The sequence below is a fragment of the Danaus plexippus genome, chromosome Z (genome assembly GCF_018135715.1).
Source record: "Danaus plexippus chromosome Z, MEX_DaPlex, whole genome shotgun sequence".
In the NCBI taxonomy this organism is placed as follows: Eukaryota; Metazoa; Arthropoda; class Insecta; order Lepidoptera; family Nymphalidae; genus Danaus; species Danaus plexippus.
Window position 1 is genome coordinate 3890872 of NC_083559.1, and position 121123 is coordinate 4011994.

A 121123-nucleotide genomic window follows, 5' to 3' on the forward strand; every position below is an offset into this window, starting at 1 on the left:
TTTCTGTGCGATCCTTTGAATAAAATAAGTTTAACTTCGTCTAAACATTGATAACTATTGTTGATCAAAACGTCAACTATAGTGCACTATATATATATATAGTCCACTATAGTGGAACGAATAAAACAAAATATAACTTAACACTGCTAAACATGACCTTATGTATGAAAATAATCTGCAATGATTATATAGTTATCAAAATTTTTAATAAATATATATGTTTATTGCAAAGTAATTAGAAAAACATTTATGCACTGAATCGTGTTCCACTCAATGAAATATAAAAACTTCACACAATCAAACTCAATCAGTCAAAGGTACAAATAACTGAGGTTAATAAAAAAAAATACTCCATTCGTTAAATGAGGCCAGTTTTAAGCGGTTTATTTAATTTGTTCTTTTTTTTTTAGTTTTCTACCTTGAATTATTTATTCGAGTGCTCTGATATCGACTTTTCATCTGATCACACTTTCGCATGAAACGAAAGGGATATTTGGATGTAATAGACGTAATTGGAGCGTACATGATCTTGTGAGTCGAATAGTTATACGTTTCTGCGGCAATACCGGACTTTTAAGACATACTTTATGAAGATATAGATAAGAACATTTCGTGTATAAAGTATGTAGTTTAAAAGATAATAATATCCATATAGATAGACATAGATAGACGTACATGAGGACGCTTAATAATATATTCTTTTTACGTCAGTAAATACGTATAGGATGTCATTGCAGTTAATAAAGCTCTGAACATTATCAGTACTTTTCTTGGCAAATAGGGACGTTTTCTTATTGAGTTCCACTATTATATCTCATACCATTTCCAGAAGAATTTTCTCGAAGTCAGCTATTCAAGAAAATTGCGAAGTTTCTTAATTTTATGTGATGCTTTATTAGTGAGTTTTTCAATATTTAATATATCAATATTTGAGGATAAAGAAGTTGAGAAGGGTTTTACTTTGATAAAATATTTTATTATATTACATCACATAATATCTTACAAGAAACAAAACAAACGTGACGTAATATGTATTTATTTTATACAGATTTAGTATTTGACTTATTATGAACAGTTATGTAAAAAGCAAGATAGTCAAAAATGAATTCTTGAAATCTGACTCATTTATAACGTTCAAACGAGTTACGACCGACGAATTGAAAGTGATTGAAAAATAATATATTTTCATTCAAACAATTATTTCAATTACAATTGAATCTTGTCACATGCAATTGAATTCAATTAATCAAGTAATTCCACTTCACGAATATTTCTCTCTACTTTACTTGTAAGAACAAATACGCATTTCAGTTTGAAATATTGAATGTTGTTATATTAAATAAAAAAAAAAACCTTTTACAAGTCAGTTCGCGATCGTCTTTCAAAGCATGATTTTTCTGAATTTTTTTTAGGCATCAATATATAATTAAAATGATGAAATTGCATACGTAAATAATTTCACGATTCATTGAAGCGAGCCAAAATGCAAGCTTCGGCGACGCGATGAAAAATTTTGCAATTTTTCACATATTTCGAGATCATATAAATCAAAAGCTATCTGCTAGGTAACTCATAATTCATGAACAGGTAACGGAATCGAAAACGGCGAAAACGCAAAACTGTTTATGGAAGCATATTTTTATAACATAATAAACTATTGTTATATTAACAATAAAAGGTAGTCAAAAAAAAGATATTTGCTTGTGCTAGTTGTTATCCATTTTATAATTCATTCGTGCTTGTGAACTTTACACGTATAATCCATCCCGCTAATATGATCTGGGACTAAGAGCCTTTAGCTGTCATCCGTTACAGAAAAAAAAACCTCTGCCGATGATTGTAAGGCTCTTTTGATATTTATATTAATCAAAACTATAAACAATGCATATAATTACAAGCATTTCAATATACGAGTAAATTTTATAAAATTTAAACTCGTCTAGAAGGAATACGAGTAGGGACATAAAATATGCAGTTGATATTACGAAGTTTCCTCTAAGCTATAATTATATGGTAGTTGTATTGTGTTCCTGAAATTAATTATAAATTTTAATAGTTAATATTTATTCCGTTTAGATGGAGATGTTTATATAAACCTTCCTTACATAGTATAGCGTCCAAATCAGAATGGCCACTGATGACTGTCCATATCAGTAATGGTCACAATACCATTGAATGGTTCTTCACACAAGGTTAAGCACAATACACATTTTGAGTACAATACATTTTTGTTGAGTAGCAATCAGGTAAATTACTTATGTATTGAGTTCAACCTTATTATAAATTATATAACCAAAGATTTTTTTTCACAAGAACGTATATAATTATATTGGTCGATTTTTTTTTTGGTAAAAATGTACAAGACATAAATTAATTTATTTTTGAAAGGTAGTACCTATTATGGCATAATGAGATCTAAGATTTTCGCGAGTATTCATTTAAATGAAACTAGTATTATTCGGATTTACTACGCGGATTTTATTATTTAAAAACTACATAATCCCGACGTTTCGGTTACTTTGCAGCAACCGTGATCACCTCGTCTGCCCGTGATCACGGTTGCTGCAAAATATAAATAAGACATGACAAAATATAAATAAGACATGATAAAATATGACAAATATCCAAGCTGAGGGATCTCACGGATGATGCCGTGTTAAGAAAAGAAGTGCTATTAGTATTACTTCTGGACATTTCAAAGCGCTCAACACTCTTCCTGTTCCGTGGAATCAATGAGATTTTCAGATCCCCGGATCTGCTATACTACATAAAGTGGACCTTCGGGTCCAATCTATTTCGAGCACGTGAAAATATTGTTTTGGTCACCCCATCACCCTCTCCGAAGGAGATGTCCTTGTTAGTACGCCGTCCCTCCTACGCTGCAGAACGATGACAGAAGGTCGAGGGGTTTTCCCACACCCATCTCGCACGCTCCGTTCGTGCTACCCACATTTGGATTTTTTTAGATTAGATTTTCACCAAAGGTCAAAATAATAATTAGAGTTAACCAGTCACGATATGACGGCCGAATACTGTAGGAATATATACCTACATATCAGTTGTACCAATTTTATTTATCCCTCAACAGAAATTCCAGCCCAAACGTGTATCAACGTGTTACATCATTCCTTTTGTGAAAAAGAAACTGAAACGTTTTAACGACTCTGACGGTATTTGAAAAATATTTTTTACTTCCAGTCGTTTATAATAGGATATAGCTCTGGCACTCGTATATTTATTTTAGAACAAATATATTGATTGATTGATTCCATTTTTATTATGTTCACAATACATGCAATTGTAAGAACATAATTTTATTATATTATATAAACCAATTAACTAATGAAACAATTTCACAAATATTGAAATTAAAATTATTTCTTTATATTCTATATCATTTATTATTTTTATTACATAATCAATGTATTTAATAATTACTATTTTTAATAAAATCTTTGTAAGATTTAAATTATATCACGATTATAATCTGGCGCTATCTTAAAGGAAAAGTCTACATAAATTTACTTTGGATGTCAGTTTAAAATCAAATACAAAAGTTGCACAACCCGTTTCTTTAAATATTAAGAGAGAGATTTCTTTAAAAATATTTACAATTGCCGTTTCTTGTTGATACACATAAAGTGATAGTTGACGCTATTGAGTCCTTAACTAAAATGAAAAACAATCACTTATTTCTCACTTTAAAGCAATATTAAATATTTAACGCAATGTGGTCTTAATAAGAAATACCTTAAAATTTCCGATTGTCTCATAATTGTGAACGATTTTTATATGCTAAGGGTACAATTTGACCGTAGAATATAATTTCATATTTTTTTAAAGTAACTTCGAAAAGTGTCTATAGACTAAAATAAAAATGTAAAATTCGTTACTGAACACGATGCGTAAATTTATTGGACGTGGAACAAAAGAAAAAATCAATAATGACTCTACGTCCTGTCACTTATTTATGTTCAGAATAAAAATTAGCGAATTATTAAAAGTTCCTTCCTTGTTAGTAGAAAGCGTAATATATATTCCATAGCCCATACATAAAATATAATAGTCAAGTAAGAAGTATGAGTCTCAATAAGCAATATATTCTTTTAACAACACGTAAGAAATAAATATGCTAGTAAATTCAAGTAATAAATCAGCTGCAAGACCGTTCGGTAAAGTTTAAAAAATTACTTTTATGAAAACTACGATTTGAAGTTTAAGTTTTCAGAACTTCTCATATGAGAAATATGAAGTTTCATGTACGCAACAAGCTTTACTACAATTGAAATACGCAGAACTATATATAATAACGTAGTATATATTCTTGCTTGCACAAGTTATAGAATTAAAGTTATATCTTTTACTTGAATACAAATTAACATTTAATAAATATTACGGGGGCATCAACAATCTTTAAATTTATAAGCACAATATTAGGTATATTAAATGTAAACTACAAATAATATTATCCATGCGTCCTAACAAATTTTCATAATTAACATGGCTTTGATTAGTGTCGAGCCGCGACTGAAAGGACACTGTCAAACAAATATGTTCATACCAGGACACATAGCTAGAAACTGGCCGTTGATTTATAATTAGTTCCGAGTTGACAACTCAAACTTGTTCATATAATAACAATTATAAATTCATGATATTCTATTTCCAAATTAAAAAAAGAATAGCCAATGAAAAAACCTATTTCAGAACGGATTCATTCATTTTAAAATTTACTGAATCAAATTTTGGAACGTCAGTGAATAATAAAATGTGAACCTAGGTGAATCTAGTTTTGTTGAAACGGATAAATATTTGGACTGGGTGTTATATGATCGATTTCTTTGATTATGATCGTTTTTTATGCGGACTATTATTAAGATAGTTTGCTATTATTATTTGATTTGGAGGAGACCGTGACACTGAAAATAAATATTTTTTGATATAAAGAACAAATGTTCTAAAATTCAAACCTAAGAGCTTACTCACCTCCCCTGACTTTATATCATAACAAACATTTAAAATCAATGTGTTTTCAATAATCATCCATCACAATAATTACTGTAATTAAATTAAATTAAAGAAATATTTAATTGAAACGTAATAAATTCTTCTATCAGACAGTCATAAATAAATTACTCTTGAAATTCACTGATGAGATACAGCGATATGTATGTACCAAATACAATTATGTTTATTACAGTAGCTTAAATAATACTGTTGACTGTGATATGCATGTCACAAGTGGCTTCGTTAAATAAATGTACATATCAGTAAATGCAATTTCCTGATTTTGCTCCTACCTTATCTCTAGATCATTAAAAAACAATAAATATTCACAATTAATCTTAAATTCACGTCTTCCAACAAGGTGCCTCCGCAGTAAAATCTCTTAATTCTTTTTGTAAATTGTATGCCTTGCACTCTTTGTAAACTATCCAAAAACAAAAAATGCCATGCTATTTCCAGCATGACCTGACTAACATAGACGCAAGTTTTGAGACCGTCATTTCCAAGCACCTATAGACCTGGCAGGTCTTTGTGTTCAAGGCTGTGAAAGCGTAACAACAATTATCCTTTTTGATAGACAAACATACTTCGCGCAGCGGTTGAGCAGGCTCAAGTTTATACTCTAGCGAAGGTTCGTACAATGTGCATATTTTTTATTATAAGAAAAATAATAAATGCTCTACGTCTATATTTCATGACGGTTGGGTAAAAATTAAGTTTTATCTAAAGGTAGGAAAGACATCTTGTGTTGCTAATTTCGAGGACGGAAACGTTTGGAATTAGTTCAAAAGATTGCTGCATTCTTTACTCCGAAGAGACAAAAAGACATAATGTAGGAAGATAACCAACGCTTTCATCCATCGAAAACTAAGATTTTAAATAACACGAGTTAGTATAAGCTCCCGTCTAATCCAATCTAATCTAATCTAATCTTTATTACAGCTAAGACTTTACCATGGTGAAATACATTTTAAAATACAAATAAACTATATTTTTTAGTTAAAATTTCACTTTATATGTATATGTAATACTTTATATAATATATACACACTATAATATATGTAGTAAAATCTGAAAAATGGGGTAATTGTTATAAAAGACTTTAGAATATGTGATTATCAAATCAATTTAGGTATAAATATTATTTTCTAAAGTTACATTAAGTAGAAAAAGATGTAAAACAATATACTAATAATATTTTTTTGGGCTTTATAAAGAAAGTAAAAAAAAAATTAACTCTTTTCATAGTGCTTTACTTTTGTGGCCAATGAAAATATTTTGTTGGTTTTTGACAGAAATAAAAATTTAGAGCAAGCTGACTTTGTGCGGGGCCGTCTTTCTAGCCGGCCCCGCACAAAGTGCTTCACTGAGAGGTGGCTTAGTATTAAACAATGTTCCTACCAGCAGTGAAGAATCGATCCCTTTACATTCTTTGAAACAAATATGTTTAAGAACATCAAAGTATTCACAACAATGTAATAAATGATATATTTATTTCATTATTTAACTGATATTTTTTTTTAGACTTAGCTAATGCAACTTGTGATGTTTTAAGGTGCCGTCATCACTTTGTTACTATTCGGCATGTGTTGAAAATGGTATCTCACTGCACGATTATAGATAGACTTTTTTAAGACTATCTAGTCGATAGTTAGGATGACCTCTGAGTTACAAGGACTATGGCATTATAGGATCTTTCATTAAACGCTTCCTATCTCTAAATTCATAATAATGTCCGTGTGAGATATCATACATTATTTTTATTTATTTAATAGATTATTAAGATAATTATTCACAATAAAATGTCTGAAATGGCTTCTTTCGATGGAGCATATTCGGACTGCAAAATTCGGCCGGTAAATAGGTTACGTTGGGCTTAAAAGCCACTCACTACGTTATGAGATTTATTTGAAAAATCGCGGCTTAAAAAATACTATGTAAAAAAGTGACCGTTTCAAATTGAATGATCAATTTTGGATATATTTAGCGGTTCTTCGACATAAGAGTCGATTGGTCGATGGGTTAATGAAGCATTGACCTCAGATTTATCCACTACATAGCGAAAAGTTTCGTCGACTGGTCTCGACTATGGCTACCAAATATGCGTACAGCGCACCGTACGTTAACCAATTTTGATAAAATAAAATGTTATTTGCACCTGTTGATTGCCGATCATGTTGATATAGCAAAATATATTTTATAAATGCAAACTAATTCGACACATGTAATTTAAATACGACGTTATCAACTGTTAAAATTTATGAGTCTATGGTGAAAGACCCTTTATACAAACCTAATGTAAGTTCCAGATTCTATCGACTTATTTTAAAGGTTGTAAATATTGGCAACAGCAGTTATACGGTAGGTTATTTTGTTTACAGTATTTTAAAGCATTATATCTGTTCCATTGAACTGAAAGATTCTATCTGCTAGTGTTGTGCGTCGTTGTAAAGTGTGTCTGTCTCTTATTCTAGAATTATTTATGGTGAGTATTTATAAGATAACGTGTGTTTGTGTTTGATATGAATGTAAGTTTAAGTGCCAGTTTTTGACGGACGAAGATGAATACTTGATTATTTTTGTATGTGATCTGTTTTTGTTAGCTTTTTAATTACTCCCTTAATATGTTGTAAGAACTTTATTTATAATATTCTGCATTCGTGTACGCCAAATCCCATAATTATGTAATTACAAAATTAAATAATATCTTTTTATTTTACTCTTCTCTTTTTCTTTTAATTTAATATCATCCCTATATCTAGATGTGAGCTTACTGTATCTTGTGAATCATGTTTGTGACAATATCAAGCGCTGAATTCAAGAAATGTTACAAAGAAGTTAAGGCGAAGCATAACCACAAAGAACTCAAGGAATTGATCTTATAAATTCATTTCTTAACTAACATCTCTAAGGTTTTCATTACGCTTATTACTGTTATTATTTTTATTAAATAATTCAAATTTTATTATTATAAGTCAATACACGTCTACCTGCTCTTAATATTTACAAATTTGTTTTTTATTTATCAAGTTAAATTAAAAATCACAAATGGAATTTGATCTTAAATAATAAAAAAACAATCAATACTTCGTGATATTTTTGTTTCACTTTTAATACTGTAATAGATCACAGCGTATAATGTGAATTTTTAAGATTATTTCGTGGAACAGAGAACAATATTTCTTAAAACAGCTTTACCTCCGAAGCAGTGCATGGAAATTGCGAAACATTACAATCTCATGAACCGCTGTTTCTAAATCTGGTAGCTGGTTACAGATATGAAACTAATAATGTACAAAGCGTTTCGGTCCTATGTCGGTAATAGGGTGTTATTCACTCAGCTTATTAAAATTTCTGAAGCATAGTAACGTAAAAATAATTTTATGAAAAATTTTAATTTTTCAAAAGATATTGTACATCTCGATTTTTTGGGACTTTCGATGGTATCCTCCTAAAATTTGACAATTATTATCATCATTTCAATTAAAATTTTAAAAAGCATATATTCCTAGTATGCATATATATTTCAATAAACTTCTGTGTGATGATTAGAGAAAGAGAGTTATTTTTTAGAGGAAAATAAAAAAACACACACACACACACTTCGTTCATTTCACCACAACAATATTACCAATATAATATTTATATAGAGTTTTTATCTGAAACTGCTGAACTTTTTTAAAAAAATAAACATGTTAGCAAATGCATAAAACATTCGACGCTAATTAACTGCAGCCTTCACACTCTGTTTTTTATTTGTTTAGCAAAAACATTTCTACAGACGCTGGAATAAAACGGTCAATAGTTTATGTAACGACGATAAAAATATTTTACCTTCGACTATGAACATCATCAAGTAGTCATAAATCCATTTTGTTATGTATCATTCACGCAGACAGTTCTTCGCTCACAATACAATTCCTATTCCAATTAAGTCGAAGTTACAACAAAATGACAAAGAGAAATTTGTTCAAAGTATTGATATTTCTTTGTAAATCGCATCTCTAACTTCGACCAGACTTAGGCAGGGACAGACTTTAACAAGTCACGTCAAAAATTATATTATTTATCATCTTTTAAAAAAGTTATATCATGTGAAACAACCCTTAACAATAAATTCACTTCATTACCACGCCATGTTTATTTCACTGAAATTCATAAGTAACAATACCGTTGATTCGCTGAATGAAATTATTGAACAATAGATTTTGTACGCGGTTTCTCTGTGTTTATTTCTATTATTAACTGAAAATTGTACAGCGTGTACATTTTATTAATATAGAACGCCCTAAATATAGTCAATTCATATTATATATTTACATAGAGAACATTGAAAATATAGTTTCATTTTAAAACTTCCTGGAGTTGAGTTACATTCGTTTCAAGCATTTTAGTAAGGACATTTAAACAAGTTTTCCGATTTCCAATTTCAAAGTCATTAGCAACAAATTGTAGTACATTTCTATAGAGTTGTTCCAGAATTGGTTCCAAAACAAAATAGATGTGTTAAGTACAATGTGGAGAAAGTGTTAGTTATGCGTAAGTAAGGTTTTCAAATTTGAATCAGAAAATGCCATAACTTTTTTTTTTATTATTGATTCTACGATCATATAAAAATTACAATGGCAAAAGTTGGGGTGATATCTATTAGTGCTCTACTAAGTGCATGGTATGTGCACAAGCGTAATTGTTTTGCATGAGAGGGTTTGTTTGCCTGTTTACCAGTAAATGGGTCGTTTCGTATATACCTAGTGCTATATATTTCCTAAAATTAGCCCTAAATTGAACTCTACGAGTTTAGCAGATGGAACGTCTTCCTTGTTATGACGGGACGTAAAAAAATGCTTAATTCACCGATTCGAGTCACGACGTGTCAGCTCGTGTTAAATTTATCATTTTATAATTACTATTTCAATTTTAACACAAGTCTAAGATCAACGTTCGTTTCATTTTATATTTCTGACAGAAATATAATTTTAAAAATTTAAAATCATTTTACTAATAATCTCAGCAGAAAGTATAACCTGTTACAAAGTAGAATATTTCTTAACATTGCGAAAAATATGATTTCTATACGTGGGAGTTAATAAATTTGATTCAACTAAATAAGAAGTTGAAGCCTTGTAAGATTGATTGAGACTGTTTCAATTTAATTCAGTACGTAACTGTAAGTCTGATAGTTAGTAACAGCGAGTTGGATGTTTAGTTTTTTCTCTAGGGTTCTTGAAGTGATGTCGGATATTCTGTCGGAGGTGTCATTATCGCACAAGTTAGTCTCCAACAAACTCTACCAGTTTCAAGCTCTTTTGTATCGCTGTAGAATTTGAATTCACTTTAGATGTTTACGTCGATGTTTGATGATTTAAATTTAAATAATTATTACTTAACATTGACAAATTTTAATCGATTTATAAATGATTCGATATGAATTATATTCTATAGTCATGTTATTTTTTGTAAAATAACTATTTCCTTAAATTTGTTAGCTCCTAGTGATATTGTCTTCACATAATTTTTTTGGCACCCCATCTTTACTTTTTGTGATTGGTGCAAATTTTGTTAGTGAAATTATCATGTTTCTCGGTATAGTTATTTAAATTTGAAACAACGTGTTGCATGTACGAGTATATATTCAAACGAATTGCAAAAAAATAATCGCGTAGTCACGTGAACGACAGATATAGAAGGTATATTTATTTGAATATATTAATAAGGACTAAAAAATAACAGAATTGTTTAGTTTTATTAAACGCTATGCAACATTGGTAATGTGTAAAAAATTTATACTGATTAGCCATTTGATTTAATTTAATTCTATTGTGGAAGTGTGGTACAGAGTAGTTTTCTCATTTCAGTGCATATTGCTTAATAAGATTAAAATGGGAAACACGGAGGCGCTGTTCAAAAGAAAAAAACTATGAATAAAATTTTTAATTGAAGGAAATTGTTTAATCTTCTCCGACTACCTCTGATTGGCTCTCAATTGATATATTAACACTAGTACTATTTAATATTGAAACGCTTTCTAAAAAGGTAACTAAATTATTTAAATGTATTTACCTAAAACTTTGTAATTATTAATGTTGTGCAGGAACTGAACATTTGAATAGAAAGTGAATGACTAATTACAAATACTGGTTTCGATTGAAAAGTGTCATACTGAAATTTCACTTCTGTGACAAACTGTTCAGTTCAATGAACGTGTACATTAATTATCGCTCTAATTGACTAATGCAAATTTTTCTCTCTTAAAATTCTAAATGCAAATGAAGTGAACATACAAACATTAAACCACTCATCGGAGGGTATTTTATTTGACACCAAATACGTAGCAGTTGAAAGACACAAGCACGTGGGTAATAAATTTAGCCCTTTTCAAGAGGTTCTTGGTTGTTTTCTTCTAAACAACATATATATAACAGCTTTATTTTATAAACCATAAGTGATGATATGAAATAATGATTGTATTTAGTTTTGGAATAAGGTTTAAGTGTTGCAGTTTTTTGTTACTTTATCGATAACATACTTCTCACATCGCTAATTAAATAGTATCCAATTATCGAAAGGAAGTATTCTTCTCGGAAATACTTTCATTTATAAAAATGAGTATCTGGAGTTTCTAAGAAGCTTTTACGTATTAAAGTTGGAAATATCAATTTCCCTGAAACTGTAATAAAATATAAAAAAATATTAAAAATGTTATTCAATGCTATTTTTATATTGCATTGATATGGAACAGTAATATTACTATGGATATGTCGTTTGTAAGGTTTAGAATCTATTTTATTGTTTGTTTATGTATAAATATGACTATAAACAGTTTGAATTCATCATCCGTCATCCGTGTGTTGCTGTCCGCGGTTGGTGTTGATAGAGACTTAAGAGATAGAAATAATATTGTAGAAAAGCTCAGTACAATTTAATTCAGACACAAACAAATGAGGCAACTTATTAATATGAAAACATAAAATTGTGCAAAAATAACTCGGTTATCGATAAAATATATAGTGTTAAGAAGTTCTTTCATCATATACTTTTTTTTATTGTGTTTTGCAATGTGCACACGTGAAAGTCTGTTAACAGTATTAAAAAAAAAACATTGCGGCCTGCATGTTTATAGAACGAGGATACACGCAACGTGACCTCGTGTTTATCTCTGTGAGTTGTTTTGTTGTTGTGACTAACATTGGACAGCTTTAAAGCTACATTTAATTATAACATTATGTTACATATAATATAAATATCACATACTAATATGACACGTAAGGTTTAAATAGCAACAATCGAGAGATTGTCAGCGAAAATTTATATTTCGGTAATCAAAATTATATGTACTATGGATCGGGCAAATGTACCGTAATAAAAGTTATTTTCCATCAGAGCCATTATCGTATCTGTTTCATTTTAACAAATAAAAAAAAAAACAATTTCACAGAATGAGTGAAAAATTCACAAAATGTTAAAAATACACTGCTTACAAGTAAAATGTTTTTGCAAAATAGGAAAATTTTATCGAAAAAATGTTGGATAAAAAAAACCATAATTAAAAAAAAAGCACATGATAAAGATGAAAAGTTCTAAATTAAACATATGATGTTTTAATCGGGACTGGTGTTTATTTTTTGTCTCCCATGATGAAGGGTTTAACAGGTCAAATCAGTTAACTTCAATGGTTACCCAAATAAAGAAAAAGAAACGATTGATCGTTTCAAATCGCATCTCAATTCAAATCAATAAATAGCTTTTACTTACTAGGTCCAAAATTAAAAAGGTTTATTATAATATTTATATCTGTTCTGTATTAAGGCTCTTAAAAAAAATCACACGCAGAATCCCATCATTCTCAACATAATAATAAAATAAAAACTCCAATTTTATCCTATTTCATTTTCAATATGTAAAATCGAAATATTTTTTAAAAATTTATGTACACATGTTATTTAATCCATGCTTTGCTAAATATAGAATGAGTAACAAATTCTTTTTTCTTTCTTAATTAATAAAAATGTTTCTGATATAAACATTAATAAATCACCGCAGAGAAAATTCAGTTTCAGTTGTCTTTTTGGTGAATTGATTACCTTAAAAGCATTTCTAATGTATTTGTATGCATTTGCAATCACACCCTATTTGTTGTTCTCATTTGTCCAGCTAATTAATTGCTATTGATTAGTCAAGTAGAAATATATTGAATGTAAAGGACTACTTGGTTATTTAACTAAACATCAGTAAAGCCGTGACTTTGTGTTCAATATCAGGATTAAAGGTCCGGATAATTGACTAGGCGAAAGTATATTAATATTCCAAGTTCATAATCTCTGATAACGGGGATTGATAATAGAAATGTAGGTTTTCTATGTTTATGTAAATAAACCTTCACGATTGCTGGTTTTAGCTTTAGTTGCCTAATTTAAGAGGCTTGTAGCTTATGAAATGTTTCATGAAAGACACATTTGAAAACTATCAAAGCCCTCACTCATAAATGCAATCTTCAACTATTTTTTATATATCAAATCGAATTGTATTGTTTTAAAAATGTTCAGGAAGATGAACGGAACTTTCATTGTTGTGTTTCATTTTTGATGTATTAACAAATACTTTAGTTTTCAACAGCATCTACCAATTTAGGCTCAACTAATTGATACAGGAAGTTTACAAAAAAAAAAAAAAACATTTTTTTATTTTGCATTTATTTAATTTCGGTCCGTTTGTTCATATCCTTTTGAGCTTATTTTTCAGCAAAGCTGGACAAGCGACGTGATTTTAAACTAAATATGGAGCAAGAAAAAATTGGGATTAGTTATTTTAAAAATGTCATTGTAATACATCATATTATAATTATTGTATTTCCAGCTACTAACATGTGGTGCGCCCTCATTATACAAGAATTCTGTATATTGTATGTCTATCAACTGTGTTAATATTCAATGTAGAAATAATATTCCAAATACATTATTTTAATGATTTTTTTTAAACAATAAGCTTCCGTTTTTTTATTTAATAAATGAGTTTATTAAGTTTCAACTGTACATTAGAATAACGGCTGAAAAGTCAAAATATAATTATCTAAGGAAAAAATATATGTAATTTTTCCAAAGTGGGCGGAGGGCTTTAAAAGGTTACATGTTTTTAATAACCATGAAGATGAATCGTATAGCTTTATTGCTTCTAAATTTAATAAGTAAAAAAAATGAAACACTTTCCTCTTGCTTACTTCGTTACTCGTCTTTTAAAAGTTAAAGGATTTCTAAATCTTAAGATACGATTATAAGAATGAATTTTGAATGAATAAATTAAAAATTTTAAATTTTCGACACAATGTTATTGATATGTTTGCAACATTTTCAACATACTAACTGCTAGTTAATTTATATTCAATTTAAAATTATCAGTACATGATGATAATTGACAGCGTAGTCCATTGTTATTCTACAATAACATCATAATAATTTCAAAATAGCTTTTTCTAGCTAAACATACAAAACAAAACGTCAGTCATATATAAATTTAAGCTTTGTGTGGTCGAAAGATCTTTCTTTGGATAGGCTTATCAGAACATTTTACTCAAAAACAGGAAGTAGAAGATCACTTATACATACAAAGTTATCTTAGCTATTACAACGCGTTATTAACTAATTACAAACATAAATTTGTTTTTTGTTGTTATCCCTACTTGCATCAACCTTAAAAGAAGTGACTTCGACTTTTGTTCTAATTATGGGTTTAGAAGAAATTTTTTCATTGCTCACTTAACACAAATGTTAGATTTTAAAAAAATCTTTGGATTTCGTCTATCTTAAGTCAGGAGTATCACATTTCATTTTATCACAGACTTTTAAGATTAGGGACCCGTCTTCAGCTTTCGTTACAACTTTTAAGTTTTAACATATTTTCGTAGTTTAATTTTGAGTCATGAATTACAGTCTAAAATTATAAATATTCTTTTGTTAAAAATCAAAATTGATTTTATTAATTTCAATATCTATTTATCCTTTGTCCTTAAAAACATACTCCTGTTTTATATTAAAACTTTTTAGTCTCTGTTTATTTTCGGATAAACAATTACTTGACCAATCTACAGTATAATGGAAAGTGTAAAAAAACCCTTGCATCTGCTGGGAAAAGGAAAATTAAAACGCAGCGGGATCAGCTTCCGTTACGTCTACCTATGGAATATGAAAGAAGATTTAATTTTCTATTGTAGAGTTTAAATTATTAATACGTTGAGACAAAACCCACTAGAATTCTTAACGCCTATGGACGGTAGTAAAAATCAAATAAAATAATTTTATAAAAACTACATTCGGACAAAGCAATATTATAAAGAAAATATATGTTAACGTTTCAATCAATAAATAAAAACTAACAACATCTTCATAATATTCCGAATAAATAAAACATTAAGGCAACAATATTAATAAGATGATTTTGGAATACATATAAGATGTTGGCTTTTAAACAAAATATTCACCCAACTTGTAATTCACTTGTAGTATTAATTCTATCTTAACTTCAATTTTTACGTGCGAGTTTAAGACATTTCTCCTATCAATGAGTAAGTTTATTTAAGTCAATTATAAGTTAAAGAATACTCGAAATTCGAACTTGACATTTCTTTGTTAAGAACGATAAAATAACTTATAGCGCATATATAAGCACCTAAATCCCGACTTTGACGACAAATAAATAATAATATAAATATAAAATTTTACATGATTGAATAATTTATCATTATATTCACGACGTTAAGAGACTAAGGTTATATTCGTACACCAAGAATATTTATATATAATAATATTGAATTAAATATAAATTGAAAAATATAGTTTAGCATTCATGGACACGAGCTCGCTTCCGATATACCAATTAAAAAGTATTGTTCTCGTAATTGGAATAGGTTTTTGAATTGTAGTTCCACGGTTCTGTGGAATGTGGGTGTGTGGAACTATCATTGAATTATTCGTTTTCTAATCTATTTACGATAGCAAAAACCTCCACAACATTGGGGAATCACTATAAAACTCCGGTTATTGATTTGTTAAATCACAAATGCTCAGTTGATTGCAGGATTACTGGGATTCAATAAAAGTGAGCTGTTTTTATTAAATACGACACCGCGGTGTTCGGTTTTATTTCAATTGTTAAATAAACGGTTTTAAATTAATTATAATTTGATTCTTAATTTTTATTGCATAATTATATCATTAAATGCATTGATCATATTATTTATCTAAAAATAATCATATGATTCTATATACGTGACGTTTTTTTATTTATCTCTATAATAGAAACCGTTTTGAATGTAATGCTTCATAACGAAATTAAATCATTTGTAACAATATGTTTAATTTATTTTTATATATATTTAAATTAAAACGTGGGAAATAGATCAATAAAGAGCAAAAGCTTCAGAACCGGGATATTGTTATAAATTTAACTATTCTAAAATTTTTAAACTTTAATTATTACTGTTCAAATACTATTGACGCGACACGTAAACAAACAGCATTGTAGTTTTAGGCGAAATTCACATGGGACAAATAGTGCAAATAAAGAAAATGTTTACATTTCAATGTTTTACGCGATCGGTTTAAAACAAACTGAAATTTTTTGATTGTTTACAAAAGGATACGCTACGTTTTTTACAGATTTCGTTCAGCAGTCGTGACAAATTCTTGTTTTGTCAGCTTTCCTTCTGTAACAAAAAAAAGATAAATAGTATCGACCAATGTTCTCTGTTACTTGTATATAGAACCAGCAAAAAATAATACATTTGTTATATAGTTTAATGGTTAGTGACAGATTACATGTAAATAATGTTTTTTTACACAAACAGTTTTATAAGGCTGTTATACATTTATTTTTTACAACATAAATGTAAAACTGCCTTATATAATTATATTCTGCCTTATATTCAATCCACTATTGTAATGTTTTTTATTTCTCTACAAATTAAACAAAAGGATTTATGTTATATATTTGTCTTTATATGTAAAAGATCACAGCATTAGTCAGGATCATTCTTAATAAGCCTTGATTAAGGGTTACGAATACAAAAGAAAGAATTTATTGCTAACACCTTCTCTGATAAGTGATACCTCCAAGTCGGTACCCTAATGTGCTATTATTAATTTATTAACGCAATAGTATATATATATATATATATATATATACATATACACAAACAATTTTCTCATAATAAGTAGTGAGCAACTATGAGAAACAGAACAGAACGGGTTTGACATGGATCTCTCCCAAGCCGATATATGTAAGGATCAGTCCATGTACCTATGATACAGAAATGTGAAGGCAGCCTTTCTCACAGAGATTCAAAGTAGCCACATACGTCTGTAAAGATAACGCTGCATTGAAGTAAAGCGAACTCAAAAATTCAAGAAAATAGATTGTACAACATATATTTTTGTACAAATACTTCTGTGTTTTAATACTATTTAAACAATTTAAATAAAGAACTGTTGTTTCTTTTTTAAAATATTAAAAAAGTAATATAAAAACTTTAAACGAGTAAATTTTTGACTTCTTTAACTATTTCCTTAAAGTGGAGTGACTATAAAAGCTATTTAGATTATAATAATTTGTACTGGAATGTTTATGCGAGCTCTTAGTTTGTAACCATACACAATTTTAAGTGTACACTTACGTAATGTGGACTAATAAATATTTAAATGCATTAATTGAATGCAGCAATCCAAACATCCTGGTGACGCGTATTAATTTATTGATGAGTAGTTGACTGTTCATGTTTTAAATACGAATCACTTATCTGTATATCCATGCTTTGTTGAAATGGTTTGCTTGAAAAAACTTTTTTTAACTTTGCGAATGAGGTATATTAGAAATTGGTGACGCAATATCTATACATTTTTAAATAATTCAGAGGAAGTAAGACGATATCTAACAATTGGAGGTATTGTCCGCTTCGCATCAATTTCCTAAATCCATTTATATTCGAGTAACCGTGTTTCTAAATTTTGCTAGAAATTATTTTTTTACCTTTCTTTATGTCGCGCTACTTTCTTAACATAAGACGCAAATAAAATACAACTCATTGATTACAGCCTTATAAACAGTTACAGTCCATAGTCACGGGTACATATTTAAAACGAAATTACTTAACGGGTTCTTAATTTTATAAAAAGTATAAATGTTAATAATGTTCCTATTAAAAAATATATAAAAAATCAAAAAACGGCTCCGTTTTTGTTCTCATCAACAACTCCTAATGACGGTGATAGTGCATCTTCGCAAAGTTATTGTTCAAGTTCGAAGAAAACTAAAACGAGAAAATAATAGAATAAAATAAATTATGCTCATTTTGTATTCTTATCTCAACAAGTTGCCTGCTTAAGAAATATTATAGAGAGGAATGAGAGTAAAAATTAAAAGACAGATAATTATATAAGATGATAACACGATTTGAAACAGTAAAGTTAAATGATTATCCCCGTTCTTACATCTTAAGACGATCGTTACTTTGATTTACAAATCCTTATTAGGTAAATCAAAATAATCACTTAATCTTAATTAAATGATTGAAATCTCAAATCAATATTTTCAAAGGAATACAACTATAACAGAAGAACGTGTGAGGTATTGCAAACACTGCCTGATAGACAAACGGACTTCATTTATTTACAAAGTTAAGCATTGCAATCCTATTTACAGAGTAGCCCACAATAATTTCGCAACATCTTCAGCCAGAAATGACTGGCTATATTGATGAAAACACAACCGTCTCACTTGTTCAATAATTTTCGAGTGTAATCTTTTTTAAGCAGGAAGACTATGTGCTAAAATTAGATATCAGACAGACCTATTTCCAACTTCCGAAATCGGAACGTTATCGATGTCTCTTTGGACTTAATTGCTATCACGTCCCCCGAAACTACGAGCTGCTAGAAATAAATTGTTTACTATTTGCCTTTGCATCGGATTCTAAAATATTCCTTTGCGAGACCAATTGTATAGCAGAAGTAATAAGAAGTTATCGCATCAAATGCATATAATACCTAGAAGGTTTTTTCATAGCAGATAAGTCTAACTCGTTTCTAAAGGACGATGCAGTTTCCACGCGAAAGATAATCCGAATCCTTGGCTTTATGGGAAATATTAGGATATCGGTCTTTGTCTCGGTACAATGTATTAATTGTTGGCATAACTTGACACACAAAATGCAAAGTTGCCTCTATCGGGGCAGATGTACTTATCGCTATGCTAAGCATTTCAGTTTCTGCTCCAACAAATTAAATGGTGTCACATTTTGGTCCAACTTAATCTTTCAAGCAGCGTATCGGGGACGTGCACAAAAATTAAAAAATCACATTAACAAAAAAAAAATTTCTTTAGCTACTACTTCAAATATTCGAAATGGCAAAATTTGGGAAACTAGCTGGTAGATTAATGTTTCCTGAATGGCTAAAATTCCTTTTAAATATGCTGGTATATAAGCATGATTAGGCTTAGTAAGATGAGCTGTGGCTTAACTCGATTTTTTGAAAACTTTCTTTCCAATCAAGTATTAACGACTAAGAGATAATTGAAAAATGATTCACCGATTTCAAAATCACTACCAGGGGCAAATGTTTGTTTATATTTCGGACAATCCGAATGCATCAGCCTCTATCTGATTATTTCAATCCAATTAATTAAAGTCAATGCTTTGAATTATCAATAACTAAACATCTCAAAGGATCTAGAGTTAATTATCGAGTTGACTTTGGTCACTAATTAATGACATTTTCGATTAATTTTACTCCTTCTCTTTCACATGATATAGTAAATAATTCTATAAAGCATTAGGAGATAACAAACATATCACTCTAGATGGATCCGGATATTGATACGGAATAAATTATTGTTTTACTTATTACATTAATGTTAATAAGTCCCATAAAATAAGTTTCACATCTAGTAGGGGAGCCCACGATGCTAAATGTGGATTTACTCGAGCGTCATAGAGACCTATTGGGTTGCAAAGCTTAGACGATAAGTAAAAAATGTTATATGATATAAACTTTTTCATCGGTGGGGGAAGCGGCTATAGATTTTTAAATATGTAAAAAAAAACTGTTGTATGGACATCCACGAGCGCCTTACATGTTAATAGCATTATGCCCTACGTATTTGTATTAATGTACGTATGTTAATGTGATCGTTTGCATGATGCGGGTTGTATGTACCTAAGGGTTGAAAATGAAAAAAAAAACATTTAATCGAGCCCGTCAGATTTTCTAAGGGAGTGTTTAGTGTACCAAAATAAAGCTCTCATTCACTAATCAGACGATTTCGATGTGACGCAAACTCGCGGCTATTTTCATAATGTGCAAAATAAATTCGCCATTTTGAAATACTCAAGCGCCTCAGATTAAGATATATATGTTCTAAACGAACTGTCTTATAATATGACTATTATCTAGAGGGGTTCGACTAATCTGACAAAAAAAATATTTAATCATTGCACTTAATTAATTGAAAAGCTCAGGAAACAAGAGCATGTTTTTCGGAGCTATTTCCCAAAACTTCCGGGGTATTGTCATGTTCCACTACAATTTGCTCTCGTAAATACTGAAAGTCTCGTGGTATTTTAATTGCAGTAAATAATTTATAGCACTGTGCGTGATGTAAATCATTTAATGATCCATCGACAATTCGACGTTATCATATGTTCATCGAGATTATCGGACAACCGGCTTGCTCCGACGATATTTCAAAATATTTAAACATTTTTTTTATGTTCCTACTGTAAATTTAATTGTTTTTTGTAGGGTACTTTCACCGCAAAATACACATTTTAAATTAATATCACTCATATTGAATATTTATAAACTTAAATTCACATAAACGTTGGAAACTCGTTGTAAACAATATGACACGAACGAATCTTTATGATTAGCTGTCACGGCAGCAGAAACCAGAGTGGGGACGGAGTGAGAGAAAGAGTGCGAGAGGAATAGAAACGCGGAGAAGGAAATATAGACATCACGCAGCTGCACGCATTTAACTTTATCCACAAATTTTTGTTATTTCGGCTTACTGAAATCGTCAGATTTTATATTTTTCGTTATTTTTTAATTATTTCCTTCAAAAAAAAAATTTAGCTACGCTCGAGAATGTCGAGTTGACCTTTTTTTCACAACTTTGCTGCCCTCCCTTCCTTAACGTCACTCTTAAATTGTCAGATTAGTGAAATATACACTTTTTAGGATGTACCTCACCCTACCTTAATCTGACACGCTCGAGAATTTCTGATGGTCAGTTTTTTTTTAACTAATCTGATCCTGTGTCCTTCACGGGTGGCCTTAAATATGGGGCTCATGTTTGGTGGAGGTACTTAACCGGGTACAAGGTATCCTCCTGTATATTAATCTGCTACGCTTTATTAAATCCCGATATCCCCGCTTGGGCTCCCCTACTATTATTACTACCTGTTACCCGCGACACCGTCTGCGTAAAAAAACAATGAAAAACCTTTTAAGCGTCGCATGCGCACCTCCTCCAACCCGCTAGTGAAAACGCTTAATTCCCGGATCGGGATAAAAAGCAGCCTGAGGAGTAGTTTATACATCAGCTATCTACCAATAAAAGTATCGTCTAAATCGGTCCAGCCATTTCAGAGATTAACCGAAACAAAGAGACATACAGACAGACAATGGATTCTAGATATTGATCACAACGATAATAAATATCTTGTATTTTAATGGTCTGACTTAGTTATTGTAAACATCGAGGACAAAATTATTAAAATATGGATGATTGAATGAATAACATACAAAGGTTACACGATATCTTAAAGATATAGTTCGAGAGCGACCTCTGGTAGCATTGTTCTACTTAAAATAGCGTAGTAGTTCTAGTGAACTGTTTTAGTAAATAGTTATTGTAGACCTCCAGGCAACACCCAATAGATGGCGTTAAACATTTTTTATTTCAAAAGACAAAATATCTATGATACATAATACAAAACTATCAATATAAATCTTATAAAATTCACACAAAAGCTTGATCAATATTTTAAATCTATATAGATATCTATATAGATATCTAAATTAATATTAACGTCATCTGTTTTAAAGAGTAAATCTTCATAAATCTTTAGTGCCATGTACATTCTCAATATATTATAGCATTACAATTCACTACCTTACCACTTACCCAATATGTCGTTTTTATTCCAAAAGAATTTTATCTTACATATACAAATTCCGGTAAAATATATGGTTTAGAGTAGTCCTTTTACCGAGTACCAAATCTTCGCTTATACGGACCGGAATAAGCATTTTGCGTCAAAACTTATAGGCTATGGTTTTGAAATATTTTATTTTATAAATATAGAAGTAAGTGAACTTGATTGTTTCAATTTGTCGAATGAGTATTGGAGTTCGCAGTTTTTTGATAATTGTATCCAGAGTAAAGCTTTTCTAAGACCATTTCAAAAGTTTCTTCTCTCTCTCACATGTAGCGTTACAATTAATCCCGTAACAGATAAAAAATCAAAAAAGCTATTGTGAGAGTAGCTACTACAAATATGGCGTGGGAGTTGAAACCTACATGTATCGGCTGACTTTGTAGGATTTATACAATCATTTGTCAAACAATCTGCAATATTTATTTACGTGAATGATTTAAGTAAATACTGTATCATATTTTTTACATAAAATTAAGAACTTAATTACTGTATTTGTTGTCATCTATATTTGAATAGGCCGATTAAGTTTTTATTGATATAACCATTATCATTCAAATTACTTTGGTTGAAAATACGTATTTTCAAATTTTCTGAGAATGAGGATCTCCTTGATTTACTCCATTTCATATGAAAAATAAAACCCATTACTTCTACCTCCACTTGACTATGAGCACAGTTGTTTTTGTACTATTTCTAATTAATCTTAAATATTTCTGTTCTACCCTTTGCTCTTTTAGCGCCTTCCAAATGTTTTAATGTTTTAACAGCGATTACGACTATATGTAATTTTTATAACTTAAATATTACGGTTATGGAACGTTTCCAACATTTATAAAATATATTTCTAACGGTAGAATTAAAAGCCACTCCCTCTACCACCAGTCCCACGGGTCCTACGCAGCAGTGTTGTCTTATAATATCATACATCAAAGAAGTTTTTGTGTCCTACGGTCATTAATAGGTTTCTGGATTTGATAATTTTATCATTTTGAATATTATAACAGTATTAAACATTCATTTTAGTCTCCGTAAGTAAACAGTTTTCGATAAGTTATAATTCTGATTGAACGCATTTTTTAAGACCTTTCCATTTAAAAAGATACGCTTAACAGTTCTTGAAAAAATAAAATGTCCCAAGTTTTGATTGAGTTTTATAGCGTTGAGTAGTGACGGTTAGTAAATTGTTCATAAGAATATAATTAATTTATAGAAGTTATATGTATAACAGAGTGAAATAAGTATATGATAAAATGTGACAAAAAAAGTATGTCCATGTGTTCGCTTCGACCGCTTCGTTATGCTTATTCAGACCAGAAGACAAGTTTCTTAATTTCCGGCCCAACTAAGTGTACATAGTCCAGACTCCAGACTCTAGACTTGAATCAATTGCTCTAGCGCACAGCTTCCTGACAACTCTTAACGCCACACTTCAGTAGAGACGGTCGATAAATTAGGGTGTAATGAAATTTCCAACATTTACCACCCTCCATTCCTTACTTAGCTCCACAGATTACCACTGATTTTAGAATTTTTAGGTTCTTTTTTGTGGACGAATTGAATTTTATATGTAATGGACCACATTATTACACATTGGTAGACTTAAAACAAATTCTTGATAAGTTATTGTTCTCTTTGTCATTTGAGTTCGTTATTAAAATGTGAAAATATACAATTATTACTGTTTAAATACGCTTAATGAATTTTCATAGTAGAAATTCGCATTGGCATAAACTTCGCTGGAGCTATGTTGTTATTTACTATTCATACTGAAGGTATAATAATTATTTTTGGTGCAAACATTCGTTCTGAAATATTATAATACTTAAAGGTATTTTAAGGTAACTGACAAATAAAATGAAGCCTGTCCGATGTTGTAAAAGGGTGTCATGGTCTCATACTACACCGGTACACCCCTACACAACACTTGCAGTATTATATGTATTAGATATACTTTAATGTCATAGAATGTTACACAGAAGATCTTAAATAGAGTTGTTTCCACTGAAAGCTCAGTAAATTGTATAATTATAATAAACGGTACATTATGGCGAACCATTACTATCTAATGAATATTACTTATAATTAAAGATATTGACACATTAATTGAATAACCACAAATGTGAAAATTTCATATCGATATTATATAAGTAACCACAATTACAGAATCATTCATCATTATATTGTTCTCTACGTTCCTAATACATATATAGTAATATAATAGACACTTATACTTTTAAATTTACGATTAATTTGTAATATAACACTAACTTACAGTAAAACAAAAAAATAAAAGAGTTTCGATAAGGAGAAGGTGAATCAGAATAGATGTAAATTAGCCTAAATGTGAGACAATAAAGAACAGGGTTGGTATCGAGTAGTTGCCCTCACTAGACTCGGCGGACCAGAGCACTGACGCGCCCATGTCTGACTCGCTTCTTTACTGTCCCATCGTACAACCTACAACGTACAACGCACTTCGCACATAGTGCCGGGTTCGTGGTACGGCGCCTACTAAAGCCTACTATACAATACACGATCTGAATACCGTCGCACTCACTGTGTCAGTTCCGATGATGTGTGACGATGTGATGTGAGGCGGGAGTACCATGGTAGGGGTGAGCTCGCTCGATGTAGCTGTCGACGGTCATTCAAGCCAAAGGGCGCGAGCGAACGCGGCGCCTCGGCGTTCGGTAATGTTAGCCTCAATATAACTATGTCATCTATTGTTATAAAGTAGTTGGATATCGCGTGTTGTGACCATCATTTCTATTCTATCCCTAATCTTAACTCTTACATCCGAGGCTAATGGCAGTGATGGTCAGCAGTTGTCGGGAGGGACGCAAACGTCGACCTTTCCCCAAAAATGACGAACCAAATTATACTCGAAATGAAAAACCTGTACTAGTAAATATCGAATATATAGTTGATTAATCTATGACGGACGCCAACAGCTCTGCGTCCGTTGCTCGGCACGGTGTCTGGTGTTCGACGCCGGCGACTATGCTAGACTAAAACTAATATCATTTAGTGTCCCGGGCCCAAATAGATCGGGATCTGCGGAACACTTGCTATGATATCTACTCATTATGAACATCCATGAATTTCATCAAATATACATATTCTACTAGCCTATGTTTAAGATAAGAGAGTACGTGAATATACTTGCTAATTGTCCAACTAGCGACCGACCTCCCGCCTTTCTGCCGGCGAGGCCAGGATGAGATCGTGACCTCGATATTACGAATCTAGGGACAAATTAAAGTAACAAGTCGTCCAAACCAAAGTTCCCAACGCTCCGCCACTTAACTGCAGACCCTCATACAACAAGACAGATATCCCGACAATAGTCGAGAACGTTTCTACACCCCGAAACTGCTATATAGGCCTGACGACTGCTCACAAATAAACATTAATATAAAAGTTTAGAATAGGTTTACAAACGTTCCAGATACAGAAACCTCTCCGGTGACACACGTCACAAATCCAGGTTAGATGTTACCACGCCGGTTTGCCAGGAGAAAATCAATTGAACTATAAAATTATAAAAGTCTTAAACGATAATTAATGATATCAAAACAGTGTTAGCGCGCGTTCTTGTGGCTGAAGTGACGGGGAATGAAATGATGGTGAATTGGGAAATGATGACAGAAAATTAATGACGGTGATGAATGATGAAGGTGATGGAGGGATGTGGGAGGGGGGAAGGGTCGTGGGCTGATGATACGCTAACTTGACGAGATGGTAGCTCGCTAGAAGTGCGATGGCGGCTTTTTCAGCTCTGCAACATCGCTGACTGGTTATCATTAATTAATTGGACGATCATTAAACCCGAATGTACAATTGATTCCTTATCTAATATAAAAACTAGACATTACGTACTAGGATTACACAATATCATGAAAAAACAGTCTTACAGGCATTTTTTTGTCATATCAAAAAGGGTGTAAATTGTATATATTTTTTTAAATTTTGTAAAAACAAATATTGTACACGAATCAAAAGCGATCGCGCCTGGGTTGTTACCCGCGTGTTGATCCCGGCGCGTCGCGTTCATTGTCTAAGCAGACGAATTTTGATACCAATTAGTTATAACACTTAATTAATTCACAACTTTCGTGTGCCTTATCTGTGAAGATCATAAGTAAACGTTAAATTAATTGAGTATATTATAGTTACTGAAATATATTGTGGAATAATATGAATAATAAAAGTCATGAAACGCTCCCCACTAGAGACTAGGTGTAGTTTTAGGATAAAGACATTAAAATGCCTATACTAAGCCAGCTTCCATACTTAACAATACAATGATTCTTGAATGCCAATATTAATGTACGCTTAATTTAAATTTCTATGCTATATAATTAATTTGATTACATGTTTACCTACTCCTGTAAGTACCTTAACAACCAATTACTTATCTGATACAATTAATACATGAAAAATGAAATTGGGCAAAGCAATCCAATGTAATAAACCAATTATATAAAAAGCTTCAAAACATTAAATACATGAAATAAAACTTTCAAATGATATCAAAAAGGCCGATGCTCGATCACCCCAACACATCGAGCGAGAACTGAACCATAACCAATTCAAACAAATTAAGCGCAATTCATAATAAAGACGGACTCCCGTCACGAACTGATAATACGGGAAAGACAAATGGATTTATACGCTTATAATATACAGATTGTTACGAGTCTGACTCCTAAATGTATAATCAACTTGTAAGTAAGTATGGTAGGCTTGAATGCCGTACTTTATATATTTTATAGCATTTACTTTTCTTTCTCCTTCTCCTTCTCTTTCTCCTTTTCCTTCTCTTTCTCCTTTTCCTCTTTTTCCTTCTCTTTCTCCTCCGGCTCTTTCTCTAGTTCCTTCTCTTGCTCGTCGCCCTGGACAAGATATAAATAAATGTAACAACGATACAAAAATCAGACTATCTACTGATAATAGCCACTGATAGTAGCTTCCTTACCTTGCCCTTCTCGGCGTCATCAGCGGGCTTCTCTGCTTCCTTGGCGCTCTTTTCGGTGGACGACCAGAGTTCGTCCCAATCGGGGTAGGCTCGCTCCTTGATACGTGTGACCAGTCCAACGAGGTTGGGGAAGGACTCAGCCAGAGCGTCCCGCAAGGCATGCTGCACATCCTTGTCGATGAAGTGCAATTGGGCCAAGTTGGCGAAAGCAACTACATCCAGCTGAGGAATGAAATGTTCCCGTTTAGACTCCATGTCCTCAAGAGGTATTAAAACACAGCTTAGAATTAATAATTTACGTTTAAAAATCTCCAAATATTAATCGTTATAATGTAAAACGAGTGATTTTGTTTAAAGAGAAAACTAAACAGCAAACCCTAAAAAGGTTGTATTTAAATCAAAACTTTGTACCATACCACTCTTATAAACGCTCAAATAGTGAAGTCATAACACTATAAGAAACAGTTAATTCTATTTATATCGCTTCCGGGAGAGCACGTGTAAGGGGGAATCCTGCCACTCCCAATGGGATGTTGGGGGGAGTTTGTTAGCTCAGAGTAAATTCGCAGACTGGGGGGATCCAGGCGAGGCCGTATCGGTCATGACCTAACGCACCTAACCCCCCCTTCCGTTATTGCCCCCACACTCTCCCTCCACTCGCCCGGACGAGCCAGGAATAGTGCGCAGCTCTATTGATTTATCTCCCAAACAAAGAACTATACTAAAGTAATTACAATGTTTTTTTAACAATCAAAAATCCAAATTAATATATGGCAAAGGCTTTGGACCAAAGCCGAGCAGTACATTGAAAAACTTTCTACTAAATACCGTTTATAATCAAAGGAATATAACAAAGACAATGCAGAACTGTTTTAATTAAGCTTTGTAGTGACCTCAAAAAAATCATACAGTATATTATTAAACAATAAGTATTTACAACAAATATTTTTACCAAATAATGTTCATTTGTTTTGGTTATAACCGTCACAAAACAATGAAACTAAATAGTTACATTTCATGTCTAATAAAGGTTTATAAGTCTTACTAAGATTCTTAAAGTTCAGGGAACGGTTACCGCCCCGCGCCCAACACCCACCCCGACTGTCTCAATGGCGTAAATATACGGAAGAGTATCATTGTATATAAATAGGGAGACCGTGACTAACAGTAAAAACAAAACAATATTCAAGAGAAATACCCTACATGTATGAACATATCGAATTATCTGGTTTTGCCTTGGATCTTGAAAAAGACTAACATAAACTTCGCAAGTGAAAAATTATTAATCTAACAAAATTATTAATCATCAAGTCCTAAATAGTATAGAAAATTAAATGTTATGAAACAAAGAGTACTCACAATGGTGGGCTCGTCTCCGAAGAAGTATGGCTTATCGGAGAGCAGATCGGAGAGTACGCGAAGATCGTTCTTGCCGAGTTCGATGATCTCGTCTTGGCTGTGAACGCCGATCCCATGGGCCTTCGCCTTCTTCATCCCCTATTGACAAAATAAAAATATTGAATGATCTCTAAATCTGAATCCTTGGAGAGGTAAGAGGTAGAATATTATGTAACTAGACACTGACCATGTTGGTCGTACCGCTATCACAGCCCGAGATCAACTACGTGTAGTTCAACAGGTTGCCGGTTATTTAACTACTGCTGACAATATGGCGTCTGCAACGCATCGGGGAAGGGGGAAGTGCAACATGCGCCGCAGATGAAATGGGGCCCTTACATAAGGGGGGAGGTTCACGTATATTAAAATCTACCTCCAGACATATAAGGGGCGATCTAAATTGAGCTGCGAGACCGTCGACTCTACGAATTCGATACCTGATGATATCTACTAATTGGAATCTTCATCAATAGAGTCTATGCTTTAACAAAAACAAATATTTCGTAATTAACTGAATATCATATTATTATTTTTTTAATAAATTGAATTTACAAAAGCCCTAACGATGATAGTGAAATAGTGCCTAAAAAAAAAAGAATAAAGGAAACCTTGCTGTTCTTTGAACAACGAATAATAATAAACGTTTTCTTACCTTACGTCCAAGGGAGAACTTGTAACAGAAGTTCAGAATAGGATTCGGCAGGCGCGTGTTTAGAGCGTTCTGCAAATTAACTTGGTAACCCTTGATCATACTGTCAGGGTATTTAGCACGCCACCAGAAAATCACCCAAGAAAGATGGTTTTCAATCATAGACGCCATGGCGTGGGCAACCACCCGCTGATCGGGGGTCAGACCTGCGGAGGCGGAAGTGAAGTTTTTGATTTAAAATAGAATGCGTTCAATGCACATGCGCAGTTTGCAGGGTTTAGCCCCCTTATCTAGGTTTCAGGTCGTCCCGGACATCTACCTGGATATCTCCCACGGTATTGATTTAAATAGGGAGACGCCCGGTACATAACGTTATAGGTACCAAATATTATATAAGTTATGTACGGATATTGAATTAGTTTTAACATTTACCAAAGATAGTTTTAGTATCAAATGTTCAACCTATTATTAAAATTTTTATGGGTTAATGCAATTAGCATTTTAGTCAAACTTCCAAAACGATTTATAGTTAAAGACATTGATTATTAAAAGTGTAAGCTTCTGAACCGTATGAAAACGACTCAAGACTCTAAAATAGAGAGATAAAGAAAAGAATATAATTTAAAATTCCTTATTACTTCTAATACACTTACCGGCATCTAAATCTTTAGTAAATTTCTCCGAGAGCTCTTTGATGATGAAGGTGCTATCAGCAATTTCTTCTCCATTCAATTCAACGAATGGAAGCTGGCCCTTTTTGGAGCGGAATTTTGCCTTGTGATCGACGTTCTAAAACAAGCATAAAAACAATTGTATTAAATGTTGTCAAGGGAAAAACTTTTTTTTTACATAATATATTAAATATTGAACACGGTATAATTAGCCATTCAGCAAAAGTTAATTCGCAATAACACTTGAGATGTAATTAAGATGATAGACTGTTACATATTCATGAGAAGTAATTTCACTTTATATTAAAATATGGGTTCGCGATGGCAATACTACAAAGTACATTTACAGATGCTTTGATTCTCACATAATTACAAAGCGACAGCACTTTGCGATGTACACTCAACATATATGGTATACATATTTATTAAATATTTCATATTGATTACAAAACAAAAAATCGCAAGGTATAAAAACGCTTATGGGTTATTATTAGAAAAAAAGTATGAGATCTTACTTAGTTTTCGAATTGACTTTATTTTCATTGGATTAGTGTTGAAGTGTAAGACATTCAAAAATTAACTACCAAAAAAAACAACAAAAGCTAGTGTTTTGACGCGTCATTTACTTTATTCTGCTCTATGTTAGAATGGAAGTATGAATTTTAATGCATGAAAAGGTGGGGAGATATGTTGAAAGCGTGGCGGGGTGGAGTGGGTGTATCTGGGATGCAGAGATGTAAGTTTCACAGCCTAGCAACAACCGGGGTGTCGGAGGACGCATGCGCTCAAACCTCGGCCAGGCCAGCCGAGGCGTCTCACCCACACCCCTCGAAATTACACAACCAACTCCCCGACTAACAATCAATATAGCTGGACGGGTCAAGTTATTAATAACTTTTTGATATGTTTTGATATTTATAGTATGGCCACGTACATGGTTCGCTTAGTGCAAACCGGGTTATATAATAATTAAATGTCAACTCGACAGTCGCAGTATGTATTATAACCATAAAAGCTCGAGGCTTCCTTCTTATATTCAGAGTACATTTGCATATAGGTCCATGGATGTACAATTTTGATTCCGGACCATATACGGTAGTGCATCGGGCACGGCCGACGCCCCCGCCGGCCACGCGACTATCACCGTCCCCCCTCCACCCCTACCGGTCCCGTCGCAGCCCGGCCACGACCTACTCAGCCCCCCAACTAACCGCTCTTACAATTTAATATGATTATTGTGCCAACCTGTTGGGTGCCACGTGTGACTATTCGAGACGAACCGTTACATCGGAATGCACTCCTAAATAATACTGGGCCTAACTAACAAAATTGTTGAAACATTAAATCTTTCACTGTATGATTTTTGGCTATTAATTTTGATATTTTCGCTATGGCCTCTGTATTGAAGTTAATAAATAATAAATAAATGTATTTAACCTAAGTAAAATATATATATAATACTAGTCCACAATTTATTATATAATTTTTATAATTTTACTATTCAAGACAGAAATAAAATAAATTTTCTAAACACAGGCTGAAGTTAATAGACATTTTATTATATTTAGTCTAAAACTTGATTGTATATTGCAAAAACGCGAGCAGACATAATTGCTAAATCCAAATGCTTATCTTTTCTTTAATATTTCAAAACATTAAATAAATCATATACCATTAGTTTCAAAAAATCAAATACATAAACACAATCGGACGCAAATATTTAAAACGTGATCTGTGACACCGAAATGGGTGCATGTGACAATCAAAACCGATCACAAACATGACGTTCATCGAATCATTTACACGCAATATGTATCTGTATTGGTGTCTTGGTTGTGTGTGTAGCTACAGTGGCCCGGTCGCGGGTAACCATAGTGACGGGATAAAGCGAGCTCCAGATTCTGGGCGGGGAGCAGCCAGCAGCTGTATTGATTTCGAGCGGAGTTCAGCGGCCGCGTCACCCCCCCCCCCCGCTTCATCCCCGCCGCTACCCCTCACCGGGGCGATATCAGCCCAATACATTCTAGAACTACATCTACCAACAGCTCGTAACAAAAAAGGGTTAAGTGATTATTAGGCTACGTTTTAAAGCTATAAATATAAATTAATTAGTGTGTGCCATTGAATAAATAAAAGAAAACTTGTATATATTAAACTGACGCTCGTGCAACATGTTCTTTATATACGGAATGCTGTTTAATAACTAAAACAATAACCAAGACAGCTTGTTACTATTACTGGAATTTAATATCAAAATATGTTATATCAAAATACGTTTCTTTATATCCAAACAGCAGTAACAAGAGTCTCGTAACAATACCGGCAATTCATACATATTTTTGTTTCAGAGCTCGTATTGCTTTACGTAGAAAAAAATATGCAAACAGCACAAAACATTATATATATTTCCATTAACTATCATGTATATTTATTTATACATTATGATGACAATAACATGAAAAGTACAAACAATGCAATAAGTGTCATATTAACTTAAAGTTAACCGCGTATATAAATAGTGTTGCAATAAATTTGTAAACTACTTAGGATATTTTAATCTTAATTTTAAGTAAATTATTAATCTTGAATTCTTTTTCTAAAGAACACATTAGTTCATTAATATATTTACCTACATATATAACTATTCAAATTCAATCGAATCGTAACAAACTGAGAGTGGTCATTGAATTGATATTTTGAAATATCGCTATTACATGGAGAGAACTAGCTTATGTACCTAATGTACGTATCACGCGAAGCTACCGGAATTAGAGACTGGTTTCTAAAGGTAGATTAAAAACTTTTAAACTAAATTAGAATTTTTATATCTACTAACGGTATGCATTTAATTAAGACAAAAATTATTAAATTTCAAAGAATTTCTATGAATATAAAAGAAATGGAAAGATAATTACGTCTTTTCAATGAAAACAAGATTTTTAAAATATATTTTAAAATACCGGTTTCATAGTCTAATTGTAAGTTCTTTTTGTCTAGGCTAGAAACCTGACATCGTAAGGTTTATGTTCTTTGAGCGATCGTGTCTGCATGAGCAAATACAGCAAAAAATATGAATATAGGCCAGTAATGATCTTCCATAATTTAAATTTCGTTGGTAATGCAGTTTCCTTTGTAAATCTAAAGCAGACTGCGACCCGGTTTGCATGTCGAGGCCTTAAATGAGGGATTAAATGAAAAGAACTCAGAGTTCATACAGATTTTATAAACGGTTTTGACTCAATCACTTTTAAGCTTTTTTTTAGTACATCACTAATTAAAAAATTTACTGTATTTAGCAAAAAATGTGTATTAAAAAATTTACTCTCATTTGGCATATTTGTATGTATTTTTACAAAAACATATATTTACTGCAAATGTATAAATTTTTCGATTGCATTGTATTAAGAAACAAATAGCAAGACCTATTTCAGTTGATAATATTATTTACGGACATGATGTCATATCGTTCATTTATATATAACAAACATTTTACATTATCGCTAGGGACAAAAATAACCTAAATAATTGTGCTGACTGCACTCGCTCTTATCTCAATTGCTACTAAGAATGCACAAGTGACATTTATATAAACTAGTGAAATAATTTGTTGACCAATATATTTCAACCTAAAAGTTGGGTAAGTAATGATTTAATATTAATATATCATTATATTCGTCAATTCGGAAATACGGCACATCGCTGATCGGCTACAGTATTGTTGTCCATTAAAGATGATTTTTAATATTTCAGCAAGACTTTTATTATTTTTAATCAATTAACAAAGCTTTTAAAACTTTGAATTCATTTGGGTTTTTATCAATAAGTGACTTATTCGTTATGGTAATATGAAATGATGTTCAAAATGTTTAATAAACTGTGCCGTATACGTGGTTATTTATGTTGCGGGGGTGCTAGTGGTGATATCTCAGACTTAAAACCCGGGCACACCCCGCTAGGCGGGGTTGGTCGATGGCCGGGACGAGCATGCGCTTTGAGCGGGTCGAAGCACTCCCGGTTGCCGACCCCTGTCTACGCAATTACTTATACTTTGACACCATACATTTATTACAGTGAAATATGTATCACAATTACCGTTTGAACATCGATTTCGGTAGATGAGACGCGCTGCACTTATTTTTACCGAACAAAAGATATTCCGTTTAAAATGTAATGGACATTTCTTTTAACAAACACGTTTCTTGGTGTGACTGAAATTCTCCAGATGCTTCTGGCTTCCGTAAAAGAGAAAACTTGTTTAGAATACACTATTTATTTAAAAGTTTTTGCGTCCTTCGCTATCCTACGAGGGGAACAGATATGTTTTTCAAACAGTCGTTAATAGGGTGGGGTTTGTACAATGTATCTCATTTATAACTTTGCCAAGATTATTATTAGTAATGTGGTTTTTAAAGTAGCACATTCATTGTATTTCTAACAAAAAAGGGCATTTGAGAGACTCTATTAAAGATAAGAAGTTCTGTCCTCAATACACTATATCTATGCTGTTAACTACTCGACTACACAATTCCATTTAGTGCTAAGCCTGCACAGCCGGTGAACCTCGGTTAACAAATGTGATGCAACAACGAACCCCTGTACTTGTATTAACGAAATATCACTAATTATGTATGTAGATACAGAGCTAGACGTTTGTTATAACACTGTATGGATGTTAATTTTACCAACGCACGTTAGCTATAAGTGTAAACAAGATATCACAATGCACTGCCGTTGCTTAAACATCAGCTTTCGGAGAAACACTCGCCAGTTGTAGTTGATACGAAAATTATCGATTCAAAAGACGATATCATATCATCACGATATTAAAATTGTATTTGATATGTTGAATGTTTTCTATCCGTAAATAAAATTATTTCTATGTTAATAATATATTCCAAGTGTAGTCTAACTTTACCAGAGACGTGTCAGAACTTAGAACGTTTATTGTCTAAAGCAGGACAACAAAGCAAAAGAGGAATAGTATGAAACAAAAGATACTGTCTAACGCTATACAAAATAACAATTCATAACTTTGTATATACATAACGATCTTAGGAGGTTTATCTTCCATCCGTTATGGCTTTTATTACTAATAAATAAAAACTTTATTAATGTTAGTGTCATGCTAGAGTAAAAGGTATATATTAAACGACGTGATTACAAAGAATGTATAGAAAAAATATTCTGAAGATAGTTCGTTTCTAAATAACATATAAATAGAGGAAAGGGCCAAATTTTAAGCAATTGCTTTCTTATGACGCGTAATAGAATGATTGTTATTCTTTGATATAAAAAATCCAGCCCACACTTCACGCGTATGTTTTTTGTTTGGACTGAATGCACGGAAGCCGGTGTCGGCTAACTTATCCCAACATTTTCAGATCGGAACCCAACTCAGGTTTCAAAATTGTCTCGTGATATTTAACCCTTTTTAATTATTAGACCTTAGGCAACACTTTTAAGAACAGACTTCTTAAATACAAGGAATGCTCCATACAATTCCTTAAAAATTATAGTAAGAAAATCAAAACAGAATATTTTTTTCACTTCATAAACTTCCTATTGGCACTACGATAAACAGTTACTTTCACAATAATGCCGTTGTTTTAATAGCTGGATATGACGCTATAAGTTATACATTTTGACATATTATGTGAAGTGTTAGATGCTGCACAGAAATGAATAAGTGATAAAGTATTATGAACATGAATTTCTCCGGATAATCTGGCTATAGTGAGACTTTCGCCATTGTTACAGTGTCTTGATTTTCCATGCAAAAGAGGTTATCTTAGATCACGAAGTAAACTATGATATTATTATAAAAATAGAAATTACGCCTTTTAAATTGTCAGTATTAAAACAATTTATTATAATTGGTAACAGAGATGTCATAGCGTCGTTTAAAAATCAACTTTATATAAAACACGTAGGTGCCAAAATTATTTTTTCGGGATACTTCGAGACGATTACTTTAGCCTTCGACCCAAAAACCGATCGTGGTATGATAGCATGTTTGCAACTATAATCTTTGTGAGTCATGGTGTTAATTGAAAGAAATCGTAAGCTCATTAGCATTAATAATAAATAATAGTTATCACTTAAGATGGAGATTGAGAAAATTTACACATTCTATTTGTGTTGGTTAGGAAGAAGTAACAAAACGCCTTTATAGCTGATAGACATTCTCAACGTATGTACGTATTAGCGACACGTTATCGTGTTACCACCGCTTCGTGCTCTATCCACATTATATCTACTGTAGAAAGATCACGTTGGAGATATGGTATTGTAATTATATAAATTTAAGAATAAATTATATATTGACAACAACGAATCATAATGATTAAATTGAATTCTAGTAAACTTCTAGTAAACGATATTTAAAGCTTTACAGTCAAATTCGTCTGCATAATACTTTGAACAAAAAATTCAGTTCTGAAAAGGCACGTTTTATATTCTTATATTCAGCTTTTGATAAATTTGCCTTTTAAGAAACCTATTCGAATTTTTAGACTGTTAAAACTTTTTCACGACACAATTGTCATCAACATTTCTTTTGACAAAAACTTTTGAGCGTAACTTCAAAGTGCTTCCTCTTTTGTAAACGAAGGGTTTGTTTATTTATCCATACATACAAGTATATATTTTTTTATAAAATACATTAATTTAAATTATTCTATTAAAATACAAAATTTAATAATATTAAAGCTGTAATATTAAAGCAGCTTTTAAAGTAGCACTTTAAAACAAACAGTATAATAGTTTAATTTAATTAATTTTTTCATTATTATTTTGTAATTATTTTTGTAGGGTGGATTATAAGAAGCTACATCTTTGTATGTTAAATCTTATTTCCAGCGCCAGTAGTTTTTTTGAGCGTACATACGCAGGCGCCGGTGTTTGTTGAGAAAGTGCACCCGGCATGCCGCGTGACTTCATAGCTCACTGGCCAACTCACTCAGGTTTCTTATTTCGTTGCAACATGCCGGAGCATAATTCAAGGAATTGTTAAAATGTTAATTCAGAAATAATTTAAAATCGACTAGTCTCCCTGACAATGTGGGAGTATAAAACCTGTTCCATATCTGACGTTATCTCTATTCTAAGACAGACCGGTGTTGCTGTTTTCTTCTAATATTATTGACAAAGCTCTATATCTTAAAAGATATGTGAGGAATTCGTTTAGATATGAAAACTTACAGAAGTTTGCTACAAAAGGGCACTTTTTTATTAGCTGTACTTAATTATTTATCATTTAAAATAGTGATGATGAAGAAATCGATAGAATATAAACATTCTCAAGAAAATTCGTTTTTTTTATATATATATATTTTTTAGACTATAGTAATTTTAATTTGCAATAGTAGAAAACCAGGGTTACACTCAGACTACTTTTATAATACCTACTTCCGTCGTATACGCCTGAAGGTGGTCGATCCCACTTGGCCGACATTCCAGAACCAAATACGTTCGTTTAAAACAAGCAGTGGAATATTAAGTACTTACCTTGATAACCTTAACAAAAGATTACTTCATTGTAAAACGTGCCGATTGACCAATAAACAGTTATTAATATTAATTAATTTGCATTGTAGACTGTTAAGACAGTCTACCCAATTTCCCCATTGCATTTCAATTCTCTAAAGGCTATGGTATATAGAGACCTATACAATACCCAGCCGTGGTATGATATTCATATAATATTATAAGCATTCATAATCTGCTATTAAAGCTACTAAAACCATTTGATTGGAGAACAGAAGTCAGCGATGGTAATAGGGGAGGCTTTAGGTGTCAATTTGAATTAGAATGATGACATAGTTACCATAAACTAATAAGGTTTTGACACGAACCCAGTTTCACCATAATCGGTGTCCCCTAATTAAGTATCGGTGACGTGAGCTAGGTAAGGCAGAGGTTTTGCGTGACGGTATCAACTTAGTTCTCATTTAGGACCGGACCCAAAATTCATATTCCCGAAGGGTAGACCTACACACGCAATGGAATTTTAACACGTCTCTTCTTTCACTTACCGCTGATAGAATACATAGGATGTTTTCACTTTCATGCCATATACATTAGAATCGAATGAGCAGACATTAGATGAACCCAGGACAAGACTATTTTCACCACGTTGCTATAGTAAGCCATTTTCTTTCAATACATTCAGGATTTTTGGTAATAATCACAAATTAGACATGTCTCAATATGAGCTTCGCATTGCTAAGATACTTTTCTATTTCAATCAAAAACGTTATGTTTTTCTTACGCACGCCTTTTACAACGTTAGTGTTCTAAAGTAGCTACTCGTATGCGATGATCTACAATAACAAGACCTAGGTTTCTAGTGCTCTGCTCTCACTGCTTTCTTATAGAACGAATGAGCACAACCAGAAGAAAGTATGTCGGGCTTTTACAACAATTTTATAGTGTTGGGACGACTTTTGAGAAAGCTTCAACCGCAAACTTGGACTTTTCTATCGGACGCAAAAATATTTTTGCACGAGCACTATGACTATTACTTACTTAAAAACAATTTAAATAAACGTAGCCATCGAACACTGCATGTTAATGCTATTTATAAAACAGTATACATCAAAACAAAGACAACTTAATTATTATAATATGCCGCCTATATTTATTGCATACATCGTTATTCAAATGATAATAATAGTGATTTATTGTTATGCACTCATTATCGCATATTTATTAACAAAGCTGGTCCCTCGGGATCAACGTTTATGATACGTGCATACGTGCACGAAGCATGACCTGCAATACCAATAGGTAATACTTAAACCATTTGTAATGCCAATACATTCTTTGCATACTTTATATTATACATGCGCAAGCGTGCAATTCTGGGCACACGCATGCTTTATGCATATTTTAAATCTAACAACAGCTCTAAGGGTACCTTGTTTTTTTAATTTTGATACATTGTTATTTCAATTTAAACCATGTCTTAATTCACAATGTAGAAGTTAGCATTTCGTAAGAGTGAAACTGTTTTAGTCTGCACGCGATTTTAGCACATATTCGTCATTTTGAGGTCAAACGAAAGCTTTTTCATGTCTTAAATTCCAAAACTTAATTTTACGAGTCACACAACTAATCGTTTATAATATTAGTGCATAACATTAATTTCATAACTAGTTTTTAGGACGTTTACAATACTATATGACCATTTGCAGTAAAAATGTGTAATGTCCTATAAATAGTAACAAAGAAGCTAGTCAAACGATGTGATAAATGTAATTTACAGTACAATAACCTTAATAATGACGGCCATTAATTTCATCATCTATTTAGGCGACAACACGAGAAGGGGTCTTGAAATAATATGGACGAATAAGTTTAATTCATTACTCGATGAGGGTGACTGTACATGATGGAATAATTAAAATAATTGATGTAATGAATCTACTACAGTCGGTTTATTGAACTAGATGACATGTGAGATAAATTAATAGTTTATTTATATTAAAATAACAGGAGTGGTGTGACACGATCTGTGTCATAACAGTAAGATTTTCAATGTCATAAATAATAATAACTAAATTAATATAATAGGCTGATGATCGACCAGGAGATAAACGTTATATATTATGATTTGTGAGTTGATACTTTGATAGCGTGTGCAAGGTTAGCGTGGTCAATGACCGACCGCTCCCTCCGACACATGGGCTACTAACCGCTACATTAGAAATACAAACTAACCATTGTAACAAGATTCTAACTATATAACACGATCGCGGTTTAGAAAGTGACTTGTTGTACTTCAATGATTTAAATTATCATTTGACATAAGGGATCAAATTGCAAAAAATACAATTTCAGACTAAAGAGAAAACGTTAATTCACACTATTTTATTATATTTGATATTTAATTACTTGGATATGACATTTTAAATATTATTAAAACAAGAATAATAAGTATATATATACGTTGAGGGTTCCGAACGCGTCCAGTCAAGTTATGTTAGCTCCAGTTTTTTTTTTGTATCAGTTCTTGACGGCCCTTTTTATAATGCTTCCTAAAATTAAATTTATTACTCTACACAGTCCGGGTCATGTATTAAAAAATACAGATTTAAAAGCTAAACTTTAAAACGTTATATATTTTAATTCAAGTAATATTTAAGAAAATGTATTTAATAATGATTAACTACATACATTGTGAATGCTAGTTGTCTGTGAGATGCAAGTAATGGCTTGATTTTCAATGGTGTCATGAGAACGGAAACACTTAAGTATAATGTACCTATAAATTGCAAACAGTTTAACATGCTGTTATCCGTTAAATACGAACCAAGTTGGATAGTCAGACTAAACTTTAATGAAGGAAGTTGCTGGCGATGCTATTAGGACTCCGTAATGAGATCCCGCGATGTTAGCCAGATTACAAAGCCGACGTCATTATAATTTTGACCTGACTTCGAAAACTTTGGGTTACAAAGCTCAACAATGCCGTACCTGGACAAATAATGCGTGGTCTTTTTGTTTCAAGAGCATTATTCAGAATAAAAGAATAACTCGACATCTGGCAACCATGCCCGACATTTCCCATTTCTAATTATGCATTTAAATCCTTTGTTCAAACTAACACCGAGCGAGTATTAAATAAACTATTTTGAAAGTTTTGTATTAAATTTCTATTATAATAAAATTTAAACCTAAGAATTCCATATTAGGGTTTTAAGTCGTAGGACATAAAAGAGTATGCATTGTGAAAACGCGGTTTATAATACTTATAATAATAGATGCAATACTGTATAGAAATTGCATTCACAAATACATCACGTGCCATCCCTAGAAGGTGCGGTCGTTTTTCGTTAGACATCTATAACCTAGCTAAGTAGTAAGTGATTTTATTCTGGCGACCACATAGCAAAAGCCTAGATATTTAGGTACTTTTGAAGTGTTATATTTAATTATTAATATGGACAAAGAAATAACGTTTTAGACCTAGATATGATCGAATCTCTCCTTACGTAGAGTCCGATTTGATTTACTAACTTTGTTAAAAGATAAAAATATAGTAAGTTATCTGAAATTATCAAAAATATTATGTATGAAATTCGAATTTTTGAATAGAAATATGAAAATAAATATTAATTTTAATAACTTTTTGCTTTAACGAAACTCGGACTTATATTTTTTTTTAGCCTTATTGTTTACAGACTTGACAAGTACAAACAATTATGGTCGCACCATATAAAACTGATTTGCAATATGGCGTGTTTAAAATATATAAACGAGTTTGGCCCTTGATGGCGCAGTTGATTGGACCAAGTGCATAGCCTTCGAGGTAATGCGTAGTTTTGTAGTTAACTGAAATGCTAAAAGACCCTGAGTAACTACTTTTTTATTTTTAGCTATAAGAATACTTTTTTTATTATAAGAAATCATCGTTAAAAGTCAAAGTCATTAAGACCATTGTATTATATATGAAATGTGCAAAAAAAAAATCTCGTTTTGAAAATTTTAGAGGATTCAAAATGGAGCTAGGTAGGGCATGCGCAAATCCCTGAAAGGTCGCGCAGGTCACATCATCTAGAGTCCTGGGAAGAGCTATGATTGGTCCTAGGTTGCCCGGATCAAAATCTCTTCTCCTAATATGCGCGGTGCAGTATTTTGTGACTGGCGCGCCGATTTATAGCGCATACGTTACAATTTTGTACAATAGATCCGTTGTTCCCTAACCAAATGAGAACAAAAAACCCTTAATCCAAATAACTACAACCGTGAATTTAAATATTTTTTTACCTCAAATCGTCACGCCCAAACATTAAATATATATATTATACATTTTAAAATACAATAAAATTCATTGTCTCTTCTTCTGTTCTAACTTTCTATAATAGTTAAAAAAATTATGACCGCATTTCGGCGACATAGTAGTTAAATGTAATAAAATGATTTTAAAAAATTAAATTTAATAAAAAATACAATAGTAATGTTAATTATTTGCCGAAGATTTTTTATTAATAAATTTAAATACCACGTACAATTGCAAAGCCGAATTCGCGGCAGCGGCAGGGTAGTTCAGTTATATTAGATTATTAAATAAATTAACAGCGCAAGTTTTGTTCCATGAAAGAATTCAAAATATATTACTGACCTGAAGTTATTTATTAAAGACTTCATTAATAAAAAAAAGGGTAAAATTATATTTTGATCCAACCGCGCCACACCTTACTTTGTATAAAAGTTTAACATTCGTACATGGAACAATCGATACGATACGCTAGCAAACATTAGTAAAATTAAAATAATATTTAATATGAAATTAATAATTTAACCAACACTTAAAGCATGCACTTACTTCGTATTTAATGCCGGCTAGACGGAGCCATGTTTCAAGTTTCAAGCAGTAGGGCGAAGTTGACGGCAACAAAGGCGTTCGCGGAAACTGGTACAAATAAACGATATCTTTTTCGAAATTAATTTTGTGAACATTGGGTTTTGGCTGTACCACTTCAGCCTTTTTTTCTTCTACTTTCCCTTCAGCTTTTTCCCCTTCGGGTGGAGCTTCTTTTGTTTGCCCATTATCTGGCGCGGCGTCGTCTTTTACTTCCTTCTCCTTTTCAGTATTTTCGGGTACATTATTAATAACTTCAGTAGCCATAGTGGAAGAAATAATACACACAGGTGTTTTTATCGCACGCGCGACCCGCAAATTATTTCAGTATTTTTAATTCACAACCGCAAACGCACGGTGCATGCACGGCGTTACCGATATAACTGACTACCGTAAGGCCGACCCACAGATAGTCAACTGGCTGGGACCCGACTGAATAACTGGTTGCCAAGCAACGCCGTTCAATATCACGTCGTCCCACCGTTTTACAAAATGGCGGCATCTCCCGACTTGGTACTTATGAAATATATTTTTTAAATAAAAAGTTACATAATTTTTAAGTTATCATTTTATTTAAACACAACAAATTGGAATCATTTAAAGATTGAGATTGCATTTATGAAGTGATTTTTAGAATTATTTAATAATCTACATAAATTTTATTTCAAAGAGTTATAGTTAAAATATACTTTTTTTTATTTTATTCTACAGTAGTGATTTTATTTATAAAATTAATTATTAGAATTAGACAATATTATTTAAAAATTAAAAATTTTGCATCATTTAAAATTTAAAAAAACATATAATTATATAAATTAGTATGTAGTAATTACTTAATGTCAGATTAGTTGAGAATCAGATTTCATAATAATTTATCCATATTAATTGAAATAATTTATTTGAACGCGAGCCGGCCAACTAAAATGAGGCATTTAAAAATCAAACTCGAAAATGGAGCGAAATTTGAAAATGAAGGTTGGAGGTCGGTTAAGTTTGAAACATTCAAACACCCCCGATGAGTGTAATATTGATTATAATTATTAAACTTCAAAATTTTAAACTTATTTTTATAATAATTCGAGTCACAAAGTTATATCTATAAATTATATAATATTAGTATTTTTACGTTAGGATTATTTAAATATAACTGCAATTTTTTGGCTAGAATATTTTTTTATTCGGTGAGTAAATTTGAAATATAAAGAAATTATAAAAATCAGTTTTATAATATCAATTCGGTATTGACTAACGAAACGATAAGAAACAGAATTAATCGAAATCATTCTTCAATTTCTCTGTATTTCCGAAACATATAAAAATTTATGGAAACTATTGAAAGAAGTTGAAGAAAAACCTTTGTTATTTATACTTGATACTACTATTTGCTTATATTTTACCAATTGTTAAATCTCAAAAGGTATAATTACGTAAACATGTTTTAAATGGTAAATGGGATAAGAAAAAGAGTAAGTGAAAAGTGAATCTCATTTTATTACTAGAAATCGAAACATTACTGCTATTATCTAATGAGTTTGTTATAATTTTTAAATACAATATTAAAGTATTAATATACAGCCCATTCGTTTCGTTATCTATATATATATTTTAAAAGCAATACATTAGATGAAATAAAAAACTATGTATGAAAAACGAAATGAAACTGAAAAGTGAGATGTATGGAATTTATAAAATGACAACTACGTGTAAATTTTTAAGCGAATTTTTAATTATGAATACATTGACATTTTAAAATGAATTATTTCTATTGTGATTGTAAAATCATCTAAAATGGCAGTTCATGGTTCACAATATAAATTTTATATTAACAATAACAACATTATCTAAGCTATTAATGGTAGTATAAAATGTGATATTAGAAAATGGTAAAACATGCTAAGTGGCATACCACTTTTATAAACTGTGTAAATGACATAATTGCAATGATCTTAGAAGAATGAGAACAAATAAGCATTATTTCTTCTTTTTATAATATTCTTTATGTAAAGAAGAGTTGCAATTGATTTTATTTTTCACTTAATGACACTTTAATTTTTTATTTCTAATTATCTAAACTATTATAAGAATGACAAACTTATTTTATTTACTGCTATTGTAACCTCAAATTACTCTATTTTATAAAACTTATTGATCACATCTAATCAAAATCTGACCTTAAATTATAACTAATGAGAACATAATTTGCTACAATATGTAGTGTTTAAACTACTCCTCTAATATTTTATTTACTATTCTAAAACGAGGCATATAACTCTTATCTTACCTACATCATAAAATATATGTAAGTAAAAATTTGCATATGTTAATGTAAAGATAAATCTGAGGTCAATTATACTTATAAAACTACTTTAACTATTGCTTACAATTGTATCAAAGGCATTTTAATAATTTATGTCATAAATTAATTGTAAAAAAGTATAATAAAATATACATAATCTATAAAAATGTCAAATCTTTGTTATACAGAAGTAATGTGAGGTCCAAAAAAAAAGCATAGCACATTGTTCTAGCTTTGCTCAGCTTATATCTAGTCATTATTAATGGAAATACTAATAAAAATAGTAACTGTCTTCATTCAAACTTTGATACTGAATTATCAATATAATAAGCGTAGCGTCAAACTAGGAAAGAACTATTGTCTGTTAAGATTTTGTGGCCGATACATCAAAACAATGTGCTACATTCTTATTTATGTACATAAATAAATACCGTTCAAACATTACTCAATTCAATTGTTGAGATAAATGTGCGATTTCATTTGTGTAAGAACATAAATTTGAACATTAATAATTAATTACAGTTTATATATTCAACTTTACATTGCGATTAGCTTCATTAAAAATAGACAATTCTTAATGAAGCTCTGAATACCTAAGTTAGGCAAGATAATAATAGCTAATAAAAAGCTAAGAATCAAAAAGATATATCACTTTTCGTAAAATAAGACTAGTTAATTTACTAACTTTGATAATGAAATATGACTTACATTTTGTTCTTATACTGTTCCTATGACAGATATAAATATTGTGATGGTAATGTTGTGACATTGCAATGCTCAGAATCAATGTGTAATTACCTAAGTTGTATTTGCAAATATGATTTCATAAAAGATTCTATATTGAGACTATATCTTCAATATCTATTTACTGTATGCTTGAGGTGAGAAAACACTCTAGCATTTAATGTTAACTAGGAAACAATGCTAGCTACACATACAATATTTGGTTTATGGTATATAATATGATATAATTGTAATATTGTTTGTATTTATAACAGGTATCTGTGAGTTTAAGGCACACTGATTTTCAAGACACAATATAGATCGATGGAAGTATCATATCATCAGGTATATTTTCAGTGTTCAACAAATATCAAAAATTGATTTGATTGGTAAAAATAATGAAAAAAAAAAGTTTTATTTATTATACATATCAGACAGACCTAGAGAGAATTGTTGCAATAAAAACAACATAAGACGACAAAACAAATATGTACTTATTTCTGTTTTTGTAATAATCAAGAACAAAACCTATGTTCAACTACTTACATCCATCAAAAAATATATTTAAAATCTGCATCTTTGACACTTTCATGAACTTCAACATGTCTGTAACTTTATCAAAATACAATAACTGTCAATAGACAGCATTTCTACATATCTTGTACATTATTATTGCTTTAACTCACTATACTGCGGTCATCAGTTATATTTATATCATTGGATTACTTAATTACATGTTACTCAATTTGTACTAATGAAACCTTACAATGAGTCAAATCACGACAATATTAGTGCTTACATTAATGAAAAAACCATTTGTAAAAACTGTCCTAAACTTAGTTTCCTCCAAAAGCTAGCGCACTATCATACTTATGAATTTTAATTGTGCTAAAACATTGGTCAAATTTATGCCTAAATTATTAATGACTATACCACATTTGATGCCAGCCAAATGTTATCTTAAAGATGTGTACTGTTAGTACTTAAAACATGATGAAATCAATCTGGTATATAAAATTACTTGTTGTGTTTATCTTTATGGACTTAATATAGAAGGCCACATGTATATTGAGTCATGTTTCATAGTTATTTCAAATTACTTGTTAACATTAATTACTCATAATTTGATCATAAAATCTACATCACTTTCTAATAATAAATCGGATGTAAATATATAATATCTGCTAAGAAACAAATTTCTTTACAATGACTGTAACACAAATCATAAGCAGGATATATGAGCCATCTTCAGATTACATGACCCATTACTTCTATGCACAAACCATTAGCAAGATATACAAACCTTCATTACGACACACAACCCTTCGGAAGTATACATAATCGGTCAGCAGCATACAGAAACTATTGTTAGGACCGCAAAAAAACATCAGCGATATACTCAAATTAATAGCATATACACAAACTATCAGAAGTATAACAGAACTCGACCTCCTTGTTGTAATTCACATGTGACATTTTTGTCTCACAACTGTCACTGTCACTGTCAATGTCATAAGTCTCGTTTACTATTCATACTACAGTATTACTCCGAGCTCGAGCTAGAGCTGGACGGAGTGTAGCTGTAGTAGTCGTTCTGCTAGGCGGTATTTATTTGTTCTACGTTTAAGTGAGTAATGAAACGTAGTCTCATTTGTAAAGCCGGTCGTAGCTTTCGTATCACGTTTTCCACTTCATTCTTCATTGTATCGCCAACGAACATGTATTTTATATGATATCTGTTATTAATTAAGGAATATACTGGTAACATTCTATTATTCAAGACAACTTTAATTGGACCTGTAGGAGATCAGAAAAATATTTATATAAAATACTATTTAAACTATTTATTGAACAAGAAAGTCTAAGCAATCTAAGATTTTTCCGAGACCTTTTCATTTATAAACGGCAATTGAGACAAAAAGTTCGGGAAGAAAAATATTGCTTATTAATTCCTCCCGTAGTTGCTTTGTTTGTTATAGGAAGATGTAAATCTGATGAATAAATATCATAACACCCAAAATGGAGGTGAAATATTTTAACTTAATAAAAAGATATGACATAAACAGTAAATTTATGCAAATTCGTTATTATATTTCTATAATGTTTAAGAAAGACATAGTATTTTAAAAATTAATGAATATATAAAAAGGATACAGCAGATCACATATAGGATCAATGTACTGCAAGTGGGTCTGTGACTTGTCTATATGAGCCAGTAACTCATATAACACTATAGTTATATCCATGACAGCTCTTGACAGATCAGTGTTAAAACGCTGTAAGTAAGGACCCATCAGATGACACAGGAATATCAGCTGAACTTCCGTCCTAATTTCCGGGGACATCTTCTCTTTGACGAACCTGGAATGTTTGTTATAAATTCATTATTAAATGTAATCTTAGAGCAGAAAGTAATTTTAACCTTCAAAGGCTGGTAAAATTAATATGTCTCTGTCTATATCTTCGGTTGTACTGTAGTTAATACGCATAGATTTCAACTTTAAAGACCTGATCTTTATGGCTTTGTCAGTTTAGCAAAACAATAATACATACACCAAGGTAAGGGTACTTGATTTAATTATATTTCTAAACAAAGCTCATTCGCTGAATATATTATACATAATAATATGAAAATAAACTCACGTTGGAACTTGCATAATCTGTCCGGGGCCAGCGTGGTACCATACCGCATGCGCTAATGCCAACGTCAGACTGTATTTATTCTCTAACATACATTCATTAGTCTTGGTCAAATTGAATAATTGGAACGGCGTATGCTGGTACGTCCATTCTACCATCTCCGTCCCAGTTATGAGTTCTAATAGCCTGTCATGGACCACGGTCCAGTAAGGATCGGGAAGCGCTGCCATTATGATCCCTATTGCATTAATCCAGAGTTGTATTTTGTTTGCAGGGATCACAACGAAACCTTTTGTGACCACATCGAGAAGGTTGTTTCCGACCGTATTCGGGGGCACCGGCAGGGACATCAGTTCAACACATGTCACGTATAGACAATGCGCTGAAGGATTCGGATATTCATTGAAGCGCCAATCGGTGTTCGGGAAATGAGAACTGCCCATCATAGCTGTATACTGTCAAGGTCTTTACTGTATTAATAAGAATAATATAATTTTTCTCAGAATTATTATTACATTCAGTGCTATAAATTATCGTACGTCTCGCTATTTTGCCACGAAGTGGTGAAATTGTAAGAATACAGGTAGAAAGAACAAATACCGATACATAATTAATGTAATTGATAAATTTAGATAAAATAAATCAAATGCTATAATTTAAAGGATACTATCAACCATACGGTTGATCAGACTTAGATAGTAGTTAAGGTCTGGACTCCACGCTTCAGTTTCGCTGCCAAGGAAAGTCTGGAAGGCTTCTGTTGTAGCCCAACCTGGGGCCCGGACTTCTTTAAGGGAGCCTAATACAGCCGTCACCAACTTGCGTTTCAGTAATGGCTTATCTCGTAGCTTACTCTCGTAGTAGTGAAGCGTGTTGTATAGAAATGTTACTGGCCGGTCTGGAGTTTATATAATAAATTATTTTGGCTGATGGTCATTTTAAACGCTACCCCTTCCCCCACCTATTGGTTATATTTATTAGATGATATGGAGGTAAAAGGCAGCTTGTGTGCTGTTGAAGATAATAATCCGTCTTTATGAAAAACTTTATAGCAAAATGCTTCTATCCAGATAGATCCATATCCATATAATTAATGGGAGAAGTAAAATGTTAGATGATATTTTGCTAATGAAATAATAAACTTCAAAACGTATTGCTGTCGCGGATGTTTATCAGTCTTTATAATTAAACATTGTATACACAAATTTCTTAAATCTGAGGACAAATGTTTTGTTTAAACGAAAACGAGGACACTGAAAATTTAAAACTAACTATAAAATATAAGGAATATTTTCATTAAAAACCATAAAGTTGAATGTAGAGAACTAACCGTGAAATTTGTACAAATAACCGAGATGTTCCAGCAGTTGTTCCAGGTTCTTACTGACTTGCGGTATCTCAAGATGTCTGTGAACTACGATGTCCAACACAGGTATGAACCTGAGACACACGTTGCTGAGGTAAACAGGAATAGGGCCGCCGTACGCTCCGCTCGTTTCTTCAGGTGCGAACTTCTCTGGATACTTCCGGTGGAAGGCTGAGTGGCGTTCATACCTAAAAATTTATAATATATCAACCCTAAGCGGTTTACACCAAGCTGATGCCTTTGCAAAAATTTCAAGATATTATTAATATTTATTTATGAGCTTAAAAAGTAATATTATATGTGTTATTTAAAAAAAAATATTAAGGGATACAGTTGAGTTATGCCCTAAAAGCTGCAGCTCAGATTGCCTTTTGAAATACATTTTTGAGACATTTGTAATAGGAGCTTTTTAAAAAATTGTTAATTATCTTTGGCCTTCCAGCACACAAGACATCGAAATTAATGTTTACAGAAATTTCGACCAATACTAAATATACCAGAATGTAAGTGTTCTAAATGGTGATATTCCCGTATGAATGTTGAGTTTAATTTATTAATTAATATGCATACCAGTTGTTTTGCTTCCAATGTTCTGGAGAGTTTTCTTTTACGAAATCCTGTGCTCTGTTTCTAAGTTCCGATCCTTTTAGGAGTAGTAATTGAATGATATATAAGCACACTTGACTCTCGTTGCCGTCCGGGTTTGGGCGCAGTACCTGAAAAGTGTGGCACAAATTACAATTTAACGTTTTAACCAAAACATATTATTCACATCTTGAATGGACTAGTAGTTTCATAGTCGAAAAGTGGTTTAAAGTGTTAATCTAAACAGATTATGAGCCATTTGAAGACTACAGCATTTTAACATCAAATTTACGTTAAAATTATTGAGCAAACAAAAATGTGTAACATACTCACAAGGCAGAGAACAAGTCTGTCAATGGTGACGATGTTGTATTTCCATATGATATCGTTGATTGCGTCCACACACTTGTTGATGTGGGGACCCCCAGCTGGATTTGTTACCTCAAATACTAAATAGTCGCAGAACTTGCGTAGGTGAGCCGACAAAGCTCTAGCACCAATACGTTCAAGGATCCTGTGCGTAATGAACAGTGTTACCACCTTAAATAACCATACAAAAAACTTTCTTCTTTATGGATAGACGTCTATAATTTCGATATCACTGAATGGTTTAATAGACAAGTATGTGTAATGTAATGTGGAGTTCTGAGACTCGGTTACTAATATATAGTATAAAAGAAACTTACTTGAAAGCAATGGGATTAATTCTGTTCGTTTCAAATATCATTTTCCATAGCAAGCATAGGAACAGCGGTGTTCCAGGAACAGAGAAATGTGATATAATATCATTGTCGTTCGCCATTGAAGTCCACTTCCTGTATTCTTCTTCTACCGATTTTTTTAAAAGTTGCTTGTTTTCTTTTGGGGCTGGATTCTATATCATAAATAGAAATCTTTAAACCATTACAAGACTCAGGTCAAAAATAAACTTTAACTTGAGTCAAACAATAAAGACAAAAGAAGTGACACAGAATTGTCATTTCCTAGCAGAAAGCCCGATAGGTGCAAAATTACGTAGTCGGTCCCATAATGAACTAGCCCGATATAGTTCTACGCGACATGTCGCTACATGTTTGGTTGCATTAAATAGTACGTTTATCGTATACTTAATATAAGAAACACGCATCGATACGAAATGCTTAGTCTTTGTTTAGCGCCTGCTAATTATTATTCAAATGCCTATTTGAATAACGAGACTTGCGTATTTTTTTTAAATGTTAAAAACTGAGTTTTGAAGTGTCATAAAGTTTTTGTTTAAATAATGTTCATTCCCTGCGAAAAAAAGAACGATTGGATGGCGAGTATGATGAGTCTGCCCCGTCCTGTAGCACGGTGAAAAATTTTGTGAAAGAATTTCGCCTCGGGTGAGAAGACATTAGCCACTAGGGTCAACCTGTGGAAGTCCTCAGTCCCGACACGATTGCTGTTATCGAAGACGAGATTCCGAGTAACCGCTGTTTGAAGGTTAGAGATATTGCTGCTAGGTCGCGGGCTTTCTAAAGATACTGTTCATCGTGCGATCCATGAACATTTTCACATGAAAAAGTTAGTGCAAGATGGAGCCGAAACTTTTTTCAACGATACAGAGACTGGGAAAAGTGCGCAGCCATTGGAGCTTTTGGATCTTTGTGGCAGAAATCCAGAGATTATGATCGAGCGGCTTGCGTCTGGTGATGAAATTATGATCTTGTATTATGATTCACAAAGCAGGCGCGAGTCAATTGAATGGCGTTATAAGGGTGAACAGCCCTCTAGAAAAACAAAGATGCCCCACAATCGACTAAAAAACTGATGTGCACAATCTTTTGGAATTTCTAAGTCTTTTGACTGTGGATTTACAAGAACGTAATGCAGTCGTGAACGGTGAATATTATACGTCTTTAATATATAAATTACGAGGCAAGATAAAGGAAAAGCGAAGAGGCAAGCTGTCTCAAGGGGTCCTGTTGCTCCATGATAACTCCCCTATTTTTATCGCTGGTGTTTCGAAGGATGCCCTTTGCCAATGCGGGTTCACGTAAGTGAAACATTCACCTTAATATTATTTATTTCCAAATTTAAAGCGTTTAAGAGGAAGAAAATTTTCAAACCATGAAATTTTTGTGAAGTGTCAATGTTGTGATTATTTTTATAAAAGTTTAGAGATGTTGATTCACAGATATCAGAAGTGTGTTACTTTTCATTGTGATTATATTGAAAACTAAAATTCGCTTCGGTTCATTTCTTTCATTAGCTCATAGTTAGGTCAATTCATTATGAATACAATTTTTAATTACATGTAGCATCTGATACCTGAGAACTGAACGACGGTAAAAGCTAGCCGATATGTTTACGTTTACTGTAGACACGATCACTAACCTATTGTAAATGTTTTGTCTATCAGAAAATAAGTAAGGTCTGGGGGCCCTAGAATCTTGGACTATATTGATTCGTGGCCGCCACATGGCCACGTATTATAATGTTGACGGATCAAAAGCTGAATGGATCAAAGTATTCTAAGAGAGGTGAGAGGAATCTCACAATCAGTCCTGGTTTTATGGAATTATCTATTTTTTACTATGAGAAACCACTTCCAGGAAAAAGTATAGCAAAATCTAGAACCTAATCCTTTGCAAAGAGTACACACCTTGATCATTTTCAGACTTGCTAGTGGACTTTAATTTAGCAAAAGGTGCCATTTTGGACACTTGAAATTTCGAATAAGTCAGATAAAGGTCGTATAAGTTCTCACTATAAAGGCTGACATGAGAAAAGACTAATACGTTAAAGTCAGCTTTATGTTGCAACGTGACGATGCTCCTATTTTGCTAAACATGGTTCTTTGTATACCTTTCTTTATGCATGAAAATGATTTTCGAAACAGTTTTATATCGAAACATTATAAGAAATATTCAACATTTTTAATCTTCCTTTTCTCGAAGGCGTACATACTGGGACACGGTAAACATTTTGTGCCATAATAAACTAAGAGATTGTATTACCCACAATTGGTTAACTGGATGGATATTTGAAGACTGTGCGAATTTGTGTGAGACCAACGGCAATCAAGTGATATTGTGAGCTCCAACAAAGCACTCCATGAAGTCTGGCGTGCATGTTTGGCTCGTAAGTAAATTTCGCAAAGCATGTAATGAAATTCGATGTGAATTAGTTAACTTCCTCCAAACGACGTATGTTCATTTAAACTGCCTTTGTTAGTTATGAGGATATTTCTATAATATTTATTGATGGCATACAGAATTCCATCTTCATATGATACTCATAATAACACTTTGAATTAATTTGTTTAACATTTGAATAATAAAACTGTAGGAATCCTTTCTTCATCTACGATCGTCATTACGCTCTGTTCTAGTTTAGATGACTGATTGATAAATATATTTACACTAATATTACAAGTATTAAAATTTGAATATTAATACAACTGATGTCTCTAAGGAATAGTCCTTAACAAACATATATATCCAAACATAGGTTTGACGAAACTACTTTGAATTGTTTTCATGTCCCTTCGCTATTTTGATAGTCATTCGTAATTGTTCTCTATAAACGCGATTTTTAATATTCTTCATTGGAATAAGCCCCAATTTTCCAGCTTACAGCATCGAAAATTGGACGACAAACATGTCGAAAAAATCTTTAAGCGAAACACCTAATAACTTTAAGTGTCTAAGTTTTCGATTCAAGTTACACAAATTATGTCAAACGTGTTTTATTTTGCTTATGACTTATGATTTCTTCATTTGACAGTTTTTAATAGTGACGTATCTACTTGTCTTCAAAATATTATGAAAGCTTATTTATCGATATTTAAATATTAGGAAATCTAGACTTATAAAACTAAAAGAACGTTAAAGATTACATCATAGGCAGAACTATTTAAATTAATTACCTGTGAGAAGAATTCGACTAGTACAGGAGGGAAGCATTGCAGCGTGTGTTGAGACCACATATGGGGAGTGTTCGTCATTATGGTCGTTAGTATCTCCTTCACTGCTGCTCCATCATTACCTAGGATTATAAGAAAATTAGAACATAAATCATATGTTATATGAAAATTAAACATCAATTAACGTTAAAAGATTTCCTGTGAATAATGCGCCTGTTGAATTCTTAATAGCAATATAGTAAGACAGTATAAAAAAGCTCCTACTACGGGCGTCTACCAAATCTCGCCATTGAGCTCGAGGAGGACTCACCTGTTCCTGTCATATAGATTCCTCTGGCGAGAGTGAGGACCAGCACTCTGTTTAGTTCTTCACTCTCGCTGCTGACAACTACACAGGACTTGGGCTCGGAAACCACACGCGACATCTGCAGCTGAACGCCCGAACTGCCCAGACTCGTTATTAGACGGAGCGCTGTACTCTCGAAACTGAAACGAATAATGTATTTAGCAAAGCAATTAACATGTAATTTATAAGTGGTTTGCATTTAACAAACCAGGCTTCTGTAATATGGATAGTTAATTTATAGAAAACTAGTTTTTGCCCGCGACTTCGTCGGCGTTAATTTCGGAATTAGTAATATATGTATAACCGACCGGGAGAACTCTATTCCGGCCTAGAGGCCGTAAATACTCAGACATTGTAATTTATTAATTTATTTTTTCTTTTTCGATCGAACATCAAATATCCTGTGTCCATCTCCTAGTTCTAAACTATCTCCCCGCCAATTTTCAACCATATTCCAACAGCAGTTCTTGAGTTATAAACAGTGTAACTAACACAATTTTCTTTTACATATATAGATATGGAAGGCACCCAAACTTGACATACAAATATTATAAATAATAGTATTTTTATTTAAATGTTTAAAACATGTCATTAATCATTAGACACTGTTTACGCCAATAATTATCATGATAAAGGAAATGGCAAATAGATATATAAATTTAATATCAAACCATAATTGCAACTGAGTCTGGTTAGCCTGAGGGTAAGCTGCGAGTGAGTTGATATTAGACAGTAAGGTAACTCTATAGTGAGGTTGAATGTGATGTATCCTGTATGAGAACATGTCCAGCAAGTTGTGAAGTATACCCCACGCGTGGGATTTGAATACATTCGGCAGAAGTTGATCTGGAAGACAAACGATTGTTAAGAAAAAGTAATGAAAAAACATATTTAAAACAGATGTTAGGGTTTAGATAGAAATATAAAACATAACCATACTACTCACTAATAAATCCTTTAATTCCAAGTGACTCAATTTCAGTGTAAACAAGAAGACGGCTATATGTCTCAACTAATGCTGGTGCCATCATATTACTGCCAGGTATTGTGGTTTTATTTTGAGCCAGCTTAGCCACATGTGTCACTATGGAATGTATTAATGACATTTTGCAATGCAATGTAAGACTATCCAATATACACATCGATAAAGGTACTGTTGGCAGAGGAGCCGCAGGGTTTCCATTTGGCATGGGCTTTTGATTGCCAAATAGTGTTTCTATAATGATCCCCATAGGTCGGGCATAATACTCTTGGTTAGTTGAATATGCATTACATAGCAGAGCAATGCGATAGTCTGCACCCATTAAAGTTGGTGTGTTGTTTGATGTCATCAGGTGTTGCAGGAATCTAGAATGAGTAAATGATAACTTATTAATATTTTTTTATATATTAGATAAATAAAGCATTATACTAGAGCTGTAGATAAATCAGTCAAATGGATGTGTGAAAACAGATTATCCAGTACACTTACTCATATTGTACCTTCAAGTTTTGTGGCATTATCATAGTTTTGTGTTCAGATTCAGCTTTTTTTAACAAATGCATCCAAATACACACAACAGCCATCTGATGAGTGCAATGAGCTTTTGTATAATCAGGCATTGGCAATGCTTCCTTCTCTGGATAAAGCAGTTCATGCAATTTAATTATGGGTAAAAAGTTAGACAGCGGATTCCGTTGTATGCTTCCAGATATAAATTGTAAAAGAACCCACATAAGGTGATCCCGTCCTTTCTTCAGATCACACCCAACAAGTTTATTATGTAGACCCATTACTATGCTAGGGAATGATGCGAACCCAATCAGGATTAAATATATCACTTGTGAGGATAAATGCAACCAGCACCAATGCGTAGATGGCATTTCATCATCCTCATTCTCTTGCTCACTCCTTTCCATGGGTAAAATCATTAATTCCACAAGCTGGTCTTCTAATGCTATACATCTTTGTTTGTGCTGTTTTTGCAAGCCTAGCATAGAACACATCATATCCCTGGAGTAGGGCTGCTGAAGAACATGCCTTAGTAATGATATTTGAGGCTTAAGTAATTCATCATCATAAGGCAAATTGCCTTTTAGAGAGAATTTAAGTGTTGTTGGATCTAACCGCCATGGGTTTACCAAATGGTCGGCATATCCAGAAAATTCTACCACGGGCAACATTTGTGAATGACCAATAATTGATACCATTTGAGCGCAAGGCTTGAAACTTTCAACAAATGTGGTAAGTAGTTTAGCCAGCTGCTGTAAAAAAGGCAGTGTTGTAATTACTTAACTAAGGATAATATCTATATAATTAGACAGAGTATTATCATGTTATAACTTGAACATTTTGATCAGTCGTTTTAAATAAAACATTATTATGTGCTGTCTAAGATTAACTTTTTTTATTGTAAATCATTTTAACAAACATACCCAGTGTGGCCAATGATTATTATCTGGATAGTCCTTTTGAATTTCAGTGACTATGAAATATGCAGGCAAGAGTGATGCATTACGATCAAAAATATACTCAATGACATTACACAATGCTCTCATTTGAGGCATTGTGCTGGAGTTGAGTCTTACTGGTAAAGTTTGTGCTTTTTCTCTGCAACCCTGTTAAAAAATAGTGTCATGTTAAAATAACAATATAGAAGTCATAATAATTAATTTAAAAAGAATTAACATTTTATTCAGTTCTATCACTTCAACATACTATGATATTTTTTATTGACAAAAACATATTTTGTGACTATACTTAAAAAAGAAGTTTTTGCTATTGCAATTGTAACATACTTTCATAATTTCTCTAACACCCTTGTAGTCAACACCACCAATAACTCGTCTAACTAGATTGAAGCATTCAATCCAATAATCACTATTTTTGTAAACCAGTTTCTCGCTTGTTAATATACAATCGCAGAGCATTCTGAAAAATTTTATAAATTTTGTTGGTAATACTCTTGCACATTTAATTTGTATCAATTTAAAAAGGGCTTTTTTTTAATTTTATTTGCATATTGCAGATATTACCTTGCTTGAAGTATATTAGTGTTTACTAAATTCTCAAGTAAACCCAGCAGCTGTTTCATTTTATATCTGTTTGTGAGGACTGCAGTCAAAGTAAGATACTGACGGATAGCTGATTCTTGCACCTCCGCACTGGGACTGCTCATGATGGAACATAGCTTTTTCTGATATATGGATAACCTCTCACTTTCCTGTTCTGGTTTGTAAACCAGAAAACAACTGAATGCTTCCTCCACAGCCTCTACCCGCTTAAATAAATGGTTTCAAATATAATTACATTATTGATATCCAGAAGTCAAAAACACCATGATGTTAAAACTTACCAAAATTTCGTTTACAATGTTTGCTACTTGAGAATCCGTCATTTTATAGCAGGTTTCTAGCTTTTTTGAAAAATATAAGCATAATCAATTAGTAACTGATAAATTCCAGAAGTTATTAAAATCACTTTTGTTTTAATACACACAACATTTTATTTTAGAAAATCACACAATAAATAACAAACCGAAATTAACATTACAAGACAGTATAGTAAAAGGTAGAGCACAGATTATATTTCATTATTTTACTGTTTAGCATTTTAGTGTTTACCCAAGAATATTAAATTGTACCAATTGTTTACACGTGTATTACATATATTAATGTATTATATTGATGTAAAAAAAAATTTTACTTAAATATTGTTTTTTACAATTTTATTAAAGATCTTTTAAAGTTACATACATTGGAACTGGGTAAACGATAATTTCCCTTAAAAATATAGACTCTGTACGTCAAAAAAAATAGAAATACCATGGAGACGGCGACGATGTGTGAGCGAGATAGAGTACATATGACTTTCTTTAGTCATTAAGTCTGCCTTTTAGTGTTGAATGTTAAGATAGTTGAAATTATAGTTTTCGTAATTTTTTATGGAATTTGTGATGTTTAAGATTCATTTTATGACCTTGTTAAACTTTTATACAAGTTGAAAAAATCTGGAGCGATGGAGTCGCCTCCTTCTTTCTCCACGCACTCCGAAGTGCCTCCGTTGAGCGAAGACAGTGGTCTGTTTATTACAAGTGGCTCATTTTCTAGTGATTCCGCGAGTGGATGGCATCATATTGCATCCGAGGTAAGATTAATCAGTAATGCGTCATAACAAAGTTTATAAAATAATTTCCAAAGTACATGTGCATTGTTTACTTACTTATTTTTTCGCATAATTTGAATATCTAGACGATTGGGTATCCTATATCTTATTGTATTCAACATTAGTTATGGTAAAAACAAAACGAGAATGGTAAATAAAGTTTCTAAAAAGTTTTGGCACAATGTTTACAGTAGTTAGGTTAGAAACTGTAATATGGGTAACCTTAAATTGTCTGCAGTTTACGTAAATATGCATTACGTATGTATATACTCTCCTGAGATTTGACGAGTATATTGATGAAGACACTATTTAAGACTTTAGAACTGTATTACGTAATAATAATCTTTGAGAAATAGGGTAATTCAGTTTATTAACAAACTTCAACAAAAGTTTTAAAGTTTTTTTTTTAATATTTTTCTATTAATTTCTTTATTTAATTTTAAAGTGACGTACTTTATATCTGAAAACTAAATTATTTTTGATGTTAATGAAAAAAAATTAATTTAATTTTCAGTAATAGTAGCTGAGTCTTTTAGACATCAAAATATTAAGGTAACTTTTATTTATTTTTTTTATTTTTATTTGATCTTACTTGAATATAAGTTTACATTATAAAATAATTTCAGGAATCATATAGTCTATTTTATTGTTCAATAAGTAACTAACACAATAAATATACATATTCATATAAATTTACCCATTTATAACCCGCATAAATTTTCCTCAATAGCAATAATTTGTGTATATATTTTATTCTAACATTATATTTAAAAAATAATCCATTAGTATTACAATATGTATAAAATTTTACTTTTTTATTATTGCCTGCATTCAAGTAGAATTGTCTAAAATTTACTATATGAAATGACTTAGACACCCATTTCTTAATATTTTTTTTCATATAGTAAAAGAAAAATTTTGTTGAAATGTTTTTTTGCAATACTCCATTATAATTTTTTTTTTATTATTTTGCTCTATTTTCAAGTTCTTTTTATGCTGTTGGCGAATTAATTTTAGATTTTTTATTATTTTTTTTCATTTTCTAGTATACAATTATGTAGTATACAATTATCTAGATTACAATAACAATTACCAGTAAAGTGCATAGGTGCATCTATTATTGTCACTTTTCCATAGTTGAATATTATTTTTGACCATAAGAAAATATTAATATGCACAGTTTCACACAATTACAATTCATATTCCGTATACGAATTTAATGCGAACGTAAGATTTATAGCGAAAACAATTTGCTACAAAATAAACATTAAAATGGACAAGAGTAATTTTTAAAGTACACTTACTATTTATTAGCAATTTAAACAGAAAACGAATTACGAAACATCTAAAAATAAAATATATGACACGATACGAGGCGTCCGTTTAACATACAATAATATGACCACCGATCTGCAGTTACAAATATCCGACGATTGCTCTCTCCTTAACTTTAATATATCAATATTAAGTGACGAATATAAAGTGCCTTACTTTGCGAATGTTTCTTTTTCCTGCGCGCGGTAAAACCCTATTGTGTCAAAGGAATATTGTGTTCGATATTTAAAAATGTATTCTTAAATCTCTTTGTGAGAGGTCTTACTCCTCTTGAGTTTAATAAATCTTTTTAAGAGTTTATTAACATTAGCCCCGCTAATTGCTGATAAAGCAGGGCTGTTTTAACTTAAAAATTATTCAAGACTATATTAATATAGGTTTTTATATGTAATGAAATCTTTTAATTTGTAACTATACATTTTACATCAATTAATGCTTCTAATACACTATTATTAATATGCGAAAGTTAATTAAGTCAGTGTTGAACTTGGCGCGCCGCATCTTCAATATGCTTTGCTTGCGTGGTTCTAAATATATGAATGAAAATTAGCGTTCTTGCCATAAAAATATTTCAACGAAATTTTAATTATAATAACAAAAAGCTAATCTTACCAGATATAGATTTAACACATTTCACATTCACTTCCCCTGATTCATCACTATATACATTATTTAAGTGAATTAATCAATCGACACAATTTAATATAATTCATGATTTATAAAGCTATTAGATATTTAGTATCATATTATGTGATAATACAGACGGCTGTCTTTCGCTCTATAAGGCCGGTATGCCATAGCGGAGATTATTAAAATGGCTGTAAATATATCGGAAGCTTTCGTCATTCAGTTGCAAGAGAGCGACTTCGACGAGCGGTCGCTATCAATGTGCGAGACGGAGGCATCGGAACGCATGTGCGGTGACTTTTTCAACACCGTGAAAAAGGGTCCTGGGAAAGTTATCGTCACTGCAATAGAACCACCACCTGAATTTCAGGTTTGTTAAAATATATTTATTTAAATTATTAAAATTTTTACAAGTTTAGAATTTTTCGAAATTTGCTAGTCTAGAAGTTCGTTAGGTTTTTTTATAATTGAAATGTTTATTTTTTAATGTCTATAGTTTAGTGTTAATTTAATTATTTAATTATTTAATTATTATTTATTGCGATTTTTGTAAGATTTTTGTACATGGTGTAATTATGTTAAATATTGAGTTTTTTTATTTTACGGCTATTAAACAAAAGAATTTACTAAACTTTTGTGTATTCAATTTAGCGTATATATTTGTGATAATTAAAAGCGAATGAACAGTTTAGTTAACTTGAACAAACGGAGGATGTTAATTATATAGATGGCTTCGAATATATTGAAACTATATCAAGTCTTAGTTATTTGTTATCGATACGCAAACTCGCCTACTAACTAACTTCAGGGGCTTAAATTAATTAGAAGAACTTGCTTAATATCGTTAATTAGTATCGCAAGTTTAGTTAACGGAGTGGTTCATCTAAATATAAATTTTACTGGTATAATCTATTCAATATTGTTGCAGGATGATCCAATACAAATTAGTGAAGATTGTGGGTCCACCTCGGGCGGGTCACCAAGTAATTGTATGGCTGTGCGAGTGCCTCCATCCGTCGTTTTTAGGAACGATGTTAGTAAAACAAAATCATCGAGCTTAGAAATTGCAATGACTTCTAGGAATGTATCACCATTGTATCCGAGAAAATTGAAACCCGAGTCATTATATGAGCGGCGTCAATGTCTTAACCATAGGTTTGCGAGTCCGAGACTCCTACATCTCAGCCCGTGTCGTTTGAACAGGCCGTCTTCTAGAAACTCTCTGTCCTCTCGACTCTCTAGCAGTCACAACTCTTTAATTACTCAGTTCCAAGCGGACGACTCCAGCTTTATAACTCAAGCTATATCACATGATACTCTCTCTGCTAAGACCTCAGACATAACTGACATGTACAATGTACCATTCGACAGCGACATATACGCTGTGCCCATTGACATGGTCCGACCTAGTCACAGTAATGTGAGGGGGAAAAGCAAGAAGGCGAGGAATAATAGGAGACGTGGAAGGAGTTCTCAGAGCATAGGAACAAGCAACGTTCCCGAGACACGATATAAGTCTAAGGAGACAAGACATAAAGACACTAGATCCAAGAGACACAGTTTGCCGAGTTCATCTTGCAAGAAAAATGTCACCGACTCGGACACGGACTCGTTGCATCTCACGCTACGAGAGATGAGGAAGTACCTGCACACCCTGTACTCCAGTTCCAGTGATTCAGACTGCCGTGGCACCATCACTAAGAAAGGCAGCACTATAATAACGAACATGAGACAACACACCAGCAAAGAGACCAATACTCCCGCCTTCGTTAAGGAAAACAATGAAATACACGCACGCGTGGAAACAAACAACAATCACAAGAAAACTAATAAGAACACGGTAGCTATGAACGTTAAGAATAAGAAACACAAAGAGGCCGTGAAAGAGGTAACCGATGATAAAGAGAAGACGAAGAAGACTCAAGGGAAGAAGTCGTCGGTTAAGATGTTATCCATGAACCTGAAGCAGAGCTTCTGTAACTTGTTCCGATGGCGGCGCTCCAGTGAGAGCGAGGGTGAGTCTGTTGAGCGAGGCAGAGAGTCCCCACCGCCGGCCGTGCGCCGCGCCTTGCCACCTCTGCCGCAGTCACCTCATGCATCCAACACCAACCCACGCCGCCCTGGCCACGATGAAGACACCATCCTCGACTTCGCGACCTCTATACAGAGAGTCAAAGATGTGAGTACTTTTCTTCCTTTTTCTATTTTCACTGATTAACGTTATAAAAGTTTCCGTCTTTCAACAAATTCTTCGGTTTTGCTGAGACGTGTGCCGTAGAGTTTTCTTTCCATTATTTTTACAAGGCTAATTGTGCTGGCTCTCGGCCAATAAACCTGTAACTATTGACATACATTCTTTTTTATTATTATTTAAACATACTTAATTTTTATTTACTACCCTAAAGGTTTTATGGATTTCTTTATATAAGTATATAAATATTTATTTCTATACACATTATGCTATCGATACAACCATTACTAGTCAAGTCAAGCTAACACCTCTAGCGGACAATGAAAGGCAATTATGGTGGGAGTGTAATATCGGTATACTTTTAATTACAACTACGGCATGGAAGCATAACGGACACTTCATTATTTTTTAAATCCCTTAATAAAGAGCTTGGATCGTTTTTATTCTTCACAGCAACCCGATGCACTTTGGTATTCAGATAGAGAAAAAAAAAGAAGCTACGGACGTCATCGATAAAGTTGTAAAAATTGAAAGTCACTTCATTTTTGATCAAACGGTTTAATGAATTGCAAATCATTCAAGTCCGCTAGTTTATTGCCAGCTGTTATTAGTGTCTGGGGATTTCTGAAAGCGTTTTGTCGTTCCCAGTACGGCTGGTACTGGGGCCCTATATCCGTGGAGTCGGCTGAGAAGATCCTGTCCAATGAGCCGGACGGGTCTTTCATTGTGCGGGACAGCAGCGACGATCATTACATCTTCACGCTCACCTTCAAGCTGAACGGCATGAGGCACGTCAGAATAGAACACGATCAGGGTGAGTTCGTTCAATTTGATTGTTTAATTGTTGGTTTATTAATTTAATTGTTTTTTTTTTGTGTTGCCATAACTGTACTCCTGTGATACCCGCTTGCGTTCTGGATGTTTTTCTCTTAGTTAGCTCACTGATTACATAAACTGGCTGTCAATCCGCGACTTTGTATACATGTTCGCTGATTTGTATTTTATTTTCCGCTTTCGCTTGTCTCCGTTTTTGATTGTGCTTAAATCATGTCTAATATTTTTCGTCTTTATATCCATAAGTGTACATAATTTGTTGCTCCTTCATAACTGCTATGCCGACCGTTATTTAATGTTGCTAACCTATTCTTCGAAAATTCGATCTTCCGATGTATATTGCAATAAATTTTGTTGATTATCAATCTTAAGGCAAACAGGTAAATACTTTAATAGGAGAAAATAACATTATCATGATTAATTGTATTTTTTTTTCTGACTATTCGATTTACTTCGTATTTCACAACTATAAAGATTCAAAAAAACATTGGTCTATTTGCCACATACGTGCATGCATGCTGTGCATGTATTTAGTCAGCAATTATGATCAGTACATTTGAAAGTGAAGACGCGATAAGTGAAATATGGTACCGAGGTATTATAAAAAAGAATTATAAAATGAATGATTCGATTAAAAACACTACGAAACAAAAAAAAATCAAAGGTTTAAACTCGTGTACATTTAAATATTTTGCAAAAGACCATAATGAGAGCGAAACATTTTATAGATAAAGAGATAAAAATCTCTTACTCAAATACATAACGAGCTGGTTGAAGATGCTCAAAATATATAAGTATTAAAATTGTTGGTTTTCATTTATTATTTATTTAAGGTTCTGGGATGAGGTGCATGATGACTGTGTTTAACATTTCCAACTATAACGTACAGTTCCACGAAATAAACGTTATATTTGTCTCCATAATATTTGTACAGCTTAAATACTCAAGTAAATCTCTCTAAGCTTATGCAAACACTCCCTAAACTGTAAAAAATATATAAAAGGTGATTAAAGTTTCTTATTTGAAATACATATAATATTTTTGCGAATGTACATTTTATTAAGCCGTTTAAATGGTTGAAAACTTTGTTTAGATTTTTGTCTGTCATAATTTTTTTTATCTTTTTCGTTCCAAAGGATGAGGAAAGTTGAAAAAGTTTAATATTTGCAGGGAGATAAAGTGCAAGGAATTTTATTTTGTATATATTTCTTGAATGAGAATAGAATTTTTTATTTATGTTATGATATATATGTATATATTTTTTTCTCTGCATCCTCGCTTAACAAACCGAATCATCGCTGCGTTTCTATTAAATTTCCGCCGGAAGGACACGACACGACTTAACGAACTAAATCTAAGTTGTAAAAATGTTCTTAATAAATAAAAGCCTGACCCATCCAGCCGCAAATGTAATGCGACTGTTTTGACAAAAGGATAATAAATCCAACTTCCAAAACATCATATTGGCGTTGTCTGTGCACAGTGGAACTCAATAGAAATGTTCAACGTAATTAAATCTTGCATATTTTGCTTTTAACATGCGGTCAACACGAACGTAATTTAATCAGTCTCTCGGTCCAAGTTCTGTCGACCCTTCTGCAAGCAGAGCACTCTGTGAAAGCACATAGTTGCATACAATTGTGGCTAATAAAAATATTTTATAAGCTTTATTAATAGAATTTTTCTGCGTCTGGCATAGTTAGTGAAAATTTATCATGATTAAGGGTTCATTTGGAATCTTAAATTCATTATGGTATATTATAACAGTATGTGATCAATCAATTTGATTATTGAACATTAATTTAGTTAATGATGAAAAAAATATTTGTCGTTATCTATACAAAGATTCCATAGAATGAAAAATCTTTATTTTTTAATATAAAATATGAAGTAAATAAAACCAGGATACCATTCGCCTGCTAAGGATCAGATAGTGTTGGGATTCGTTTACAGATCTTACTAGCAATATCTATTGAAATGGGATATCCATCGGATTAGTTCTCACGGAATTAACAAAAGCAGTATCGCCTTAAAAATTTAATTAAATTTTTCGCTGCTACATCTAAGTGGGTTTTAATTTGAAGAACTGTTGTGAGAATGTCATTGTGGAATTCCAATTAGCGAACATTGATTAACGATGAATATTCGTATGAAAATACATAGGAAACGATCCATTGAGTATGTTTATTTTTTCGTAGAAAATTAAGTACATAACGTGTACGATGTATGAATATTAGCAGACACAGCATGAAATAAAAGGATAGTCCGTTGTCAAAGGTTCGTACGGCAATACAACGTTCACGATGTGACAACGCTTACCCCTTAAAATGTAGCTGGCAGTGACATAACATAATGCTTTTAACATTTAATAAACAAAACCTGTAATATACAGAAAACGTTAGAGCTCCTAATTAAATAACTTTGGGTTCGGATGCGTGCCAGTCGACTGGATTGCCATTCATTACAACTGGAAACAGTATGATACATATAATAATTATTATAATTGGATGTTGTTTGTGTTTCATTGGTTTTCACGTGTGATGGGATGCGGATAAGGTGATATCAAAGGATCGCTGATGCAGTTCAGTCATCAGTTTATTATATAGCTTTTCCAATACGAAAATGATTGAGTTCATTTATAAAGAATCGAAATATATGTATATGGAAGCGAGTTATTGAAATTCTGGGATTTATTTTAACATTTTAATATTTTATTTAAAAAAATAAATACCTTTTTTTAAAAAAATGTTATCGTTAAATAAAGGTCTGTATATTTTCATAAAAGAATCGAATATGGCTTTTCGTCTGCTTCTTTGTAAAGTGAACTTGTAATACTGTTGTGTTCAAAGAGATTCTACTTGTCTTTGTTCTGGACACAAGATATTAAATTTTGAATATAAAAATTGCACTTTTGTAGCAATGTTATTAGGTACCAGCAAGTTTAAAATATTATTTTACGTACTTTTAGTTATTTAATGGTTCTATTATAACATTGTTTTATAAAATTCTTTGCGTTTCATATTTCTTTATTCTTATGAATGAGTTCTTTCCAATATCATTTATTAAATTTTCTCCTTATATAAAAGAATAACATTTCTTAATATAAACTTATTAATTAAACTACACATGCCTAATTGTTGTTAATTAGATAGTATTTTCGTGTATTTAATGTTTTATTTACATACGTAAGTTTATATGAAATTAAAATTATTATTGTCTCGTAAATTATACATTTAAGTGTAATAAAATGTTTATTATTTAATAGCCCTAAAAGTTTTAGTAGTTTGGAGTGTTTCGGTTGCGCTATATCAAAATTTTCGTCATAATTGTAAGTATATACCAAAGACAATGGGAAACGAACAAAACATTCTGTCCATTAGATGTTGTAAAACTTTTGCGTTGATACGAAAACAAGTATTTGGGTTTCGTTTTGCGGGCGTAGTGTTTACTTAGAACTATAATTTTGACAATGATTTTATAATAATAGAAATGAATGTTTGTTCAAAATATAAATCTATGTATTTTGTAAACATGTTAAACAGTTCGTAACATGGTTACTTAGCCGCGTGTTTAACTCATCGAACTCGGCATAATCGGTTTAAGGTGCTTTGAGATCTAGTATGGGACTGCTTTATTGAACCGCTGAGCCGATCAGCCGTTCAGATACTCCATGACCCGATCCGTTGGCTCGGTGATAATAGCAAAGGCCAAAACTAGTGGCACTACAGATAAATGGGATTTGAAAATATTTTATCACAATCACCTAGCTTTTTGTAAACGTTCAGACAATATTTTTTATTAAACATTGAGCATTTTCTTCAGATTCAATCTTTCAAATCACTTTTAATGAGCTGTTGTTGTGCTCGTAAATATAAGTGCTTTTCCTTATAGAATGAAACTCAAACAATGACGGAAAATATGAAACTATTATTTCTATTAGATAAATCACGTAATGGCCTTTTGTTTCGTACGTAGTAAAGCAATTTTTTTTTGCCTTTTTCTTTTCAATGTGTACTTAATAATTTATATTTAGCTATTATTTTATAATTTATAAAATTTGGTACTGAAATTCTGCCAAATATACATTTATGTGTTTCATTCCTAATTTAATATTACGTATTTTTATTTCGGACAATTCTTTTCAGCATTCACAATAGAATTTTATGCGTCAAGAGCTTAAGACGTGCAAAGTATTAACCCTTTTAATACTCTTATAGTTGCAGACTTAGGTCGGGCACCGGGAGATTTATTGTCCATAGTCAGTGAAGCTGTTGTCTATAAAGAAACCATTACTGGAAATGAATTTTATGTCTATCAGCTAATAATATATCAATACAGTTATTTCAGTACGTTTTTCTCGAAATTGTTTTATATAATTCCAGCTTGTTTTCTTTTTATATGGCATAGAATAGACAATTTATACGTATTAATAGTTTTAAATTTCTTAACATATTTGTCGTGCTTGATAAGTAGTTTCAAATTGGAAGAACTTTTAGTAAGAGATTCATTTCAGAAACCGTCAGTTTTAATTCCGCTTCATACACATTTTAATGGCAAACTTTGTGACATATAGTTTTAAACATCATATTTAATGCAAGTTTAATTACTTCTTCTTGTGTATATACTTCCTCTTGGATTTTATATAAGTCCTTCTATAGTAAATTCAGAGATTAAATAAACTTTTTATAGGATTATCTTCGACGCAGCAGGAATGAATAATAATAAAAAAAATCACTACTTAAAATAAATTAATTAAGAAAATAAATATAAAAAGGATCAGACAAAGGATGTCACAAAAAAATAAACAATTTCTATTTCTGTCGTAGAACGCTTAGCTCCTTGAAGACAAAAGTAAAAGGCGTAACTCAAAAGTTCCCAATAAATGTAATTTTAATAAATATTCGATTGAAATATTGAAATGGATTTTATATTATGAGTACATTAATATATTGAAAAATGTTATACAACCCACATATGTACATACGTCAATTGCACGTTTTGTGATACGGGATGAATAAGCATGGAGATATGGTACTTTAAATAATACAATTTAAATGTTTGTGCATTTCATCTTCACGTTCAAAGGCCTCTGCGTTATCGTCCAATATACTATAAAAAACAAAGGATTTTTGTAATTTTTGTAAAGATTTTAAAGATTAATATACTTCGCTACTACTTAAATTATTTATTAAGAGTAAACTTTATACTTGTATCACTTTTGAATCGGTATCGTAGAACATTCTATCTCACACTGAGATGTAGTTAACCCTACTGAGCACGAATAATGTCAAAATTGACTAGCTCTCACGGTTGGAAATCTCGACACGATAGAGGAATTACACCTCCATACAATGTGTCTAACTCGAAACGTATTCAGATCCAAACATATCGACTATTTAGATCCGCTGATGCTGAATCTATCACGTGAACTACATCAGATTGATATGCATTTATGTCATTCAAGTAGAAATACATTGTAAATGAGTCTGTTGGGACAGGTGTTCTGTATAAGATGAATTGAATAGATACAGCTTCCGTGGAAGTATTTAACATTTTAGATTATTCACTTGAATAATTTTGAAGAAAGAAATATATAATAATACAAAAATACTCACAATACAATTATTATTGTGGGGTCAGCAAGATGAATCGAATGATATTTGTTAGCATGGAATGTTAATGCGATGTTAACTTATATCTGAAGTTTATAAGAAAGTCTTTGATGAATAGATTTAATAGAACATGTTATTACATAATGCGGTGCGTCGGTTAAAGACATGTACGTTAAGATTATACTACAAAAAGAAAAGGTTCCCGGTGTAATTGTAACATCTATCGCGAAAATTCCTTTTGAGCTTTTACACTGAACTTACAGCAGAGAACGCAAAAAAAAGAAATCAAATTACCTAGACGCCCCCGCTTTAATGCAGCTTAATAGTGTTCATCTGATATTATTTCTTCTATGAATATCTTTAATATTTCACCGTAGCAGAAGGCTTTCTCAATTGCTCTAATATCCTAAATGTTCTAGTGACATTGGATATTACTTGTAACTATGAAACGTTAAGAAATCCCTCTAAAGCATTCAGATATGCATTGTCGGGAAACAAGATATAAATAAACAACAATTTCATTTCTAAGTAACAATTAATCGACACACGAATTTCAATTGAAAATTGGATTGGAAATTGGTCGGTTTTTCTGTTTAACCGGTAGGTACGGTCTCGATGTCTTTGGTAACCAATGACCCTTATGTCAACCCAGCACGGGATTATTAACCAATGTTTTGAAGCACATTCTTCTAAGTAATAACGCATGTCCGCTATCAAAATTTTCCGTAAAATGTGCATCGATAACGTGCCGGGCGATTAATTTCCTCTCATTTTTTTTTATTTCGATTTAAAAAAATATCTTTTGCAAAAAAATATTCAAATAAAACAAATCTAGTTCAAAATGTAACTGGTATTGTTTTTATCATTATTGAAAAACCTTGCGAAGTGTAAAAATTTTCGCCTAAAACTACACGTTACGACAAATATGTAAAAAAAAAACATTAATATTAGATAATCTCTTTAAATAAATTTTGTTGTTGGAATAAAGAAAATATTAAAGAAAGGAGTATTGTGTATTTCTGGTTGCGCCATTTGCAAATCGGATTTGCGGAGTATTAGGTACTGGGTATTGTTAGTACCTGATAAAGCGGGAGCTCTAACTCTGATACTTGTAGCTAGAGTCTATTTTGTAACAAAATTGTATCATATGTTTACATATATTTAGATAACATAACATTGTCTATGGGCACTAAGTTTCTATGACCAAAATACATGGGACAAAAGAAAAAGATTAAAAAACAGTGTATGTTGATGTCTTACCTTCTTTGATGTTAATCGTGTGAAGATTTTAATCTGTTGCTTCGACTAACACTTGTCCAGAGACCTCAACCGTCGTATCTTTAGTTATAAACATCATTTTAGTGTCGTTTAGTTATAAAGCATCTAGCAAATTTATTACTATTGTTTAATACATTATATTATAAGATAATAGTTTTGAAAGAGACATCGAAACTCCTTGTAATGATAGGGTCTTAGCAGATACGATCTATAATATTAATTATTCTCAAATATATCTAAAGGAATATACTTTTTTTTAATATACATTTGTAGTTGTAAATTTTATTTTAATTCACACGCTCGTATGCTTTTCCCTTCTCACATAACCAAATAAATTGGATAATATTGTAAAACTGAGTAAATCGCAATTTTTCATTAAAGTAAATAAATGGAAAGCTTGGTGCTTAATAAAAAACAAAGTGATTTTAACGATATTAAATATTGAGCGAACCTGCATTTAATTTATGTTTTAAATCTGTCTGGGGATTATTTGTCATGCTTATTACAGTGCTTTTAATAATTGCAATAATTATAACGTATTCGTTTTCGCATTTAATATTTATTTGTAATTCGTTTGAATTACAATTGTATTACGAATTCAAAGTATCTGGTAATATCTATTTTGGAACCACGGTCATGTGAATGGTTTAGGTATTGACAGTGATTTTAACATATTTTATATTGTCTTGTTTTCAAACACAGGTAACTTCTGTTTCGGAGGTTGTACGATGTTCAAGGCGCAGACTATAGTGGAATTCATCGAGAACGCTGTCGAAACGTCTCGGAGCGGCCGCTACTTATTCTTCTTGAACTTGAGGCCAGTCCTTGGTCCGGTGAGGGTCCAGCTGCTATATCCTGTATCAAGATTCAAGAGGGTGCAGAGCTTGCAGCATATGTGCAGGTACGATTAGAACTGAATGATTTTATTTGTTTGTTTTTTTTTATATTTAGTTCTGTTATCATTATTTTTCTTTTCAACTTGAATTTCGAGTTTGTTTGGACCGATCGTTCCAATCGCGTTCGATGGAGCTTTAATATTTTTTCAACAGCTGTAAACAGCAGCCAGCGACCTTTTGTTTTCATTATGTAAATGGAAAACGGGAAGACTGTGCGCCTGATGGTAATTAGTCACTATCGGTCATTGATATCCGCTGTGAATCCATCTCCTTTATTATAATAAACAATCATTATGACACTGCATTTAAGTGTACAGACATTTTCATAATGAAATACATCATGATGTCAGGGGTCCTACGAAGAAAGATTATGTCGATGATGCGACTTTGTACATACAATCAAAAACATTAGGGTTTATCTTACATAGGAATTATCAAGGTTGTATGGTTTCAAAGGGATTACATTGATTTAGGGAGGCAACAGAGGTGGGAATAATACTCTGTGCAGGGAGAGGACTGTGCTTTGTGAAGTAAAAGCAGGAATACCGGTGTGAAGTACCGTCTCGCTCTATTTAGTTTCCCCCAAAGCTTAGATCCAGTTTACTTTTCATGCGACCCGGATCGAAATACGTTTTCAGGTCCATCCGGAGGCTGCGAATATTCTTGACCCTTCAATTTATGCTACGATACAATTTAAACAAACATATCCATATATATTAGACTCCTTAATAAATAAATTGATGTATGTTACTAGAACATTAAAGGCTTTGCTATTAATATTTATACTTCCGTACTTTGCTCCATATAATGTGGTACAGTGGCCATTAAAAGAAAACAAGCCGTAAAACAATTGGGTTAGGTGATAATTTTGAATGATAGAGCGTATAATATTCATACAAAATTAAAATTAGCTTTTTATAAAACGTTCCACAAAGCCTTTCTACTTTGATAAAACTTTGAAATTATACGGAAAAAGCGACTTCATACTATGTGTCATAAAAATTGTTAGTGTTTTATTTGTTCCTATAGAAAAGTTGCTTCTAATTGTTCTACCTATGTAAAGGACAGAACGCCGGCAGGATAATTTATATAGAGGTGCATCTGCGTATTCAGATTATATTTGAGGTGAGAGGGTGTGCATACAGTTACTAACACAAACAAAGCTTTTAAGAGCTTGTTCTATGAATACCGGTAGAGATAAAATTCATATTTGAAAAAAAAGTATGTATACTCAAATAGATATTATAATTTTGCCGATATTTTTTCGTATTTTCTGTTTAGCAATGAGGGTAGAACTTTATATAGATTTTTCATGTAATCGTCACAAGAAAATACAGATTGTTTAAACGTCTTAAGAATTAAGTGTTCCAAAGTAGATCACAAAAACTTTCATAATGTAACAATAATAAAATATTAATATCAAAATATTAAACACTGTCTAAGTTTTAAAGTTAGTTTTAAAAGTTATAAAATATTAATATGACCATCGCTAATACTTTCTCTTTTGTTTATTTTGGAAAATCAAAGCGACAAACAGCGAAAACCAAAAATACTAAGTCCCACAACAAATTTTGTTTGGAAGTTGGGTAAAAGTGATTCGAGTTACAATACAGGTCTCTGTTCCACGTCGATGTTCCCGACATTCCTGTTTAGTCTAATATGAATCTGAAATTAAATTAGTCTAAGTTCAAAACTATGAAGATGTTTAGGTTATTAACAATTTTTATAAAAATCATATTCCTTAATCCAAGTTCGTTCTCAGTAGACACTGATACTATAAGAGCTCTCCTTACCATAATTGATAAAATTAATACCTTAATTTATAGTATAATTTCTAAAATAGCAATTTATTGATCCAGAATTGTGCCGTTAATAGTTATTTGTATGAGAAGAATTATATTAACTATGTTAGTAAATTTCAATCAGTTGTTTTTCTTTTACACTAAGCTTCAATTATTAAAATACAACCAGATTCCGAAAATGTAATCCATTGGTAATGACAATCAATTTGACTGATTATTATAGAAAATCACTGGCTATTGAAAATGTCCAACGTTATAATTTAAATTCATATGTCTAAATAATTTTGGGTAAATATTCTCTCATGAATTGTATGTGTGTGTAATGATTTTGTGAACGATTTGAATTAATACATCGCAAATCCCAAAAACATTGAAATTAATCACAATATTTTGTATATTGAATTTCGTTATATTAAAATCCTGTTTACAATAATACTTAATAATATTCTATATAAACTCTCATTTGTATTTAGATGAAGTTTAATGAAAAGTATTACAGAAGCGTTAAATTTTATTCCTCATAATACAAGCATGGTATTATCATACATCAATCTTAAGTAACTCTCAGCTAAATCTGAACTATATTTATAACATATATTTTAACATGATGTAATCTCCAATAAGAGGATGAACTAAACGACGATCACGGCTTAATATTGCAAGTGTATTTCATGCACATAATTACTTAATTAATCCGCTATATCCATAATAAATTAATGCTCCCAATGTAATAAATTAGCTTCTTATTTTATTTAAGTATTTTAGCTGTGAGTCTTCAGAAGTCCACTTTCTGTAAAATATATATATATATATAAATGATGGGATTAAATATAAAACGTACATTTGTACTTAAATAGAGCGCAATTTTACTTATCAGCCAGTTTCGGTTTGAATCGAACGGGCAAGCGTTCGGTTTATCGTGAAAATATCGTAACAGTTTTGAGGTAAAACATGACGATCTGTGGCCTATCAAACCATTTAGTATTGTATAGAAACAGCATCAAAAGCCATTCTTAATAAATACTATATAAACACAAAAGATATATATTTTTAAAATGTTTATTTTTCTTGTCATTTATTTTCTTCTAGTGAGATAATTAGAATTCTTATAAGAGAAAGTAGTAATGTTTCTACTATCCGCTTAGTAAAAAACAGTGCTTAATTTAATGTTACCGGTGACTCAAAATAAAATTTATTGTTTTAAAATACTAATGATATAAATGTCACTTATTATTTTGGAATGATTAATTAACATTCGACATTTACACCTAAAATAGGTTTTTATATCTACGATGTCAGAAAACGCAATTCTTAGCAGCTGCGATTTAAAGGTATATGCACCAAATGCATTGCAAACATTTTAGACAGCTCTATCTTTGAGCACTAAAGGAAAAGCTCTTTGCCTGGTGCTGTAAAACGAAAGTTGTTTATGAGCAAAAAGTAAAATAATCTTAAGGAAAAAATTAAAGAATTGTTACAAAGTAGTAAATTAAATTGTGTTATGTGTGCATTTGTTTTGTTGTGATTTCAACCGACTTTAACCAGTGCGTTAATTGTTACTATTACAAAAATATTTTGTGTGGTATCCGTGATTAAAGTCCGCAGAGACAATAGATAGACATAAAAATTTGAAGCGCTCGTTTTGTGTTCTGTATCTCGTCTGTGTTAGTTGGCCTCATTCATATTTTTAATCAATTTGGTAACAAAATCATCTCAATATATACTTATAGATTCAATAATACATGAACCTATAAATAAATTTGTCTGTCTGTGACTAATTCCGGATTTACAGATAATATTAAACAATACATTTAACTTAAATTGTTTTTTTTAGTTGGTGAAGTTTATCACCGTACTAAATGAATTGTTATTTTCTCATATGAATACTTTACAAAACATAAAAATTTAATTTCATGAAGTGAATAAAAACGAGGAGGAACAAGTAACAAAAAACGTAAAGGAAAGTTGCGATTGAATTTCAAATGTTTTAATTGAGATAGCGCTTGTGGCGGTGAGCAGTCCCGCAGGTACTGTAAATACTTAGACTTATAATTTTATATATACGTTTGTTACGTGCCAAGTGTATTTAGCAAATTTTCGGTCAGCAGTGTTTTTAATATAAACGTTGTATTCGAGTTAGCAAAACATAATTACTTAGCGACATATGAAAATGATGTTGAATTATTGATGTAGGAAATTTCCGTATTTTATCATTAAATTTAATGATATCCATAAGGAGACATGAATCAAAATTCACGTTCATAAAGTATAATATGTTTGCATCCATCGAAGCCTCAAATACATGTTTATTTTATATCAGTAAATGTTAAGATAATATAATAAAATGGTTAAATGAAAATATGTATCGAAAATACGTTTCAATAATGTTGGTATAAAATATATTTACTTTTGAAAAATGATGTGAATATTTTATAGACTAAAGATACCGATAATAAAGTTATATAACGACTCTTATAATAAATAACAAAACTCTCATATAAAATCGGAAAAAATAAGAAGTCATGAAATAGAATAGTGTTGTTGTAGACTGATACCAATTTGCTAACAAGATTCCACAGCGTTTTTTCTTTGATTTCTATTGTAAACATAATACTTTATTTGTCTTAGCTTTGTTGTTATTTGTAGTAAAAAACATTTTTAAGTTAATTTCATTTTAGTAATAGGATTAATCTGTTTTTTCTAATTAGTTTTTTTTAATCGATTCTTTATAACGTGTGGCCATTATAATAAGATACAATAAACTCGTCTTACAATCACAGTGATCACATTGTAATTTTCATTTTGCAAAAAGTTTTTACAAAAGCAGAATTACAATGTACAAAAGTATTTATTTATACTAACTATGCTATAATAAAAGGTCATTACGTACATTGTACAATATTCGGACAAATCAAACGTATCACTCGCTATGAATTATTAAATACATTAACTAAGCGCATTTACATAGTTTTAATGATATTATATAGAATATGTTTTAATCAATGCTTTATTATAAATGTATTTTAGAGGCCCCGGGGCCGTCTGACGTCACGTATTTTCTGAGGGATGAATTGTGGACGATTGGATACTTGAAGTAATCCATTTCAGAATATGTAAATAAATAGTTTATTCTGTCATTGGATATTTAAGCAAAAGTATGAGATATCACGTTCCTTCATTAATTTATCGATAATGAGTTTTAATTTATAAATATTCTGTTTGCTTATTTTGTATGTATATATATTTGGATCGAGAGTTGCGATTATGAAATAAAAAAGTTATTTAGTAAAGCTTAAAAGTAGCTAAAGATGTTAAAACGTTTGTAATTACAAAACGATTTTCGAAAGCGTATATCAATTATTGATATTAAAGATCGGACTTTGATCGCAATGCATCTGTGTACACTTTGCTTCTGCATTTGATGTTACGCTGTTATTTCAAACTAACCATTTCTCTATAGCGTATCAACGTTTTGGGTGTTTTAGATAGAAATTTGTTGCGATTTAAGGCTGACATTTTTTTTTGTAGAGTGAGTTAATCCAATACTTGTTTGTCTATTTATTTATCCAACTAGAACTTATCATTTGAAGTGGACGAGACGAAAACAGGAAGTTATATAGACTTTACCAACTAAAACATTAGCTATCGTTATAAAGTAGATAACGAATTCTAAAGCTTAGTGAGAATATTTTATTTGTACCTTTTTAAAGGATCTTTCTCGACTGTCTATATTGACGTTGTTAAAGTTTTCATTGAATGAATCAGTCAAATAGTTTATTAATACCGAAAAAGTAAACAGCAAACGCAATGTCTTATTCTGAGTAGCCATCTTTGAGAAAATGTTCCGTACATAATTTTACCTTTTTGTTTAATTAATTATATTTAATTTTTAATATGTTTTATTACTTTCTAATTTTACAGTTTTTGCTATATAAATAAATCTATGTATACAAAGTATTTTTCAGCTATTGTCAATAATATAAACGAGATTGCAATAAGTTCTGACTAGGCAATGAAATAGCTTTCATCTAGATGTGGCTTCCGTGTCCAAATTCGTTCGTGGACTCGTTGGAATTGCTTCTTGTCGGGACTCCGCAATAAAGACGCTTTCTTGTCGTTATACCATATTTTATGCCGTTTGATTTGAATAAAAATATCTGACTACTCGCTTATTATTAACAAATAAAACAGAACACACGTTCATTTAATATTTAAATGATATCGCTAAACCATATCAAGTATTACGATAATATTTTCTTTAAGTGATTTAAAGATTTCTAGTTATGAATATTTGGTTAGTTACAAAGTTTATAAACAGTTTGCTGTATATTAAGACATACGTTGCATGTCTGAAATTGGTTTGGTTATATTACGACACAATTGGTATCGTATACACATTTTAGGTGTCTGCCCAATGTTATGTATCTGTCCAAAAAACAATGTAAAAAAGGAATTACACACGCTTAAATTTATTTTATAAATATAAGACTATTCCTTTTGAAACACGAGAGCTGGTAACAGCTATCTTAACCAATAGTTTTCTTAGGCTTAAATAAAGAAAATGCAGAACATTCTATCTGCTCAATCTGAAGTGAGAAGATCACAATGTTGAAAATTGGTTATAAATTCTTAACTGCTGTGGCCAAAAACGTGCGTTAGCATAGGATTACCAAGTAAAGCTAATATTTCGAGTCAATCCAGGTATTGGATTAAATTTCAATGATTCTCACATAAAGGAATAATCCCTACCGCCATTGAATAATGTGTCACGAATCCTTAGCGTTAGTTAGTGAGTTGTTGAATGTAGGCCACTCCAAAAACCGCAAATTTCCATCTGCTAGTTGAACACAATTAAATTAGTGGTCACCAGTGTATTGTAATATAGTTATAACTGGCGTTGTTATGTAACTGGGTATAGATACACATCGTTTTGCCTGCTCACCATCGACGGAGTATATTTGTAACATTCTAGAATTTTAACAATTTTTACAGTAATCCTATATTTTTATGACTTTATAACTGTGTGAGATCAATCAAAAAATATATAGCATTATAGATAGGTTATATTTATGTATAATTTGTTTTCATTAAGGTTTATACTTGTGTCGATATGAAAACCATATTTCGTAGAGTATTTTGAGCCAAACTAGTTCTTACATAATACCTGGTCGTAGTTCTGGACGTTTAGTACTGAATCGTATTTAAAGTTGTGCTCGGCTTTGATTTTAGTTGTTTGATTAGTTATTCGATTAGTTTTATTATAGAGACTGAATAGAATTAACAACTTAGGAAATCAGGTTATATTTTAGACTTTGGTTAAGGTTCCTTATTATCATTAAATAAAATTTATTATATAAAACAGAGACGAGAAACGATATATTGGTGCATTTACCAACCAAATTATAATATAGGTGAAAAATTAATTTTATAAATATTATAATAAAACTAAAGTGTAAATACAGGGTGGTGTTTCTAAATCATTTACAGTATCAATATTTGAGATAAAAGATGAGTAGAGTAAATCGGAATTGAAATCTATGTCTCTGTTTATCACGTATTTTATTTCATCATAACAATTAACAACGTCGAATTTTTTACTAATAAATTTTTTGATGCGATTTTTCGTTGCCGATGTGCATGATGTTAAATCCTAGCCGACTCACCCATATTGGAGGTATTATTTGTTTTTAAATTTTACCCCTAATCCGATGGATTGAACGAACATTTTTTGTTCACGTTTTTAAAAATGTACAAAGGCATCCTTGTTAAAACCCTTGCGATAATGCTAATCACCTCGTGAGGTATTTGAGCGTCGAGACGGGCAGCTAAAAATATGTCAATCTAACTCAGTCTGCTATCGACCATCGAGATTATTATATGGTTCTCTTGCAGAGCCAACTTCTATCTAAAGCATATAGTTTAAATATCCTAAGATTACCTTACCAAGTTCTGCAACTGATGGACGATTGTTTTTATTTAGTGAAATGAATATGAGGCCCTTTAGAAGAAACATGCGATATGAGCTCGTTGAAGTAGCTCTAATGTTCAATAACAATTAAGATTTTATAATAAAAAAATTTAGTTTGAAAATATTCATATTGTATTTTGTTTATCAATAATTCAATAAAAATATTGTTTAAATGGCCATGTTGTTCGAAAATATTTCAAGTATAATATAATATATTTAGAAATTATAATAATATCCTATTCAAGTCAGTGATTTCGTCTGCTTCAAAATCACTGACTATTCAGTGGCATCTTCCCTCGTCTCACCAATCGCATGACGCAAGGGGTCACTATCATTGGCGCTATAGGAAGACCATATTTAATGGCAAAAGAGATCTTGTTTCTTACTTCAAGCTAAATTGAGGTAAAAAGAATTTGGAAAATTTCTTGCCTCGGCGTAGATAGGGGTATTTAAATATGCTTACTTGGCTTATTTTGTTAATAATAAATAGGCTTATATAAAAACTACCATTTTACTCACTTTAAGAAAGATAATTGCTTATTCGGTTTTTTATTGCAAAATTAATACAATGTTTTAAAGTGTAAAGATAATCTATACTATATTTGGCCCTGAAATCTTTCTAACGGATTTAGGTGTGGTATAAATATAGTTTAACGACATTATTTGTCTAATAAAATCGTATGAAAATAACAAAATAAATATATGTTATTACATGCAATAATAATTTAGTTTCCAGTGTCCCATCTCTTTACGTTCTTAAAACTATAAAGCAAGTTTGAGGCTCAAAGTGTTGCTCTCGGAGTTCGCTAAATTCAAATTATATGTCACTAATAACCATTGTTGAATATCAGAGTGAAGTCACAAACGAATTTTAGGTGATATGCCGTTGTAACAGAATATACATTAAATTTAAAGCGAACGTGTTCTATTACAGAAAGAATTTAACTTGGAGAGAAACGTGTGGGTAGTTGAATAATTTAACGAAATTACTTCATATTTTAAAAATTATCACCAGCTTTACCAGCCTCTTAATTTATTCGATGTTTCTCATGTCTTAAGGTTGAAAAAGTTGTCAGATGATGAGCCTACCTTATGATTTTCCAACCAGTTAATTACTTGGGTTTATAATTTTTTTATTTTTTATCAGTTATTAAAAGCGCCTTCCTTTGAGTTTTTCTTCCTTGACTTTGAATTTACTTTGATGCTTATAATAAAGTAAAAATGGAACAAAGTTTCGTTAATATTTAATTATTTGAACGTCAAAGTCCAGCTAGCTGTTTCAAAACTAAGGGATATTGTGGTTATAACTTTGTAGTTTATAATAGTAATAGATCGTCTTATATACTGACAGAAATTGAGTCGTGTTATTCTTACCATAATGAAGTACACTTTCACTGGTCTCATCAATGAAAACTATATGTTATTTAATTCTTTTTTATATAATACCTTGTTTAATAGCAATGTTATAATTCATATAATATTACTTCCACTGTAGTATGTGTTTGCTTCTTTTAATAAGATGTGACAGTTTTGTCTAGTTTTCATTACACAAATCACAAAACTCTCGTCGCATGGAACAAAAATGATTAAGAATGGTTGGTGATCTGGAAGCGTAAAGAAAATTTTTTATAATAAAAAAAAGAACTAATTGGTATATTAAAAAAAAACAAATGTTTACCGATAATATTCCGATGAATCGTTCTCGGTGGGTTTATTGATTCTGATCGAATGAAATTCCCAAAGTGTAAAATGTGCCCTTTTTTACACACAATGTACCAGTTGTCTGTTCATCAAAAATGGCTGACATAGTAGATCGTTAAAAGTTGAGTAGAGTACAGATCCGCTTATTGATTCAGCATTGCTAACTATCTGTAGAGCTGGGTAACGGTTACCTACGCTTTTAGAGACACCACAAAGTGAAATTCTTTAACAGAAATATCAATTTCAACCTTAGACTTTTAATTAAAGATGCTTTTGCTAGAAGCAGCTTCGCTATAAAAAAACTCTACAAATTTACTTAATGCTTTTACAATATATTCATTACAAAGTAAATTCGAGTAACTTGTAAAATGAACGTAAATTGCATGCGAATTTTCACCTCCATATTGAATTTAACTCCATAAATAACTTTAGGTACGATTTCAGAGGAATATTGTATTACAAATTAAATTTTAAAGAGCTTTATCGATAAATAAATTTTAATAATTACATTAAATGTACCACTATAGTATGCTTAAAAAATTTTGTTAGATAAAATATATATATTCCAACACTTACTTTAAAGTATGTAAGGGTGGTAATTCACATGCTGACATGTGTATGTCAGATTGTTCACGGGATTTCATCACAGGTATCCTAAATTGGCATGACGGCTATCATATTCACTCGTTACCCACATCTGACATGTTTTTTGGTCGGATTTCAGTTTTTGAATACCATGTTATACAATCGTTTTAAATAAAGCGACTTTATAAAATGTAACAAGCCTTTGTTATAGTTATCGCGTTGAGTGTTTTTTGTTTCTTTTTTTTTTTCTGTTTTTAATATAGTTTAAATCAAAACAGTGACTTCATATTTAACTTTCTATATGGTATTGTTGTGAACGTATTTATTTGATTGTAAAAAAAAACAATTGCACTGTTATTTAGGTTACTTGTTCAAACAAACATGATACTGAAATAGTATGTTCGGAATAAAAGAATATTGGAATGTTATTTTGTCTGCGTTGCCCTCCCACATGCACCTCTTTCCGTGTGCAAACTAGTTTCTAATTGCGGTTTTGTCCACTAACATGTACATATTAAGCGAGTTAAGCGAGGAATATGTTAACACGCATACAAACATACATATCAAATACAATACCATTATGCTGTGAAATATTATGGAATACCTTACGCAAATATTAAAATTTTCTTTATTGCTGAAATTTAATATTTGAAAAAATTATCTTAAGGTAAATGATGCATACTAAAAATTCTCAGATAATATTAAAATTATGAGATTGTTGACTTTCATAACTAATTACTTATAGAGTATTATGAAAATTTTAATTATTTTATATAAAAATACTCCTTTGTAATTATATTCTTATCGGAATTCTGAATAACATAAAATTGTAGCAATATTCTACTTTGAAAACTATAAATTAAAATAGGAATAACTTCTTATTTACGCAAGTTCAAAAATATTCAGTCAATTTCTTTGAATAATATTATCTTGGTTAATTTGTTTTAGAGATTCGATGTCTCATTAAAATACATTGCTAATTTATATATAACAAAGTAACAAAGATATGTAGAAATTCTTACTTTGTCTTTAAGTTGTGGACAATGTGAGACACAATTGATACGAAAATTTGAATATTAACGTGTATATAAAATATTCGTGTATTTAATAAACACGATATCAACTGTATTAAACAATTTATATGTGTAAAAAAATAAAACATTAAACGAATTGTAAAGGAAGGATAAGAATAAATTTTAGCTCATAAAATTTCCCAGACGTTAATCGATGTATAAAATTGATTTAATAATGTTCATTAATATAATCAATCGAAAGTTTCTCAAACATAGTTAGAAATTTAATTGAAGTAGCTTGGTGTATACACTAACTTAAATGGAATTTCCATTACAGAATCAAATTAAGTACATACCGATACTCTGATTTCTTTTAATATTTTCTTGTAATTTGATTAGTTATGAGGATAATAATAATGGTGTCGAGAACGGACTTGTTGCATATTATATAATACTTACTTTTTAACTCATAAAATGTTTGATACATTGCATCAATATTATTCGATGTTGCATGCTGTATCTGCGTAAATGAAAACATTCTAAAAATTAATTCATTTAATTTGATAAGAATTTTATTAGAGCTTAGAGCTTATCAAACCAGAAACTTGGCGGTTCACTTAGGAGTTCTAAAACAAGTAGAACTGAATGTACTAAGTTTTAAACAAATAATATTAAAGTGAATCCCAGTAATAAGTTAACTCAAGTATATGAGTTTTTGAGCTATCTATCTATATAAATATGATCGCTTAATTTTCTTGTTGAAGATATGTAACTATTTTTTTAGTTCATTAGTTCATTTCATAAGTGATAAGACAATGGTCATCAAAATTAAAGTGTATTGTCAAGTAGTACGGAAACTTTCAAAAGGATACCTTTAGTCTTTAAAAAAAATTACTTCCTTCTATTCTGAAAATAAAAGAATGACTGGCTAAAGATTTTCCCTTTTTCGTTGCGCTTACGGTCAGATTAATGTTTTATTAGCGACATCAAAATTTCTTACTAAAGTAAAGGAAATTGTAAGTAACTATATTTTTTTAAAATTCCAGTAGCATAAAATGTTACCTTTGATAATATTAACACTAACTAAACTTACTTATTTCATTCCTTTAAAGTTTTTTTTTGGCACATATATTTTACAAACATCACAAAACTACTTAAAGACGTGTCATGAGAGTTTCTGAAATTTCATAATGTCTTGTCTTATTGATAATTGACTTGAATAATTTTTGCTGTTGTTTAATATAAAGAGAATGCATATGATACTATAAAAATATGTCCAATATAAATAAAACAACTTTTCCTCTTTGAAATTATTTTTAAAAATCTATGAATTTTTCTTTTAGTCAACATTAAACCATTACATAACATTTTTCGCACGAAAAACGTTGATACCAAATTATTCGCTTTTTATATTTTATTATTTCTTGTAATAAATTCACAAAAATATATTTTGATATTTTTTACAGGGATTAAAATAATAAATGATATAACGTTCAAAATAAAAAGGGAGTAATATATTAAAATGCCTTAGATAAAATTTTCCTAAGAAATCTAATAGAAAAGTCACTACCATCTTTGAACGCGTGAATTATAATCAGTGTCCCTTAATCAGTCTTTATGAGCCGGGTAACCCTGTGCCCTTCAGAAACTCTGTAACTTTAAAGACAAAAGCTTGATTGATATTAACATACTATACAAGTTTTTGACGTCCTTTCCTTTTATTTTATTTTATACTAAGATTTCCGTAAAAGTTCTAAAATTTTCTGTCGAGACCGAAAATTTGTATAAAATTTTCGGTCTCTACAATTTACTTCGAAAGAGAAAAAGCAAATTTACCCGCACTCGATCGCCATTGCCGTTTGGATATTTACATCATAATAGTAAAATGCGAATTATTACTCGCAACTCATAGTAAAAGCGGGCTCAGTTTACTTAGTATCTCTCAGACGATGACGGTCACTGTTCTATATAAGTTGAAGGCCCATTGTAGAAGATAGTGCTGCTAAAATATTTTGGCAAATTGAGCATTCCTCTCATTTTATATTTATTTTTGGATATTTCTAGATCCAATGTTGAATTGCATATTATTTATTCTTAAAGTATGATTCCTCTATCCTCTGTTTTATTGCAATCTAAACAGGAACAATGTGATATGTCAACAATTTTAACTTTACCAAATAAAGTAACATTGTATCAGGTTGTTATCAACTTTTTGTTTGTTCTGAATTTTGTTTACGTGTTATATTAAATATGAATGATAAAAATACCATATCCTGCTTCTATGTGGCTGTGATATTTAATTTCGCGAGCTTAGAAATCATTTTATTGTAATTTTATAGTCGAGTTCACAGTAAGCAATAAAGATAAAAAGCTGTTACTGACTTCAATATGAAGTTCATAATATTACATTTTTAACAGCTCCTGTTTGATGGCAATTTTCTTAAACAAGCTAACTTCTTTTCAATTTTACTTCCTGATTATGGAAAATGTCACCTCATTTTCAATGTGAAAGAAGAATAGTTTCTTTTCTTTGGGAATGCTTAAGTTAGACGGTTCGCTAAGGTTTTTTTGGAACTTGACAAGCAGAACTAAACCCAAGCCAAAGGTTAGCTTTGTAAATATGCCGGTAACTAGAACATTTCCAACTTCCCAATGTAGCTCGAATTAACCCTAAGAATTTTTCATGTCTGTAAGAATTTCCCTTAACGTGCTCAACTTAAATTTAAATCTTCTATCCCGGTATGAGTCCCAGTTATTTGAGAAAAGCTGTTGTTATAGAAGACTTATGCATAGCGAGATATATAACAGTTTGTATACATGTATCTTTAATATAAGAAACTGTACGTTCTTGGCATTTTATAACTTTTTCGTATCTCTGATTCCTTTGTTAACATTGTCGAAATTAAATTATGCTTCTGGCACGAGTAGTCTGGCATTAACAAGAAAATGGAATTTATGATATCCAAAGACCAATTGAAGGAAGTATATGAGAATATATGTGAAAAAATATAATTGCGAAACAGACGAACGTTTGCTCATTAAACTATGAATTCAACACTTGTAAAATATTAAACCCAAAAACATATTTTATATCATATCGTTGGAATATTTTTTCGAACTAAAATAAATATCATATTATAATTATGTACTTTCGTTCGTTTATTGAGTTGAGTTCTCAGGAACTCTTTAAAATTTAAAAAAGTATGTTCATGTGACTGGAATTTAATAATCATATCGTATTTTCATTATATATATGTATACTGGGTACCTATTTAATTTTGAGAATTATTAAACTTATATTATTATATCTTTCAAATGGTACGCCCGATTTAGATGATTTAAAAAGTAATTTCATATACTGATGTAGGCTTGAAAACGAAGTATTTTATTTTGATAAGACTTAATACCGTATTTATGTAAACAGCTTTCCAATAAACGCTTTAAGAATGCTAATTTTTAAAAGTTGTAAAATGGATATAGTATGTTATCCTTAAGGTATAGACATATGCCATCGCGGACTTTTCTGTACACCTAAATAAGATACACAATTCCACCATATATTATTTTGTTATATCTCAAAGACTTACGGCAGCGTTTTCGTTAAAAGCTCTCAGACGGCTCATGTATTCCCGATATCTTCAACAAATATCGTTAATGTACACACAAGTAAATACAAAACTTAACAAATTATATACAAAAGCCTTCCTCGAGAATCACGCTAAAGAGTGGTAATGATTGTTTCATAATAATCGGTGCAGTAGTTTTTCCGTTTAACGCGAACAGACAGACAGACAGGCGCGGCGAGGGACTTTGTTTTATATTATGTATTGATATATGTTTTATTATTTAGGTTTAATTCTATTACAACAATGTTGTGCATTTTTAGTAAAGTTCAATTAGTTATATTGAGGAAGTCATGTGGAATAAATTGTATTCAATCATGTTGAAATACAACATGATTCAATATTCAATATTTTGACGTATTCGCCACGGGCAGTATTTGATAGAGAGGTGAAATGCACTGGTACAAAATTGTTACTTGTTCATTGTGTTATTATTAATTAATTTATTATGCTATATTTTGTTCTCTTCATGCGTAACTGGTGTTTATTAATATCATGTAGAGTATGCCGTCTTGGCGTCTTCTGCCAATGATATTCTTATAGTATGTCCAGTTCGTTCAATGTGAGGCAAGTAAAAGTGTGCAGTATACGCCAGTTAAATATAGGGGTATAGAAATAAATGACAATCAGTTACACGTACATTTCCAGTCAAAGGCAAACTCCGTCTGCCATATCAGGCACTGGAACAAAAGACCAGAATTGGAACTGTTATTTGGCTTAACATCGAAGCCCCAGGCCAGAATGAAAAGTTCTAACAAATAAATTCGGCTTTCGTGAGTGTGTAAAACGTTATATTATATTATATGTCATTCAGTGGCTGTGATGTTCTTTTGGTTAAAGATTTAAAACCCAATTTCTTATAAAATTATTGTATTTATAAAACAACCGAGTACAGACTCGAAACAAAGTAAAATGAAGGGGTAATTGTAATAATCCTTGAAATATATATGTATTTAAAGTCACACCTGTAAAAATATTCATGCTTTTTGAATATTTTTTCGGATGAAGTTGACAATGAACACGGTTGTTAATAGAGTTGGCCCACCGTAAGGCCGTTGGTTTGACTTTTTTATTTATTTTGTTTTCATCGTGAACAATGGCCTTAAAATTGATTTGTTCTGTGTTCCAATTCCGCACTATATTTAATAACATACTAGATCTCTTCGAGAGGTTATCGTTATCTCATAAAAGTAAAAACTAAGTCCTCCTATATATTAATAAGAGGCTAATATATTTAAAAAGAGGCTTTAAACGTTCATTCATTGAATTGTTGTGCCTTTTATATTCTATAACTTTGCTTCAAGGCTTTTCCTTTTCTGCTCACTCCCCTACAATGGCTTACAATAGACTTCGAACATTAGATGCGATTATCGTAATTAGATGGTATCTGCAGCCAACATCAATACACTGTCTATACATAAACCATAAACTCACTATAGTCATATAGGAAATTATATTTGAAAGTGAACGACAAAAAATTCAGCGATCAAAAGATTTAATGACATCCTACTTTAATTAATAATAACAAAGCAATTGAAGACTATAGTCTGTTTGTGTTATTGTATGTGTAAATCAATCGTTGTATGTAAGTTATATATAAATTTATTAACTGTCTTATAAGAATGAGACTCAACATATTACATAAATAATTTGTTTCGTTTAGCCACAACATCCGGGCGCACCTGTGCAGCTGTGGTAAGCAACTAGTGAGATTATGTTTCCTAAACTTTAGTACATCAAAATGCATTATTCTAACGCTACGCCTCTGAATACATATTAATTATTATCCGTCGATAGTTTAGACGGGCTTTTAATCAGCAAGAAGTGCTCTTAATAACGGTTCGATTTTCATATTTTCATCTCTACAAGACTCTCGGTTAAAGGGTTTTTAATCTACGAGGTCTTAGTTAAAATAAAAAATACATTAGTAAAGTAATTGTTGTCTGGAAATTATATATATATATATATATATATATATATATATATAATGATTTAAATGAAATTAAAAAAATTTAAAAGATTTTAAATGTAATGAATTGTGCGATGTTTGTTCATAATGAGTTTTATATTTTTACCAATTCTTTTTTTATTTATATAAAATGATATTTTAAGTGCGTGTTATTGCTTACTTGTATTTTCGCTGTGTAAGAAATATAATAACATATTAAATATAGTAATTTAATATGTTATTAAAAATTATTAATTGTTGACTGTACTGTTTTCAATTACATTCTTAAATTAGGAAAAACCGAAGGAAATGTTAGCAAGCTCGCCCAGCTAGTCATTAAAACCACGGATCTCAATTACACGTTTTTAGTTTTAATTTTTTATGAAACTGTTCAAATATAGCGTGATATTAAATTTTGGTTTACAAATTAATATTCGCTCGCTTTACAATATCATTATAATCATATTTATAAAATTTGTATGTTTTGTAACATTCAACTAATGCGATTTATGTGAATATAATTATTGCCGAAACGCTATTCGTAGAACTCATAAAACTCATATGGGAAACAAAAGTCTGGTTGCGTCTAGATTTTGTGCCTCGGCATGGAAAACGAACGAAAAGGAGAGTGCAAACGTATATTTCGTGTTTTAAAACGTCCTGGATTCTGACCTATCATGTATAACAATTCACGAAGGAAGTTTTTATTCGAAAGCAAGCGAGAGGATTAAACGAATTTTTTGGCAGGAGTAATTTTATTTGACTTTTTTAGCAGAGCTTTCTAACTGTAGTCATTTAGAAGTTAATCGTATTGCGATCTTTTTTTTTTTTTTTTTTTTTTAATTTCACGAACTTTTCATTTATACTGCAATTAATTTTTAAATAAAATTATAAAATACATTTTTGTCTGTGGCAATGTTAGAGTAACTATCTGAGCTCTATATAGTGTGCTAATGATAATTTATGATAATTTCCGCATTTTCCTAACGAGTCCACCCGGTTGGACTAATCTGAGCTGTTTAATCACACAGTAACGAGTTTTCTACGGATTTGCTTTAATGTACTGTTTATCATTGCTCTGAGTGCAGTTTGAAAAGCTTTTCATCAGATTAAGTTTAAAGTTTGTAATGAATTATTCTCAGACGAAACATTTGGTTTAAATTTACATTGTTTTAAATGGAAGCGATATAATCCGGTTTAAATTAATGTGTTCGGATTCCATTGAAACTAGCAAGGTTAAGGTAATATGTGTAATTATATATATATATATATATATATATATATATATATATATATATATATATATAATGTATATTTTTTTTAAATACACTTAGATTAAAGTATTTGTGAAGTTTAAAAATTCTTTTTTGACATCACAGCAAGAGCGTGAGCAATATTCATGCCCAAAATACATACACAACAAAAGCAATTAGAAATATCAGAGGAGAAATGTGGTCGGTTTTCTTGTTGCTATTTCATGCGGACGTGATCTATTCGACAATGTGGGCCAATTAGTCTCTGAATATAAAGAATAAAAATGTTTAATTTTTTTGTTTATACTTTGAAACATAGTTTAATAACAAATAAATGCTTTTATTTATATATAACTCAATAAGTATAATTTAGAAACCTTCGTATATTTCTTGTCGTTACTTTACCGGATTAGTCGAACGGCACGTTGCATCCCACACATTACACACCCTGGCTTAACACATACTGAAATACCTTATTGAATTGTTCAAACAAAGCAGATTTAAAGCATCTTCAAGCATCGAGCTAACAATAATATAATCGTTATTTTGAAAGCACCATTTGAAAGTGTTTTAGAATATGCTAATAAAATAAAAATAAAAAATTGTTAACATTTCATTTCAGCGTATACCGAAATGACATACACGTACCACAATAAGCAGAGTTTCAATTATTATTAAACAATGCAAAATATAAAAACGTTTTACGAACCGAAAAAATGTGAAACAAAAATTTATATTTATAGTTTATAAATGTATTTTTAATGCTTTTTTTTTAAGAGTAAATCTTTTTCTCCCGATCTTTTATATGTTATATAACACTAATGGTATTTTGTTAAAATTTTCAGTTATTAAGCATCTTCATCGGTCTTTACAAATTTATTCTTAACACAGTTTCTTATATAATAACAAATCCTTCAAACCTACGTTCTCTTTCCCAAGAACCAGCAACGTTCATCAAGGAATTACTTCAATTTTAACCTGAAACAGATAGAATGAAGGATGGGAAACACAATACTACAATTTGTATTTATGTTATTTTTATATTCTGTACGAGGTTATTCTCAATAAAAAATATTTGTTGAAATATAAAGAGATGTATGCTATTATTCATCGAACAAACGGAACGATAAAACAAATGTAAAACAATCATAGCTTTGGACTACTGATTTATTATATATGCACGAGTGGAATTGGCTGATAGTTGAAGTTTTTATTATAAGCATATTCGCCTAAGGAAATATTTACAATCTTTGTTGATTTTATGTTACCAAATTGATATAAGTATTCGTAGTCGTATTAATAACCAATAACTGTACAAACAACGTTTCTCCAGTCGTGTGATAATTACGTGGGTTCAATTAACAACCACATGTTACATGTTTACGCAAGTAAATTATAAATTATATTTGTGTCGCTTATTCCAATATTCATTTGTTTTATTGGTAGCTCGTTTGCTTTAGCCGCTTTGCTGGGCAACTATGACGCCTCTTACATAAATGAGTGGAGTAACGAGCTTAACCAACTACACTACACTGCGGTTTGGCGATTTTGTCGTGTAATATGCTTAAAAGGTATTAAAAAACATAAACGCATTACAATTTAATTGTTGAATTAATATAAATGATTTGTACCTTTTAAATATTAATGTGTGGATCCGTTTGAAGCCCATCTGACAATCAAAGCCATTGTCAATTGAATTCAAAACTTATTTGAGGTTTGTTCACGTCACGTTTTCTGGGAACTTTGTTGATCGTTCTTTGATTGTGTTTATGATATATTGCTATTTAACGAAACTATCATGTAAATTTAACCTTTAGAATGGATTACTCTAAAATTGATGGATTAAAATAAGTCTTATTTTAAGAAAGATTTAAAGAAAAGTCGACATTCATAGTTGTATATTTTGGGTTTAAAATGTTGACAATTTCTTAATTTACTTTAGTAGTTTAATAGAACTAAACTACTAAAGACTTTTACATATATATACATATTTATATATAAATGGAGTGATTACAGACATTACTATACATATTATAATACAGTGTTACGTTGCGTCACATATTTTTTTTCATTGCATGTGCTTCTCGCGTAGATGCGCTACAGCGGAGCTATTTACTCTACGTTTGCATAAAAATATCTATTCCCTTAAACAAATGATGGAAAAGTTAAAATTGAAAATAACCATGTATATATTTTGGATGTTTGAATCCAATATGTTTGAAATGCTCGACATATGTAAATAGCTTTCTAATAATAATGATTGGCGTAACTAAATTCTGATTCACTGTTTGTTTGTTATATCAGATACAGATGTTTTAAATGTCAGTGTTTGCATGGCTTCTTAAAAATGAGATATATTTAAGAAGTTTATTATTGTGGTTATAGAGATTATTTGAATTGAGAATTAAGTCTACAGTGACGTAAATAAAAAATACATTCGTTTACGTATAAAATATTTTCATACGTACGGAACAATCAAATAAATCGTTTCCATGGTTCATTTTGTTTTAAAACAAGTATCAAAACAAACCAAAAACTGACAAAATTCTTCGATATAAATATGAAATCATTCAATGCAATTAACGCTGAAGTTAATAGAGATTTTGGTTTATTAGATGTGAAGATTATATATGTTAAATAAACGGCAATTTAATATGATTGCGGAAAATGCACTGCTAATAATGATTCATAATTTATAACAAGTCTCGCGTGATATCGGAAACGGTGTTCGATTACACCGACGGTACATCCGACCGATAAATAGGAGGGAGGCTGGGGTGTGCATTCAACTGTTACAATATTGTACCAGACAAAAAAAAATATATGTAAGAGATACAAAGGATGGTAGCGGACTTATAAACAGTGTTGATACAATGTACACTCAATACCTATAATTAACTAGCTATACATTAATATTATATTAGGAAAACAACAAGGATTTTAAATATTGGATCTCGTTGAGAGTGATGTATAAAAAATACTTGTTGTATAAAAAATGTACAAATATTACTACAGTAATTTTTATGTTAATAATGATATGAGTTTTAATAGTGGATTAAATTGGTTTTCAGCTTACATATTCCTCTGAGACGTCCTACCGGATGTTAATATGTCTGTTTTCAAACAGTCTAGGAATTACAATTGAAATTTCAGTCGCAATTTTTGTTTGTTGTCTACAGTTTTGAACGAGATATTTTGCATGAATTTAAAATTTTCTCTATGTCGTTAGGTCCGTTTGTCGTTTAGTCGAATTCTTTCTCATAGAGATTTTTATATAAGTATCGTAGTGTGAAAGGTGTTTTGAACACAGAAGGTTAAAATTTTGTCTTAACAGTATCATAGAATCTGCAAGATAAGTCAAGTATAATATAAATAGATTTTCATCGGGTCAGTTAAAATATAAGCTCCGATGGCGAGCGATCTCTTCGATAACCTCGCAATGAGTGTCCATATGTCTAGGTGAGAAGAAAAGCAAGAATTTCGCAAAACATCTCGCTTTATATAATTGTTACGTCATTTGAAGCTTACATAAAACTGTTTCAAAGGACTGTATTCCTTACCAACTTCCTTTTTTATCAACGTCAACCAAGTATTACATAAAAACAAAAGTGGGATCTACATAAAAATACCATGCATAATATTATAAATCTTAAATGCAAACATAATTATATTTATTAATTTTGTATATTATTCATACACCGCACACGAGCCAATACTATATTTGAATAATGTTTAATAATGTTCAAAGAGGCAAATTTATCTTCCAAACAATATTTGTGTTATAGGTATTAATATTTGACCATTACAAGTACCAAGTTTTACCTTTGAAGTAATAAAAAATACGTGTAAACATCATCATACAATATAAAAACTAGAATAAGCGGAATAGCTCAAAAAAAAAATATTTTCACGCAGTACTTATTTACAATACTATCGAGTGAAAAAGGGCTATCCTATTTTTAAAACAATTTTAAAAGGATAGGATTTAATTCAGTTTTGTTAACATATTAAAGAACTACAATAGAAGTTAATAGATTCGGAAAAGCTCTTATGTGACTGGGTTTATCCACTGTTCTTGTGAAGATAAATTCTCAAAAGTTTTTCTTTTAATCTTTTCCTCTTGTTCAAGATGTTCTTAGACTACGTCGTCGTATTGTACGTCGGATATACGATCGACCACCTGTCATTTTATATTGCCATTTCATATTATAAAAGAAAACCACATAAAAAATTCATGCACATATCAAATATTTAATTGAAGCTTAATAAAAGCAAAGGATACGCCAACAGACGTGTTTTATTTATTATCTATATTACCCAGTCACATTTCAATGGTTTGGAATTAAATTACCAGGGAAATTAAATTTACTACAGTACAAAAATTTATTCTCTTTATGTTTTCAACTTTCACTGAACTGGTTGTTAACAATGAAATTTTAAAATGTTGTAGAATTGTCGCCACAGTCATATCAGTTAAGACTTAATACTTTTAGTGTATAAATATGTAGAAAATGTAAGATTCGAAATTTAAACATTTTTAATTTTGGAGTTTTTCATTTAAAAAGAAAATAAGTTTTTTGAAATAAATATCACGGAGCACAATGCATAGAATTGGAACAAAGGAAACTAAGTATAAATTTCAAACTTGCCATTGAATTATTTTCGCAGGATTAGATTATTTTCTAGCGACATTCGTGGAAGGTGGCAGACCTAAAGGAGCTTAAACTATGAATGTTTTTATAGCACAATGATGCTAGTATGCATTTCAAAGATTATGAACCAAATTCTAATACTAGAGGTAAATAGATAGACAATTATAACCTTGTATATACATTATACGGTATATACTTTCTTATTACGGTCGTTCCCGGTTGAATTTTATAACATATATTTACATGGTCGTCATGTTACAGGTTCGTCATACTAAAGCACGTGCGTCGCGATCTGATCAGCAGCCTGCCGCTGCCGAGGCGTCTCCTAGACTACCTGAGCGCCACCCACTACTATTCAGAGCTTTTGGCGGAGATATAAGGACCCTCGCTGGAAGCCTGACATTTTATAATTAGACACGGGTCTCCATGAGTTTATCACTATTTATTGATTCTGATGTCGTATGTGTATTTTTCTATTAGCTTAAAAATATTCATACGTTCTATCAAGTCACCACTGTGAGTTGTTTCTATGTGACTCGGACAAATGGTAAGTGATATAGGAGTTTATTAAGATTCTTTCTGCTTTCACTAAATTCGTCCAGTATATTAATTTTCTTTAATGACAATTTAGAGCCTATAAGTAACGTAGGTGGTAATGTAATTTGATGAAACAGTTAGTTCGCATAATTATAGTTTACAGAACTACAGACGAGTCGCGTAATGTAATATCGTGTCCCTGTTAAATAATTTCTAGCATCAATTGAAGCACTTAAATAAGCTACGTGGCATTATAAAATATCACAATTTTAAACTCGCGCACAACATTTTAACATATTTTACATTCTCTACCTCCATATATGAAATACAGATAGCTCATTCGGCGATTGGATGATTGCTTACTTTGAGTTTGTCTGTGCACGAGTCTTTTTACTTATAACATACCAGGCTGTGGAACTAAGCAGTATTATAATGTAATCAATGTGAGTCTTGACTCGACGCACCTTAAAGTGTAAAGTGTTTTATTGCTATTATTCAATTAGACGTAACTTATACATGTATGAATATTTAAAAACGCTCTTTTTTAGTTTTTCAATCGCTCAATGCATCTTTATAATGTATATATATCTTTAATAGAATGTCGGACTCATTCGTAAATGTAACAATCATGTGTTTATTTTTGTCGTCATTACGTTTCTATTCATTTGAGTTTTCATGCGTTCATACTAGGATAGCTGTTGATTTTTTAATATGGGTATAATGAAGTATTCTGTTGTTGTATGACAGAACACTTTCCTGGTTGTGTCGTTTACATATATATATATATATATATATATATATATATATATATATATATATATATATATATATATATATGTAAATATATATGATTTGATTGACGAATACAAGACATTCTACTATACCGCGTGTAAAGGAAGTTTTTCTTTTAGTACATTTGTATAATATTCCTAATATAACGCCTTTTAAGTAAAATTCTGTATATAATTTGTAAATGTGTTTTTAGATTTTAATAATAATATTATTTTTTTTCGTCTATTCTTAGCCTCATTACGTTTTGTATATTATTAATGCTTATAGTAACTTATTATTTCAAATAAGCCAAAGATAATTGTATATTACTGAATTGAATATTATTTAATGAAAATAATTATTTATTAATGGGAATCTAAAATTATTTAGGAATATGCGTTTTCAGTCCGATACCAATTAATTTTGCGCTAATTTTAATGAAAAATTCTATATATATAATTAATGTTTTGTAGAAAAATTAATATTGATTAAATTATATGTTTCAAATAGAGATCGGCTGATAACAAAAAACGCATCATTAAAATTATAGTATTTTTTTTACATTACTATTAGAATTAACGATTGAAGCGACGTGGTTGGAAAAAAATATTTATTTTTTTTTATATATTGAGCAAGTAAATATAACTTGTGACAATGTTACAGTCGAATAACAGCAAAGTGGTACCAAATTCAGTTTTTTTTTTATCAATAATGTGTCATTCGGTGGTCTGTTGGTATTTAACAACAGCTGATTCGGATGTAATTAATTGTAATTAGTTTATCAAAATGACCGAATAATGTTTACCTATAGCTGTGAATGTCCGAATAGAATCGAATGAAAAAAGTTAGCCCGTACCGAAAGCAGGTTCTAAAAATGAATTTACGATCAAATAGCTCAGAGAGGAACAGTTTGGTCATCAGTTCGTGTAAAGTGAACTCACCCAACCAACAAATTTCAGTCGGACGAAGCCAGTTTTTTTTTTTCATAAATCTTGCATCGACGATTATCATTTATTGATTTAAATGTTTCTAGAATGACCCATAAAATTATATTCTTGTAGGTTCATAGCAACACCGGAACTTCATTTAATTACGAGATATGAATGACTTGTAATATTACATACATACTGGTCATACGATTCATTGAATAGACTTCAGTTATGTCAATATTCGTTCGGTTAGTCTCCTGACTGACAATCTGCCTTTGAAGCGAACAGGATGTCTACATATATGATATAGAACTAATACGCTGTAATAACTGAAGCATATTTAATATTTTCTACAATATTATGTATTATTAACATAATATTATTTTAACATTAAAATTACGTTTCGTTTAATCAACTCATTTGTTATACAAAAATTTTTTTTGGTGTATTTGGTTTGTATTTAACATTAATGGCTGGCGGGGAGTTACGTTTGTTCAATACATTCTGTATAACTACTATGTAGAGCTAGATGTCATTCAGGAAATTGGCGGGACGGTGCCTTTTAGTACAGGGCTTGCTTGTTGATTAAATGACTAATTGAGACACGCGTGTGCTAAATATTATACTATAACATAGAATATCCTCTGATGTATCGTTTTGAGTGACATGGAAAATGATATGATGTGTTCGTCACGTGTTAATATTACATAAATAACATATCATTAAGTGTTTAAAGCGCGGGAGTGTTTGACGTGGTGTGACGTTATAATGTTAAAAATAATTAGTACAAGTGAAGTTCATGTTCAGTCAATACGCATGTGGATAGATGTCGATTGTTTAAGCTTTATTATTATCAGTAAAGATGATACACGTCACAGATGACATCGGAATTGATGACGCTATACAGTCGTTTAATAGGTGATCGTTTTCGCTGAAATTAAAAAAAAAACTGTTATGCACATGAGTACAAATAGGATTCTTGCCAAAGTAGCCTAACTATTGTGAAAAAGTAGATAGTTTCTGCCGCTTTTGTATGTTTACGATTGTGAAGTGTGTAGTTTTGAAGCAATAAAACTTTTCCAAGTGTATTGTTAACGTGAAGTCACATTTTCGCTGTAGTTTAAGCGTTGATCCTTTGTAAATCTGCAGAAGTATAATTATTGTTTATTATATTTTATTTTCCATTAAAAACTATGTGCCAATTTTATCGGATATCTTTAAAGTTTTATTATTTTTCGATGGTTGTCAATTTTAGTGCGAAAATTCGCTTTAAATACTCTGAATTGTATGTAAGGACGTAATAATTTATAAATACTATTGCAGATCGATATTTTTCGCCATCTTTTGTCAATCATACAATTGTATGTGTAATGTGGTATTAACTGTAACGTTTTATCGGTGTAACTTGATGTATTTCGTTGTAGAGGATTACGAGTTCTTTTAGAATTAAAGTAGCGTTATTCAGGCTTGCAAACGAAGTTTGAAGTCTGTATTAATCCATTTAAGAATATTGTTTACTAGCAACATTATAACCGCTATAAACTAGTTATCATGTTTACGATTATCGCATGTGTGTTGATTCCGCTGTGGTATATGATAAAATATTACAACGTTTAAAATTATTATACTGTAATGGATAATTCAGTAGTGGGTACGTTAGTTAATACAAGTTAGAAAAAACCAAGCTTACTATGAATATGCTTTCAACTTATTAAACTACATGTAATAAGAATTTTAGCAGATTAAAAATTTACTTCCATCCTATACTTTGAAAAAATTATAAAAGGGATATTTTTTTTTTTTTTAATGAAGTCAATTTTAGTTTTGCTTTAATATATTTATATTATGAACACTTTGATTATTCTATGTCAATTAACTTAATATGTATGGGCATTATTTAAGCTATTTGAAATGTATTTTTCTTATAAAGATACACTAGGTCCCGGCTGCTGCGAACTCTGTCCTATATTTCTGTTAGGTCACATGAATAACTGAATCTTGATAATTTTTATGTATTTTCGAAAAACTTCTGTTCCGATTGAAATAATTAAAAATTGTTTTGCATGAATACGATTGTTTTATGTCATTATGTTTTATTGATTATATAACATTGTAAGGGATCATCTTAATGTTAACGGGGTCACAGTCTATGTGTAATAAAAATTATAAATCACGTCTAAAACTTATTAACCCTTCCGAAATCATATTTTTTTTTGTATAATAAAATGTTATATATCGTCTTGTAATTATTTTACCTTTGTATAATAATGTTTTAAATATAAAAACAGAAGTGTGCATCATTTGTAGTGTAAGTGTGTAGGGACAGTTTGAGTCCTCGCGTAAATCGTTTTTATTATGATGTGTCTTAATAAATTTTCCAATAATATGGATTCATGAAAAACATGATTCTCTATATATAGGATTCGTTATAATCAATTCTAAATTTATTCTATTTACTAAAAAAAAATAACAAATAAAATAGTATCCAACGCCTTATAATTATAAGTACATATAGAAAATCGTATAAAATAAACAATTTTATATATTTTATGCTAGGATTTTATAAATATATCTGAACAACGTGAAAATTAACATAATACATAGCATGACACCGAGACTATGTAAGCCAAATAAAAAGGTGTAAAAAGTTTTGTATTGTTCAGAGAAATTGGAATATTCAGCGATCTATTTTCGAGCATTAAATCAAGGCACGTAGTTCCTGAACGCTGTATGCTAGTATGCAGAACTTTACAAACTACGGCCTGTATGAAATCATGCCTCGCGATCTGTTTCTAAATAGCAGCTTATGTTAACAATACATAGGTATTGCTTGATTTAATGCGTTTCGTTTGAGCTCTTACAGTAAAGTATTCTGGACGGTTCAGATGAATCAAAGTATATATACGCCATCCAGTTTCTATATGTTAGTTTCTAACAAAAAATCAACGAAAGTATGGTCAGTTTAAGATAGAGGCGTAAGATGTAAATTATATATTCTCGTGTCATATGAAATAAAATCAGATTAACACGACGTTCCTTGAAAAAATTTAGTCGCTTCATTAAGTTTTAGACGATTCTACCTTCTACGAGGACAGTCTAGCAATTCTAATTTTCTATCCCGCGATGATAAATCTGTCAATAACCTGTCTATCATCCCATCCCTGATAAACAAGCGAGTAACATTTTGATAGATAGAACAACAATTAATTCTGCAAAATCGATCAAAATTATAAACATCAATATAATCTTACATACAAAATGTTTTATAATAATCCAAACCCAGTAGAAATTTTGTTGAACGTAGTAAATGTACTCTCTACAATATTCACTTACAAGGAGGTTGATACAATTTACTGATATTAGATTTCGTCGTAAATAATGCAATAAAAAAATAACAACTGTAAAGTTTCACTTTAAATATCTAAAAATATGTTCGTTAGCATTGAAAATTATACTGACCTCATAAATAATGAAACCTAGTATATAAACTGGCCAGCTCAAATCGAACGGAAGATGTTATGCAAGCTTGCTTGTTAAGTGTTGTTATTGTGCAAAGGAAAGGTATATTTAATTCTGTTCATATGAAGAAACAGTGAAATATTGAATGTTACAATGTATTAGATTTAACATTGTTATAAAATAACTATCAATATTTTTATAGTAGAAATATAATAATCGACATTCTAAAACATTTATGCCTTTCATAGTGTGTACTTACTTCTATACCGCTTATCTATAAGATGATTTACTTACTCCACTTAAAGGAAACGGACTTTTATGACTCACTTTGTACTTAAAGAAATGATAATTGCGTTGTGATGCACGCCTGTAAAGATTTTAGTAGATGCACGTCTTGTATACATTAAAAAGATTTCCTAGAGAACTCGATAATCCTCATACAAACGGTTACTTTTAAATAAATCTAACACATATTCAAGTGCTTTGAGTGGAAATCCAGTAGAACTCATTCGGATATGGTTTTATGAGAAACCTAGGACATTTCTTTTTTCATAACAATGATTTGAGACGATTTTGATTTCGCACAATATTAAATTAATTCATATACATACATATATTATTTTATAATAATCAGCAAACTGCATACTTGTGTATCTTTTGTGTAGTTGATGAGTTTGAATATTTATCATTTTTAAGGTATTTTTATTGTATGTAAATTAGATAATGTATCTCTGTAAAAGTACAACATTGTAAAAAAAATATTCGTTTATTGTGTGAGTAGATATCACAAGCTGAATTATAAATCGATATTCATGTAAGTGCTTGATGCATTTGTAAACGACAGTTTGTGAAGAGCGTCATGACTCTGTTCCAGGTAAACAAACTCTATGTAGAAAATAGATGATTTTTTTTTATGCAAAAGCGTGTATAAAGAAATCGTAATATATGGTATACATTGTTTTTACTATGTAGATCGTATTAATGAGGGAGTTAATACAATACGGAGCCTTACAGTTAATGTTAATATAAATTCTATTTTCATGACGTTTATCTACACGGGTGAGATGTGATGCTCGCATTGTTAATTGTAAATTAAATGAGTCCCAGGATTTGTTTGATGTATTTTGGCAATAAACTTGTGACTGTTCTTTATGTTATGTTAGAAGATTCCATTGTACATTGTGAGGTGAACTTTATTTTATTGTATGAAGTTAGTAGTTCAATATTTATTTACTAAAGTTAAATTTTCGATCTGTTACTGTATAATTAAAGTTACTGCCTAAAGCACTTTCTTAATCCTTGACGTAAGATAGTTCATTCTGTTTTATAAAAATTGTAATCAAAAATAAATAAATTCCATGATAATATGCAGTGATGTTTTATTTCATAATTTTCCTTTGAGAACGGAGCGTGTTTAAGATTTTGAATTAAGAAAAAAACAAGTAATAATTACATATTTTTGAGATGTAAATGAGCTAATTCCAATATATTTATTAACAATAAAGAAAATTTGATACAAAACATAAGCGTATTGTAATTACATATCACACTTTCTATCTTCTCAATGATAAATTACAGTGTAGAAGTAAATATTTTATTTGAATGCGATAAACATTATTTAAACAGCATTGTTTTTTATGTAGATAAATATTATAAATTTATTTATTTAATAAGGTGTTATACACACAATAATATATATATATATATATATATATATATATATATATATATATATATATATGTAAAGATAGTTCGAGCTTTTACAGTAACATATATATAATAAAACACCGCTACCGTTTCAACTTTTCAATAAAGAAAAAAAACACAAAAATATGGACGGATAAATTGAAATGTCAGAATAGACTAACATTCGTATGAAAACTAACATTCTGCTATAAAAAGTGAAAGCAACAAGATTTTGCTCAATAAAAGAAATAACTTTTTGGAAATTGTAAATAGTTGTTATGCAACCGTATAAAAATACAGTCGTTATAAAAAATTTAGATATGAAATGCTTAAGAACTGTTCCTTCATGAACAAGGTTTTTGAATCCATCCGACTAATGAAAGTTTGATAAAATCTGGTATAAATTTTAGAAAAAGGAATGAAGTTATTAGTCATATCAGGCTACTTGTTTCCACAACCAGTTATCGAAACGCGTCATACGAACGCCACGACCGTGTTTGAATTTTCAAAAGAGTGCACGCAAACCTGTCCTTTACAAAAAGAAAGGTAAAATAGAAAAACAAAGAAAGCAAAATGATAACATTTGCGACTCAGTTCCAAAAAGGACGAAGAATGTGTTTTTGTTCTTAAGATCAATACAGTTGTGGTTCTCTTATGATAAAATATTTTGTTGTGTCCATTATTATTTCGTTTGCATTTTTTGGAACCCTGTTTACTGTAATAACAAAATCAAAGTTTCTTCAGCTGTATCACTGTATTATACACTGTTTTAGTTTACTTAAGTCTATTCTTTTAATAATTATAGTTATTCATAGTTGAAAAAAATTCAATATATTTATTTTTCCTCATAGAACTTATTTATATATGACTTTATAGTCAAGCTTTCAAATAATCGGATTTTACATATCTACAAGAAATTTGAACTGGAAGATACACTCGTACAATATCGTAGGTTAAATATAAATAAGCAGATCATTTTACACAAATAGACTGAACTGAAAAATAAGAAATATTTACTTATTTTAAAATATTATCATTTCTACTTAATATCGTATATAATTAATAGCAGACGATTTTCAATTTATTTACTATAGCACAGTCACATACTCTTATAAAGTCTCTATATTTTTAAAGTATGTGCCAGCAAACGGTCTCTGTATAAACAAGTTTATTGCATCAATGCTAACGGTCAGGTGTTTTGAAGATACGTCCTCTACTCTGCATAAAAAAAACGAATCTACACAGGTATACTGAATATAAATCTCGAACGAGATTTATTTTACACTGTAAAAAATCACAAAAAAAATATGCCACAAAAGGCTTTAGCTGGATGAGTATGAGGAAATGTGTCCGCAAATGAAAACTGGTTCAAAACTTATGGTTTAATATTGACTTGATTTGTAAATCCAATCATGTAGTTCAATGGCTGATCAGTTTTGAGATTAACGTGTCTGTAGTCAAAGCAATATATCACAAAATTATGTTATTTTAACGTAATTTGAACCTAGTGGAAAACGTGAATTGATCAGTACCCTTAATATAGGACTGCGTGGTTATACTACATACGAACCGTTTTCCGTTTCTCTTTCAATAATCTACGTTAATATGATAATATGCGAAGATTTATGAAGTTAAAACAATGAGAATTTAAGAATAAGGGGGCGTCCATAAATTACGTGAGGTGTTTTTTTAATTTTCTGTCCCTCCCTCCCTCCTTGGTAAGATGTCGTGAGATTTTAATCAACCATCTTTCACAACTCCCAATCTCAAGTGAGACTTTTCAAAACGTGGGTTTCTTACGTAAACACGTTGGATTATTATTATAAAAAGAAAAAAAGAATGGCTTAGTGTTTTTATTTACGACTGGTTAAGATCAATTGAATTAGGGAATGATCTTAATCGTATTACGATTACGCTTAAGATCTAAATTTTAAGCATGTACAATCTGGATTTAATGGACCAAAATAGTATAATTTTGGTTTTCCGTTTCATTCAGAAAAAGAATTGCGTGATATTTCCCGAGACTCCCGTCCCTTCTAACGTAAGAATAGTTGAGATTTGACTCGACCCCCTCCCCCCTTAAACATCTCAGGTATTTTATGAACCCCCCTAAGCATACTGTTTGATTTTGTTTGTTTCGATATACGAGTCTCAAGTGCAGTACTGTCAAAAATTCAGACTTAGCCATAGCCTTACAAGTTATGATTGCGCTTCATCTGTACAAATCTCACTTTGATTCAATGTGAGTTGTGTTTTGATATTTAACTTTATTGACCTTGACTATTTATTATTAGTTTGAAAATATGTTTTAAATTAGTTAATGGGATTATGATTTTATTTTTTTATTTATAGTTAGTATAATTAAAAAAACTTAGCTGTCCTTAATATCATAAAAATAGAAGAATCGATAAAAAAAAATATCAATATTCCGAAAACATGAGCAACAATAAACTATTTTAAGTAAGTATTTTGAAAAAATCAAAGTAAATACTTTTTTAACTTAACAACGAAAAATATGAAAAAAAGATAACGTATTAAAAATATTATATTTTTGTAGACAATAAATACAATCAAATTGCTTATATTTTAGTACTACGTCACATGTAAAATATTTGAAGCTCGAATTAAATTTAAAATATTCTACAAAAAATATTTGTGATAATTTAAAAATATGTACTGATCTTTTGAATGGACTGGGAATGATGAAAGGAGAGAATTTAATAAATTTAAGCGACATACGCAAATTATTTTATTTGTTTTGTATTGTTAAGATATTCCCAAAAATAAGGAAAAGTATTTCGGTTCCATGTGTATTGTTTGGTAGGATTGGTGAATCAAATGCTTTTACAGGTAAAAAGTTTCGTAGTGAGAAAAACTTAAAAAAGCATGTTTTAAGTTAAGGTCACGAAAACTCGAAATAGGGTCATTGATCAACGTTTTATAAATAACTCGATGGGGACATTTTGTAGTGGAAGAAAATTTTATACTTAGTAATAACATCAGTTAAATCAAGACCGTTCCAATTTCATTAAGAAATAATTGGTGGTCTTGATTTCTTAAAAACAATAGAACTGTTCGCAGTATTGCATGACCCGTTAATGGAGGAATGTTTAAAATTTTACATTTTTTTTAATGTGATCAAAATTAGGCAGACGGCCTACTTGATGGGCAAAATTGATGTGGCAAAATGAGGCAGACGGCCTACCTGATGAACCGTAATGACTGCCGCCCATGGGCAACCGCAACATAGATGTTGCGGATGCCCTTCCAACCTTGATTGTTGAGGAAAAAGGAGAGGTGGGAATAAGGAAATGGCAGGAAGGCCGAAGGGATAATAGGGAAAGGACAACCGGCTCTCTCACTAACCAACTTGACCACAGCTAGGCTCTACCACCTAAAGATTTCAAGCATTTCAAGCCTACATAAATGTAGAAATGTATAATAGTGTACAGTCAATAAAATATATTGGTAAGTAAATTAACAAGGGCAGTGGCGAAGCTACGTTTACGTTGAGAAATGAACATGATGAAGTCACTAGATTTCAGTCAGGCAGATGTATCAGCTCTTCAGAAGCTGTGTGGTGACTCTTAAGTTTTAATATTCACGAAAGATATCTGTGATCCATTTGGATGTTCATCTCGAAGGCGGTCTATGTATATATTTCAACGACGAAAATGTTACAGAACGGTTAGAGAACCCTAGACAAAAATCTTTATTAGCATTCTTTTTACTTTGCCAAAAAGATTATTTTACAAAATATCTTTTCTTCTATTGTATTATACCTACGATAAGCAACACCGTGTCTTTAACCGTAGACGCCGTGGTAGGCCTCTAGCAGTGTTAGTGATAATCCACGACGGTTTCACCGTTTATTTGTAACTCACTCGTTTATTTGCTCACATTTTGTAATTTATGGGAAAAATATTAAGACAAATTTGCAGATGACCTTCTTCGGAATATATCTCACAATAATGAAGGCGCAACTAATGATAATTTCCGTGATCTTGCCATAAATTAATGCTTATTAGCTCTTCAGGAAGACTTAACAGCAGTAGGCGGTACATCACTCTGTGAATATGGTTTGCCACCACCAACCTCAGTTGGAGAGGTTACCAATAGGGAATATTCTGCAGAGATTGGTTAATGTTCAATGGAACTGCTGGCAACATTAGAAAACGATGTCCCAATGATGACTGCGTAACAACTATGATGGCGTGTGCGAGAGTGTCCAGAACAATTTAGGAACAACATGGTTTTAGATTGTGAACTGGGAAAACCTTTTTGACTAAATAAATACTAGCTCATGTTCGAAATCAGCGTAAAATTGCTCTTGCCGTGGCTTCATCAGGTATAATTGCAACATTGCTACTAGAAGGTAAAACTGCTCACACTATGTTGAAAATACCAATTGATTTAGATCGCACGGAAAGTCCAACTTGTAGTATTTCAAGAAATAGCGACAAAACTCAGGTATTATGTGAGTGTAATTTAATCATATGGTATGAATGTAATGGCCCATCGAAAAGGAATAGAAGCGGTAGACGGAACTCTAAGGGATATGAGACAGTTTCACGGTTTTATTTTGTGGTGATTTCCGACAAATCTTACCGGTAATATCACGAGGAACCCGAGTTGATGAGGTTAGTGCTTGCCTGGCAAGCTCTTATTTCATTTAGCTCATATTTTTATTTTTCATTATTCATGCGAGTTAGAACTAGAGATAACCTGGTTGGTCGTGAATGTTCTGATAAATTATTAAAGATTAATGAAGGTACCTATCTGTAACTACACCACGGAAAACTTATTCTGTCGCCTGAGTTATGTTGTATAGTGCAATCCCAACAACATCTTATATCGTCGGTTTAAGGTGACCTAATAAATATATTAAATAAGGACAATACTTGGCTATGCGAAAGGCCCATTTTAAATCCTCGCAATGACGAGGCATCTGAGATTAATAATAAAATACTGTCTAATATAGGTATAGGGGGAAAGCAAAGTTTATAGTTCAATAAATAGAATAGTCGATGAACGAGACGCCGCTAATTATACCCGATAGAATTTTTAAATTCTTTAAATATGCCCGGTCTTACTTCTCATAAAATTTGTTTAAAAATTGGCATTCTTATTAATATGCTCCGAAATTTAAGAAAACCATAAGGTAATCGAAGCTCAAATTTAAACAGATTGGGTGCAGGACAAACCGTATTTATTCCCAGAATTCCCATAATACCAAATAATTTTCCTTAAAATTTAAGACTGCTATTAACAGTGTCGGTGTGTTATGCAATGAAAATTAATAAAGGTCAAGGACAGACTTTTCGTGTTGCTGGAGTAAATCTCGGTGTCAGTCGTTTCTCGTATGATCAGTTTGACGTCACTCTTTCCCGGGTTAGCAATTCTAGAAAAATCTTTATGTTCACGTGTCGGACGGGTCAAAGTTCAATATAATTTACCCGGGAGCTTTGCGCGGAAGTAATTTCGTTCCATAAGTACTTAAGCATCATGTGAAAGTGATCTAAACAATATTAGCAATACATTAAATAAGGAGTTACACGCTGACGGAGTCGCGGGCATAGCTATTAATAATAATATTTTGCGGTTCCTTATATTTTTCAAAAGTATTGTGGATTAACATATTATATTGCCCTACCAAAATACGAAAGTTAATCTGTCTGTTACATCAAAACCACTGAACCGTGAGGAAGGACATATGCTACTTTTTTACGAAAAACGTCAGAAACGCGCGTGAAGTCGCGGGTAAAAGCTAGTTATTTAATAAATTTGTGCAGCTGAATCTGTAAGTGAAGCAGTAGAATATTTTAGATATTTTGAAAGAACTTTATATTTGTTTTATTATTTCGACAAATGGTTAGAAAATGTTTGTAGAACATATAAATCAGTAACTTAATAGTCTCCTTAACTCGATGATATGCGCGAACACAGTTGAAAAACCTAGTACACGATCTAAAAATTTTGGATTATTTTGAAGATTGCAACACTTAAAAACAGCTTTTCTAGAAATAATACCTGGACAGAAAGAAAAAATCGATTCCGTAAACGGTATTATAAATAAAATGTTATATTTTTATTTTTAGAAAATGTGTTCGAGTTTATAATTCGTATTCAGAATACTATTTACAAATTACAGATATACTGACAAGAACGCTCCCACTTCCTTATAGATCAAAAATGTACGGCCTATTAATGAAGGTCAGGGGTGGCATCAAGTTTAAGTGAAAACTATGTGCAGGGGAACTCTTACACCGAGTCTTTTTTTAACTGTGTTATGATTATTCTTATCATTTCATCTTAGTTATGTGTGACGTGCTTCATGTATTATTGATATGTATATACCCACTATATATGCTATTATATTATATTTATGTTGCGAGAGTTTTTTAATGATTAAAAAACTATTCTGTTTCTGAAAAAGTTTTAAACAATAATCCCGTAATATCATTGACGAGTGAAGAGCCTTTTTATGGTATTATCCCATTGATGAGACATAAATGGTAACAGTCAACATTTTGTCGATACGGATTGTATTCTACTATATATTATATTAAGTTTTTATATTTTTAATTAAAAAATACATACGATGTATTTAAATCTTTAAAAGCTTTAGGCTGATAAATATTTAAAGTTTTAATAATAATTATTGTATTTATTATTTCTTTACTGTTTTATGTCTTAGGAAATACATACAGATAATTATAATCTCAGAGACTTTTAAATGCTCGTTAGCAAGAAAACTTATCTTTTAATATAATGAAACCCATTTCTACTTTATTAGAACACTCTATTTTAATAGATTCAGGATGTTATATTTTATTTCTAACATTCTTTGTGCGATAGAGAAATAAATATTTTAAGAAAGTTTGTTCAAAGTAATAAAATTTTCTGTGTGAACAAAAAATTTTAAATCGCGGTTTTATAGATGTCACACAATTTGTCGGGAAACGGTTTTTTAAGGTGTTGATAGTTAAATGTTCCATGATAGCTAAAATGTTTTTAATACAATATAGACCATGCACGTTACTGTTGATGGGGTTGTTCAATAACAACAGTGACATATCTCACCAAAAAGTTAGTAAACTTTTTTAGTACATAAATCTTTGCATATAGTATTAACTTAGTTGAGGTAATTGATAAGAATGAAAATCTGCAAGCTAGTATTCCGTCTGCAATATAAGCTTTGATTACCTGTAACCATGGTTACGATAGGAATACACATTTATAGTACTTCCGTATTTTTTATTGTGTGTTTTTTTTTTTCACTAAACCAAAAAAGAATAGCACATAAAATTACTTAATTGAATTTATGAGGTTTTTTTATTTTAATTATATGATTAAAGAACTGAAAATAACATTTTTATTATAATAATTATAAAGATTGGATTATAAAAATACTTTGTATGAAATTTTAATAAATAATTAATTGGTATTTCAAGTTAAATTATTACTAGAATTGAAAGAATAATGTTAACGGATTAATGTTTTATGAGTGTGCGTTAAAGCCACATTAGTTCGGGCAACATATTTTTCCTAAAAAAATATAAAAAAAATGTTTTGTTCAATTCTTTTCTGTATAAACTTTGACTGTATTAAATTCCAAGTTCATGATTTCGCAGAATTTACACAAAAAGGGACACAAACTCTTCGCTTCACCTTTTAATGTTTGTCAATTTATAAAGTTGAATTATACGAACAGTAGTTGCTCTATACTTATTTGTTTGTTTTACATTTCTTGTCATGACTCTCAAATAGTTCAAACATATTCATATTATAAATTCCTTTGACACAATTTGGAATTAACTGACTTGAGTTCAAGTTATTCTTGGTGACGGCTATTGCGATCTCTAGTAGATTCTGATAACCGCAATGATTATAACACTAACAATGTAGACTATACTTTATGGTAGTCGATGTAGCGGGTTTTTGATTACGATGTGGTTATTATAGTTATAATAATATGATTACGGATGGGATTTATTTTGGCAAAATTAAAAATATTTACAATGCAATACTGCTGAAATGCTCGGAGAAATTTTTTAAAGACAGTTTGGCAACGTTATAAAATGGTTGGTTATATTACAAGATTTCACTTACCTTTTTAATAGTTCCATTCAAAGGCCGCTCTTTAATTTTCTGGTATCATTTTACTAGTTAAAAATCCCCTAAGCACGAGTGTAAAAGCGCTTGTGCTATAAAAGATGTAAGTTGCAAGGTATTTTACTATTCAAACAAAACATTCTTATAAACAAAATGTAATAACGATTCAACTTAAATTAAACCGCATAAGATTGGTGTTTGAAAAAAAAAAAAAATTAATATCAAACTAATGTAAATTTAGAGATTAGGTTTTTTTTCTTCTTCATTTATAAGTTATATATTATGTTGAAAACTCTTTCACTTTTCACATTCATCAGCATAGAGAAATAAACATGAGTTATAACAACGCATTCGGGCTCCCTTCTCGAACGGCTCAGCTTTAAGTTTTTCCCCAAACAACGGATGGACCCAGGTGAACCCTGGTTATTAAGGACTGCCAACGTATCCTTGTGGTCAACGCCCAGTCGCGGTTACCCAATAGAATTTCTTATAGCAGAGGGTGATATGTCGCTCCGCCTTTGTGGGTATCTACCCCCTCATAAAGCCGCCCCTAAGACCGTCGGTAGATCTTGACACTTTCAGTGAACGCTTATGAGTCAGTAGCGGAACGGTGATGGAATCAGGAGGAACTGATGTAAGTATATAAAGATATTTGATATTCATAGATCTCACTGTACCAAAACACGTCCAACGACACTACTGTTGTAATAGTGATTTCATAAAATTTATTATTTTAAACACGTTTTGTCATAACATAATTATATTCCAATGAAACACATCAGTACATATACATGAATTTAAGCCATGATAATCTGGATGAAAATAATTTAATTTAAATTTGGACGTACATATGTGCAACGGACGTCATGCGTGAAAATTAATTTTATACCCAGACAATAGACGCACTCAAAAACTATATCCGTAAACGAATCCGTAGTGAGTGTTTTTAAATATGTTCTGGAATAATTTTACACAGAAAATGTAATATGAAAAGGTTTAAATGTGTTATAGATCAGGTCGTGATTTAATTTTTAGCATTCTCTATTGGTGATATATTATATGCATTGTCCAGTTCGTGAAATTCTCAAGTAAAATCTATTGATACAAACACATAAATATTTGGACTTGAAAATCTATGTTTGAACAGACGATCAACGTATTATTTCAATATAAATATAAATATTTAATATACAGTTCAGTTAAAATAATATTCAATGACAAATACTAATAAAAATATATTTATGGTGCAACTAAATAAATATTGTTGTCGTTATAAATTCATAACGTACTTGGCATCAAATGAAAACTGTAACAATGGACTAAAAACAATATAGTCCTACTTGTATATTCTCTGCATATTGTTAATGCTGGCACATATACAATATTTTTTTTTCAGTTTAAAACAATAAAATTGTCCTTATCTTTACCAAATTTATCGATAATTATACTAATCCATAAATTCTCTTCTGTTTGAATAATGTTACAGCTTTTTTTTACAACATTACTTAATTACAAGTTTATTAAGAAATACCTAATGATATATTAACATCTTAGTTGAAAAGTGTCTACATTTGTTATGTAATTAAAAAGTTTATTTAATTTTCATATAATAGTTATAAACAAATTAAGAAGAATGAAAAAAATGTGCAATAAAAATTTAAAATATGATTAGTTTATTTTACTAGCACGAGTAAAGGATAACAAATATTATATTAAAAAAAAAAACTAAATTTAGTACATCTCTTTCATTGATGGCATTTACATTCTAATATTTTAAATCTGAACGTGTTTAAATCTATTTGCTTTTGCATGGCAAAGGTCTAGTATAGTAGAGCCAGGTTCCTATTCATTTCAGCCCAAAACTATAGTACAAAGGGATCTTTTATTAACACAGACAAATGGTATCAGAGAATTTATTTCAGGTCCGATAAATATAAATTTCAGCAAACAATAAATAAGCGTTTGCATTTCTTTACATATATATATATATATTACAAAATTGAATGATTCATAATTCCGAGATACTGGCGTCCTTAAGGTGGTAGTTATCACCGGATATAATATTTGTCATTCATAAATAATTAGTGGCTTGAGGTCCCCGTCCTTTTGCCATACGGCGTAATTGCGTCTTACCGTCACGCCACAAATATGTAAACATGTTGCCGATTAACTATTGCTAAGGGTTGATACATTACGACACGCGTCGGTCATTACGGTTTGACTTTTGGAGCACACGGCCAACTTGGGTCGAAGGTTGTCCACAATATGGCCTAATTGACGCTATCGTGTCCAATCGGAAATTATTGAAACCATTGATTTAAACCGATGGTTTTTTCTACATCTCATATACATTTAAAATTTATTTTTAATAGCTTAAATGCTATCTACCTTCAATTTAAGACTAAGCACAAAAGCATATGTATACCTAAACTATTACTATCATTAGGATGTTTTAAAATTGTATCATAAATTTCTCGTTATTAAAAATCCACTTTACACTGTACATACTTATATAAAGCACTTAAAACTCGATGAGAGATGTATTTATAATCATAATAAAAGAAAGCCGTCACATGCGCTCCGTTACGATGATAATAATATCACGATAATGGCTTTCTGTAAGTCAACTCCTACCTCGGCCCCCGTGAGAGCGGCAGCACGTGTCTCAACCACTGACAATAAGGTGGCAACCAAACCTTACACCATTGTTACAGGGGGCAGAGTCAACGAATTATACCCGTAAAGCTATCAACCAAGAAAATTACTGACATCAAAACGTATGCATTAAGTGTACTTAAGTCTCCATAACTAATGATCAATGTAAACGGCTGATTGAGCGATATCAACTTTATTGTACGAATATCTTTGTGAACAATTTTTGTACAAGTTTATTTTTGATAAAAAAACAAGTCTTATAATTGAGAAATATTTGTACCTTATAATTAATTAATAAGTATTTCCGAAGTAATCGAAATGGAAAACATTTAAAATAATTATTTTGATATGCCATTGCATAGAGCAGTAATCGAAATAAATTTTACATTGAAAATTATAAGATAAAATATCAATATTTTCAACAATTTAATAAAATAACAAAGGAATGGCTCGAAAAGCAACATCCACCCACTGGACTTATTATACCGTCTGTGTATTAAAAACAAAACGAAATGATTGTATCATAATATAATGGTCTCATATGCATCAAAATATCATTTGCGAGAGAAAAGTTATAATAATTCACATACAATATCCTATCCCTTTTGCATTATCAATCGATTATTAATACGACAAAGCCGATGATGCGACAAAATTCTTTCAAACTTGCAAATTCGCTTGCCTTTGACGAAATATTGATTGAGGCATTGTATGAAATAAATTTTATATGCACATATTTAAAATGCCGTCACGTTGTCATTCAGCTATGACGACTGTAATATTTTAATGATTTGACGTCCGTTGATAAAAGCGACATTTATCTCTATTAAAATTTGAATATTTCATAGCTATGGAAACTCCAACAAAACAATGTTATAAAATGAATATATTTTAAATACTTTTCAATACAGAGTCTGTGTGATATGGATTGCAAGCCGGAAGTCGTGTGTCGTGTCTGCGGAGACAAGGCTTCTGGAAAGCACTACGGCGTTCCGTCCTGTGATGGTTGCAGAGGTTTCTTTAAACGAAGTATCCGAAGGTAGTTTCAAAACATTCTCTACTCATAAATCGTATGTACCGCTCGTGTTATATATGAAAAAAATTGTATGTATGTGTATTTTAGTTTTTAAGTTTCTAGTTCAATATTATCGTTTAGATCGTGTTCTGATTCCTGGATGTCAGTTTAGTTGACCCCTATTTCATAGTGAGTTATTTCAACTCAATTAATGTTTAATGATTCTCTCGACTTTTTGGTGCCGCTAATCAATTTTTTTTTTCTTTTTATAAATAATTAATAAAATCTGAATGTTATGTTGAGCACATATCATGCAAAACATTGAATTTGAATTCTTGGAAATGGCCGAAGGTACTGTGTTATGAAAATAAAAACAATTCCGTATTTTTGCAACGATATTTTACAAGCGCGCTCGAATGACCTTTGTCCATTGGTAAATATAACTTTGTAAATATTTGATAGCGGCCACTATAAAATCTGGAAATCAATGACATAAATAAAATAAAAACGTTAAAATCTTTGACATATTAATTGGGAATCCGCTTACTAAGTGAATAAGTAAGAATATGGTGAACAATTAGGTATTGCTAAGACGAAAGAGTTGTATTAAAACCATAGCTTGTAGCAATCGAAGCAAACATCCTTAGGTTAGGGGTTAGTTGTTTTTAAAAACTGATAGACTTTTTCATTAAGTCGCTGGATTAAGATATTGAATGCTTCGTTCAATAATATTATACCAATTTTATTCAATACATACAGACATATATATATATATATATATACATATATTGTCTTTGTTCTGTTCTCTATAATCGAATATTTTAAAGCGTTTTTTTAATATAATACCAAGAAACTTGCTCTATGATTAAAAAATTCGTATGATATATTGAAATTTTTAAAAATCATAAATAATAAAATTGGTTGTTGAAGTAAATAATAATTTATTTACAAATAAAAGGAAATTTAAATAACTATGTGGTTCTATTTTGTTAGCCCCAAAGCTGTGCCCAGAGGACTATATGGGTACTGAGACCAAAATGCAAGCACAAATTTGATAAACTACATTATACTATAATGGGGGAAAATTTAAAAAAATGAAAAATAGTTACTGCCCAAGTTTTAATACGAGGATGGAAACTGGGAATAGCATATTCTACTCTTACCACAAGTCATATCTTTACCCTACGTACGAAGTGTTTCTCGTATTTCCTGCGTAAAGTCGTGTTGATATTATCATTTGCGGAGACGTATGAACGAAAAAGAAGAAACTCTCAATATGAAAGGCTACGCAATCTTGTCGTAAAGGTACTATTCCATGACGGGACAATTTTGCTTCGAGCTTTACTAAAGCAACAACAACCAAGTTACGTGATTCAGTTTTTGTTAGGCTTCGCAACAAAATCACGCGATTTTTTTTTATTCAGTGGTCTATTGTTCATCAGAAGTATGTTTTATTCAAATATATAACTCACTGGGGAATTAAATTAAAACACGCAAATCTTTTAGTCAAAACATCGAAAATATCACGTTTACAATATTAAAAGAATAAATAGAAATAGTTGAATAACTTTGTCCGTAGACCAGTTCACATAAGTTCTTTCTTGAACTAGTGTACACGTGGAGTCTCTTATTTAAGGATTCCGGTTACGAATAACATGAAACGACATTAAAAAAGTACTGTGCAAGAACACTTATAGGCGCCTCGCAATATGATGCTTAAGAAATACAAACTGTATATTGAGTGTCACTAAAAGGTTTTCAAAAATCAACACAGCAGAACTAGTAAGTCTTTTGACTAAGTATTTCTAAGTTGACGAGTAGTTTATGAATCTTATTACACTTATAACCCGCTGCCATCCGATGTATTAAATCATTTCAAGAGTTTTGAGCTAGAATTTGATATTAAAGGTGCATAATATTTTCTCGTAAATTAAATGTTAGCAATAGTCTTTTTTTTTTCGATATTATCAGCTTTATATGTCACTGTATTTCTTGTTCTGTTATATTACCATTTGTTTTTGTCGCTTGTGCATAAATGCTTCTTTTCAAAAATCAATATTTTATTTTTTATTTTAATTCTAACTCGCTTGTACTTACCTTCCAGATTAACTGACTTTACAACGTTTCTGATAAATGCAACTGCTTTGTGCATTTACACAATATTACTTATGTCTATATTTATTACAAACTGTCTCTTTCAGTATAATAAATAGTTATATCGTCACATGTTTGGTAGATTTGATTCTTTTGATAGTTTTGTTCCAGTTACTTTTCATTTATTGCGCTGTATTATCTTCAATAGTTTTGATATATAGACCTCCCCGTCTCTTGTAGACGTAATTTGAATACAGGACAAAATACAAGGCAGGCTTCTATAATCATATATCTATTTAAAAACCTAAAAGAAGAAATCATTTTCTATTTTATTTCAAGCATATAAATTTAAATTATATTATTTGTATTTTTATTAAAAAAAAATACCTATCCGTGTTATCAGTAATATATTATTAAAATAATATTATTTACGTAGAAATAAATCCACCAATTTCAAGCTTAACTCTGTTGTATGTTAAATTAAAATGAAACAAAATAATGACATATGTCCGGCATTCGAATTTATTCTAGTATAGAGTTAGTTATAAACAACTAGTTTTTGCTCGCGATTTCGTTCGCGCAATTTTAGAATTAGGAATTTGTCGCTAACCGCTCGAACTCTATTCCACCCCATCGGCCGTAAAAATGCAGTTTCTAGATTTTCTTAAATTGTATGTTTTTTTCTTGTTCGGATGAATGGGATGAAAGTACCCTATATCCGTCTCCTAGTTCTAAGCTTCCTCCCCACTAATTTTCTGTCAAATCTGTGCAGCCGTTCTTTCTTGAGTTATATAAATTGCGTAACTAGCACGAATTTCTTTCATATATAATAAGATAATAAATTTTAATAAACAATATTAAGTTTGTTCTTGTATTAATTATTAATTTTTAGGAACCTAGATTACATTTGCAAAGAAAACGGTTCGTGCATAGTGGACGTGAGCAGAAGGAATCAGTGCCAGGCCTGCCGGTTCTCGAAGTGTTTACGAGTTAATATGAAGAAAGATGGTAGGTTATACAATCAATGTTTTAACAAGTAACTTGAAAACTTAATCATATTCAAAAATGCTGTGCTATAAATAAATTTAAATAAATAATAATAAATTTAAAACGAAATGAAACAAGAGATCCAACCAACAACCTTATCACATTACATATATATAGTTCAACAAATACATTCGATAATTAAATGTTTATAGAATAACGAGAACCACACAAACGATTTATCTCGAATTCGCATCCCAAAATATGAATATCATCATTTATTACGAAATACGATGTATTATATAAAATAATTAAAATGCATATTCCTGTAAGTATTATGTATAAATTTAATATATTACTGTGACTTATTGAATTTATATCTTTGTTTATTTGCCATTGTTTATCCAATTAATTAACGAGCAATGAATGCTTTTATGTTAGTAAAACTAAAGCTAAAAGAAGCAATTCTGTGTAATACTATAAAGTTCAATTATATCCGAACTAAGTCAATTATGTTCCAAGCGCTCCAACATGGTGTGATCGGAATAAAATTTGAATTAACATTTATAGTGTAAAAACTATACTCCGCTGTTGTTTTTTTTTTTTTTAGTTTTTGTAATAAATCACTCCAGAATACTTAGATTAATAATAATTAGCTCTGCTTCTTATGATCTTTATAGATAGTATCCGTTAAAAATTGTAACATTTAAATGTCTTCATTTACCTTAACATTTCTCGAATCAATAAACGGTTTGTATCCAATTGAACGGTAAGAGAACAAGTGGGTACTCGCGTCAATAAAGTATTTATTCAGGCTTCCTCCTAGAAGCATGTCTTTTCCATTAGGAGACATTTCAAGTATTTGCGGTACACAAGTGTCAGCGACAGAAAAAAAGCCGAAAGAGGGGCGACGCGTGCCCTGTGATCACCACAAGCGAGGTTCACACGAACCGAAAGTTTCAACATATTTTATACACTTATCTATCAGTACATAGACATTATTCATATATTTTCTACAATTTGATGGTATATTACATTAAAAACTAAAAAAAAAAACCTTCCCGAATTTAGTCATTGTTCCGAAATAATATAAATATATAATAAATATAATATTTTGTTCGTAAAAATAAAAGACACAGGTTTGCTTTTGAATGTCGATGGTAGAGATTTTGTATTTTTAAAACATAATATTGTATCTTAATTTTGTTATCAATTTAAAAATAAGATAGTGAACAATGTTATCAAAGAAAAGTATATACATAAATATAATTTAAAATTTCGTTCCTGCTGTTTTCGATGCCGAAAAAGCACAAACACCTTATAAGCAATATTTGTATTTGCACGTGAAATTGATCACAAAAGGTTGTCAACCCTATTACAACCAGGGAACGCAGATATAATAACACCTAGAGCGTATTTTGACGCCCCTCAAAACAACTGTGTTTACGTACTTGTAATTTTAGCCACAAGATTTCTTCTACAAACATTTTCTTGGCCCCCAAATTTATTTATAAAGAATAATTTAAGGGTTTATTACTCCTTTACAACACCCTATTATTATTACTAGGGAACACATTTGTCTAATTTATTTATTTTCGACTAATATATAAATTATTAATAAAAATAAATTAATAAAAAACTAAAATATAACTCATTTTCCCAGCTGTACAAAATGAACGTGCACCGAGAACACTGGGCAATCAACATCAACTTGCTCTTCAAAAGCTGAGTTACTTATCACGGCAGTCGGCTTTTATTCCTAATCATTCTCCGGTAGCCTTATCGACATTTTCTCCATATACGTATCCAATACAAGACCGCGTCCAAAATCCTTACTTGGCTAATTCATCCTTTCAAAATTATTCGAATCAATCGTCGATGCCAATGGACGTTCCTAGTCTCAACCCCCTTTTTAACAATCCAAGTGGCATAAATCCGTTCAAATTTCCGCTATTCCCTGGACCTATGCAATACTCTTTACCACATCCGCACACATATTTTTCTGCAAATATTTTCTACCCTCCCATCATATCTGCTGAGAATCCTACACTGTACTTGGATTCACAAGGTAAGCCACTTTGCTGATATGATGTTTAAAAATATGCTGCGAATTAAAATTACGTCGCGTTTATAATAATATTTTATTTATTATATGCAGGTTGCGAAATGTTATCTGAAAAAGAAATTGTTTAAATGCATTACTTCTGTCTTCCTTTTCCTATCATATGTTTATTTGATTTCGTTAAAAAAAAAAATTAAATATCTTCTTCTGTTGTCAATAAATTTTCACATACATATAAATAATTTTTTTCTATTCTTTTCAGAAACTTCTTCGAACGCATTGCATAACTCACAATTCGGTACATCTATACAAAGGAATATAGCAGAAAAACATGACTCACTAAACTGTGACAAAATAAAAGAAAATGAAGTTACCAGTTCTGAAGAAACCTGCAGGGACACAGCATCAAAAGGCGCAAGTAAGGCTGCAACAATTATTTTTATACGCCTTTGAAATAAAATTTAAGTTGTCTCTTTTAATCATTAATGCGCTTTTAATAATTTTAGCATGGATGAATATTGTATTGCGTATTATTTAGGCTTCTGCGAATTTGTTTACCATCCAATATTTTCGATCAATAATGAATGCGATGTGAATTATTTATAAAAGGATCATTAAAATTACATATACTCCGTTGAAATAAGAAGAAAGACAACATGATTGTTCAATATTTGAATATTTATTTTTTTGTATGTGGTATTTCAAGGAAATCTTATGTTGCAGACAATAACATCTAAAATAATTTAATAATTCTAGTTGTTTATTTTGTAGCTATAAACAAAAGTCACAATCAGTCAAACCAGAAAGTTGACTGCACAGAAAATATTATCCCTAAATGCAGTAATAAAAATAAGGAACAAGATTTGTTTACGTCAAGAGAAAAACGTTTCTCGCTGTCCGACCTAGCTGATTATTCGGACGTCGTTGGACAGACCAAGGCCAATGTAATGTTTATGGACCGAGGTGTTAAACATAGGATCGATTCACAAAATTCTCAAATGGACATAGAGTTATACAATCCAGGTGCAAGGCTGTTGGTGTCGGCCGTGCAATGGTTACATACAATTCCGTCATTCACACAAATCTCCCAAAAGGAACAAATATTGCTGCTACAAAGTAATTGGAAGGAATTGTTTATAATGCATGCTGCAGAATACTCTTTTTGTTTCGACGAAGGTAAGTCAATTAATCAATTATGGCAAATGTGATCGTAACAGACTTAAGATATATAATGTCATTGCAAGTAATTAAATTACAATTAATTAAATAAGTGACAGTGAAATAATTTAAACGGCTTTCTATGTGTTTGTATTTCAAAATGTCAGGAAATAAAAATCTTAGATACTATTATTTCAACAGAACAGATCTCACCTGTTATCACGTCGAAGCGGCCAAATATCAAAGAAGAGATAAGGAAATTGGCAGCGCTCTTGAAAAGAATTTCCCTTTGCCGATTAGATAAAACTGAATTTGATTGCTTGAAGACAACGATATTATTTCGAACAGGTGCCTCTTTACATTATCTCATAGTAGACAGAGTTGTCGTATTTCACAGTAAATAAAATCAAAATCAGATCTTTTTAATAAATAATATATAACTGGCCAGTTGCGATGATGTAAAAAGAAGTGTATAATTGATAAAACAATGAATAAATAATCAATTCATCTGATTCAATTAATAAAAATGATACAATTCTACAGATTTCCTAGACGTCCCGTCAGTCACACAAATGGCAATCACTCAAGAGGAGACATTAATGAAACTACAAAAGCACTGTTCACATAAGGATTTTTTCAGGCTAGGACGAATTATGTTGTTATTGCCTAGTATATGTTACATCGCAAACCAAGGTCTTCTTGAACATCTCCTTTTTTCAACTATATCGTTTCAAGACATCCATGAAATACTCTCTAGAATACTTATTCACACCTCGACGTAAATTTCTTTTAGACTTTAATACTTTCTACAGAGCAGATTATTATCTGAAAATCATAATTGTATTTTTTTCCTATTCATAAAATCAAGGGCAACCAAGTGTATAAGAAGCTTGAAAACGTTTATTTAAAATTCTTTGCTTTTCAAACGAATCTAAATGAGTTTGCCTAGCATCTTTTATTTAAAATAATTAGAATCAGAGAAAGTAAAAATAAATGCAATGCATACACTAACATTCCTTTTAAATAGTAAGTTAATAATTTATATCTAAAATAAATGTAAAATTGTATCTATATTAAGGCGAGAATCGACTAATCGACTAATCGACCACAGTATAAAGAGAGATCAATTGATTTAAAATATTTGAATATTAACAGTAATTGCACAAGCCCAAATATTTAACAGTTAAACGAAGAAAAGGCTTTATACTAATAAAGAGGAACATCAATGAACACAGATCTGTACCTGTGTAAACAAATTTGATGCAACAAAGTTTGCATCTTCACACTACATACGAAGCATAACCCCTTCCTTATTTAATAACCTATGTAAATTTACGATTCAAAAACTATTAAGGATCTTTATTCGTCCATTACTTCGGTGACGCTGTCAAAGCCGCAGCCGCATTACAAAATAAAAAGCTACGTATGTTATGTGTAGATGTCAACTTAGTCGAAGAAATGTATGTCAATTTTACCTCATTTTAAAGAAATACTAAATAGAGAATAAATAAGCTGCTTTATAAATAAATCGTTATTGCTAATATGGATAACATGATTTGTTTATACCTGATTAAGGTCAATATGAAACGATAACAGTCATTATGATTTTGACGTCGATATTGTGAAGTTAATTCAATTACACAAATTATACAATTATAAACGGTGCCTACTTAATACGTATTTAGTAAGCACCGTTTACACTAAAAAATAATATGGAAAATGTCGTTTATTTAAAAATATATCATAAGAAAAATCTAAATGCATAAATTATATTTTATTTCATTCCCTTCGTTTGTGTGCAGTTCTTCTCGGATGTTATGTTATATTTGCCATATTCACTTTATCAACTCACATCTGAACATTTAATTAAAAATCCGACTGACTATTAACTCTGTGTCTGGTTTTGTCAAAGAGGTTTCTTAAATAAACAGAAGCATATCGATAATAGACGACCTGAGATTTAGTCAAAGGACTCTGTAGGTAGGTACATATATAGCATTCGAAGACGTTAGAAACCCGATAAACCTCTATATTAAATATCTATATGTAATAGTAGTAAAAGTAGTCGAATGATTATA

The 121123-nt window shown here is 31.0% G+C and overlaps 4 protein-coding genes across 6 annotated transcripts; 2 read left to right on the forward strand and 2 right to left on the reverse strand.

The window, feature by feature from the left end:
• Window positions 1–24145: 24145 nt before the first annotated feature.
• On the reverse strand, window positions 24146–42715 carry LOC116777179 (failed axon connections). The gene is made up of 6 exons (XM_032670575.2): window positions 42238–42715; window positions 29892–30027; window positions 29242–29444; window positions 28551–28688; window positions 27192–27413; window positions 24146–27108 (listed from the first exon to the last, which is right to left on the reverse strand). The coding sequence occupies exons 1-6, from the start codon at window positions 42538–42540 to the stop codon at window positions 26992–26994; spliced, it is 1119 nt and encodes a 372-aa protein (XP_032526466.2). The 5' UTR covers window positions 42541–42715; the 3' UTR covers window positions 24146–26991.
• Window positions 42716–43979: 1264 nt separating this feature from the next.
• Window positions 43980–57656, reverse strand: LOC116777360 (mediator of RNA polymerase II transcription subunit 23). 2 transcript variants are annotated; one of them, XM_032670868.2, is made up of 17 exons: window positions 57454–57656; window positions 57134–57378; window positions 56897–57029; window positions 56534–56716; window positions 55590–56359; window positions 55065–55465; window positions 54790–54964; window positions 54083–54258; window positions 53776–53894; window positions 50570–50757; window positions 50217–50397; window positions 49869–50014; window positions 49263–49486; window positions 48600–48830; window positions 47936–48380; window positions 47447–47653; window positions 43980–47028 (listed from the first exon to the last, which is right to left on the reverse strand). In XM_032670868.2, the coding sequence occupies exons 1-17, from the start codon at window positions 57493–57495 to the stop codon at window positions 46890–46892; spliced, it is 4005 nt and encodes a 1334-aa protein (XP_032526759.1). In that variant the 5' UTR covers window positions 57496–57656; the 3' UTR covers window positions 43980–46889. The 2 variants fall into 2 exon arrangements, with proteins under 2 accessions (XP_032526759.1, XP_032526758.1); XM_032670867.2 differs by having other exon boundaries at window positions 55590–56362.
• Window positions 57657–57964: 308 nt separating this feature from the next.
• LOC116778102 (uncharacterized) lies at window positions 57965–100643 on the forward strand. 2 transcript variants are annotated; one of them, XM_061526044.1, is made up of 7 exons: window positions 57965–58244; window positions 58777–58814; window positions 60360–60594; window positions 61153–62403; window positions 63064–63229; window positions 70842–71040; window positions 93842–100643. In XM_061526044.1, the coding sequence occupies exons 3-7, from the start codon at window positions 60412–60414 to the stop codon at window positions 93957–93959; spliced, it is 1917 nt and encodes a 638-aa protein (XP_061382028.1). In that variant the 5' UTR covers window positions 57965–58244; window positions 58777–58814; window positions 60360–60411; the 3' UTR covers window positions 93960–100643. The 2 variants fall into 2 exon arrangements, with proteins under 2 accessions (XP_061382028.1, XP_032527868.2); XM_032671977.2 differs by having other exon boundaries at window positions 60448–60594.
• A 12012-nt stretch (window positions 100644–112655) lies between these two features.
• LOC116777777 (nuclear receptor subfamily 2 group C member 1-B-like) lies at window positions 112656–120765 on the forward strand. Its single transcript, XM_061526435.1, has 7 exons — window positions 112656–112771; window positions 115734–115849; window positions 117489–117893; window positions 118150–118305; window positions 118659–119063; window positions 119247–119393; window positions 119589–120765. The coding sequence occupies exons 1-7, from the start codon at window positions 112656–112658 to the stop codon at window positions 119825–119827; spliced, it is 1584 nt and encodes a 527-aa protein (XP_061382419.1). The 3' UTR covers window positions 119828–120765.
• The last annotated feature ends 358 nt before the right edge of the window (window positions 120766–121123 follow it).

Coding starts and splice junctions, on each gene's coding strand:
- LOC116777179 (XM_032670575.2), bottom strand. CDS start 42,540: ATGGCTACTGAAGTTATTAATAATGTACCCGAAAATACTGAAAAGGAG. Junction 29,445..29,891: donor TACTAAAGATTTAGATGCCG/GTAAGTGTATTA, acceptor CCGCCTCCGCAG/GTCTGACCCCCGATCAGCGG. Junction 27,109..27,191: donor ATGACGCCGAGAAGGGCAAG/GTAAGGAAGCTA, acceptor TATCTTGTCCAG/GGCGACGAGCAAGAGAAGGA.
- LOC116777777 (XM_061526435.1), top strand. CDS start 112,656: ATGGATTGCAAGCCGGAAGTCGTGTGTCGTGTCTGCGGAGACAAGGCT. Junction 115,850..117,488: donor AGTTAATATGAAGAAAGATG/GTAGGTTATACA, acceptor TCATTTTCCCAG/CTGTACAAAATGAACGTGCA. Junction 119,394..119,588: donor AACGATATTATTTCGAACAG/GTGCCTCTTTAC, acceptor ACAATTCTACAG/ATTTCCTAGACGTCCCGTCA.
- LOC116778102 (XM_032671977.2), top strand. CDS start 58,223: ATGGCATCATATTGCATCCGAG. Junction 60,595..61,152: donor AACCACCACCTGAATTTCAG/GTTTGTTAAAAT, acceptor ATATTGTTGCAG/GATGATCCAATACAAATTAG. Junction 62,404..63,063: donor CTATACAGAGAGTCAAAGAT/GTGAGTACTTTT, acceptor TGTCGTTCCCAG/TACGGCTGGTACTGGGGCCC.
- LOC116777360 (XM_032670867.2), bottom strand. CDS start 57,495: ATGACGGATTCTCAAGTAGCAAACATTGTAAACGAAATTTTG. Junction 50,758..53,775: donor TAGTCGAATTCTTCTCACAG/GTAATTAATTTA, acceptor TTTATGATATAG/AATCCAGCCCCAAAAGAAAA. Junction 47,029..47,446: donor GATCCTATATGTGATCTGCT/GTATCCTTTTTA, acceptor AATTAATAACAG/ATATCATATAAAATACATGT.